Source organism: Mixophyes fleayi, chromosome 6 (genome assembly GCF_038048845.1).
Source record: "Mixophyes fleayi isolate aMixFle1 chromosome 6, aMixFle1.hap1, whole genome shotgun sequence".
Classification (NCBI taxonomy): Eukaryota; Metazoa; Chordata; class Amphibia; order Anura; family Limnodynastidae; genus Mixophyes; species Mixophyes fleayi.
This window is the reverse complement of record NC_134407.1, coordinates 106,278,450-106,422,628: the sequence shown is the minus strand read 5'-3', so window position 1 is coordinate 106,422,628 and position 144,179 is coordinate 106,278,450. Positions and strand designations below refer to the sequence as shown.

Below are 144,179 nucleotides of genomic sequence, written 5' to 3'. Positions count from 1 at the left end.
AAAACACAGGAGAAATACAGAAATCAACAAACAAATACATTCACAAACAAAACACAGAGAAAATACAGAAACCAACAACTAATACATTTACAAACAAAACACAGACTTTATGCAACAAACAAAAACATGTACCACCACCAAAAAACAAACTGGCTCTAAACACACAGACTATTAGATATACAAGGGCAGATAAACCAAAATCAAAAAAACTAATGAACAATTAACACTTCCAATCCCCTTTTCAAACTATACACACTCTCCTTCTCTATCCACTATTCTCACTATACTCCTTGTGGAAGTCAAATAATTGGATGAAGTAGGCTAAATAAATTAATATTGGTTTCCTGTGCGATTGCGATTAGTACGCCATATTTAATGACGAAATCACATGGGAAAACAACACACTCACTTACATTTTGTAAATAGTACACATTTATTAAAGTTCCATTCCACATTCATTTATTAGTAAATGTATTAGATATCATTTATACTTAGATAATACTACAGTAAATGTAATTATGGTTCAGGTCCTCAGAATTGTGTGGAGCTTGGTCTCATATCAATATATTTTACCAGCAGAAATCCAGTGTTATTTCTGTCTCGTTTGCACCTTGCGAACGCTAGTTATAAATAATGTCACGCTTTCATACACCAAACAACCAGTGCACAGTGGTACCTGAGAATGCAAGAAACTTTGACCTATGAATGAAGACCTTACAACTGTAACTGAATATCACTGTGATGACAGTACTTTTACAACTGTACAGTGCATAAATTGTTGATCTCTAGCTTTGGTCCCCAGAGCGTTCTGATTCAAGCTTGAGTTGGTGCCAACTGACACTTGTGTAATGTATTCGGGTACACTTTCCTGAATTATCTTATACCTTTTTATGCATTATCGTGGTTTGCTATTATCCTGCTATCTTTTGCTATTTTTCTTTGCTCTTTGTGCGTTGGAACCACATTAATCGCATCGGACAATATTTATTGGTAGCGACAATACGAACAAAACATCCTTAAATTCATATCAACTCAAATAAGGAAGGTAGATTGCTTTTTATAATGTTGGTGAGGTCAAAATTGGACAAGTTTTCCATTAAAAACTTCCAACCAATCAGAAATGAGTATTGGTTTGAGAATCCCAATTTAAACACTGAACACAAGCAATTTGAGACTTTTTTTGTTTTCGTAAAAACTGCTGAAACTCATTTGAGATCGACGATGATTTCTAATTTGGGAATCAAAATCGCTATTTCATACATATGGTGACTTGGATGCTAAAATCTAGCGATTTGCAGCAATATCAGATTCTGGTCATAAACTTACACAACAATGTAATGCTCTCAACTGCTCTCCACAATACCAGAACAATCTTTTAGTATTATTTCTAAAACAAAACAATGAGTCAGAGGAAATGGCTAAAGTGATTTTTTTTTTTTTGCAAAAGCAGTGTCTTCCAGACAAACAGCAGCATCTCATCCAGATACACTACATAACACCATCATAGATGCCATAAGTGGATAATGTACATGCAACAGGGCATCTGTGTTATATTGTGCTTGGGTCCTGCTTGGGTACCTGGAAAAGGTGTACTGCCAAAGGCTAATTTGTGGGGAATTACAAACTTCTCTATAAGAAATGATTTCACGAATTTTCTTCAAGTACAGAAGTCTATTATCTGCGTGTAACACCCCCCTAGTGGTGTTTTAGTTAAACCTTTACCTCAGTGAATAGAGGAGGGGTCACCTAGAGGGTAAGATAGAAGTTTCTGAAAAGTTACATAAACTGGTTACCATGGTGATAACCCAGCCCAGCCTGTGAGACTAAGTGAGAGGAAGGAGGGGCTGTCATTAAGGGGGGATAGGAACTGAGAAGGGAGACACAAGAGGAGAGTTGTAGCTGGGGACCTGGGGTGGAAGCTCCCAGGCTCCCCCAGCATTCCCTGGAAGTCTGAGCATGGTGACTGAGCCAGGGCAAGGAATGTGTGCCCTGGATGAGGGGGAGAACTCCATGCCACTATAGAGAACCCAAGAGAGAGGGGGACACTTCGCATGGAAGAGGCCCTGGAGTGAGGGCTGCTACAAGAGGCAAGGTAGCTGTAGTGTCAGATCCTGAGGCTGAGAGTACACAGAGTGACGTGTCAGAGCACAGGAGACATCATCCCCGCAGAGGAGGGATGAGCTGCAGTTGAGAGGTACACAGAGTGTGTCAGAGCTGCATGGAGGAGAGGCTGCCTGCCTATTAGCATCCATGCATGTGCCCCTGCAGAAAGGGTATCTGCAGTGAGTATGGAGTGTAAGAGAGACCAATGATTTATGTTACATAACATCTGGATAACATTAAGAACTGTGCAGGAGGAGTAATGAGATATATTTGCAACCATATTAGTATTGCTCATTAAGAACTGTGCTGGAGAGAGTAAGGAGCTGTACATATATTTCTTTATTGCTGCAACCATTATGATTATCGTGCTGGAGGAAGAGTGTAAATAAAGAGTTGAGTTTGTTATAGAGATGGTCTGGCGCCCAAATTATTGTGACTTCTATTACACTGCACCAAAGTGACATTACCTGTGTCCCACTAACTACAAAGAAACACCTGCATGTGCAGGGACCCCCTGATCATTTACACCTATGCCCATCAGCTAGCCAGGGCTTGAGAAGGAGGTGCACTGTGTACCCTTTGCACCCCACACTACACACAGTGACAGGGGGTTACATGCGAATGAACCCTTTTCTCCCTTGTTCCACCTGTTTACACTTCAAAATTATAGGTGCCTAGCTTCAAATAAATCCTGTGGGTCATGCAGCTACTTTGTATTTAATCATGTCTAAAGCAATGGATACAGAAGGAAGATAGATGGCATTATGCACAGTCACTCTATCATGTGCAGTGGTTGGACAATGAATGAGAAATGTTTTCATTTCTTGTTACATTTTGATAAAATAGTGGTAAATACACATATTTAATATTTTATATAAACATTTTTTTTTATTTATTGGTCCATGCTAAGTGTTTTTTTTTCTCATTGCTGGTGTCAACTTCGGTTTCTTGACTGGTCGACAAGCTCTACACCCAAACTCTGCAAGGCGCCTCTGGACAGTTATTAAATAAATATTAGCCTCCTTCCACATCATCACATGCTTTCCTGGAAATTTTTGGTTCTCTGTTGCAATTTTCCTAAGCAGTCTGTCCTGTCTGAGCGTAGTTTTACGAATGTTTTTGTGTCAAGAAGGTGATTTAACCAGTTTGCGCTGCCACCTGGTAGGAAAATATGGCCACAAACTGCCTTAGTGAAACTATTATGTTGTATGTTTATATCATAGACTATAAATCAAAACATATTTACTATATATTCAATATTTTTGACGTGCAAAAAAAATGTTTAAAAATTCATTGTCCAACCACTGTAGTTCCCATTCACAAATTATAATCTTAACACTTCATTGCCAATTTATCCAAAATTTGAATCAACATATGTACCACTTTCTTCCTCACTTTAGCTTTTATACCTATTATATTTCTGCAGTTGCTGTATATGCTGGAGCTTCTTTCTTTTACGTAATTTATGCTCCCAAGTATACAAGTTCTTATCAATTCTGTATTTTTCAAAGCAGAGACGTTGATCTTTTCTACACAATTAATCTGCAAGAGCCATGAAAGGTCTTCAAAATTAATTACACATTATCAGAACTGTATAAATAAGTAAAAAAAAACTTCTGAAAATACAATACAGTTTCAAAATCGCCTTGTTTTACAGTTGCATGAAAAAGGCTAAAAGACAGGAGTTGATGAATGGAAATCCAATGGCATGCTGGGACTTCAGTAGTTATAAAAATATTTATGGTGGGATACAATTACAGAGTAAATTTGTACATTGCTAGCAAGGAGCTTGCTAGAAAATAGAGCTACACATTTATTTAATTTATCTATAATGCATTTAATATGATTAGTTTTTTGCTTGCCTTTATGCAACAGTACACTTTGTTATCAGAGCTCCCTCTACAGCTGATAATCACAGAAGCAGATAACAGAAAATACTGCTGAGGTCAATGTATGGTAAGCTTACCAGCAATAAAAAAGTAATGAAAAATATATTATATTCATTTAAACCTTCACACTCTTTGGTGAACATCTTAATTTATCAATGAAAGTTGTGTTATATAGGATTAAACCATACCTTAATATGAAGAATCACAAAATACCTTTTAACTCAGACATATTATAATTTCTTAAGATATATATATATATATATATATATATATATATATATATATATATATATATATATATATAATAGAGAGAGAGAGAGAGAGAGAGAGAGAGAAAGAGAGAGAAGGAAAGAGAAAGAGGTAATTCCCTATCAACTATTGTTTATGTTACAATTTGTGGAAGTTTTGAGAACAGATGCATTTTTGCTATATGCTGATATCAGAGTAAATTTATTGTTATTTGTTGTTGTTATTGTTGTTCTTGTTCTTGTTTGTGATAGATAGGGTTACCAATTTTGGTAGTATTCTTTTTACTGTTAAAGTTAAAATAGTTACACATTTCTATTAGTGCACATGATTATTTTGAAGAAATATTCCTTGTTAAATGTGTTCCCTTATTTGTTTTAGACGGTCCCCTTGTAGACTAGAACTTGGCAATACTACAAATTGTGAAAAGCATGCCAAACATACTGGTCCTCACACAGGTTTTGCTGAACCACTTTGCTGTTTATTTTCTTGTCAGGATATAACAGCCTCTGCAGTGTCTTCAGCAGTCACACCAAACATATTCAAAATATTTACAAAGTCCCATAGCCCTAACGCTGGCTATTATAGTTAGATCCCTAACTGGACAATGGACACTTGTTGGCACCAGTTTTACCACCCACAGCACAAACCCAGTTATTTAAGCCTCCTGTCAAAGCATTGCGCTAGCTGATTCTTTAATTGATTAGGGCCAGGTGCTCCACCTGTATTCCTGTGCTGTGTGTGTGTGAAAGTGTACCCAGTTAACCCTGTCTGCATCCTCAGCCTGCAGATTCGCAGGAAAACTATTATTCTTACCTTTACTAGTGTGTGGCAAACTACCCCTATTGCCATAAAATGTACCTCAATTTTTAGAACATTTGTATATTTGCTTCTAGTTTAGAATAAACTTTCATATTTTTTTCCCTGCAAAAGCTGATTTGGAGCTTCTTATACTAAGCAACTCTCTCTCGCAAGGTGGCTCTGTCAACCACGAGGTCACCTACAGGATGCAGTAGCACCACATTCTATATACACATTATATTGTTTTATGGATGTCCTCTTCTTTCCTATTGGTATTCACTGTCTCTACTGTTGTGGTTTATCTTCTTTACTTCTTATTCTAATTTCTTATTCTATCCTACTCTGTCTGACCTCTAGCCCTAATAACTGAACCTCCTATTTGCCCCTCTTTTAGGTTCCAAATTCTCTTCCCTGTCATTTCACTGACTTACTCTGATCCCTTCCTTATATAACCTTTCTTCTACTTCTCACCCATCAGACTGTTATTCGTTTTTATTGTCTTTAAGAATAAATTTCCTTTCTTCTTCTTTCAGTTTTTCCCTACCATATCTGCCTTTCTGAACTTGCTCTTCATCTTTCTACCCTCTGTTTTTCATTCTTTTTTTTTACTTTATTTAGGTAATGTTTCTAAGTTTCACCTTATTCCTTTGTCTCTATATTTGTCTGGTTCCAAAAGTTTGTCCTCTTTTATTTTGGTTTTTCTCTTTCCCTGCTCTGATACTTATCTCTCTCTATTTTATTTAACACCCTCTTTTTACTACTTTCACTCTCTCCTGCATTTGCTTCAATTTATCGCCCTTTTTTTATTCCCCTCTGCTCTGTTCTGCTCAATCCATTTTCCCTGTTTACATTTATGCATTAATCCCCTTTCTATTCTCCCTCTCTCTCTCTTTCCAATTTGTATATTCTACTTATTTTTCTCTCTCTCTATGCCCTTCTACATAGAACAGCTGTCTGAACCATTCATGAATAATTCACAGTGCCATATCAACAGCTCAGATGAGCCTGACCTGTAGGGGACTCAAGGTCACTTCTCATTGATCCTCAGTGGAGGAGCAATAGGAGACTCACTCTGGTTATGTGGAATGGGGGAGGAGATTGCATGCATTGCATTCCATTTTTCAGTAAATGCAGAGGTTCACTGCTCTCCAGTCTCCTTAAAGGCACAGTATTGTTAGTAGTATACAATTGCAATTGGCTATAATTGGTGGGCTTGGTTCAGGTGATAGACAGTGAGAAAATTGTGTGAAATATCAAGGATAAGTAGAAGTGTGTAGGTGTTAATGCAGTGGTTTTTCTTCCACAGTCTGTCAGTCCTGTTATTCTGGACTTACCCTGGCTCAAGGCCCACTCGCCACAGTTCAATTGGCTCCAAAAACAAGTCAGTTCCTGGGGCCCCAGCTCGAAGCAACATTGTTTGGCTTTGGTGCAACCTTGTAGAACCTCAATTCCTTGTCTAGCCTCCTCTGTTCAGTTGGTTCTTTCTGAAGCCTATGATGATTTTTGGGATGTGTTTAGCAAAGTTGCTGCTGAGTCCCTGCCTCAACATCGACCCAGGGACTGCCCTATCAACATTATAACCAGCAGGAGTATCCCTAAGGGCAGGGTATTTTAATTATCTCTTCCTGAAATTCAAGCCATGACCAATTACATCTCTGAAAATCTTGAATGAGGTTTTATCCACAAATCTACTTCCCCCGCAGGAGAAGGTTTCTTTTTTGATAAAAAGAACGATGGTACCCTTAGACCCTGTATTGATTACCAAGTTTAATGATATAATAGTCAAAAACCACTATCCGCTTCCTCTCATATCGGAACTTTTGACTAGATCCGTGAAGCCCAGATCTTCACTAAACTAGACCTCAGAGGGGCTTATAACCTGAATCAGATTCATCAAGGCGACGAATGGAAGACCAATTTTATTACCAGAGATGGACGCTATGAGTACCTTGTGATGCCCTTTGGGCTCTGTAATGCCCCAGCAGTTTTCTTTATTTCTTTATTTATTAATAGAGATGCTCACTGACCCCGTGTTTTGGTTTTGGTTTTGGATCTGGATTACCTTTGTGTTTTGGTTTTGGTTTTGTTTTTGCCAAAACCGCCCTTGCGTTTTTTGGTTTTGGTTTTGTTTGGTTTTGTTTTGCTATTTTTTACAGAATTCCATTTTTTGGGCTAAAATAACATAATTTAGGTATTATTTTGTACATACATTATTATTAACCTCACTAACACTAATTTTCAGTCATTTCCATTCAATTTTGATCATCTCACAGGTCACAATATGCTTTTCATACACTTTCAGCCAAATACTGCAGCGATCTGGCTGGATAGTAAGTGACAGAGCAATGACTCAAACACACGGAAGTTCCTACCACATCTAGGAAACATGGCAACGAGCGCTTCACATGTTTCTTGGATAAGTGAGGTAATTCTGCAGGTAATATATGGCAACGAGTGCTCCACCTGTTTTTTGGATAAGTGAGGTTATTCTACAGCTAATAAATGTCAACGAGCTGACCCCCCCGGATGTGTTCTTTTATCAGACACACACCAATCCAGGGTGCCAGACAATGCACTGGAAAGAGCTATTGAAATCCAAAGTAAAAAAACTAGTTCATCAGTGAGCTTAGAATCAGCCCCAATGAACTGCTTTAATCAAAATGACCACCCTACACTTATAGTCAAAGTTACAAATAAGCAGCTTGCAAAGACTGTATGATAAATCAAAATGACCAAAGCACCTTTTCTCTTTGGGTGTATATTACACCCTACACTTATTAGTGCAAATTCTGAAAAATACAGTGCTGATATATCACTATTTCAGCAGTCAGCAAATAGTTTTTTAGAAGGGGGAATATGTGACACCCCAAACACTTGTGGTGCAAATTCAGAAATATATAGTGCTGGTATACTAGAATTTCAGCAGGCAGAAAATATTTTTTTTAGAAGGGGGGCATATGTGACACCCCAAACACTTGTAGTGCAAATTCAGAAATATATAGTGCTGGTATATTAGAATTTCAGCAGGCAGAAAATTGTTTTTTAGAAGGGGGGAGTATGTGACACCCTAAACACTTATAGTGCAAATTCAGAAATATATAGTGCTGGTATATTCGAATTACGGCATGCAGAAAATAGTTTTTTAGAAGGCGGGAATATGCGACACCACCAAACACTTGTAGTGCAAATTCAGAAATATATAGTGCTGGTATATTAGAATTTCAGCAGGCAGAAAATAGTTTCTTTAGAAAGAGGGAATATGACACCCCAAACACTTTGTAGTGTAAATTAGGAAAAAGGCCTCTTCTTTACTCCTCTCTTCCTACTCTATTACTGCTCTATTACTGCTCTATTCCTACTCTATTCCTATATTCCTACTCTATTCCTGCGACCTAACCCTTCTCTCTCCCTCTCTCAAATGGCGCTGGATTGCTGTGGAGGCGGCTATTTATTCATTCTAAAAATTGTGACATCCGACGACATCACAATGACGTTTTGCCATGTTTTGGAATCCGAATAGGCGCAAGAGTACCGAGTCGAGTCGGCTTGGTACTCGGATCCCTGAAGTTCGGGCGGGTTCGGTTTCAAGAAAACCGAGCCCGACCATCTCTATTTATTAATGAAATCTTCAGAGACATTCTGTACCAGTCTATAGTCGTCTACCTTGACGATATCCTTAATTTTTCTCAGGACCTTACCTCACATCAGGAACATGTCAAAGTAGGTTTGTCCCGTCTCCGTGGAAACCATCTGTAGTGCAAGTTGGAAAACTGCTAAGTCGAACAGTCTTAGATACATTTCCCTGGACACCTGGTTTTTGGTATGGGACTCCAGATGGAACCTAAAAAGTGGAGGCCATTCTTAATTGGCCCCAACCTTCGGGGCTCAAAGCCACTCAGTGATATATCAGTTTCTGCAATAACTACCGGCAGTTCATTAAAGACTTTTCTTCCATAATTGCGCCTATCTTTTCTTTCATAATTGCGCCTATTACTTCTCTTACCCGTAAAGGTGTACAAGTCAGGAACTGTCATCAGGGAGCAGTTCTAGTTTTTAAGGCATTAAAAGAGACTTTTATGGCAGATCCCAATCTGAGAGAACATAATAAGCACCAGCTGTTTTATCTCAAGGTTGATGCTTCCTCTGTTGGTGTTGGAGCAGTTGTTTCTCAGTACAATTCGATTGGCACTTTCATCCCTCTCGATTTTTTCTCCAGGAAGTTTTCATCTTGTGAGGCTAACTATAGCATCAGAGACAAGGAACTTATGGCCATCAAGGTAGCCTTAGAGAAATGGCGGTACTTTCTGGAGGGAGCTCTCCATCATGTTACCGTATTCATAAGAATCTTTCCTATCTAGAGTGAGCCCAATGTTTAAATCCCCAGCAGGCCCGTTGGTCACTTTTTTTTCCATATTCAAGCTGATCCATATATGTTTTAAAAAACATATATGACGTAGTATTTATAAACTAGAAATATATGATAACATTTTTATATGTTTGCAGGAGGTTCTGAGTACAGCAACCAAGAAAAATAACTGGAAATTTTTTAAATTCGCATTGATTTAGACTTACAATTTTTGATTTTAATTGAAGTGATAGCCCTTCAGTTGACTTTGTAGGTTGGCATATTAAGTGGGGCACTCACTTTAATAATTTCATATACAGGAAGGTTATAAGCGGTGTTGCATGGGTGATGGGCCAAGCTTAGTTATTTAAGGACACTTGATGTGATTGAGCAGTAGAAAATTGTGTTTTCATGTCCATGAAAAAGGTAACAACTTGTGAAGCATCCTGCGTCAACAGTGGAGAGATTACATCAGTATGCAAATACAATACGACAGTTCAGGTGAAGCGACAGGTATAGGGTATGGTATAGCAGCCAGGGGAGGCACTATAAATAGGATGTGACTAAGGCCTGGCACAGATGTATACAAAGTATCCAATTATAGGTTGGTTAGTAGGGACTCTGGCAGGGCAAATGATGGCAGGCTGTCCAGACCATGGCTCTATGACCAACTCGGCCCCTGAGAAGGTAGCACACACTGTGCCTGCAGAAAGTGTGGAAAGACAGTTTAGGCAAGCTGCAGGGAAGGAGAAGTTTTCTCTTTTAATGAGACAGTCCCTTAATAATCTCAGTAGTAAGATGGCATTGGGGACAGTGTTATGGCTGGTGAATATGGACAGGTAACCTGTAAAGGCAATGGTCAAACTGTTGTTTGCTCTGTTTGTAAGAGGTTTGCTCCACGAGGTAAGGAGGAGGCAAATGCAGCTTGGCCCACTGCTGATCTTGACACAACCTTACACGAGTGAAGGAATTTCTCCAGAGGAGAGCTGCAATCAGGTGAAGCCAGCAGTCAGCACAAGGAGGCCGACCATTGAATGGATCCCAGCTCCGGCGGGACTCAAAAAGGTAAGCCGGGCAAGAGTAAACACTGTAATGTCTCCTGAGGGGAAGCAGGCTGGAAAGCCAGGAGATCTGATGAGGCGAAGAAGGCCCATGCAAGGTGGATGAAGAGCTTAGGAGCAGCTGTAAACCCACTGACTGTCTGATGGTCCCGAATAGTCTCAGTAGGGTCCAAGCAGCATGGTAAGGGGATCTCCAGTTGTTACCTGTAAGGGGAAACACTGAAAAGGCTTATATAAAAAGTAGTTTACGGGATTTCAAACACTGTGAGTCCTCATAATATGGCTTACAAACCACGCCCCTCTCCCCAATATCTTTTTGCTTCTGAAGCATAGCAGAATGCATCATGGGAGGCCAGCCAATGTATTTCATCTATGAATACATAAGGGGTGAAAAGAGCAGCATTCTGAAAAATCTTTATTACTTTATAAGCTGACTCTTGCAAATAAATAACTTTTATAAATTATTATAATTACTTAGTTTGGTTACTATACTGGTTTGATAAGGGGCTGTGTGAAAGCCTGATATGCAGGGTCAAACTGACCCGCTAGAGAGCTGGGGAATTCCCTGGTGGGCCCCGACGCCTGATGGCTCCATCCTCTTCATTGGTGAGGGGAGCAGGGCATTTTTAAAAAAAATACTTACCTCAATCCGGAGCCTCTTCTCCCTCCTCCCTGCTTCAATCACGAATGTGACATCATCACACACGACATTTAGTGAGGAGCGGCACAAAGAGCTTCCATCATGCAAGAAGACAGAAGACAAGAAGAGAAGAAAAGAGAAGAAAGAAGCCAATAGTAAGGTAAGTAAAGGAACAGAGGCAAGGGAGGGGGAAGCAGCATGGCATAGAGTGATGAAGGGAGGGGGGAGCAGAAAGGTACAGAGTGATGAAGGGGAGGAATCAACATGGCACAGAGTGATGAGGGGTGGAGCAGAATGGCACAGATTGATGAAAGGGGGAGAAAGCAGATGGCACAGAGTGATGAAGGGAGGGTGAGGGAAGGCAGGAAGGCACAAAGTGATGAAGGGGGGAGCAGAATGGCACAGAGTGATGAAGGGGAGGAATCAGCAGGGCACAGATTGATGAAGGGGGGGAGAAAGCAAGATGGCACAGAGTAATGAAGGCAGGGAATTCAGAAAGGAACAGAGTGATGAAGGGGGATGCAGAATGGCACAGAGTGATGGAGGGGGTCAGAAAGCAGAAAAACACAGAGTGATGAAGGGGAGGGGAGGGGATGGCACCGAGTGATGAAGGGGGGGAAGCAGAAAGGCACAGAGTGATGAAGGGGGAATGCAGGATGGCACCGAGTGATGAAGGGGGAAGAAGAAAGACAAAGAGTGATGAAGTGGGGAAGCAAAATGACACAGAGTGATGAAGGCAGAGAGCAGAAAGGCACAGAGTGATGAAGGAGGAGTAGAAAAGCACAGAGTGATGAAGGAATGGAGCAGCATGGCACAGAGTGATGAGGGGGAGGGAGGAGCATGGCACAGAGTGACGAAGGGAGTGAATTATCATGGCACAGAGAGGTGAAGGGGGGGGAAGCAGCATGGCATAGTGTGATGAAGGGGGAAAAACAGCATGGTACAGTGTGATGAAGGGGGCCAGGTGAAGAGGAAAAAGCTGCATGGAGGGCGCAGTGTGATCATAAGGCGACACAGCATGGTTATCGTAAGGGGACACAGTGTGATCATAAGGAGGCACAGCGTGGTGATGATGAATGGTGTTAGTAATGTGTGTGTGTGTGTGTGTGTGTGATAGCACAGGGGGCTTGTGACAATGTAATGTGTGGTGTGTGAGTATGAAGGCAGTGGGCTTGTGGAAATGTAATGTGTGTGTGTTAAGTGATGGCTGATTAATGGCTCTTTTGTATGTGGGGTGATGGTGGGGCAATTTAATTTAATAGTGGGGACTATTAATTTAAGATAGGGTGGTTTGGGCGCTATTAATTGAATGTGGGGGTGAGTTTGGGGATAATGAGATCTATTTATTAAATGTGAACATGAATTATTTAATGGCAGCTATGGTTGCGGAAAATAGGTATATTTATTAAATATTATTAATTTATTGGTGGGGCTGTTTGGAGGGAGGGAAATATGTTTATTTATTAAATGGGAATACTATTACTTTAATGTTGAGTTTGGATGGATAGATGTAGATCTATTATTTATATGGGAATACTATTATTATTATTATTATCCATCTATATTCAAAAAAAAACTCTGACCTCTGAATGGATCATATACCCGCATTTAGTACATTTTCCTATTGCTATCTGGCTGGAAAAATGTATTAAATTCATATTTCCCTTTAGAATTTAACTATACCGCTTAGTCTGTTAATACCCAGTATTCTTTTATTACTGTGTGTGTCCCCAATTGTAAATCGCTACGAAATATGCTTAATAATAATAATAATAAAAATAATAATAATATTAATAATAATATGCATGCTACTACTACTACAACTAATAATAATAATAATAATAATAATAATAATAATAATAATAATGAAGGCGGGGGTAATGGTGTCATCAGCACTGACAAAGCCGACAGAGATACAAATTAACCCTGAAAACAATAATAGCGACAGTATGACAATATGGACTTAACATATAGCACTCATTCTGTTTGGCAGCTCTAATGATGTAAAGATGTAAAATGTGAATGCCAGAAATATCTACATAAAGAAATAACGTCATTTCTACACAGTGCAAATGGCTCTTTTAAAGCAGAATTGGGCGCACCCCCTGCCTGGATTACATTATACAGGCGGTGGAGCCGCCCATTGCTGCTTTAAAAGCGCCATTTGCAGTGACGTGATTTCTTTATGTTGATATTTCTGACAGTCGCATTTTACATCTGTACATCGTTAGAGCTGCTGGACACAATGACTGCCTGCTATATGGTAGTCCAAATTGTCATGCTATCGCTATTATTGATTTTGGGATTATTAACTCTGTCGGCATTGTCAAAGCCGTGAATTCATACCACACCCAATGAAAGTGTATATTTAGGTGGTGTAAAATGGCCTTAGAGCTGTACTATCAACTAGATAAAAGATTTTACCAAGGTGCTGTTTTCTCCAGCTCTATAATACAATTCTGTTCTTTACTTTAAAATGATGGCAGAGGAGATGTGTCAGTGGGAGGACCAATAACAAGACACAATCTCTAACATCTCACTTGCACTCCCCTGTTTTTCGTCAAGGATGGAAGAGGAGCACTGAGGAAAATGACTTCATAGAACACCAGGACTCAGGGAAGGGCAGCTTAGTAAAATCTATTAGGTGGCAACTTTAAGTCAAATTAAATAATATATGTATTTTCTGAGAAATTGGTACTTGTATAACAAGCATTTCCTGTCTTAGAGAAATTTACACTATGTTTCTGCAGTGCTACAAAAATTGTCATGGGACAGGTTTATTTGTAGATTTTTTTAACAGCTTGTTGCTATATAGAGGATTTCTAAATGAATAAATCCCAACTGAACTTGCCTATAACATTGGGGCTTTGCAATGCCCTAGTAGAACACAAGTGTAATTTGCGTCTCTTGAGGAACAAACTTAACAACATGGTAAGGGCCAGTATATTTATCCGATTCCTGCTTTGCAGTTTGATAAGCAATCACAATTTAACCGACTAAACTCATCACTTTAGAAATGGGGACTTCTGCAGAGTTTGAATGAGTTCCAAGCCATGTACATCATCACTAGGTGTCACAGTTTAGTAAAAATGTGCTTAATATTAGTCACTTTATGAGCAATGATAGAAATATCAGAAATGTTTTGTTTTTGATTGTTTTTGATTGTTTATTAGTTTAACAAAAATGCAACTTAAACACACCTTGTCCAAAAAAATTATTTTTAATGGGATGGTATGTGTTTTTTAAAGCAGAATTCCCAGTTAATTTTTAAATTGTCACTTATATATTTTGTATATATTGTATGCATACATTTCTTATTGAAGTTTTTCCAGTGGTGCTCCTCCGTTACTGTTGTATAGCACCTGAAAATGTTCATCACTTTTAAATGACCATTGTGTGAATGGGCAAATTTAGTGCTGCAATTTCCATGATTGTGGCTTTTTATTGGTCCACACAGTACACACAGCCCCTTTGTTATGGGCTGATTAATATAAAAAATAAGAACACAGTGACTGTGAAAGAAATTAAAGTTGTAAAAAGTTATGAAAGCAGTACTCGATCTTTGGACCATTAGCTTGACAAGCCTGTCCTATATAGCGCTTTTCTGTCCTGATCTCTCTTTTTGAATTTAACTCTGTTCATCTATCCTCTTCCAAGGTACTTGTTATCTGGAAGAATTTCATATTTATTACATTCTGTACTTTGAAATGGTTTTTTATAATTGCTTTTTCCTAGCCTACCTGATTTAACCATTTGTATCCGTAAGTCTCAGTCCCATGTATTCTTGATCATACAGTTCTAACACAATGGCCCTCCTTTGTGAAGTTTCCCTAGAGATAAGCCAGCTAATTCTAAAAGATCAAAGGCTGACTCAATAATAAAAAAGCAAACAGAGAGTCATTTAACTGGCTGTCAGTCTTGTTAGATTATTTTATGCATTGCTCGCAGCCTTGCATTACTCTGTTTTAGAATGACATGGCAACTTGTGATTAGATAGTAAATTTACAGTTTGAATAGAACAAGCCTCAAAAAAGCTATCAACAGTGTAGAGCCAATATAGAGCAGCATGCTTGACTGCCTGTGTTAACATCTCTACGGTAAAGTTCTTAAGGTTTCACCTTGCACACTAACGGGCCATTTTAGAGTTAGGAATAAATAAAGCTAGAAGGTGCAGATTTGCAACTTAGCAAATCCTTGTTGCACTGCAGGGGGATAAATGTAATATGTGTGAACAAATGGAGTTGAGAGGGGATGCATCCTACGTAAACCCTAAATCACAGTGTAAAAAGGAAGCTGCCCAATATGTGTGCCAGAATTCTCCCTGCATGTATACATTATAACATGGTTTGGCAAGTTACAAATCTGTACTCTTTAGTTGGATTTGCTTCTAAATCTAAATTAGACAATAAGGAAAGGAAGAAGAAAAAAGTCTGGAGGTAGCAATGTACATGGTCTCAAATTTTGTATTTTTTGGGGAAAAAAAACAGAAAAATAAATAGAATAAATAAATAGAATATCAGATTATTCTTCTGAGGCATTAAATGGTATTAGCCATTTTGATAAAAATATCTTAAAATATATAGATGTTTCCTCAACTTTTTTTCCAGACACAAACTTAGAAATCATCATCATCATCATTTATTTATATAGCGCCACTAATTCCGCAGCGCTGTACAGAGAACTCATTCACATCAGTCCCTGCTCCATTGGAGCTTAAAGTCTAAATTCCCTAATACAGACACACACTAACACACAGACACAGACACAGACTAGGGTCAATTTTTGATAGCAGCCAATTAACCTATCAGTATGTTTTTGGAGTGTGGGAGGAAACCGGAGCACCCGGAGGAAACCCACGCAAACACAGGGAGAACATACAAACGCCACACAGATAAAGCCATGGTCGGGAATCAAACACACGACCCCAGTGCTGTGTGGCAGAGGTGCTAACCACTAGGCCACTCTGCTGCCCATTAGAAATGTTTGTCCCTGAAAGTGTCACAATGTTTCATTGACCAACTGCATATCAAATGACAGTCCTTATTTTGGCGGGTCAGTATCCATAGGACATTGCCTAAAATGGGCATGATTTGGGTAGGTTAGTGATATGGACTAATTTTTCTTGATATTTTGTATATATTGTATGCATACATTTCTTATTGAATGAATCCTAAGAGCCTTTTTAACCCTTTTCTTCTCTTAATAGAAAATAAATTCAGCAGGGAATCCCATCAATTATATGTAGATGAGCAGAAATGTATCTTATCAGCTGTATTTTGGGTTTGAAGCTTTGCTTAAGCAACATATATTTTTAGTTTAACATATATTTTTAGTTTTTGTGTGTTACTCTGTAGAGTTTCTTGATCATCTGTTGCTGACCTGACTTGTCTTCTCACAAACCCTATTTGCTTGTGATCCTAATTCATTTTCTGACAATGTTACCCATCCTCCTTTTTTGGCCTGTCTCTAACTATGTTTGTCTCTCATACCTTGATTTTTGGTACTAATTGTTTTAATTTTGTGGATATCAACGTAAACATGAAGATAAGGCCTGTGAGTTCCCACCCTGAAGTCCATCACCCTCTTATGGAGGTTCCTGGTGATAACCATACACTCATTTAGACTGTGTCTCAATTGAGCCCTAAACGCTAGGGGCAGAATTAAACCATTACCACAGCAGACAATGGCAGTGGGTAAAATAATGTGATACTCTGAACACATGAAATTAAGGGTAAATATCGAGGTACAAAATAATAGATGATACAAATATAAAAATAAAACATTGTCCCTTTCCTTAAGACTATGCACATTCAATTAAACACAACTCATTTTTTATTAAAGGAATAGCGTTGTCTATTCAATACTAATCCATAACACCGGTCAACACTCATTGTATTGATAATCATAATAGAATGATTTTGGGGAACTTTGTGGTGCTGATTCCAAATATGACATTTGATTTCGCTAGAATGGCTCTAATTTTTGAGATAATTGGTACTCCACTGAAAGCCATAACAATGAAAAAAAAATAATAATCAGTCAGAGCCTAACTACAAATCACATTAAAATTGTCTCAAATCATACAAAAGTAAGCACATGAAATACATAATGGCCTTTTATTTGGTATAATAACAGATAAACATAATAAGCTGATTTGGATAATTACAATTAATGTATCGAAAAATTCTGTTTGTTTGATTTTCTGTTATGAGGACTATCAGGACAGTCACGTTGGAGGCTCCAGCAATCATCTGCCATAATGTGTCTGTCCCATGTGTCCCATACCTTTTCTCCATCATCTTTATATCTCGATGAAACCTCTCCCTATGTTCCTCACTAAAATCACCAATATTATCTGTTAATCTGTGTAAGTGGCTATGGAGAAAGTATACCTTTATGCTCATATTATCAGCAAATTTTTTATAGTTTGTGAGCAATTTTTCATAATTCTTCATAATTGTCGGCTTTGTGGTAACCCAAGACGTTTCTGGACAACTGAGACATAACTGCACGAGGCAGAAGCTTCAACACCGCTCTTAAATGTGTGAAATTAGAATCCTTGATAAGTTTACAAATTTGAGGGCCATCAAAGATTCCAGCTTTAAGTTTTTCCACACTTAGTCCAGGAAACTATCTACAAATTTATTTGTAGCAATTGCCGTCTTTGTCCAAGGCATTAACAAATTGTTTCATTAGTCCCAGCTTAATATGGAGTGGTGAGAGAATGATTTTTTCTCTGTCATTCAATGGTTTATTAATGATGTTCTCTGCACCTACAGTCAAGTTTTCCTTTGAAGGCCATGTCACTTTTTTCCAATGATCTTACTTCACCCTACTATCCCACAAGTAGATGAAACAAGGATACTTTGTATATCAACTTTGCTACACAAAACAAGAAGTTTACCATCTTTCGATAAACAATTAGACAACTGGTGCTCATAATTGCAAAGTTTTTGCAAGACCATTTTTATATTTTCATATTCTTCTTAGAGTTTTGTTGAGGGAGCATTTGGAAGAGATGCATATCATTTACATTTGTGCAATAAAACACACTCCAAGCTTCTACTGGAGCTGTCTAAAAAAAGCCGCCAATTTCCTGGTCAATATTCCATTTCCATTTGAAGAAGAAGTCCAGGGATGTTATTTCAGTATACAGGTTCTTCATCTTGTGTGAAGTAATGATGAAATCCTTCCTCTCTTGTCCAATAAGCTGTTCTTTTAGTCTCTGGCTGTAGATGGTTCTTTTCTTTTAGTCTGGATGCTAAAAGTTCAAATGCATGCTTTAACAGACTAAAGACCAGTATCAGATGATTGAGTTCTTCTTGGAAAAACTGCTGAGCTGTTGATAAGTTTCATTTATATTCACTTCCATTGCTACCACCTAAGTCCTGATGTCACGATCTGCCTGCAGCATACTGCTTTGCCTGGCAGCTCCTAACCTGGACTATCAGACTTTACTATTTGTGTTCATTTTGTGTCTTAGCAGCAGTACCTCTGCTCACCAGAGGTGCTGCTATTGTGCCTGTTCCTAGTTCCTTAAGAGTTAACCCTGCCTCACTCATTATCCCATGCACCTGGGTGTGTTCCATATATACCTGTCACTCCCAGCACACATGGCTGGTTATTGTTGTTACACCCTGTGATTCTTCCTCTTGCTTTGCTTCTGTGATTATGCTGCATTAGGATCTCAACATTCATTCTGCTGACCTTTTGTCCCATCCTGTTGTCATCGTGATGTTATACTCTGAGGTCACTTCCTTCTGTTGTGCTCCTGGATCTATGCTGGGTGAGATCTATTTCAACATACATCCTGCTGACCTGTTTCATATGTGAACCTGGGACTTACCTGTGCATTTCCCTGTATATGCTGCCTGGAATCTTTCCTCACCTCCCATTTACCTGCAACTGCTGAATATCTGGTATTTCTGCAAGCTTATGATTACATCATCTGTTCAGTCTCTTCAGCAATAAACTTGTATGTTTTTCACCATTATTCATGGCTCCTTAGCTGTATTTCTACATTGATCCGTGACACCTGAATTTCTTCTAAATCTGACAATGGAAAGTCAGGCAGTGTGGTAAAGACTGGTATGGGAACAACTTGACTGTGTGGCACAGGTCGCCTTGCTGATTCCAAATGAAGATATTCCTATTTGAGTTTTTCGTATCGATTGAAACCTTTCACATTAACCACGCAAAAATAACAATTGTTGTGGTAGTTCTTCAGCTCTCGCCACCCCATAGGCACACGGAAGCTTAAACTTTCCTTTCTTGATTTTTTCCACTGTCATAAGCATTCTACACAGGCTTTGCAAACCATATGGAGAGCTCAAGAGGTGTCTTGGTCTGCAAGTGCCACACCATAGTACACAAGATAAACTTGCTTTACAAAGTCTGTGATGTTTTTTCTTCGCTTTTGCAGAGGGCGTTTGCCACAATTGTAGCAGAATGCATTAGGATTATTTAAGCAGCCTCTTCGTGAAGAACTCAATCTCTCTGAAAAAAACACCAATAAAATTAAAGTTTATTTACTATGAAATTGTTCCATGGGCTTTATAGATAAAACACATTATTAATTATCATTAATTAACTTTATTCTTACTTGAAATACTCTGTATATACAAATTGTCACAACAACTATTCCATATACAACTTTACTTACTTACACTAATTACATGTATACAAATATGTTACACGGACGAGAAACAAAAAAAACATAATAGATTATGCAAACCGCTCAACTGCCACCTGTCAACTGACTGCTGATTGGGTGACTGATCACTTATATGCTGAGGGGGAAATTCTAGAATGATCGCAGAGTGAACAACTAGAGTATTTGTGTGTCTCATCTTCTAGAATGTTCTGGTAGATTCCCATATGCACGCGTTAGTTCCCTATTAATTAAGGGTATTCGTTATTTCAAGAACTAGAACCAATTAAAAAAAATACTTTCATTTTTGAATTCAGCAACCACAAAATACCCTAAATTATTTTAAATATCCTTAGCAAAAGTTTTTGTTGAACACTACAGGTCCCAGTGGGTCCTGGGTATCAGGGCATGCTGTCACTTGTAGTTCCCCAAGTGCCAGCATGCACTGGCAGCCATGACTATGCTGGTGCTTGTAGTATGCACAAACAGATAATGGCAACTTGGGCATGCTGGGACCTGTAGTGCACCAGGATCAAAATAGTTTATTACTATTAAATCTTATTTTTTATTACCCCACACCCACTGCTCAGGGGTGTGGGAAGGAAGATTCCTAATACTTTCAGCACAGGGCTGGGTACAACAAGGGGAAGGGAGTCTGCATTGTTTTTTGCAGACCCAATATCCCTAGAGAATCCAGCCCTGTGCTGACTAGCCTGGGTTTGGTTTGTCTTTATGACGTGGGGAGCCCACATTGCAGGTTTCCCTACTATAGTGCCACCAGCTCCCTGCTGGCAAAGTCTAGTGCTGGTACTAGTAAAATGGGGGGAGGGACTTTTTTCAGGTGTTAAACTGCAAAATTATAGGAGATACTTTTGTTTTATTTAATGGACAAACATGGATTACACATGAAGAACCTAGATGTTGCTGAGTTCTACAGGTTTTTTTTTTAAAAAAAATATTTAAAATAAAGTTATTTTTACAAAAGAGGTGTGCTTTTTATTTACATTTTGTCTTGGCACACTACAGGTCCAAGCGGGCACTGAGTGCCAGGTCATGCTGGCACTTGTGGTTCCCCAAGTGTCAACATGCAATAGCAGTCCTAGTAGTAGTACCACAAGCACCAGCATGCCCAACTGTTACTGGCAGCCTGGGCTTGCTGGGACCTATATTAGGGCCAAAATGGTGTTTTTCAGCATAAAGTATTTTTTATTGCCCCTCACTCACCACCCAGGAGTGTGGGAAGAAGCCCTAGTGCTATTAGCACAGGGCTTGGTACCACTAGGGGGGTTGTCTGCTTTTTTTGCAAACCCTATTTTCCTAGGGAATCCAGTCTCATGCTGACCAGCGCTATTTTTTATGTACTTTTTTTATGCTGTTTTTTTTTACTGCATTATGTATTGTATTGTGCCGGCGGGTCCAACGACTGTATTACCGTTTGAATGTCGACATTGTGACTGACGACTTACTACCTATCGACAGTCACGTTGTTGCTGTTTAAACCCTGAAGACAATCTCAACCTGTTGACAATTTTGTGTTGACAGTCTGACTATCGACAGGTACAGCGTCAACAGATTGACTACATCCCGTGCACACACTGGAGTTTGCAATTCTTTTGAACTATAGCACTTACTCTGCTTTTCTTAACCATCCAAGAATTAAAATGAGGCAAGAATCCAAATGTTAGTCAGCAGAATAGCTTGGCCCAAGCACATTGCTCCAAGGTATTTCAAAATGTTTTTTATCTTATTTTTTTTTAATGAATTTATAGCAATTGTTGTATGACTCCAGCACCAGTAACACTATAGTAACCTGAAATACCCTTTTATTAGGGTTATTTAAAACATTTAGTCACACTTATCCAGGGATGGTGTCAATATGAATATTGGAATGAAACCTAAGGATATGTTTTGACAGGCAGTTGTATGTGTTTAAGTGCTGCAAAACTTTGTTCACTATGACAAGAGCCACCCATCAGGGAAGTACGGGAGGAGAGTGTAGGAGTGGTAAAACTAAGGCAGATAAACAAGAAGGTAAGCGAGTTGGGAAGGGGTGAAGAGAAAGGGGAATTGAGTGTGTTTTTCACAGCTCTCCAACATAACCAAGGTGAAGAAAGAGAAGTGACAGAGAGTGAAGGTGGACAGTGAAATGGTCCAGGACATAGCCCAAAAACTGATTAACATACAGTACAGTGATTGGCAGGTCTAGGCAGGGCTGGACTGGCACTTCTAGCAAATGCCAGAAGGGCTGCTCGGCGGACGGAGAATCAGTGACAGCAGCCTATGCAAGTAATCACATGGGACGGCACCACATGGCAGGTGCCGTTCCATGTGTTTACTTGCATATGCGGCTGTCACTCACTTTCCGTTCGCCGACCAGGGCGCAGGAAGAAGGTGCTGCTGCTCAGATGTAATAAGGTAAGTGTCTGTGTGTGCAGGGGCGGATTGGGAACTTAATTTGGCCCTGGAAAAAATAATTGAAGTGGCCTCGTGTGGGCGGGAGCAAATCAAATGTAGGTGGGGCCAACACAAAAGTAGGCGGGGTTTAGAAGTACTGATATTTGGCTGTAGTAACATTTAAGAAAACCTGCATGTGATGACTTAATACACAGGGAGTCATCTCTAAAGGAATGCAGGGTAAAAGCTGCCAGTCCTGAGCTATAAAAATACATGAATCCTTTTGCATGATCTGCGACTGGTTTATACCTCTGTCTCCAACTTGTTTAGTTGCTTATTAACACATCCATCCAATATTCCCTTCATAGAAACATATCTGATTTTAGTTAATAAGTTTAACTATTATGAAACGTGTGTGTGTGTGTGTGTGTCTGTGTGTTCCAAAACATGCATTTCAAATTACCCTTATAATAAATGGCTTTCCAGGTGCGATCATCACAAAGCTGAAATTCTTGCCATAATGCAACAAAACACTTATTTTGCAACAATTGTGTATGAGCCCTAATGTGCCCAGTGATTGGGGGTGGTTTGCAATAACAGTGCAGGGAGGGTTGGAAGACAATGGCATAAGTGAAGGAGAGAGCTATTCCAATGGTTTGCTGGTGATACAGTAAGTGCAAAGGAGCAGGATTAATAATATTGTCAGTGTAATGGGGGCTGGCCATATGTTCAACAATGTGATCTGAGAATGGGATCAATGCAAGGTAGAAGGCAGGCAATGGGATCAATATAGGAACCACTAAAGTATCACCAGAGCTGGATTAAAGCTCCGGGAGGCCTGGGTCACTTAAGACAGGATGGTTGTCATTTTAGACATATACACAGACAAAACTGTGCACTACTGTTAGGTGCACGTAGCTCTGCCTTCACTAGCAGTACAGTGTGAAGCGAGACATACCTTCCAACTGTCCTTGTTGTCGGACCAAACCTGACCAAGCGTGACAGTCACCAGATTCCAAACAGTTGACAGACTCTCCTGTTCTTGTCACTTTCACCACCTGTGGCTGCTGGTGTCTTTAGCTCAGTTGCTGCTTGTCTGGATCCTGGAATGTTGGAGACCCTATTTGGAAAACAAAATGGGTACATGACATTTAGAAAACTCCAAACAGCCCTGGCTTCAAAATAATAGTATTCCCATTTAAAAAATAAACCTATCTCCCTCCCTCCAAACAGCCCTAGCAATAAATTAATAGCATTAATGTTTAACAAATATAACCATTTCCCACAACAATCCAGATTCAATATATAGCCCTCCTCCCCAAAATCAGCCCCACATTCAATTAATAGCCCAAAACCACCGCAGCATTAAATTAAAGATCTTGTCACCTCACCGTAAATTAATAGAGCCCACTATTAAACTGCTCCACCATCAACCAACAAATAAATTAATAGCACTGACCATTAAATAATTAGCTCCGACCCACAGTCCACCTTTAAATTAATAGCCTACCTCCCACCCAAATTACAGTAGAGACCCCCCCAGCAATAAATTCATAGCATTTATGTTAAATAAACCTATTTCCTGCAACCATCACTGCCATTAAATAATTCATATTCATATTTACATTCACCCCAAAAAAAAAACACATTCAAATTATAGCCCCCCATACCACCAAAGGATTAAGTTAAAGGTCCCATCACCCCATCCTAAATTAACATCCCCACTATTAAATTAAGTTGCCCCACCATCACCCCCCAAAAAAAAATAACACTCACTAAATAATTAGCCCCAACCTACACTACATCATTAAATGAATTGTCTACCTCACACCCACATTATATTAAGACCCCATCCCACTCACTTCCCTCACACATTAGTAAAATAGCAGCCCCCCTTTCTGTCACATAGTATAACAGCATAGCAGCCCCTTCTCTCACATATAATAATAGAGAAGCCCCCCATAGTATAAGAACACCCCACATAGTAAAATAGCATTGCAGCCCCCCACATAGCAAAATAGTGTAACAGCCCCCACATAACAAAATAATAGTGTAACAGCCCCCACATAGCAAAATAATAGTGTAACAGCCCCCACATAACAAAATAATAGTGTAACAGCCCTCACACAGCAAAATAATAGTATAACAGCCCCTCACATAGCAAAAGAATAGTATAACAGCCTCCCACATAGTAAAATAATAGTGTAACAGCCCCCACATAACAAAAATAATAGTGTAACAGCCCCCACACAGCAAAATAATAGTATAACAGCCCCTCACATAGCAAAAGAATAGTATAACAGCCTCCCACATAGTAAAATAATAGTATAACAGCCCCCACATAACAAAATAATAGTGTAACAACCCCCACATAGCAAAATAATAGTGTAACAGCCCCCACACAGCAAAAGAATAGTATAACAGCCCCCACATAGCAAAAGAATAGTATAACAGCCCCCACATAGCAAAAGAATAGTATAACAGCCCCCACATAGCAAAAGAATAGTATAACAGCCCCCACATAGCAAAAGAAAAGTGTAACAGCCCCCACATAGCAAAAGAATAGTGTAACAGCCCCCACATAGCAAAAGAATAGTGTAACAGCCCCCCCTCACACTTACACTTACCTTGTTGGAGTCATGCTCTATTGAAGTCTTCTCTGCTGCATCGCGCGCGCACACATGGGACAGCACCTGTCACGGTGGTGCTCGTCCCATGTGGCATTCTGCTTGAATGGGACTGGAGGAGGCAAAGTATGGGAGGGGGGGAGCCCCCTGATTCTTATTTTTATAAGTTATTTTTTTTTACTCCTCGCTGCGGTGCCGGCCTCGTTCTATACCCCCCCTTGTTGGAACCCTTGGTCCAGGGGAGAGGGGACCGGATAGAATGAGGCCGGCGCCGCCGGGAGGAGTAAAAAAAATAACTTATAAAAATAAGAATCAGGTGGTCTGCAGCGGCCTCAGGTGTCACTGGCCTCCCGGGAAAATTCCTGGTCAGGGCAATGACCAATCCGCCCCTGTGTGTGTGTGTGTGTAATAGTGTGTCTGTGTGGCTAATAGTATAGTGTGTCTGTGTGACTAATAGTATAGTGTGTCTTTGTGGCTAATAGTGTCGCTAATAGTGTGGTTAATAGTCTGTCTAATAGTGTGTGTGTGGCTTATATTGTGCATATTTTTAATGTAGCGTGTGTGTGTGCGTGCAGTATTTTAATCTAATATGTGAGGGAAGGGAGGATCTTAATATAGTGTGGGAGGTAGGCAGGGCCGGACTGACCGTGCACTGCTTGGCGTGTGCACTGACACTTCCGCGGCACATGTGACCAGTACAGGTTCTGGAAGGCAGCTGACGAAGAGCGGAGAGAAGCAGACAGGCAAGAAGCTGAGAAGGTAAGTACAGAAAATGGGGGGGGGGGGGGGGAGTGGGAGATAATATTATTTTGTCCATTACTGTGTGGCATAATATGACTTGGGAGCACTATTGGGGCATAATATCAATAGGGGGCACTATTGGGGCATAATATCAACTGGGGGCACTATTGGGGCATAATGTCAACTGGGGGCACTATTTGGGCATAATATGAACTGGGGGCACTATTGGGGTACAATATCAACTGGGGCACTATTGGGGCATAATATCAACTGGGGGCACTATTGGGGCATAATATCAACTGGGGCACAATATCAACTGGGGGCACTTTTGTGGCATAATATCAACTGGGGGCACTATTGGGGCATAATATCAACTGGGGCGCTAATGGGGCATAATATCAACTGGGGGCACTATTGGGGCATAATTTCAACTGGAGGCACAATATCAACTGGGGGCACTTTTGTGGCATAGTATCAACTGGGAGCACTATTGGGGCATAATATCAACTGGGGGAACTTTTGGGGCATAATATCAACTGGGGGCACTACTGTGTGGTATAATATGATTTGGGGCGCTACTGTGTGGCATAATATCAGTTGGGGGCATGTACTCAGACATGAGTGAAGGAGGAGAATATTAATATAATGTGGGAGGTAGGCTATTAATTTAATGGTGGAGTTTAGGTGGGGGCTATTTTTTTAATTGGTGCTATTTTATTTATGGGGTGATGTGGGCTAATTTAATATTGGGGCCTAGCAATTTAAGATGGAGTGAGTGACCTTTAATTTAATGCTGGGGTGGTTTGGATGTTATTAATTGAAAGTGGGGCTGTTTGGGAATTTTTTTTATTAAATGTGAATATGAATTATTTAATGGCAGTGATGGTTGCGGGAAATAGGTATATTTATTAAATGTAAATGTTATTTAATTTATTGCTGGGGTTGTTTGGAGGGAGGGAAATAGATTTATTTATCATCAGCAGCAGCTATTTATATTAAATGTGAATACTAGTATTTTAATGTTGGGGCTGTAGGGAGGCCTAATTATAAAACATGGGTTGTATTGATTAAATACCAGGGCTGGTTGGAGTTTTCTAAATTACATGTACCCATTTTTTTTCCAAATAGGGCCTCCAACATTTCAATATCCAGACAAGCAGCAACTGAACTAAAGACACCAGCAGCCACAGGTGGTGAGAGTAACAAGACAGGTAGGAGAGAGCAGGACAGTCTGCCAACTGTCCTGAATCTGTGGGGAAGTCCCGAGTTTTGGTGACTGCCTCATTTAGTGAGATTTGGTCCGACTACAAGACAGTTGGGAGGTATGTCCCATTTCACACTGTACTGCTTGTGAAGACAGAGCTGCGTGCAACTAACAGTAGTGCACACAGTATTGCCTGTGTATTTGTCTAACATTTGTCTAAAATGATAACCATGTTACATAATAGGGGCCCCCTGTCTTAAATACCTCAGGCCCCCAAAGCGTTAATCCAGCTCTGGTTAGCAGGAGGGAGCGGATAGCTGCTCCAAATCTCTGGAAAGGACACAGACTGCAGAGCAAGCCGAGGAGCTCTAAGTATCACAATTTGGTCATCTCGTGAGACAGAGAGCTTTCCTGCTCACTCTACAGGAAGTTCCAACCCTGATGGATGTCAGCAGCACCAGAAGCATAGATAAGTACACTGGGCTGGAGATGTCATAATGTGCCTGGGGAGATGGCATGATAAAAGTAATGTTTTATTTTAATGTATGTATCATTGCCCCATGTAGGCCACACCAACAACACAATGCGGCCACGCCCTTTTCAGTTTCTTTCCTGCTGGAACTGAGGTGGGACTGTGTACTTTAAATGCCAGGGCTGATTTTTAGTTCCAGTCCAGCACTGGAGGTAGGCTATTTAATGGTGGAGTGTAGGTGGGGGCTAATTTTTTAAATCACACAAGTGTATACATACATATGGCGCTGCCTTTACGCACAATAGATATGGAAGATAGTAGACGTGTCTGGTGAGATCTTCCAGACAATATCTGCGGGATGCCCTTCGCCCACACTGTTAGATGATTACAAATGGGCAACCACAGTACATTCCTTAACGATTATCTGAAACACACAGTTATTTCAAACTATAATTCTCACCATAGACAGATAGCGAAAACAATCAATAAGTACTGGTATCTGCTAAAACAGGATGCTACAATAGGAAGTGTGATTCCAGATAAACCGACCTTTGTATATAGGAAGGCTCCCAACCTAAAAGATAGGATCATTAGGAGCCACCTGCCAGAGGACAAAAGGATGTCTAACAGAACTAAGGGTTTTTATAGGTGTGCACAATGTGTAGCTTGCAGAACGTGCAAAATGGAACATAATAAAACGTCTACTTTGTTTCTCAACAAAAAAGAGATTCACATCAAGCAGTTTATAACATGCAACTCCAATAATGTAATATATGCCATTAAATGCAGTTGTGAGAAGGTGTATATAGGCAGAACAACCCGTCCCCTTAAAATAAGGTTAAGGGAACATTTCTATAATATTCGAAGGGGCCTGGAAACACATGCATTGTCCCAACATTTTAAAATACATCATTCATGTTCAGTTAAAGAGGTGACAGGTTTTTGGGGGCTACAAAAAATTGAATCCAGCTGGAAACATAAAGATATCTTATCGATGCTATCAAAGTCAGAGATGAGATGGATCTATGATTTAGACACACTCATCCCCAAAGGACATAATGCTGACTTTGAGCTAAAATGTAAATGCCACCTTTCAAAATATATTTCATTCACATTATGTTTATATATATTTGGGAATATGTATAGGAATATGTGAACATGGTGCCTGCATAATGACTAATTATACGTATCTTGTTTATCATTTATTTTTTTCCTGAGGGCGACAATAAATCTCTCAGGATCATCGTGTCACATGGGGGATGATTTTTTAGAATGTATAGAACAGTATACAATTTGTATTAGCTAGCAAAGCGGCTGTATGATTACTCCGATGCTGTTCACGCCTCGCTATGGCAAGGAGGCGTGACCGGAAGTGAGAGGAACAGGAAGTATCCAAGTCTCCCTTTGGTATCCACATTACATCGAACATGGATATAAAAGGAGCATCAGACTGGTTTTATGTATACCTTGAGAAAGACTTTATCTATAAGTCGAAACGCAGTGGTTTTAATCGGAGGACAGAGAGACCCGACAGAGTGGAGGATATCGGTGGAGTTGGCGGTGGTGAGAGGACCTTGATGCCAAACACTTATATTGTTATATGCAATTTTACCCCCTTGCTCTGGTACGGGTCCATCTGTACACATTTTTACCCATATTGTTTTAATTAAAGTGTACTACGTTAGATTTGTTTTCTTCATTTTTTCTGTGTGAGAAACTCCGTTGGTGAGAGCCGTGAAGACGAGGGAGAATTCACTCAATATTTGAGGGCGTGTTTACAGCTGTGTTTGAGTAAGCATGTACCCGAAGGGGAGACATCACGAATTAGGGTGCCGTTTAACATACCCACACACGGAATTTTACCGGATATAGCTACATGGTGTTGGATAACTTATGTCAAATAGTCTGCACTATCATTGCTGTTTTGTCTGGGTATGAAAATACCGTGTGTTTCAGATAATCGTTAAGGAATGTACTGTGGTTGCCCATTTGTAATCATCTAACAGTGTGGGCGAAGGGCATCCCGCAGATATTGTCTGGAAGATCTCACCAGACACGTCTACCATCTTCCATATCTATTGTGCGTAAAGGCAGCGCCATATGTATGTATACACTTGTGTGATTTAAATGTGAATGTTTTGAAGTACTGGTGGATCTTCAGGTATACATATTTGGCTGCTAACCGAGTGAAGCGCCACATTGATAGTCACCACAAATTGGCTAATTATTTAAGGTGAGTTGAAGGAACCTTTAATTTAATGCTGGGGTGGTTTAGGGCAATCAATTGAATATGGGGCTGATTTTGGGGAGGAGGGCTATTTATTAAATGTGAATATGAATTATTTATTGCCGGGGATGGTTGTGGAAAATGGCTATATTTATTAAACTTTAGTGCTATTTAATTTATTGCTGGGACTGTTTGGAGGGAGGGAAATATGTTTTGAGTAAATGGGTATACTGTTAATTTAATGTTGGGGCTGGTTGGAGGGAAATAGGTCTACTTACTAAATGTGAATATTATTATCGTGGGGACAGGAGGGAGGCCTAATTATAAAACGTGAGTGCTATTGTTTTAACACCGGGCTGGATGGAGTTTTCTGAATCTCATGTACCCATATTTTTTTCAAAATTGGGCATCCAATATTCCAGGATCAAGACAAGAATGAACGGAGCTAAAGAAACCAGCTGCTACAAGTGCTGAAAGTGACAATGACGGTAGGAGAGAGCAGGACAGTCTGCCAGCTGTCTTGAATCTGGTGGGGCAGTCCTGAATTTGGGTGACTACCTCACTTAGTCAGGATTTGGTCCTACTGCAAGGACAGTTGGGAGGTATGTCCCTCTTCACAATGTACTGCTTGTTAAGACAGAGCTGTGTGCCTCTAACATTAGTGCCTGTGTATTTGTCTAAAATGATAACCATGTTACATAATAGGGGCTCTGATGTTTTAAATACCCTGAGCCTTAATCCAGCTCTGGTTAGGGGAAGGGAACTGATAGCTGCTCGCCGGCACATGGTTTCTTTCCGGTTTAGGGCTACCAGCTGAATGTGGTTTCTTTCCTACTGGAACTGAGGTGGGCCTGTGTACTTTAAATGCCAGGGCTGATTTTTAGTCCCAGTCCGGCCGTGGGTCAAGGGCATGTATTTTGCATATGGGAAGGTCTGAGAAAAGTGTGAATGGGTCTGATAGACGTGTTGGAGTACATGTTGGAACTGAAGCCTTGTGGGGCTATTTTAGAGCACGTGGAATTTTGGAGCTAGTGAGACGCATGTGGAGTCATTTTTTAGAATGATGTGAATTAAGGGTAATATCTGTCCCTTTTGAAGGGTGAATGTATGTATTATATACTGCATGATCTATGTTATATATTGTGCTCACTTATTGCTCAGATTTTCATATTTGTTTGATTGCTTTTTTTCTGTATAATTACTTTATCTACCCCAGAAGTTTCTTGTCAATCCTCTTGAGTGAGATTTGGGAGTGGGGTATGACATCATAGGGACCAAGGCTTTATTTGGGAAGGTCTAAAAATATGACAGAGCAAGCAAGCAGGTGGGCGAAAACTCCCTAAGGTGGCAGATATTTGCACTGAGGCATATAATATAAAACATACTGTGTAAGGCATATTTACGTAGTTGATGAGGTTGAAAAAAGACACCAATCCATCAAGTTCAACCTGTTTTGGATCTCCTGGGAACCCTCTCTTATATTTGAAACTGATTCAGATGAAGCAACCACCAATCTGTTTCAATCGGGTAAAAGCCCTCCTGACACAATATTTCAGTCCTATTTCTCCCTGGACCAACTACTATCCTTCATTTTAATTAACGGTCATTTCCTTTTCCACTAAAAATTTGTTTAACCCTTTGTTAAACATATCAATTGAATCTACCAACACAACCTTCCCTGCCAGTGAACTCCATATCTTGATTGCCCTTACTCTAAAGAACCCCATTCCTTTGCTGCTTGTGAAACAGTGTACAGTCCTTGGGGTAAAAAGTTCCCATGAAAGTTCTCTGTAGTGACCCTTAACGTATTTGTACCTAGTAACAATGTCTCCTCTTAGACGGCTTTTTTCTAAAGTAAACATGCCAAAACTGGCTAACCTTTTTGCACAACTTAATTAGATTTTTAAGTAAATGGTAGAAAAATAAACAATTCATCATTTAAAGATCCAAGTTATATTTTGTATGTATATTGTTTTTATGTACAAGCATGTCAGCAATCCAAACAGTGGTTATTAATACCGTATATACTCGAGTATAAGTCGACCCGAATATAAGCCGAGGCACCTAATTTTAGCACATAAAACTGGGAAAAGTTATTGACTCGAGTATAAGCCTAGGGTGGAACACAGCGCTAATTTAACCACAAAAACCTAAATAAAAATGATAGGTTCAATCTATGAAATCATTTTTAGCTAAACCATATAAATAACAGTACATGACAAGGAACATTCATAAATGATTATAAAATCATGGGTAGCACCTAACCGAAATAAATTAAAGATAATGTAAGAAACACCCTAGGGTGCTCTGAGGGAGAGGGATTCAGCTGCATTACACACATGCTGCAGAGACATATCAAATTAACTGTCACAAACTTAGATACATTTCTATTTTTTTTTTGTATGTGTAAAATATTTTTATTCAACACGTTTCATGAGATCAAGGATATTTCTAACACTTATTGATTTACAATTTGATCACCTGTCATGACACCTCCTTCAGTCACTAGCTCCATTTTTAAAAGCAGGAAATAGACTGGGGGAAAAGAAAAATTGTAATTGACAAGCACTTGCTCTTTGACCCCTGTGTGTAATATTTTGTCACAAGTGGAAATAAAAAGGGATTTAGGCACAAAGTTCCCACTTTCTGGAATACAAGGGAGAAAAGTAGTTTTCAATGGGCAAAGCTGCTGTAAAAGTCAGCCAGATAGGAGTAAAGCATATGAAGTATTGTGATATTATAGACAAGTAAATACACATCTCTCCTTTGATCTTTTTGAGCAGCAATACAATATTTTCTTTCAAGTCCATTAGCTTCCATAACAGTGAAAGTAAATACTGCAACATTTAAATAGTTTGCTTTTACATGGGATACAATCCTAAAAACAAGGGCTGTGTATTAATGAAGGACCTGGAGTTAGGCAGCTAGGCACACTGTTGAACATACACACAACTGCCCTGTATTCACAGACTGGGATATATTTCAAACCTAAGCCATTTGATTGCTTCAGCCAGCCGTCCTTTCTGATTATAAGCTCAGCCAAACCGAGTTATATGCAGTGGACAAAGGAGGTATAGAGCCAATCAGGAAATAGATTGAGAGATGCTAGGCAATCAGAAGCTTAAGTAAACACATTGTGGGCGGTGTTCTACAGGTATCGGGTTAGGCTGTGCATTAGTTCGTACGAGAGAGATTTTTTACTTACCCCCGCAGTGGAACGCATATGCGTTCCAATGCAGAAGTTAACAGCCGAGGGACCGGACACCAGGTAAGTTCACCCGTGTATAAGCCGAGTGGCCTTTTTCAGCATACAAAAATGTGCTGAAAAACTTGGCTTATACACGAGTATATACGGTAAGTCATAAGGAGGAAGTTTAATTTTCTGTAACATTGGCTATATTTGCATGTGGCCTGGGCTTTTAAATTACTATGTTAATAAGAGGACACTTTATTAAACTGTACAGCTTTTGCATTCCACCTTCTTCTGTAATTGGTTTACTATAGAATAAATCTAGCCTGTAGCACCATGTACCTCTATAAGGTAATGTTTCAGAGTCTTAAATTGGTGATTTGATTATGGTCTGCAAATATATTTTTCCACAAATGGGGATCTTTGGGAAATAAATGAGCGCTTGTTAAAGCAGTTTTAGATTTACAAAGAAGAAGGTCCTTAGGTAAAACTGGTGTAGCAAATGTGCAGGCATTAAGGATTCAGTTGTACGTTACAAATTATTCTGGCCATGATTGACACATTATGTAAGTCAATTTAATATCACATATTGGAAAGCTAACAACAAAAAGTAACAATATGTTCCCTATAACACAAGTATTATAGCACTGGCTAGCACAATACTTTGCTAAGCTATTTTACAGAGAAAAACCATCGCAAATATTATATATACACATATGTCCATTTGAGTGAGGTTTTCAATTCAGTGATAATCGTTTTAATGATGACCACAAATCCGGCAATGACAAACCCTACAAATAAAATCTGAATGTATCAAAAAACGGATGCAAAATAAACAGACTTACCTGAAACCCGATGCTGCAGATCTCTGATGGCCCCAGCATGCTGACAGCAAGTTTTTTCGAATGGCCAGGTTTTTGGCACTACAGTTTGATGTCATCGCGACCTTTGTCAATGTTAATTTAAAGTGGCAATGTCAGGTTAAGTGTTTAAACACTTAACCTGAGGGGTTCCGACATTGCTGCTGTAAAGTTACATTGACAAAGGTCGCGATGATATCAAGCTGTAGTGCCGAAGACCTGGCCATTGGGAATAACTTGCTATCAGCATCTTGGTGCCATCGGAGATCTATTGCGGGTGCCTTCTCCTGGTGCAACAGACCTTGTCTTATTAAAAAATATGTTTTTTTTTAAAAAAGGAGGTGTGCACTCCCTCCCAAACAGCTTAACCAAACCCTGTGCTGTTCTGGAGGGAAGGGGGGGTGGGGTAGCATAATTTTTTTTTTTACATTAATTTATTTATTCATTTATTTGCTTTACAGGGACGCTGTGATTGATACACTTAAGTGTTTCATGCAGAGGTGTGTTTGTGCAATTTGCATAGTATTCTAAATCATACTTACCAACTTTTTTAAGTTGGTGTCCGGAAGACTCTCTGTAGCAGGTGGGCGTGGCGCCGAAATCGCGTCATTTTGGCCCCGCCCCCGCAATGTAATGACGCAAATCTCGGAATTTGACAGTGGGGGGCGGGGCTAAACGCCGCGATTCACCGGGAGTCGCGGCGTTTGGGATCTAATACTGCCCACTTCACTAGGAAGTGGGGCACTTCCTAGTAAAGTGGGCAGAATTCGGGAGATTGCCACACTCGCCCGGGAGTCCGGGAGACTCTCGTAAAATGCGGGAGTCTCCCGGACATTCCGGGAGAGTTGGCAAGTCTGTTCTAAATATCTGTGCAAGTTGGAATCCTGTGTAAATTATGGCATGCAATTTACACTTATTTCAGTGTAAATTGTATTCAACTCTACATTACGTCCTATATGTGTCCATGGTAGCATTTCTAGCCTTATACATTTTTATAGGACAACTAATCCTTTTATGAAATATCATTAATGAAACCAGCAGATTACTTGCAGTGGAATGTGTTTTGGAACCCAAAGCAAAGATGAAAAACTGTGCTCATCCTTTCCAGTCTTCACATATACCTATGAAACAATTCTACAATGCTGCATAACATTTCTATGCAACCCACTTTTTATCATTTTGTACATTTATTGTGCTAATAAATGAATCAACATGGCATGGAAAAACAGGTAACATAAACTGCTGGAGGCTGTCAAGTGTAGGGCTAACACTGAAGAAACCATTTTGCTGTTCAACTTAAACGGTGTTCAATGCTGGTTTGGTGCACCACGGGAGATTGACCCCATCTCTTTCTCCTCCTCTCTTGAAACTCTCCTATCACCGCTGCTCTCTATGGCCTGCCCTGATCAGGCGTCCTCGGTCTACAACAAATCCCTCACTACTGCCTTAGACGCTGTTGCCCCAGCCTCTTCTATCCGCCGCCGATGCCTTTTTCCCCAACCCTGGCACTCCAAACTTACACGCTTCCTTCAAAAATGCTCTCGCACAGCTGAACGCCTCTGGAGGAAATCTTGTTCCCTGGCTGACTTCCTCCACTTTAAATTTATGCTCTCCTCTTTCTGCTCTGCCCTGTCCCTTGCTGAACAATCCTACTTTAAGTCCCTCATTTCTTCTCAGTCCTCCAATCCCCGTCGCCTATTTGCCACCTTCAACTCCATCCTCTCTCCCACCTCCCCCTCTCCCACCTTCCCTCTCCGCCTCTGACTTCTCCACCTTCTTCTCTTCCAAAATTGAGGCCATCAGACTGAACATTTCCTCCTCCAATCCCTCTCCCGCCACCACCATCGCTTCACCGCCCTCTATTAATCAGCTCTGGTGCTCCTTCACCCCTACAAATTATCGCCCTATCTCTCTTCTCCCCTATGCCTCCAAATTACTCGAGCGGATTGTCTGCAGCCGCCTCACCAGACACCACTCGGTCAACTCCCTCCTTGACCCCCTCCAATCTGGCTATCGCCCCCTCCACTCCACTGAAACTGCCTTGGCCAAAGTTACCAATGATCTCCTGTCAGCCAAAGCCAAGGGTCACTTCTCCCTACTCATCCTCCTCGATCTCTCCGCGGCCTTTGACACTGTAGACCACCCCCTCCTGCTGCAAACTCTTCTCTCTCTCTGCCTTTCCGGTTCGATCCATGCCTGGTTCACCTCATACCTTGCTAACCGCTCTTTCTCTGTATCCACGTCTGGTTCTTCCTCCACCCCCTCCCCTCTCCCTATTGGAGTCCCTCAAGGCTCTGTTCTACTATTTTCGCTCTACACTTCCTCCCTTGGCGCTCTCATCTCCTCTTTCGGTCTTCAGTATCACCTCTATGCTGATGACTCAACATCTACATATCTTCTCCTGATCTTTCCTCCTCCCTCCTCTCTCGTGTATCTGACTGCCTCTCAGCCATCACCTCCTGGATGTCCTCGCGCTTTCTCAAAATTAACATCTCTAAAACTGAACTCATTGTCTTTCCCCCGCCTCGACTCCCTTCCCACCATGACCTCTCGATCGTTGTTAACAACTCCACCATCTCCTCTGTCGGCCAACTCCGCTGCCTTGGGGTCACTCTTGACTCCTCTCTCTCTTTTGCCCCCCACATTCAATCCCTCGCCCAAGCCTGTCGCTTCCAACTCCGCAACATTGCCCCCATCCGTCCCTTCCTCTCTCAGGAAGCCACCAAAACTATCATACACGCACTCATCATCTCCCGCCTTGATTACTGCAACATCCTCCTTACTGGCCTCCCCCACTCCCACCTCGCACCCCTCTGCTCTATACTCAATGCGGCTGCAAGACTCATCTTCCTTTCACGCCGCTCCTCCTCTGCCTCCCCTCTCTGCCTTGCCTTACACTTGCTCCCTTTCCCCTACAGAATCCTTTTCAAACTCCTTACAACCACGAACAAGGCTCTCTCTCAGTCTACGGCCCCTTACATCTCTAACCTCATCTCCAATCACACTCCTGCCCGCTCCCTACGCTCAGCTAATGACCGCCGCCTCTCCTCCACTCTTATCACCACTTCCCACTCCAGAATCCAAGACTTCTCCCGTGCCGCCCCCCTCCACTGGAACGACCTCCCTCGCTCCATCCGTCTCTCTCCTAATCTGTGCTCCTTCAATCGAGCACTCAAAACTCACCTGTTCCTTAAAGCCTACCAACCTTCTACCTAACCCGCATCTCCTCCAAACGTTCTACCCTCTCTCCTCCCGGTCCCTCCCCCCACACTTCAACTTCCTCCAATTGTGTCTGTTTCGTTTACCCACCCTTAGGATGTAAGCTCGAATGAGCAGGGTCTTCTTCCCTCTTGTCTCCACACCTGTTCTTCTACTCCGCCTCTACTGCATTGACCTAACTGGAGTTTCTGAAGCATTGGTATTTTTGTTTATTGTTCTGTACTGTTATACCCTGTATAGTCTACTGCTTTGTGTACGGCGCTGCGGAAGTCTTGTGGCGCCTAACAAATAAATGATAATAATAATAATAATAATAATTGCGCTAAAGAGGCAGTTGCCTCTAGTCCCACTGTATTCTATAAAAAGAGAATTAGCATTATAACAAGAAAAAGCATTGATCATGTCATGAAAAATCATGTTCATGTGGTAAAGTGAATTTCCACTTGCTTACATGACATTTTGTTTGAAGGCTTTTTTTTTTAAAGCTTAGCATATTTTTAAATATGTATTTTTTTATTTTTCTGGCAGTAGTGCATATTAGAGATTAATTCATTTCGGTCTGTACAATATAAAAACTAGGTTATTATTAGAAAGTTTGTCATTTAAAGAGAACCAGTTATTTTTCTGAAAGTTTGCAAATTGTATTTTTAAATAACTGTGTGCTATTTTATTATTACTAACACATTTGTCTATACCATACAAAGATCTATAGTTTACTGTTACAACTAGGACTAATTCATGGATATTGTGTAGTATACATAAACAATCACTACCAGTGCTATTAAGACATGTAAACAGTATTAAACTATATAGGTTCATTCTAGGGGTATGCACCGGCCACTTTTCGTGTTTTGTGTTTTGGGTTTTGGGTTCTGATTATCTTGAGGTTTGGTTTTGGGTTCTGATTTGTTTTGCCAAAACACCCCACAAAAGGTTTTGGTTCTGATTTTGGGTTTTGGGTTCCGATTTTTTTTAAAAAAAGCATAAAAAGTGCTAAAATGCATTTTTTTTTTTTTATTTTTTTTTTCACTCCTACACTATTATTAACCTCAATAACATTCATTTCCACTCATTTCCAGTCTATTCTGAACACCTCACACCTCACAATATTGTTTTTAGGCCAAAAGGTTGCACCGAGGTAGCTGGATGACTAAGCTAAGCGACACAAGTGGGAGGCACAAACACGTGGCACAAACACGTGGCAGGATCAGTGGACTTAAACAGCAGTACCACTGGACTTATACGGCAGTATCAGTGCCTTGCTTGCAGTCTCCTAGGTAACGCAAAAAATCTGTACAAATATGCACACAGGGACATGGCTAGTAAAATATGGAACTTTATGGATAAACAATGTCACTACACTTCATGCCGAGAAGCTAACCAAATAGTTTTCTCCATACAAGATACTCCCAACTATTCACTGAAATACCTAGTTTTTATCACCACCTAAATGAACTCAGCAGTCAGATCCATAATAAAGTGTGTCATCACACAAGTCAGGTTCGGGATAGACTCATCACAGTTCAGGTAAATTTAAGTTTGACATTTGCTATAAAACAAACACACAAATAGTCAATTAGTATGTTTTTGGACATTGGGAGGAAACCAGAGCACCCAAAGAAAACCCTCACAACTCATTAGGAGAACATACAAACTCCACATAGATATTGCCAGGGTTGGAATCTCAAACCCATATGACCCCAGCACTGTGAGGAAGCAATGCTAACTACTGTGCCACTGTGCTGTCAAAATTGTTTAGGAATGTTTATAGAGTCACAGTTGAGTATAACGTACTCTAATTTGTAGCATACATACTATGAGTAACCTCAGATTTTGTAGCCTTATGTAAAATAGTATTGACTGCTCTCTGACTTGTAATATTCTTATAATATACAGTGAGGGATACTTGATGATATCTTATATGACATTTATAAGTGATTTATTTAGGCTGTTATATGATAAGAGAGGAATGCTCTGCCATTGTGCCTGGTGCCCTAATAACCCGAGGGCTGTAATGCCCAGTTTTCATGTGGTAAAACACCCATTATCTGAAAAGATTTCACCATAAACATTCCTGGCCTATGAGTAAGAAGAATTTAGTTCTGTTTCCTTGAGCTGAGATTGGACATCTGTCAAACGCTGGTACTTGCCAAGTCTCTATAAACTGCTAAAGGTGAACAGTGTACAGAACCGCGTTTAATGTTGTGGAACTTTTTTTTATTCTTAAAGAAGAAGTATTATATTATTTTTCCATGTTACATACAATTTAATATAGGGACGTTCGACATAGCAGTTTTAAACTACATTTATTATTTTGCAAAGGTATTATTGCCTTTTATCAGACATTCTACATGCAGCGAGGTTTCAGTGTGCAATACGTTCAAGGAAAACTTACATTTTTGTGGTCTGACCCGATATTTGACTGGAGTCTATGAAGTCGCTAGGAAGTGGTGAGCGGGGAATTTATGCGATCCGAGTCTCGCGATATCCGACGCGAGACTTGGACGTCATAGCCTCCGTTTCATTATTTTTGTGTGCCGGAAATACCCGAACTGTGCTCGGATCCCGTCGGATCCGAGCACTGTTCGGGTGGGCTCGGATTAGCGCAATCCGAGCCCGCTCATCTCTAGTTCATTCCATATCTGATTGAGCATGTTTAAAAAAAAGCTTCAGGAGCAATTGTTATAGAGCTTTCAAGAAGCTATACAGAAAAGATGATATAACAAAAGAGATAGGATACATTTTATATCAAAGATAATAAGATTTTGCTCATTTTAACCACATATCTTTTCAGCCTTTGCCACTTTATTGAATATGTATTTCCATATGCCTATTCTTCTGTATTGAAGCATTTTCTGTTGATTTTTTGCCTCTTTAGTCTATAGAATGTTAAACCGATTAAAAGTGAGAGCAGCGTTAATTCACGAATGACCAAATTGATTTTCTTTCCATAAGGGACAACAGCTTTCATGCCTCTCTCAGACTAGAAAAAAACAGCATAATTATAAAATAGGTTGCATCTGATGATAGGGTTGTGCGCAAAACTCCTTTTGTCATGTCACGGTCAATGCCTCATTCACATCCCAGAAATACTGCAGAGCACTTTATTTTATTGCATATAATACTGATAAAACTTAAGCTTTAGTCTTTGCTTAAACTTACACTTTTCCTATTTATTATTATTATTATTATTATTATTATTATTATTATTATTATTTATGGTGTAAGGTAAGAAAAATATTTAAACTGCACCCATCATGCACTGAACTGTTGAGGTGTTGCCAAGTACATTGAATCCATCACAACATATGATATTAAGATATTAGTCTATAATGCAAAAAAAAAAAAAACATAATAGCTTTATTTTTACACTGAAATTAAGAGTTGAACTAGGTCATGCTCTATCCCAACTATAAATCTGTCCCCACATTTTAAATTCACCTCCCCTCCAATGCAACATGGTTTTGCCAAGGTACAAAGTTACTCCTTTTTTTATACTTTACTCCAGGGTTGTCCAACCCATGGCCCGCGGGCCGCATGCGGCCCAGCACGCCTGTAAATGTGGCCCAGAAGGAGTTTTGGTTGTGGCAAGGGGGCAGCGCTGTTAATGGAAAAAAAAAATCCTGCAAAAGAAAATACTTACCTTGCGGTCACGTCAGCTGGTACTCCGGCTCCCTCCCTTGTCTCCTCCTCCGTGCGGTGCTCGCAGTGAATGTCGGGCGTGATGTCATCACACCCAACATCCATTACGGAGCGCAGCACAGAGGAGACACCCGCGCGAGAAGAACAATCAGCAACACAGAATCGGAGAAAAGAAGAGAAGAGGACAGGAGAACAAGCCGATTAAAAGGTAAGTTAAGGGTTTTTTTTTTTTATTATTTCAAGGGACGCTGACAAGGGAATAAAAGTCACCTGGTTCTGGAGCATCATGGACCTTATCTCCCTGCTACATACTTCTACTTGTATTACTAATGGGGCATTATATATTATTCTCTTTGGCCCATTATAAGTTGTTATCCCTTAACTAACATAGTGGTGTAATTATCAAAACAGGTGACAATTTGGGGTCACAGTGGTGTATATGTCAGGTACCGCAGGCCTGGTCACGGCACCCTGATATACAATGCCTGGCTTAAATGCACTTTATTGATATTGCATCGAAACAATGCAAGAATTGATTATAGTATAATAACTAGAGAGGATTTTTTTTGAACAGGGCGATTGAAAGGTAAGTATAGGGGGATTTTAAAAAAAGTGATATATATATCACTTTTTTTCTCATATATATATGTTAACTATGTTTTCTATGGTTTTTTGGATGATCAGCTATCGTTATTGTTAGTGTATCTTATGTGCGGCCCAAACCAACTTGTCGTCTTCCAATGTGGCCCGGGGAAGCTAAAAGGTTGGACACCCCTGCTTTACTCTCTATATTGACTCAGGTCCAAAATGTTTACCGCTCAGTAGAACAAGAAAAAGTATATCACTATTAGCATATACCACGTATCCATTTACATTTCTATCCAAATTAGCAAAACTATCATTATGATCTACTTTTAACTGTGTGAAAACCAGGCATGGAAAAGTGATGCTTAATACTTGCTTTACAAGAGCTCTAGGAAAAAAAATGTATGAGAGCACTCAATAAGTGCTGGCCGGTTCATAATATGGTACATAAAACATTCAGGGTGCAGTGCAAAAATTTGCTTTGGTCCTACTATACACCTTGATTTGAACAAGTGAGCTTAGATTTCTATGACAGATTAGATTTATGGAGCAAGATGACAATGTTTAAATAGGAGTATCAATTTGCACAGGGAGAAGTTGGTCAGGATGAGGGTGTTCCTTGCAAACTGCAGAGTAGTTAGTTTTGTAGCGCTGTGCAAAAATGTATTTTCATTTTGTGGATATAGAGTATGGAAAAAAGATGAAAGGGTGGAGATATCCCCTTACATATAATTTATTTAAGCAATAAATTCAGAGAAAAACTAAAAAAATTAAATTAGAAGGGGAGATTCTAAAGTAGGAAATTATGGACTTCAAAAGTAACAATCACACTTTTAACAGACAGGTTGTTGAAATATTTCCAATTCTCTGCACACGTAGGTGTAATTTTAGTTTGTAAAGGCATCTTTCAAAAACTGAAGAGTTGGCATGTACCATGTTATGTGGACCACCCAGGTACAGAACAATGGCATTTTGCAGTGTGCGTTTAGCATGCTTTAAAAACAAAGCCCACTAAAGGCAGAGTAAACTTACATATCAGAATCACTCAATCAACTTTTTTTCCCCAGAGAGTGTTCCTCATTTTGTCAATGCTGGATTTGATTTATATCCCATGTGATACTAAGCAATGCACCTTCGGTATGTGTTTCCAAGACCTCAGAGGGCAAGATTTTCAGAAAAATATAACTAGCATAGTATGATAATGAATTTACTATGTCATTTGTTATATGGGTGATATGCATACAATTATGGATCAACAAGTTTGGTAGTAGTGATAAAATACGCAGGTCTGGCATAGATGATGAGCTGTTATATTTAAACACCTCTAGGCATGTCTATTTTATAATCTACAAGTAAAAAAAAATATAGTTTTCACTGTTATTTTGTTTTTATCTAGATTTCATTTAACTCCACTTGATGACATAATGTAGCTGCAATGATGTCCTTTACATTAAACACATCCTGCTTCTAAAATAGGGCATGAGAAACAAAAATATTAAGACATTTTAGTAAGAAATGCTTTTAAATTAACATATTTCAATATTGTTATCCTTGTGCGCAAATCTTTTCATTGATAATAAAATTGCTCTAATGCAAATGATCCTCAATACTCTATTACATATCACATACCACATGAAAGTTCCATGAGTGCTTGACTATTGCTGCAAATCATGGACACAGGTTACAATCATGTGATTTACCTCATGTGCCTAGCCAAACCCAAGTATATGGGGGATAAAAGGCACAAAATGACATTACAGTTAATTCATATAAAATCATTGGAATTTAAGTATGTAGTTGTACACAAAGTTTTACATTCATGTTTAATTCCACCGCTTAAAACATTTACAGTTACACTGTATCCTTTAAAATTGATTATCGAGGGAATCTGAAAATTATAAAACCCACAACATGGGACCATAGCACAAATCACTGTGACCAATCTTTGAAAAACTTAACCACACACTGAAAAAAACAAAATGGGGGGGGGGGGGGGATCTTAGAAGCTATCAACCTTTTTAGCAAACTGAAAAAAAATCAAATTATACCACATAGACTACAATTTGATTTGTCAAATCAAATCACATGCAATATTATCAATTGCTCCAGTTTGATAAATATTATAAAAAAAAAAAAAAGCAGGCTTTAACAAAGCTTATTGGTAAGGTTTAAAATAATGCGGTCTCATGTTAGTTTATTTTATGTGATTTCCTACCATAGGCTTGGATCTGTGAACTCTCCAAAGTGCTGAAGGAGGTTATTTTCCTAATCACTAAGTTCATGTTTTTTGGTTATTTAATTTACAGATATTTTATTATTGGTAATTCTTTTGACCATTACCAATTCATTCTTAATAAGTGTATTTCAAATGTTATAATGAAATAAGACCAGGTAGCATTATTAATTTAAATTAGTTCAGGTCACCATCTTGTCTAAATTACTGCATCAATCTTTTGTAAACTTTAATAAAACTGTAATTATAATGGTACCTAGAAATAATTGATAATCAAATGTAAAAAAAAACCACAAAAAATGGATGATAAGAGAAGAAATGACATGGACATTCTAATACTCCGATCAGAACTATCCGATTGCTAGGAGGTCTCTAACTACTTCACAAGCGTTACATAAATCCATTATCACAACTTCACTAAATAACTTGCATATATTTCCATTTTTGAAAGATGAACATAGATTTGCAGGTCAGGGTGGCTAAATACTCACAATCCGAAATAATGTCTGAAAAAAATTTAATCTTTACTATTTGTGTTTCTATAGTGTGTTGACTGACAATTGGTATTACTGCATATGTTTCAAGCTCTTAAAACCTAATGAAAGGTTGATGTTTCCTTGTTGGCCTCAGCATACAGTATGGAGAGAAGCTTAACAAAAAATAAACCACTTGTGAAATTGTTAGACCGTCCTTTATCATAGTAAATCTTACACTACACATAAAAGATGACACATTTTATTGTAATGCAGGTCAAATCATTACCGACCTTGGATTTTGTTTGCATTGCATTTTTACAAGTTGTATGAAGTTGTATGAACATAATACATTTAATGGCTTTCTGAAATTGGGTGCATTACAAGCATTGAGTACAGATATCCATTTTGTGTTTCTACATTACAGAAATCATTAACTGCCACTGATTACCAAGTTAGGCATTTTCTACTATTCAACAACTTGATTGGTGCTGTACTATTTAATCCGGGGGTGTCCAACCTTTTAGCTTCCCCGGGCCACATTGGAAGACAACGAGTTGGTTTGGGCCGCACATAAGATACACTAACAATAACGATAGCTGATCATCCAAAAAACCATAGAAAACATAGTTAACACATATATATATATATATATATATATATATATATATATATATGAGAAAAAAAGTGATATATATATCACTTTTTTTCAAATCCCCCTATACTTACCTTTCAATCGCCCTGTTCAAAAAAAATCCTCTCTAGTTATTATACTATAATCAATTCTTGTATTGTTTCGATGCAATATCAATAAAGTGCATTTAAGCCAGGCATTGTATATCAGGGTGCCGTGACCAGGCCTGCGGTACCTGACATATACACCACTGTGACCCCAATTTGTCACCAGTTTTGATAATTACACCACTATGTTAGTTAAGGGATAACAACTTATAATGGACCAAAGAGAATAATATATAATGCCCCATTAGTAATACAAGTAGAAGTTTGTAGCAGGGAGATAAGGTCCATGATGCTCCAGGACCAGGTGACTTTTATTCACTTGTCAGCATCCCTTGAAATAATAATAAAAAAAAAACCTTAACTTACCTTTTAATCGGCTTGTTCTCCTGTCCTCTTCTCTTCTTTTCTCCAATTCTGTGCTGCTGATTGTTCTTCTCGCGCGGGTGTCTCCTCTGTGCTGCGCTCCGCAATGGATGTTGGGCGTGATGACATCACGCCCGACATTCACTGCGAGCACCGCACGGAGGAGGAGACAAGGGAGGGAGCCGGAGTACCAGCTGACGTGACCGCAAGGTAAGTATTTTCTTTTCTTTTGCGGGATTTTTTTTTTCCATTAACAGCGCTGCCCCCTTGCCACAACCAAAACTCCTTCTGGGCCACATTTACAGGCGTGCTGGGTCGCATGCGGCCTGCGGGCGTGGGTTGGACAACCCTGATTAAATGAAATGATGATGGTTTTGTATTCTAGACTGTCACCCCATAGTTCAGTTTATCTGTGTATACATTCTGACTTATAGTATGCAGTATACATACTATAACAAAAATATGGTCAACATAAAAACAAGAAAGAAAATTACAAGGTCTACCTACTGATGGCTGAACATTGTTGTATAATGGGTGCCTAGGAACAATATGAGTGATAAGAGCTGGTTGAATCAAAGTACCTAGGAATCACCACACAGCTAATGATACAAAACAGAATACCTTATGTAAAGATTACTGTGTTCATTAAATATCTGGTTGGAATGTACAAATGTTTATTGGTATGCAATGATCCACCCAATAGTTGGGTAGTCAAAAGGTAGCAGTGCTGGATAAATAATTTTATAAACAGGAATTAAGAGCATGCAATATAAAAAATGTAATACACACAAATGAAAAGCACATCTAGAAAAGGAAATGCAATGAAAAGTTTAGGACTAATCAGCATAAAACACATACAGATATATAGATTAGATTATCAATTCTACACAAACTGGTTCCTTTTTCATAGAAAATTGCTTATGAGTACTTTACATCATCATTTGAGGAAATGAAAACACACTGTGCAAATAAGCCTCTTTTTATTTTTAAAGAAAACTCATTTCTGTTTGAGTAATAAAAACTTGAAAACTGTCTGTTGTTTAGTTTTTTTTCATTTTCATAATCCTTTCAAAATCTCACACCTTAAAGTTACAAAGCAATTGTAAAAAAACGGCATACTGTCGACACGTGTGCTCTAAATATTATATGAATCTATCTTTTTTCTGTTCCACAGTGCCACCTGCTGGGCAATTTGCACGATATTTCACGTAGATACATACGGTACATCTTTAGAAAACTAACCTTTTTCTCTGTTGTACAACAATTCTTTATATATAGAATTGGCAAAGTAATATTTGTTCTCTTGATTTATTATTTTATGTTATAACAATATGAAAAAATCCTCTTTTTCTTTACAATTCTCTTAATATTGTCATTCATTTATTCCTTCTGATCTTTCTAGTGTATATGTCTTGTTTATGCATATACAAATGATTATAAATTGTGCAAAACAGTAAACCAGTGAAAACAAACAACACTATTGTGTATATTCTTTAATCAAGTTATTGATATGTAAATACTACTCACAGAGATAATTTCAAAAGATATATGAAATTACATACCATCTTCGGTAAATTCTAAGATTATTATTAAAGTTTATTTATATAGCACCACCATATTCCACAGCGCTTTGCAATTGGAAACAAATACAGGAATAAAATAAAACTAAAGGGTAGATTTATTATTTTAAAACAGGAAAAATGGATTTGTTGCCCAAAGCAACCAATCAGTTTCTAGCTATCATTTATCAAATACATTCTAGAAAACAATAACTTGAATCTGATTGGTTGCTATGGGCAACATCTTCACTTTTCCTTTTTAGAAGCTTTAATAAATTTACCACTGGGTGTTAACAGACAAACAGAGGTAAGATTACGATGCTCACAGACATACCATCTATACATCAGGTTATAATAATAATATAATAATATTCATTCTTTATTTATATATATATATAGAGTCTTTCTCCTAATAGGACTCAAAGCACTTTACATGGTTGCAGAGCATGACCAAGCCATCTTGGGCCCGTTCAGCTGTTATTATCAGAATTCATTCACATCAGTCCCTGCCCCTTTGGAGCTTGCAGTCTAACTTCACATTTATACACAAACAAACTAGGGTCCATTTTTTTCAGAAACCAGTTTCACCACTATGTTTTGCTATGAGAAAAAGTGCTTTGTGGGACTGTCACACAGAAATGTTAGTTAGGGTATCAGAGAGCTGTTTGAATATAGACGAAGGACAAACGCAAATTTTGAGTGAACTGTGTAGAGGTATAATTGTGTGGGAAGATTAAGAGGGTGGTTCAGAAATTTGATTTGCTTTCCTAAAGAGGTAAGTTTTCAGGGAATGCTAGAAAGTTTGGAGGCTAGAAAAAGTCTTATTATATGAGGGAGACAATTCCAAAATATTTATGCAGGCTGAGAAAAAATCTTGTATTGGGCAATGATTGTGGCTGAGAGGCACAGGTCGTGGGTAAATTGGAGGGGTGGAATTGGGAATACTTTGAGACAAGGGAAGTATATTGGTGCAGTTTTGTTAATGGTTTTGTACTGTAACTTAGTGCAAGTATGCTTTCATGCAGTAAACTCTAAGGTGGCATCTAACTTTTTTTTACTTTTCAGTTGGAGGAGGCACATTACATGTACACTACTGCTGGAGATAAACCAAAGCAATATGATAAATAAATGTACCCATATCATATTTCATGATACATTTTCTCTTCCATGATGTTTAGGTTTACCTAACTGTTGTCATGAAAAAATGTTATGCAACAAGTTGGATGGGGATCTGAGAAGACCAAGACCACACAAAAATGTGATTCTCTCTCAATAATATATATATATACAGTATATATATATATATATATATATATATATATATATATATATATATATATATTACAGAAGTCAATATTGTTGAGTGGTGCTGATATCAATAGATCTTACACTGTGTGACAGATTAAGAAAAGAAGGTTATTATATTAAATAGCAAAGTATTTAAACATATACAGTTGCTGCTAATCCACAAAGACTATCAAAGGGACCTAAGCTACCTGTTTTGAAGCCACCAGAGCTCTTTCTCAAAGGTTTAAAATAAGTCATGGTAATTTAGACACATGGATCAGGAGAAAGAAAGTCAACATAATGCAGAGCCAATGATCAGCATCCAAGAACCAACTTTTATTGAAAACTGAGCTATGTGACTCCAATCACCCAATGCTGTGCTGAGACTGTACTGGGGGTTTGAGATTTTGGATCCTTCCCAAAAAGTGAAAGGGTCCTGTTCCTCCCCATTCCACAGGAGTCAAAGGGTCCCAGAGAGGGACAATAGTCTTCAGGCCACCCTTCACCGAAGCTATAGAGGACCCTGTCACCAAGTACATTTTCAAGCACCCCCGGCTCAGGCCACACCGGAGGCATATAGCACCTTGTGGTTCAAGCAGCCAGCCTCCTGGCCAGAGTACCCGGTGACCATCGATTACCTACAGGGTCGCCTTATAGCCCCACTGCGTACATGGGCATCTACACCTGATCTTAGCCAAAAGGCTGAGAAGCATCTAGGAAACAACTGGAACAGAACATACATCATGCAAACATTATCGCCCACAATATGATAAAGGACAGTTGAGAACCTACTTCAGGGAGACCCCCAGAAGGTTTAGGGAGAGGGCACACTACCAACAGTAACTGATCTGCTGATCATACCCAGATGTCAATCACATCTGGCGATCACATGTAAATCATATGCAAATCCTTACATTCTTTGAAAATTCCATTGCAATTGGAATAACCACAACATTTTTTTATTCATTCATACATCAGATTATTTAATCATATTGGGAAACATACATGGTGTTGAATATAGTTTACATACAAAACAGTTGCCAATATGGAAATCAGACAGGCTCAAAACAGGCATACATTAAATGTTCAATTATATAACTCTACAAGGAAATATTTCTGATGTAGTAAAAGTGCCTGATATACATATGTATTTTGCACAAAAAAAATAATTTCATAGTTTTCATTTAAAAATGTTGACATTCCTTTAAAACCTTAAATTAAGAGGAATGTTTGTAATTACAGCTGGGAAGGTTTGTTTTGCTTAAGTGTCAAATATGCAATTCAACTCAAAAGAACTGCATGATGACAACAAAGTCTTTTTTCGGGATGCTGTCAAGTAGACAAGAGCACCATGAATATATAAGTAAGGGTTGTGAACATGGATACATCTGCAGTGTAAATAGTTTTTATGATGCCAATTGGATGAAAGCCTTAGTGGATGGTATTTTTGTTATTATAAATCCTACTAAAACCAAGACCAGAGTCATTTTGCTGTATCGATATGTGTAATATTTGGCGTGTTGCTGGGAAGCATCCTTTGAAGCCTTGTTGGAAAAAAAAAAATCAGCAGACATGGTTTGATGAAAGCCAGCTCACTGCTTGATCAAAGCTGCATTTCATGTTAAAAAGGCACATTTTCAGGCATCCATTCTGTCTCTTGGCCCCTACTCAATATAATGTGAACTTGGTTCACTGTACAAGGGAAATTTGGAGCCTCATTCATTTAAATAAACCTGACCTTGTAATACTAAATGACTCTCTTTAAAAAGAAACAGCAATGCTTTTCACCTACCATTAGAGGAATACTAGCATCATTTACTCTACTATTTTGACAGGTATATAAACACACATTTTATTGTTCACCAACTTGGTTTTCCTGGTTATTTATGTACCTTCATACATATTCAAGTTAAGCATTATTTATAACTATTGCTCTCAATTACTGGTTATATAACTACATTAATGTACACTTATTTTGCAACACAGCCACTAAAAAAAATAACAAAACGTTATTGTTATATTATTAACTACTAATGCCTTTTACATGCTTGGTATTCAAATTGATACTTTGTGCCTCTATTAGTCCTAAAGCCTACATTTCACCACAGGCTTTATAAGGGCACTTAAACCCTACTGATATATAGCAACACGTCGTATTCGCAATAGGAGGCGCTGTAGGTGTAAAATATGGTACAAAGCACTTCACAGACCAGGAATCATGGCATTTGGAAGCAATACCAGTCAATTAACAAAAAAAATAATATGGTTTATTGTACTACTCCATCATTGTCTAATCTGCCCAGATACATATGGAGAAACATTGATTCTAAAGTAATGAATGTTAAAAAAAATTATCAAATTTAGACAATCACACTTCAGAACTGTTTCTTTCCATTGACTTTCCATTGCTTGTTTGAAACGGATTGTTCAAATTAAAAATTTATAAGGTTTTTAATTCCTTGTGATCTTTTTTTGAGGAATTTCAGGTGTTTGGGCTAAAATGAATTCTATCGTTAGGCAATGTACACATTGTCCACATTAATCTACCTGTTCTGCATTGCATTTTTATTCTGGTAGACAGAGAAGAGACACAGGTACACTAGGCAACATTGATCCCTTTGTCACAGAGCGCTTCCTCACATTTGTGGCTGTGGAAAAAATACTTATGTGTCCTGACTAAAGTAAAAAAGCCATTGTGCACATTTGCTGATAGTGATCATTGGTTCCTATTGTGCCTGCATCTCTCCATAAACCAGGAAAAAAAACACACATGCCCTAACGATATACACAATACTGATAAATCAAAAAAAACTATTTAACATTTAAAAGGCATGATATGTTTATTGGCCAATGAACACACTTAGATATTTTGATTGACATATCAGCAGAGCTGCCAAGAGGAATTTGGGACCCTGGTACAGCAACTTTCCCCCCCTCCCCCACACACATAGCGGCGTGACCATATAGTGATGGGTTCATGGCCAACATGGGCTTTAGCTGCGCCTCTTAATGCATGACATTATGGGAGGAATTCAGTTAGCCGCAAAGTGTCTCCGAGCGGAGATTTTGACAGAAAAGATTTTTTCCTGTAATTGCCGGCAATGTGCGTGGTGTAATATCCGTGCACCATATCACCGGCAATTGAATTTCCCCCATTATTTATTACAATGGTTTTATTCTCACCTACCTGTTATTGCAGCTTTCACAATGCCACCCGCTGGACAAAATAAAAAGCAATTTAATTTTTTTAAATTACCTGGCAGAGGGGCCCACCAGGCAGGCCGGGCCCTGGTAATTTGTTGCCGCCGCCTTCTCTGCGCCCCTGCATATCAGTGTTACTAGCTTATCCACTTGAATGATTAATTCCAACCCAACTTCCTAACAGCCCTGCCATGAAGGCATTTCTCAGAATGCTGCTTGCATTCACATGCAATTGTAAAATAACAATTGTAGTAGAACAAAGCTCTACAGCATGTCAGATAGCCCTTCCAGCTTTCAAGCAGTTCCTAGTAGTACATACCTATCAAGGCCCATAGGCAGAAAGCAGATGGAAAAATATAGTGACAATTATACATCACATATGCTCAAAGGATTAGAAGAGAAAAGGAAAAGCTTACAGCATGTTAGTTTTTTCCACTTGGCAAGTTATGCTTTCCCCTTGCTCTCCTTGTTAAGTGATAAAAAGTGACAGGCTGCATCTTATCTCATTGGCTGGTGACTTTAAAAACAGAGATATAAAGCAAGTGTAGTATAAATAATGAGGATAGAATAGTGAAGATTTGATAGCAATGGAAACTGACTAAATTCAATTATTTCCAGGAATATGTCTCTTTCTCTCTCCCTTCCTTCCTGTACAGGGCTGAATGCTTGATGTCTTTAAATGCTTATCAGATGCTGCTTGCCCTGTCACATCTGGGTATATAAAATACATATCAGTTCCTTACAGCAGTCAAAGAGATGAGAGGTTAACAAGCATGTCCAATGTATAGATTATCAAATAATAGATGATTATAATTAAATATGCATTTTGCACCACAATACATTTTTTAAACATTTTAGAAATATTTCATCATCAACTGAAGAGTCATATTCTGCCTACTTTTGACAAAGTCTCATATATCATCTTACAGTCACTTTGTCATCATATAGCCTATAAATTTCCCCATATGTCCCAATATAGCCCAGTGTCCAAAGGATGCAAAGGTTTGAGGATTGGGATTTTTAGGGATAGCAATTAGTTGCATGAGTGCACCTACTTTTGCAAGCATGTCATATCACAATCTCCAGAATATGTCAGAAATGAAGAAGGACACCTTGGGCCTGAGTCATTAAGGAGAGCAAAGCATAAAGAATGAGTTACTTTGCACCTGGGCAAAACCATGTTGCATGAAGGGGGAAGTAAATTTAAAATGTGGGGACAGATTTATAGTTGGGGTAGGGCATGTTCTAAATCAACTTTAAAAATAAAGCAAAAAAACTTTAATAAATAAAGTAAAAATAAAGCTATCAAGTATTTGCTAGACGCTAGATGAAAAACAGCCAGTGCAAAATAATACTAATTACTAAATAAACTAATTTGTATGCCTTGCATTGCAGCATGGTTTGTCACAGAAAAAATGTACTCCTTTTTTTTGCCTTACTCTCCTTAATCACTCAGCACCCTTATTTACAAGTTAGAGATCACTCTACAGTAGGGATTTTCAGTTTCAGTTTTCCATAAACCGAGCACTCCCGAACATCCCATATCCGAGTACCAAGCCGAGCCTGCTCAGTTCTTTCACACATTCTCAGAACTGAAATTGAGGCAAAACGTCATCGTTGCATCATCAGATTTAGCGTGTTTTGGATTCCATAAGTACCTCCCTCCTTGGAGATCTAGTGCCATTTCTCAGACAGACACTGGAGTGGTAGCAGCGTTCTTAGCAGTCTCTGGTGCCATTGCTCAGCGCCATTGCTCACACAGAAACAGGAGGGGTGGCAATGTTCTTTTTAGTCTCCAGTGACTTTGCTTTGAGCCATTGCTCACACAGACATAGGAGGGGTGGCAGTGTTCTTGTCATTTTCAGTGCCATTGCTCATACAGAAACAGAATAGGAAGCAGTGTTCTTGTCACACTCCAGTCTACAGTGCCATTCTACAGTGCCATTGCTCACACAGAAACAGAAGGGTAGCAGTGTTCTTGTCACTATAGTCTCCAGTACCATTGTACAGTGCCATTGCTCACACAGAAACAGAAGGGTAGCAGTGTTCTTGTCACTCTCCAGTCTCCAGTTCCATTGTACAGTTCCATTGCTCACACAGAAATAGAAGGGGTAGCAGTGTTCTTGTCATTCTCCAGTGTCAATGCTCAAACAGAAACAGAAGGGGTAGCAGTGTTCTTGACACTCTCTAGTCTCCAGTGCCATTGCAATGTGCCATTGCTCATGTGACGAAATGAGTGTGATAACCCTGTGAGCATTCAGTGTCTCATTTCTCACATAATGTGGATTATAGTACTTTTTATAGCCCATGCTTTTGTTCCCCAGCTCACCAGACTACAACTGCATTGTCCAATAACATGTGGCTAAGGGGACATTGTAGTTCAGTGTACATATGTATATTGTATATTATATATTCATGCCTTGCAGTAATGTTATTCATTGTCCTTAAGCTGAAGCCAGGAGGGTTATGGGTAAAGATCAGGTGGTGTCCACAATACATTCATTCTCCCCCCCCCCTCCTTGCTCTACAGGAAGTATGGAACAGCTGGGGACCCGGCGACATCACAAAGTAGTGTAAGGGGTTAATTTTAGGAGGGACTCACTGTTACCTTATCCTTGGAAGTAGGGGAAGCCAATTAGCATCAATTGTTCTCCTTAGGACTAGTCCAGACGTTCTGTTCAGCAGGGGGCTTCTGTGAAAGGACAGCTCATCTTCACTGCCCTGTCCAAACCCCCTAGTCCTGCACTGGCCAATGGTTAAGAAGAATAGACCCAGGGGTTTGCCCAGGGAGGGGAAAGGCTGTGGAAATTAGACATGAGCTATAAGGAACGACTCCAGGGGGGGAAGGGTGTTCATTCTGGGATTTCATTCATGAAGACTGCAAGATTTAGTTTTGAATTGTCGTTTTCTAACTAGAGTCTATATATGCGGCTGAGAGGGATCCATGGGTCGTGAAGTCTGGACAGCAGGTGACTATATCTCCTTAAGCTATTGGGGTAAGGGACGGATGATGTGGTAAATCTGCCTGGCATTTATTTACCGTGTGTACATAATATTCTAGTGTTGTTTGTATGACAATAAATATACTGTTGTATTTTTATAACTGCATTTTGCCTGAGTGACCACACAAATCGTAGAAGGTACTGGGTAGACTTCCCTGGCATAGGAAGGCACCCGTGGATGGCCAGCCAGCGTGAAGTGGGTAGTATTGGGCCAGATAAACCCGGTATCTTCACAGCTCACACAGAAACAGAAGGGGTAGCAGTGCTCTTGTCACTGTACCATTGCTCTGTGCCATTTCAATGGATCATGATCAGTAGACAGAAGAGCAGGAGCATCAACTAGTTGCTGGTACCAGTCATGATGATGTTAGTCCTTCTAAGTCATCTACTGAAGCCTATGCTCAAGGGCATAATGGGTTTAAGTCAGGGAAAGTGAAAGCCAAAAAGCAAGCTTTTACATTGATAAAGAAAAAAACACCTATCTAATAAAGAGAAAGTTTACTGTAGAAAAACCTAAAATTGCCAATATGCCAAAATAACAACAAGCAGTACAGAATCAGCTAGCTCCATTCTCTGAGCCCACAACCTGCAATCTACACTGTTATCATGCTCACCGTCATCCTCACCCTCATCAGTGTGCACATCATCCTCACACATTTTTAATTCATCCCCGCTGGAATCCACCATTACAGAGGTCTCTGTGCTTTGATGTAATTGCTTTTTTAGAATAAGAACCTCTATAGTGTAATAGAAACAACCTTACTTCTTGTGTACAAATAAAAGTAAATTGTTCACCTGTAAGTGTCAGTTTATCAGTTATGAGCTCATCAGCTGGAGAGAATTAAATACACTGCATGGTTTGAGTGCACAATAAACTCTGCTTTATTAGTTGCAAGTCCCTATCTATATAGCAAAAATCACGTATTACAGAAAACTACGCCCCAAAAGGTTTTAACCACTCATGTTCTGTTTACACAGATGTTAGTATAATTCTCTCATTATCAACAGGGAAACTCCCCAGGGGGGGCTGGCTTATCTCCTGTCTGGTATGTTCAAGGTTATAATCCTAGCCTTGCAAATAATGAATTACTCCTACAAAACAGCAAGGTAGGAAGTGAAGAAAATAGCTGCAGGTGGGTGGGAGGTGAGAAAAATAGCTGCATGGGTAGGGAGTGAGAAAAGTAGCTACATGGAGGAGGAATGGATGCAGGGTGGGAGGTAAAGAAATTTGGGGGTTAATGAAGGGTGGGAGATAGGGAAAATTGCTGCAGGAGTGGGTGATGGATGCAGCGTGGGAGGTAAGCACATTGCTGCAGGGAGGGCGATGGCTGCAGAGGGGGTTAAGGAAAATGGCTGAATGGGGGGTGAGGAAAATAGTTGCAGTGGGAGAAATGGCTGCAGGCAGGTCAAGTAAAATGGCTGAACGATGGAGAGAGGGATGCTGGGTGGCAGATAAGAAAAATGGTTGCGGGGGGGCAATGACTGCAGGAGGGGGTGTCAAGAAAATGGCAGCAGAAGGGGTAAGAAAAATGGCTGCACGGGAGGCAATGGCTGCAGAGGTGTAAGGAAAATGACTGCAGGGAAAATGGATACAGAGTGGGAGGTAAGGAAAATGGCTGCAGGGGGGTTAAGGAAAATAGCTGAAGGGGGGAGATGGTAGGAATGGCTGCAGTGTGGGAGGTATTAAAGTGGCTGCATGGCGGGTTGAGTTAATGAAAGTGGCTGCAGAAGGGGTAATAAAATGGCTGAGGGGGTGTGACTGGATCACTTAGAAATAACTTATGGTATAAATTTATTTAAAGGAAATAGCGCAGGGCGCTTATTTATATAATTGCAAATGCACTTATTTTTGATATTGTGTATATGTTGGTAAAATAAATATCTTTATTTCTGAGACCAAGGTAAGAAATTCGATACCTGATGCAATAAGTCTTTGTTGAGGAAGTCTTTTGTGTATTTTGGTAGGGAAATGACTTGTTTGGAGTTTTGCAACTTTCCTTTGGGAATGTGTATTCTGCAACTGTCTGAAAAAAGGACCCATGTTAATCTCATGTTAATTAGTCCTTTTGATGTGTGAGGGTCCAGCACCTGAAGGCACAGGAAGGTTTTATTAGACATGCTGTTAGATTTTCTCTGTGTCTAAAACAAGATGCAGTAAATCACAGCAAGTATTAGAATATAACAGAAAAGTGTAAATATTGTTATTTTGCACTGCATGTAAATCCATGTTTGGGTAAACACATTGCATCCTGATTCTAAAAATAGCTCCGACCTCAGGGGCTGGCTTACCCTGTGAGGCTGTGTACAAAAACTGTATAAAAAGCACTGTTTTGTATTGAAAATTGTTCTTCTTGCTTCATCTGACCTGCTTCCTGGTATCTTTAACCAGGATGAGCAAATAAACATCACTTGCTTCAAAGACCCGCTTGGAATCGTCTCTATTCCTGTGACCTACAGATTAGACCCAACTCTAATCCATTCCAGTCTGTTTTTGAGGTTTGGACACAAGTTTTCCGGTGCCACCACTCTGCCGGATACCCAGCAGCTCTGGCCAGTGTGATAGGCCAGGAGGGATCCATCCACTGAAACCTTGAGCCATAGGGTTATGGGGTCAGGGTTACTAGCCCAGGTACACCAGTAAAGTGGTACACTAGCATCGTCAGTTATCCAGAAGAAACCTGGTACTGGATGCCAGTAAGGAGTCAAGTGCTGGCAGCATTTATCAGCCCCTCCTACTGCGGTTAGAGGATGCATTTGTGATAATGAAAGGGAATGGTGGCAAAGTGAGCCCAGCCGGTTCCCAGCAACAACAGACAGGGTGGCATAGGCGGTCCATCCTGTCATAGGGGGTATTCAAAAATAGAGCATCTTTGGAGGACATGATCTCTTTATTGTGTGGCGGTTACATGGATGCTCTCTGGGGTCTCAGTGATCACTAGAATACTAAATACTAGTGAGATGGGGCTGATAGAGGTTTGCATTTGATTGATCATAACTGTTCAGATATTGCTTATATATGCCTGAACAATGGGGTCGTTTTGGTATTTCTAGTAATAATAGCTTGTTTTGTTTAACTAAATGGCCTAATCATTCAGGGTTTGTTAACATTTTGCATTATAATCCAATTTTTGCATTTTCAAAACAGGACTCCAACTTTCCAGAAGCCAGTGAGAGGACAACGAAGCTACAATAACAAGCAAGAGAAAAGAGCAAGAACAGGTAAGAGACAACAGTACAATCTGTCTAAATTTGAAGTTGGAGAATGCTCCTGAATATTCTCAAAACTATCCCAACTCAAGCATCCTGCTATGTATCTGAGCTTACTTAGAAGCTGCGGTTACAGATAATTTCAACCTATTTACTGTGATTATACAACGCTTTTCAAATAAGATACAATTTCACTCGTCCTTAGAACTGAAGGAGTTCAAAGCAATGAAAAACTTATTAACATATACTCCACCACCATTTACTGGTGGTGGAGCCCTGGGTAGGATGCAGCAGAGTGGTAACGTCATCGCTCCAGTGCCCGGGCTCTATCGTCAGTGTCACAGCCCTGGCTTAAAACCAAGGTTGTATATCAGAGGGGTGTGAGCAGGAGTGACAATGAGAAGGCGCAATCACGGACCTTGCGTCTTCACATTGGTCCTTCCACTCCCACCACTATTCTTCAGCCAAGCTAAGCGAACATTTAGAAGTGGTGCTATGGAAATTTATAAGTGGGGCCAGTGCTTTTTTTCCCATTAAACGCTGGGAACGGCGTTCCGGCACCTTTTTTTTTTTACTTTTTTTTTTCTCTGCGGTGCTGCTACAGTGCAGCACCGCATCTGTGTGTGTGTGTGTGTGTGTCCTGCTTCCATCGGCCGGAAGCAGGGCAGCGGGAGGAGCAGCGATCGAACTAAGAAGAGTGAAAAGAAGTATGCAAAGAAGGTAAGTAATAATGACTACAGAAAGCGGGAAGGGGTGAAAGTAGAAGAGGGCTACAGAAAAACAAAGGGCGAGCAGAAAGAAGGCTACAGAATAAAAGGGGAGCAGAAAGAAGGCTACAGAATAAAGGGGGAGCAGAAAGAAGGCTACAGAATAAAGGGGGAGCAGAAAGAAGGCTACAGAATAGAGGGGGAGCAGAAAGAAGGCTACAGAATAAAGGGGGAGCAGAAAGAAGGCTACAGAATAAAGGGGGAGCAGAAAGAAGGCTACAGAATAGAGGGGGAGCAGAAAGAAGGCTACAGAATAAAAGGGGAGCAGAAAGAAGGCTACAAAATAAAAGGGGGAGCAGAAAGAAGGCTACAGAATAGAGGGGGAGCAGAAAGAAGGCTACAGAATAGAGGGGGAGCAGAAAGAAGGCTACAGAATAAAGGGGGAGCAGAAAGAAGGCTACAGAATAAAGGGGGAGCAGAAAGAAGGCTACAGAATAGAGGGAGAGCAGAAAGAAGGCTACAGAATAAAAGGGGAGCAGAAAGAAGGCTACAGAATAAAGGGGGAGCAGAAAGAAGGCTACAGAATAAAGGGGGAGCAGAAAGAAGGCTACAGAATAGAGGGGGAGCAGAAAGAAGGCTACAGAATAAAGGGGGAGCAGAAAGAAGGCTACAGAATAAAGGGGGAGCAGAAAGAAGGCTACAGAATAGAGGGGGAGCAGAAAGAAGGCTACAGAATAAAAGGGGAGCAGAAAGAAGGCTACAAAATAAAAAGGGGAGCAGAAAGAAGGCTACAGAATAGAGGGGGAGCAGAAAGAAGGCTACAGAATAAAGGGGGAGCAGAAAGAAGGCTACAGAATAAAGGGGGAGCAGAAAGAAGGCTACAGAATAGAGGGGGAGCAGAAAGAACGCTACAGAATAAAAGGGGAGCAGAAAGAAGGCTACAGAATAAAAGGGGGAGCAGAAAGAGGGCTACAGAATAAAGGGGGAGCAGAAAGGGCTACAGAATAAAGGGGGAGCAGAAAGAGGGCTACAGAATAAAGAAGGGGAGCAGAAAAAGGGCTACAGAAAAAGGAAGGAGGTGGAAAGAGAGGGCCACAAAAAAACCAGGGTGCAGAATAGGGGTGAGAATAGCTAGCGGCCATATGTGAGAAAAGTTGGTAGGCAGCCGCAGCAGGGGACATGTCAGTGTGTAACAGGTGAGTGATGTCCAGTTGTTATGTTTGTTTTATTAAATTAACATATGGGGCCTCCCCTCTAGATATCCTGCGTTTACTCCATCAGTCATCTGGACTGCAGCCTTGCCAGCAACCAGGAGGAGGTAGGCGTTATTATTTTTATTTTACAATTGTCAAGTGTGTGAGGGGCAAGGAAGGGAGTAAATTTATGTGTATATATATATATATATATATAATTTTTTATTTTTTTTCATAAAAGATTAATAAGAGTGAGTTCCGGCACCTTTTTTTTTTACAAAAAAAGCACTGAGTGGGGTTATGAAAAATGTAAAGGGAATGTAAGTGAATGTAATTTGATAGTTTTACAATGAAGGCAGTAGGAGAAGTGGCGGTACTTCCACTACTGAGTACAAATTTAAGCTGTTGGCGCCCTCGGCTTTGAGATCATCTACTCCTCCATTAGTTTCAGACTATCCACAGCAGAATTGTCACATTTTATAGAATCCTGTATCAGGCTAGCCATAAGCATGAATAACAATTTATCTTACCTATAATGTGTCCTTGTGCACTCAAAAAATTGATTGCAGGCTAGATAGTTTACACAAAGAAAGTGAAATGACAGTAATGTAAAAATATCACAGTGCCAAACTATCAGTCTGGCCTTTACACACTTTCGTTTTATGTGGGTTACTTAAATAAAATCACTTGGCTAAAAAAGTTTTTTTTTAATGTTAGTTAACATAGCCTGCCAAGCCTTGTTGCAATATGATAGCTCTGCTTTCTTGTAGCTTTTTACTCTAAACAATTTACCATTGATTATTTTTAGTTCAATGCTGCAGCCTGCAGTCTAAACCAGGGCTATAATTCTAATGAACAGCTAAGCTAAGCAATTTCTAATCAATAAAGTATTATACAACTTCTTCCAGCACAAAACTGGTTAAGTGTTAAAGAAAAAACAATATTTGTTCACTCACATATACACATATATGTGTTTATTCCTAGTTCCTCTCTATAATTATCGAAACTTTAATTGTTTTAAAGTAGACTTTTCAGAAAAATGTTAGAACTGCATAATTTGTCCCCGTTGGTTTAAGGAGGGGAAAAAGAAACGTAGAGCAATTTCCATAATTAGCAAAAGTGATTAATAAGGCAGTTCCATTCAGGCCATTATGTCTATAAATTAGCCTTGACAACACTGCAGTGCGCAGTGAAAAATGCGTTTGGATTTGTGTCAGGCTAAATGCACATACACATCGCTAAGTGATTCTCCTAATTTCGTCAGCATAAATGGAGACATTGACTGGCCCGGCAATGCAATTTGCAAGAGATAATTTAACATCTTTGTTACATATTCTAGCACTCAGTTTAAATAGGTTGAGGCTTTTCTATAGCTGGTCTATAGTATTTTACCATATTATGTGGTTCTATGGAATGTATTCAGCTATGTTATTTGCTTATGCATGGGTGAATTTTGAATATGATCTGGAACTGGGGGGTACATTTACTAATAATGTTGTTGGTCGGAGGTTTGTAACCGCCACTCATCACCACAATTATTCAGTCGATGTGTAGAATTGTTGAATTGGTGTGTGACAAGTCTTGTTATTTTATTTTCTGACCTGTTTGATTATTGTCTGTTTGCATTTCAGTCTATTTTTGATGTTTGTATAGTCCTTTGCATATATTTATTGTGTTAGTAATTTGTGTTTGTCTCTACTTTCTTGTTTTTTGTTTAGTGTTTTAGGCTATGGAGAGAGAAAGGAGAGCAATCCTAGCAAGTCTGCAATTCTGCCATTCTAGGTCCTGGCCTATATGGTATTCTCACAAATATGGGCCTGGAGTTCTATGTGATCTTGTCTGTATTGGAGAAGGAGATAATATATCTGTAGCCCCTTGTTAATAATAGTCATTAAAATAATTCAACCACTTATAATAGAATCCCCACATAAATTGAGCATACATTCCGCCTTAAATTGCTAGAGTGTATATTGAATCTGTCAACTCCATCTCTTTTATAAAGAATGGCAATGGAATTAGGGAGTGACAGTCAGTTAAAGAAGAGTGAGTGTGCCCATGCTACAGTCACTACGGAGTATATTTACTACATTGCAGGTTTCAAAATTGGAGATGTTACCAGATTCTAGTTTTCAATTGTTTAGTACATTCTACAAAATGAAAGCTAGAATCTGATTAGTTACTATAGGAAACATCTCCACTTTTTCAAATCCAAAGTTTAGTAAATATATCCCTACATGTTTAAAATAACAGACAATAATGGAAGGAAATGTAGAAGTACCAATCATCTATGTTTGCAGCATTCTCTTCATGTAAGCTATATACAATAACTGTGTTGATTGATTTTATAATTCCATCAATAAAAGAAGCAGCCTTATCTCTCATGCTCCTTTGCCTCTATTTCCTGAATGCCTCAATTAACTCTCTGCATATCAAGGTAGAATCTATGTGTACCTGACTCCATTTTTAGTGGGCAAATAGATTCTACATCTGAGATTTTCTGCACCCAATATAAATCAGTCAGAAATGACTGTTAGGTTCTTATTCTCTCATTGTATTTAAATTATCTGTATTCTGTTATCACTTCCATGTATATACACAATACAGATGAATTAAATACTGAGGATTTCCTACTGAAAGATACTCATGATCTAACACTATGAGCACTGTGGGAGACCTAGGGGTATATTTACTAAACTGCTGTTTTGATAAAGTGGAGATGTTGCCTATAGCAACCAATCAGATTCTAATTATCATTTATTTAGTACATTCTACAAAATGACAGCTAGAATCTGATTGGCTGCTATAGGCAACATCTCCACTTTTTCAAACCCGTAGTTTAGTAAATATGCTGCAATAAAAGTAAAAATATTATAAACAAATCAACACACTCTACTTTGTGAATTAATCGTGTTCATGCTAGTAACACAGAGTTTGCATTAAGACCTTAGGTGACAAAATATATAGATTCTGTAAGCTGCAGCCCACGTCCATAGCATTTTAAACAGCAGCCAATGGTCTAGATTTTCTCTGCCATAGTGCCCCAAGGACCTGATTCATTAAGAAACGTAAATCCAGATATGTGCCATATTGTGCATAAAAGACTAGAAGTCAGTAAACGCAAGTGCATGCAATTCATCTTCAAATGCAGAGGACACTTCTGTCAGCCTATGATTTGAGGGGTGGGATGGAGGAGGGAAGGGGTGTATGCTCGTAGTCAATTTAAAGTAAGGGCATGCCAAGGTTGAGCGCATGCAGCAATGTCCGATTCAAGCTCTGGACATCTCTGAGAGATATGAGAGAGATGTTCCTTGATGAATCAGGCCCCAATTGTTTTAAAATTTGCCTTCCCCTCCAGCACAACATCGTTTTTCTAAGGTACAAAATAACAAAATATTCTAGCTGAATAAATGCTTAAAATTTTTTAAAAATATACTGACTTGGCTTTGGTACCAAGGAAAACCATTTTTAACAAAAAAAAAATCTAGATATATACAATTTTCTTTGTTGGGGTAAAAATTACAAAGAATAACGCAATGGGAAAAAAGGAAAGATAGTGTGGCCTCCTCGGGTGCAAATTTGACATGGACCTCTTTCAAGGGCTAATAAATATACACATACACACACTCAAACACACACACAAAATAAAATAGATTTAAAACACACACATTTGATATTCCTATACAAATTAGAATCCACTAAATACATTTAGGTGTATCTTTGTGAATTTGTCTTGTGTGATAATAACAATAGAAAGAATGATGGTTAAATACATATTTTTATATTTATGTCCTTCTCTATCAAATAGAGCAAATAATAGTTAAATGATATAAAAGTGACTTACTTTTCACTTCAAGTTTTGGACATCCTAGAAGCATCTATTTAGATTTATATAAGGAAGCCAGGTCATCAGATGACATATAATAATAAATAGCATTAACTTATTGTCCCTTTTAGTTTTGGTTCAAAATATTATTGATAATGTCTATAACAGGGAATTTAGTACTGCAAATTAAGATATTAATCCTTTTGATACGTCCATATATGTCATGCAATAAAATATTTTCTGATGATATCACTTTGGTTCCAAAGGTTGGCACCAGCAACAAACTTCTATAAGAGTGTTCTGGTTTCCAAAACTAGAGGTGAACGATTTATACAGTTCACAGTAATAAAAGTAGTGACATCACACAGATAAACAGATACAATATCAAGGTCTATATCTATAGGTCAATGGGTCATGATCTCTCAGGAACTCGATGCTCCATTGGCTGATTCCTCTGGCTATTATTTCTTGTGGTGAGGGTCATCTTTCCACATGTAGCCAGGTGTACATCCTCAGACTTCCAATCCAAAACCTACATAAACTGGTTTCCTTATGGCATATATGGAATTACAGTTTGATGTATGAAAACTAAGCTTAGTTATACCTAGCATTCGCAATGTGCTACAAACATACAACCGGAAACATTCTTATATGATTGTGAGGGAGGAAGGAACCGGTGCCCCCTCTGCATCTGCCATGCAGCAGGCACCATTATCTCCATGGGCTCCGATGCACTGCACCTGCTGCACCACTGAGATCAAACACTAAATACCTTCTTTATAACTTTGTATTTTTTATATAAACTAAAAGAAAAAGATTATTTTTTTATTTTTTTCTGCTGTTGTACGCTATGTTAATTATTGAATTGCATATTAATCACATTGCAAACAATATTAGAGAACAGAAATTACCAATAACTACCTTCATCCAAATATTAAACTTTCACACTATACAAACATATGGGTAGTACAAAATAATAACAAATAGTACAAATTAAGTACAAATTAGGTGCAACATGACATTACAGGTGTGAGAGCACTTTTTCTAAATCTAATGCACTCAATACATAAACAACCATTAGTCACATTATTAAGTGCATAATGTTAACTAAGGATGTTACAGCTCTCAATAAGGTTAGGTACTTTATTTGTGACTTAATTATATGTAAAATATTTTAATGTGCTGTCAGGAGATTTAAAGCGTATTCCTGAGAATTTACATTTACAACTAAATAATCTAGATTCAAAGTTTACAGTTGTGGTGGTGTCCCATTTTCCAACAATAATATGAAAAACATTTACCATAAGAATGAAATAATTAAACATAAGTATGGTATGAGTTGGTTCAGCATATGTGCCCCTCCCTGTTCTTTGTGAATTGACTGTAAAAAGGACAGTGGAAAGAGTTAATATGCACAATAGGGGAAGAAATAAGACATAGTTTAAGTATCCCTACACTATTCCACATAAAACTCTCCAGTAGATATGAATTGGTATAATTGCTCAAGTGTCCTCTTAGCAGCTGGTAATTACCAATGAATAACTTTTCAAGCACAAAATTTGTTAAAAGTACTTCTGTTTTAATAATTTGTTTACTGCAATAGCAAGAAATTCTTTGCTTTTATGTATGCTCAAAGAGAAAACTTAAAAGTCGAATGAATGCAATTGCTAATCCTCCTACTATCTTTAAATAATCCACATATGTTGCTTTGAAAGTAAAATGCACAGCACTTTACACCATCCTCTCAAGGAAATGTTCTAGTATATGTTATCAGTTTGGTTGACAGTTTTTAAGCCAAAAACATATGAAACGTAAAACGAAAGATGCAGTCATTGGGGGGTATTCAATTGTCAGCGAGTTGTTTTTTTTAGCATGTGAAGTCATTTTAACGCTGTTTTTTATCATTTTCGAACGGGTTAACTTTACCAGCAATTCAATTCCATTTTTAATGCTACATTTTTTTTCATGAAACGGTCCTCTCGCGCTCCAGTGGAAGGTCTATTGAAAGTATAAGATGTGCGAGAGGCAGCTGCATTAAAAGCTATTAAATTGTTTTTTAACGCGGTGGGTAACACAGGAAAATATACTGTTTTATCTCACACCTACTTGGGCTTTGTTAAAAATAAAAAACCTTTGAAAAGTATTAGAAATCATGTAAAAATGTTGAAAAAAAGTTAAAGTTATGTTTATCACTAATGCCTAACTTGTGTAAGTTGATTTTCTTTTGAAAAAATAATGAAATAAAAAAAACAAAAAAGAATAAACAAAAAAAATCACTAATTATTATATTTATGTATGTTTTTGGTACAAATAAGAATGTAGTAATGTGTTTTGACATGGTATAGATGATTGTATGTTAAAAAATAGTTAAATTAAAAATATGTTAAAGAAAGTACTGTAATGTAGATATTATCAATGTGTAATACAATCTAATGTATGGAACTGTATGCAAAACCTTTTTTTTTGTGTTAAACAGGACCACGTTAAAACTCCCCTTTACTCCCCTAAAATCTCACAAACACAATTTTTAACATGTGGGGGCAGCAATCTCTTTTTTTCAATTGAATTACACGAGTTTTCCCGCTGCGCTAATTCAAAACAGTCGCTATTGCCAGCAAAATCCTGTGGGAGATTTTTTTTTTTAACACAGCGGGGTAAAATAAAATCTCGTTAACAATTGAATACCCCCATTGTGTATCTTGTCTCTATAATGGTAAAAGGTCACTTGGCACTTGGTAGTTGTTTGATATGGATGTAAGATGCAAAACACATCAGTACCTTAAGGTTTGAGGAAAAATTGGTTTACCATCACTGACCTATCTGCATTCTGGTGTTATTATGGATAATTTTGTTTTTTAGCTACAATGTTACTTTAACACCATGATTGGCCATATCTGTGTTTCTATAATGTGCAGGCTCTTTTTCTCTTCTTACTTTATGAAGACTAGTACTGTATATTGTTTAGTATATAGTTTTTCTATGAAATACTGCAGTTAGTGCAACTAAAAAGATTATTGATATATTATTTTTTCACACAAGCTGTGTCTGTGGTCTCTGCCAATTCTTGCAGCAATTGCTCATAACTCATTTGACTTTTCGTGTCAGGATTTCACAGACATAATGATGTTTCAGTCAAGTGCAATAAATTACATCTTAAGAATTTTACTATTCAGATGGGTATTTTGACAGAACAGCTCTTTGGGTTAAATTTATCAAGCTGCGGATTTGAAAAAGTGGAGATGTTGCCTATAGCAACCAATCAGAATCTAGTTGTAATTTATTTAGTACATTCTACAAAATGGCAGCTAGAATCTAATCGGTTGCTATAGGCAACATCTCCACTTTTTTAAATCCGCAGCCTGATAAATTTACCCCTTTGACTTGATGTATTCAAGTGGTAGAGTAACCACCACTGCAGGGGCCTGGAAATGAAAGGGTTCCAGCAATGCCAGACAAGTCTAACAAGTCCTCCACTACATCGAGAAGAACAGAGCAGGAAGCTCTAGAGGAGTAAAACTTCCTCAAATTTTGCTATGGATCCAAGCAATGTTGTGTTTTGTCTTTGATGTATTCTGTTTGAAGACCTCATGGGAAATGAATATTTATGTAGGGTTCTTCTATTCTTTTCTGAAAAGACCATTATTGCAGGCTTTGAAGAAAAGGTAACAGTTAGTGGGGGAAAATGTGCAGGTTATAATCAAGAATATTCTTAATTACTGATTAGTGGTTTGAGATTTTGGGATTTTTGTTATCACATACTAATTGGTTCCAGTATAGGATACCACAGTATGGTGAGCCCATTCATTAAATCTGCCAACATTTCAGAACTATTGCCAAGGCAAATTTTCTGTGGGGCGGTTGAATGTATTGTAAACCAGGTATTGTAGTGGGACGTTATTACTTACCCACAACATGCCATGATCATGTTTTGATTATATTACACTGATAGACATAGGACAGTAGGGCCACTGGACAAGTTCCTAATACAACTCAACCACCCTTTCTGCAGACATGGACTATACTTATCTAACATGTTCTGACCAATGGACATGGACATCATATAATTCTATAACATTCTAAACAGTTATATAATTGCAATTTATGCAGCCCACAAGATAAGAACAGATACTGCACCGGCCACTTTTCGCGTTTTGGGTTTTGGGTTCTGATTACCTTCAGGTTTTGGGTTCTAATGGGTTTTGCCAAAACACCCCCCTCAAGGTTTTGGGTTCTGATTTTTTTTTAAAAAAGCATAAAAACTGCTAAAAAACAGATTTTTTGTTTTTTTTCACTCCTACGCTATTAACCTCAATAACATTCATTTTCACTCATTTCCAGTCTATTCTGAACACCTCACACCTCACAATATTGTTTTTAGGCCAAAAGGTTGCACCGAGGTAGCTGGATGACTAAGCTAAGCGACACAAGTGGGCAGCACAAACACGTGGCCCATCTAGGAGTGGCACTGCAGTGGCAGACAGGATGGCAGTTTGAAAAACTAGGTCCCAAAGAGCACATAATGCCAAAAAAAGAGGTGCAAGATGGAATTGTCCTTGGGCCCTCCCACCCACCCTTATGTTGGGGAAATAGGACATGCGCACTTTAACAAACCAATCATTTCAGCGACAGGGCCTACAAAACTGTGGCTGAAATGATTGGTTTGTTTGGACCCCCACAAAACGAGCTGGCAAAGAAAAAAAAGAGGTGCAAGATGGAATTGTCCTTGGACCCTGACACCCACCCACCCTTGTGTTGCGGAAAAGGACATGCACACTTTAACAAACAAAACACTTCAGCGACAGGGCCTAATAAAGTACTGTGGCTGAAATGATTGGTTTGTTTGGGCCCCCACACAAAAAAAGCAATTCATCTCTCCCTGTGCAAAGTAAACTGGCTCTACTGAGGCAAGTTGGCATCCTCATCCTCATCCTCTGATTCCTCGCCCCCTTCAGTGTGTACTTCCTCATCCTCACACATTATCAATTCGTCCCCGCTGGACTCCACAATCACAGGTCCCTCTGTAGTCTCTGGAGGCAATTGCTGGTCTTCATTGAAGAATTGATAATTCATTTTGATGAACATCATCTTCTCCACATTTTGCAGAAGCAACCTCCTTCGCCGCTCACTGCCCAGATTCCCCGCTGCACTAAAAACTCTTTCGGAGTACACACTGGAGGGGGGACAACTCAGGTAAAATAGAGCCAGTTTGTACAGGGGCTTCCAAACTGCCTTTTTTTCCTGCCAGTACAAGTAAGGACTGTCTGACATGTCTACTTGGATGCTGTCACCAAAGTAATCCTCCAACATTTTTTCAATGGTGACAGCATCCAATGCAGCGACAGTAGACATGTCAGCAATCGTTGGCCGGTCCTTCAGTCCGGACCAGATGTTCAAATTCGCTCCTGCCTGCTCTGCATTCCTGCCAGTGGGTCGTTTAGGAAATCTCAGCTGTTTCCTCGCAGCCACAGGCATGGAAGAAAATTAAGGAGGAGCTGTTGCCATGTCACGGTCCTCTTCAGATGACAATCTCCTGATCAGCAGGTCTTTGCACCGCTGTAGACTTGTGTCCGCCGGAAACAGAGACACAACATACGCTTTAAACCGAGGATCGAGCACGGTGGCCAGAATGTATTCCTCTGACTTTAAAAGACTGACCACCCTCGGATCCTGGCAAAGTGTACGAAGGGCTTCATCCACAAGAGGTACATGCTTTGTGGAATCGTAATGCTTTACCAGCTCCTCCCTCACTTTCTCCAGCTGCTTTTGCAACAGCCTGATCAGGTGAATCACCTGACTTAAGCTAGCAGCGTCGGAACTGACTTCTCGTGTGGCAAGTTCAAACGGCTGGAGAACCTTGCACAACACGGAAATCAGTGTCCACTGCGCTTGACTCAGGCGCATCCCCACTCCTTTGCCTATGTCGTAGGTGGCTGTGTAGGCTTGAATGGCCTTTTGCTGCTCCTCCATCCTCTGCAGAATATAGAGGGTGGCGTTCCAGCGCGTCACAACCTCTTGTTTGAGGTGATGGCAGGGCAGGTTCAGGCATTTTTGATGGTGCTCCAGTTTTCGGTAGGCAGTGGCAGAATGCCGAAAGTGTCCTGCAATTTTGCGGGCCACCGCAAGCATATCCTGCATACCCCTGTCACTTTTAAGATAATGCTGCACCACCAAATTTATTGTGTGGGCAAAACATGGCACGTGCTTGAAATTGCTCATATGTAATTCCCGCACAATGTTACTGGCGTTGTCCGACACCACAAATCCCCAGGAGAGTCTAAGTGGGGTAAGCCACTGCGAGATGATTTCCCTCAGTTTCTCTAAGAGGTTGTCGGCATTGTGCCTCTTACTGAAACCGGTGATACACAATGTTGCCTGCCTTGGAACGAGCAGGCGTTTCGGAGATGCTGCTACTGATGCTGCTGCTGCTGCGGAAGGCGATGCATCTACCCAGTGGGCTGTCACAGTCATATAGTCCTTAGTTTGCCCTGAACCACTTGTCCACCTGTCCGTGGTTAAGTGGACAGTGAGTACAACCGCATTTTTCAGAGCACTGAGGACACTTTTTCGTACCTCTCTGTACATCCCGGGTATCGCCTGCCTAGTGAAATGGAATCTAGACGGGATTTGGTACCGGGGACACAATACCTCCATCAACCGTCTAAATCCCACTGATGGCTGACACTAGATGCACGTCTAACACCAACATAGCTGTCAAGGCCGCAGTTATCCACTTTGCCATAGGATGACTGCTGTCGTACTTCATCCTCATGGCAAACGACTGTTGTACGGTCAATTGCTAAGTGAAAGACGTAGCGGTCTTACGACTTCCCCTCTGGGAAGATGACCGACTCCCAGCAGCAACAGCAGCAGCAGCAGTCGTAGGCGTAGCGCTGCTGGATCCTCCAGAAGAATCCCGGATTGAAGAGGACTCAGTCATGCTGGAGACATGGCCTGCAGGACTACCTCCGATCCGGATCGAGGAGGAAATTGACGAGGAGGGTGTTGCTGGTGTGTATACAACAGGACCAAGGGATTTAGGTGTCCCTGGACTGCTGACGGTCCTAGCCACAGTTCCTGAACTAAACACAGAATTATGAAGGGTCTTCAGATGACGTATAAGGGAGGATGTCCCTAGGTGGCCAAGATCCTTACCCCTGCTTATTACAGCTTTACATAAGCTACATATGGCAATACATTTGTTGTCCGGATTGGGATAGAAATAATTCCAGACCGAAGAGGTGGATTTATTGGTCTTCTGCCCAGGCATGACGATGGGCTTTTTCATCCCAAGGACAACAACTGTTTCCCCTCCTGGTGCCTCATTTAAGCAAACCACATCAGCATCCTCCTCGTCAACTTCATCCTCAGCGCCAGCTACATCAACATCCTGGTGTACAACATTGACACCTTCATTTTCAAAATCTGGAACTGCACTGTGAGTGATCCTTCCAGCATATGCAGAGGGCATGCTGCAAATGGTGGAAGGAGCCACCTCTTTCCGTACAGTGATGGGAAGGTCAGGCATCGCAACCACCAACACCCTTGGACTCTCCTTGGGGATTTGTGATGCCATGTCTTTAGAAGGCAGAGTTGTTTGCTGTGTTTTTGATGACAGCTTAACTCTCTTAAATTTTCTAGAGGGGGGGAGGAGTAGGGCTTAGATCGTTGTGTGAAGCTGAACCACTAGTCATGAACACGGGCCAGGGCCTAAGCCGTTCCTTGCCACTCCGTGTCGTAAATGGCATATTGGCAAGTTTACGTTTCTCCTCAGATGATTTTAAGTTTCTCTTTTTGCTACTTTTACTGAACTTGGGCTTTTTGGATTTTACATGCCCTCTACTATGACATTGGGCATCGGCCTTGGCAGACGACGTTGATGGCATTTCATCGTCTATGTCATGACTAGTGGCAGCAGCTTCAGCATTAGGAGGAAGTAGGTCTTGATCTTTTCCTACTTTATCCTCCAAATTTTTGTTCTCCATTATATGCAGCACAAGAGAGAGTACCCCTAAACCACACACACTTGGCAAAGCCTTTAAAAATTATATACGGCACTGGAGAGTACCACTGGACTGGAGTTATACGGCTGTACCACTGGACTTATACGGCAGGATCAGTGGACTTATACATCAGTACCACTGGACTTATACGGCAGGATCAGTGGACTTATACGGCATTACCACTGGACTGGACTTAAGCAGCACAGGTCAGAACCACTGGACTTATGCAGTACAGGACACCACCACTGGACTTTTGCAGCACAGGACAGCATCATTGGATTTATATGGCTGTACCACTGGACTGGACTTATATGGCAGTACCACTGGACTGGACTTATATGGCAGTACCACTGGACTGGACTTAAGCAGCACAGGACAGCACCACTGGATTTAAATGGCTGTACCACTGGACTGGACACAGGACAGCACCACTGGACTGGACTTATATGGCAGTGCCACTGGACTGGACTTAAGCAGCACAGGACAACACAGGACAGCACCACTGGAATTATGGCAGCACCACCACTGGACTGAGCAGGACAGAGCACAGGACAGCAACACTGGACTGAGCAGGACAGCACCACTGGACTGAGCAGGACAGAGCACAGGACAGCACCACTGGACTGAGCAGGACAGAGCACCGGACAGCACCACTGGACTGAGCAGGGCAGAGGACACCTCCCTCTTCCCTCTCCAATGCCCAAGTGAAGATGGCGGCGGGAAGCGGGTATTAATATGAATCCGGATCCGACGGTGGGATGATGACGATTTGCCTCGTTCTGAGTTTTGCGTCGGGCAGGAATCCCCGAACAGTGCTCAGATCCGGGCTCGAATCGGCACTGTTCGGGGGTGTTCGGATTTCAAAAATCCGAACCCGCTCACCCCTACTGATAAATACATCTAGCAATCATAACAGGAAATCGCGATGGTCAAACTTAAATTCAGGGACATTATTAGTGGAACCAGGATATCAAAGATTGTTGATTCAACTATTCATTTATCAAGTGGATTGTCCCATAAATATTTTTTATTTACAACTATAACTTAAACCAGGATCCTCCATTTATTGGACTACTGACATCTTGTCCATTGGATGGGATAGGACTAAAAAATTGGAATCAAGAAAATTATTTTTTCCAAGTTTAAATATGAGTTCAGGCATTTTTTTGTCATATCTTCATTGTTTGCATTTAGCTTGTTATTCGTGTAACATAATTTGCAAAACATTCTACTAGAATGTGTCAGTTCTGCTTGTTAAAAATAATAATGTTACCATGGAGGGTGAGCATCAGGAAATGTCACATTTTGCTCTATAAACTGACAGACTATATAATTCTATGTAACTTGTGTAAACTCTTCTTCACTCCATAAATAAATAAAAGTGAATGTTTGGAATATTACCAGTGAACGTTCAGTTTATCACAGCAATTGTTTCTTAATACATTCATTTAATTTTAACACTACACTGCTGTCTAGATTGAGTTTGTAAAAGAATGCACTGAAGCAGAATTATTCTAAAATAGTGGGCGCATCCGTTAAAATTAACTAAACGTTAAAGTTTTTCTTGTCTCTGGAGAAATCAGCTATATCAGACACTGAATTGCAGAGGGTTCTCTAAGACAAAGTAATTTAGCCAGTTAGCACAGATTGGTTCATTCTATTGCATATTTTGCAGACTTGACTTGCAGAGGTGATGAGAAACAGTACTGGTCCAAGCTACGGTGTTAATGCACAGTAGGTTAGGGTGTCGAAATTTATGGGACGCCAAAATTTTGCATTGATGTAATGTAATAAATAGTACAAAATGATAAGTAACTATGCAATATAACTTTAGTTCAATGATTACATTTGCCGCTCAAATTAAGTGCCGAGCAAAAGATTATTGTCCAATTTAGTGACACACGGTAGCTAATAGGATGAGATCAGGCCAATCAACTTAGATGGCCTGTTCGTTTCCAAGACCCAAGGGTGCTTGTTAGTGCAGCTGGATGGTAATCCTACAAAGGATCCAAGTGGATTTACAATTATGCCTAATAATGCAAATTACTACAACTGGATAATTGCTTTCTTTGGGGCCTCATAAATGGATATGTGGCGTTATCTGACCAATTGCCAGTAATATGGCAGTGTGGACGGCACTTATTCTAGAGGATAGAAAGCTTATTAATTCCTTGAAATACTGGACAAAACTGCACAGTATAAATTGACATTTACATTTTACATTTCACTCCTCCAAAATAATTCAGTTTATGTGGATTGGTTGTAGATAATGACCATAGAAATACTCTTTTCTTGATTGAGCCTAATTTATACAAACAGGGCACCAATACCTATGCATAAAGGATGTTGGGTACACAAATGCTCTTTTGACTATTCAGCAAATCAAAAAGTTCTTGGAGACTTCCTGTTAGAATCTTTGAGAATAAAATGGAAAATATACAGTATCAATTTATGAACAGAAATATAAAAATATCACATAAGCTGCACATCAAAATTTTAGCAATAAAAAGCGTAAGCTACTTAGCATAACTGACCCATGAAAATGTAGGACTTTTTATGATATGACATAACATAACCATAATATGTGATAAACTAATATATAAATATAGTAACAAGTGAAAAGGGATATGGCGCCTATGGTGTATAGTTGTGGGTAGGTTAATCCACAAAATCAGGTATGTGCATATGCGTACCAACTTTATACCTGATAACAGCTCATCAAAATCAGAGTGGATCCTCTCACTGCAGTCATTCGCGTTCACCCAATCTCATATATTCATGCAATGAGAGAAAAAAAACAATAGTGTAATACCGTCATAGATGTACTGGCATATATTGCCACCACACAGATACATGCGTACCAGAAAGTAATATCAGCAATAGTAGTATGCAACAAATGTAGATATGCCAAAATTGGCTGCGTATCGAAAGTAATAATAAAAACAGCTTATCTGTGACTCAGTTCCGTGATAGACACCTCAGATCATCGTTATATGGAAGCAGCTGTCCTTTATCCTCTAACATGCTCAGTCACAGCTTGGCAGGAAACACTCAGCAGGTATATAGTGAAAGTAGAAAACTTATAAACGATTGGTACAGGCTTATTATCAGGTTATATCAATCTCAACGCGTTTTGTCCTCTGAAAGGACTTCATCAGGAGGAAAAATGGCATGTGTGCCTGTGTGATGTTTTATAGTATACTGCGCCGCCATTTTGTGCGTGCGCGCTGCAGACATCCATCGCGCATGTGCGATCTTGACAGTTCACCGCGCATGCGCGGGACATAGGGTCCATCGCGCATGCGCGGCGTTCGTGATGCCGCGATGTGCGGCTTACAACTACTAGAAGTGCTCGTTGTAAGTTTGTTAGAGTGTATAGTGTCACAGGTGGGGAACTTTGTATAATGGACCTACCAATGTTAAATATAGTAATGGCTCAATATATGTTGTTGATCAGCCATTCTGTGGAATATAATTACGGCGGCCATTTTACTAAAGGATAGGCACCTACAGAGCGGACATATTGCTACAGTATATATATAATCGAATACAAACAGAAAGTGTAAACATGAATCACAGATAGGCTACTCTAAAGCCCAAAACAAGCACCTTGCCATGTCAGCTATAACAGTATATAAGTATATAAAATTTATATATATATATATATATATATATACAGAGAGAGAGAGAGAGAGAGAGGGAGAGCATTCCTCCCTCCAAGACTGTGCCTGTTCATAAAAGATACCTTTAGAACATAGCTAATCACCAAAGAGTATTTGATCCTGACAAACACCTGCAGAGCATCCTTACACTCAACATACTACCACCTCCTGACAGATCCCTGCAGAGCATTCCTCCCACCAACACTGTACCTGCTCCAAACAGATTCCTGCAAAATATCCCTCCTCCTTAAACACAATACTTGTTCCTGATATACCCCTGCAGAGCATTCCTCTCTCCAAGACTGTGACTTCACCAAGAAGATACCTGCAGAACATAGCTCATCACCAAACAGTATCTGTTCCTGAAAGAATCCTGCAGAGCATTCCTCCACCCAAAACACTCCCTGCAGCTGAAAGACCCCTGCAGAGCATCCCTCCATTCAACATACTAACCCCTCCTGATAGATCCTTGTTGAGCAATCCTCCCTCCAATATTGTGCCTGCTCCTAAAAGATAGCTGCAATATATGCCTCCTCACCAAATATGGTTCCTGCAGCAGACAGATCCCTACAGAAAATTTCTCTGAGTATTTGGATTACGCTGTTTTGCTAAAATATTTTCTGATAAAGTCTTGTTGGCTTTATGTATCCTTAAAAGTAAGTTTAGGGCTTGTAAAAGAATAAAATGGCAAACATTGCTCACTGAAAATCAAACTAAGCAGAGGCTTATTCACTATTTTAATGTAATTTAACCCTAATGTAATTTTATAGTTCTACTTTTTTATGAAGTTGCTCTAATGTCTCTTTCTAAGACACGCAGGCCCTAAACTACGATAAAGCTAAACTAAGAAAATGTAATAGTACTGCATGTGTGTATTCCAGTGAACACACAAATCTGTGAATTAGCAGCTCCACCATTTTGTGAGTGACAGCAATCTCACTCCATGATAGTGCTGAATCTGCAGCTAACCACAGGATGTGATGGCATACCATGTCTGTATTGCACAAGGAACACATCCATTAAGGTTTCTGCCTTAATCGTTGTAATTTCATTGCTTTTTGGAGTTTGAGTGTAAGAGCTTCAAAAGTGTTCTTAAATTTTAGATGGTGTGTAAGGAACCTTAATTGGATATGTTAAACCGTAAGGTTTTTTGTCTATGGAATTTTATAGCTTTTTGTAAAGTGAAAATATTTATAATTTTCAAATTCTACGTATCTAAATGTGAAATCACCCACCCTCTGCCCACGAACAATTCTCTTTCACCTGCCACCCTACCCCCTAAATTATTACATGCCCCTCGCACTGCCAACCAGGTTCTCTAACATGACACCCACTTTTATCACATGCCATCTCCTGCTCATCAGCCTTTCACACATATGGGCCCTTGCTGACCAGCTACTTTTTTATATGCAACCACCTATCAACTAGATTTTCTCTCACATGCCACTCCCTGACAATAAGCTTCTAGTATCTGCCCTGCACACCAGCTATTCTATCACATGCCACCTCATAATCAACAGCTTTTCGCTCACGTTACCCCATGTCTACCAGCTTTTCCCTCACATGCCACCAAGCTCACCAGCTATTCTCTCACATTCCAACCTCTGCTCCGCTAGTGACAACTTCACAATTCAAAGAGCCTTTTCCGATCTCTGTACAAAATAGAGCCTTTAAGTGAAACCTACACCACACAAAAAATCTTCTTGTGACCCCAACACATGATAGAGAGAATTTTCATCTGACCGCTGAACAATAGGTAGCGCCTTCACTTATCCATATACAACACAAGGAGCCATCCTCTGGCCATGCAAAACAGAGAGAGCCATCCTCTGACCCCTGCGCAATACATAGACCCATCCTCTGACCCCTGCGCAATACATAGACCCATACTCTGACCCCTGCACAATACATAGACCCATCCTCTGACCCCTGCGCATTACAGAGAGCCTTCCTCTGACCCCTGCGCAATACATAGAACCATCCACTGACCCCTGCACAACACAGGGAGCCATCCTCTGACCCCTGCACAATACATAGAGCCATCCTCTGACATTTGCACAATACATAGAGCCATCCTCTGACCCCTGCACAATACATAGAGCCATCCTCCGACCCCTGCACAATACATAGAGCCATCCTCTGACCCCTGCACAACACAGAGAGCCCTCCTCTGACCCCTGCACAACACAGAGAACCATCCTCTGACCCCTGCATAGCACAGCGAGCCTTCATCTGACTCCTGCACAGCCCAGAGAGCCATCCTTTGACCCTGTACAACACTAAAACATTCCTGGGCTTAAATGTATCAAGCTACGAGTGAGTTTCTGGCAGGTTTGAAAAGTGGAGATGTTGCCTATAGCAACCTATCAGATTATAGCTGTCATTTATTTAAAACATTCTGCAAAATCATAGGTAGAATCTGATTGGTTGCTCTAGGCAACATCTCCACTTTTCAAACACGCTGAAAACTCACAGCTTGATATATTTACCCCCTAGGGGTAAATGTATAAGGGTCAGATTTTGCCAGGGTGTTAAAATCGCGGCAAATCGCAGGTGTTAACCAGCGATTTTAGTCACAAACTCATCAAATGTATCAAGCTGTGATTTTTGCTCTGATCTTCAAAATTTCTGGTCATCACTGGTGCTTTGCTGCGATGTAAACATTCCCGTGTTAGCTAACTCTCCTGTGTTGTAGCAGCGAGTTGTATAAATACATCACTGTTACACTGCCTGTCATACAGCTCTGTCAAAACAGTAAAAAATAGATAAAAGTTTAAAAAATAAAAAGCATGGGTTCCCCCTCTATTTAGTCTTGATCCTAGTGCTGCCAGACGATTGCTGGTTCCGTGAAAACCGGGGAAACTTTTTGCATGGGGTTCCCCCTATTTTCACGGAACCAGCACTAGGCAAACCAGTCGGGGTTGGAGGCACTGTAGCAGGGGGACACGTGGCAGGGGTCCCCCTGCCATAATGACTAACCAACCCCAGGCTGTTCAGCGCTGGGCTGGATTCCCTAGGGAGTTGAGTCCACCAAAAAAAGGAGAGGGACCCCCCTAGTAACACCCAGCCCAGTGTTGATAGCACTAGGGTTTTTCCTACACCCCTGGGCATTGGGTGTAGGGTAATAATGTCGAAATAAGTGTTAAAAAACAAACACACGCCATTTTGTTTTGTGGAACTACAAGTCCCAGCCAGCCAGGTTGCCCTAAATAGTGTGGGCAAGCTGCTACTTGTATAACTACAAGCACCAGCATACCCATGGCAGCCAGGGCATGTTGGCACTTGGAGAACCACAAGTGCCAACATGCCCTGACACACAGGGATGGCTTGGACCTGTAGTTCCACAAACTAAAATGTTAACAAAATCACAACACCCTGGTTAAAACCACTAACATTTATTAAAAATAATAAACCCACAATAATGACAGTAAACACCCTCATTTACACCACATATTTTTATTAAATATAATAAATCCCTGATATACTCACCAATGAAGTTTTCTTCTCTGTCAGCAGCTTTCAATTCAAAAAGGACTGTCACTATTGTCCAAAATAAATTTGTATCCAAAGACTATGCTTGACCATGTCCAAAACATATTTGTAATTTCCAAAAGTCCATGCTTGAAATTTCTTCAGTTCTTCTGCCCAGGGGGGGGCACATTGTTGATTGCAGTCTTCTGTTCTTCGGCCAGGGGGGCTCCATATTTGTAAGATCCACGAATCTTCTTGCTTGATTGAAGGAAAATAAAAAAAGTGAAGGAGCGCCGCAAACAGCTTCTACCTAGCAGAAGCTCCGATATGCAGTGAGCTTAGCTTATTGCGCTAGGTCTATTTATAGTATTAGGGGATTTTCCCACCAGCGTGGGAAAATCACCTAATTCTATAAATAGAACAACCGCAATGAGCTAAGCTCATTGCGCATCGGAGCTCCTACTATGTAGAAGCTCCATTACGCAATGAACTTAGTTCATTGCATTAGGTTTCCTAGTGCTGGTTCCGTGAAAATCGGGGGGACCCCACACAAAATTTTTCCCCAAATTTCACGGAACCAGCAGTGGGATGGCAGCACTAGGGTTAATAGTGAATAAAAGCGGAACATGAGCACATTTAAATTTCCCGCCCACCCGCTCAGTGCAGTGAATAAATTAACTGACGTCACTTAGGGGGCGGGAAGTTTAAACGGTCTCTGTAACACAGCTCTGTAACACAGCTCTGGCACCGCTCGGAAATGAGCGCGGTGCCAATGCTAATACTAGTATAGTTTGCCACCCCTCAGCCCCAAAACACCAACCCTCCCCCCTGTACCCAATACATATGGCTAAATTCTCCTGCTCACAGAAGAAAATTTCTAAGCGAGAGGGTCAGTCAGCCATATTTATACTCTCAAGTGAAGCCACTTTGAGTACACCCAGCACACACCTCTATCTGACATGCGCAACAGGAAATCCCCTATCTTTAAAATGGGGCATATTTTAACAAATTGTAAAAAAACTGTAACTTTGTCAAACTTGAGAACCCTCAAAGGCACTCCTCAGCCCTAAAAGCTTTCTAACAAAACTTACAGCATGTCTTTAACCGCCCTGTACACCGAGTTACACTCTCCCAAAAAAACCAGAAAAACGTCAACTTTTGCAAAAAAGGAAGTGGAAAAACAGGCGAGATTTTGAACTTTAGATTGTTCCTAAATTGTCATTTTTTTATCCTTTTTTTTCTGAATAATGGCATGCGGCACCTGTGGACAGTTCTCCATACGCATGCCAAATTTCATGCTTAATAGCTTTAATACTTTTTAAAATGTAGACCCTCATACACCATGCCCCCCCTCTCACAGATTTCCAATGGCAGAATGTCATTTTTTAGATGTAACATTAATATATGGGCACAACTGTGCCCTTATATTAAAAATAAATACCGGTATATATATATATATATATATATATATATATATATATATACACAACAAATATATATGTAGCCATTCTCACCCTGCTTCCTGAGCTGCTAACGGGGATTCCACATTGCAGCTGATTTCTACCCAGCAGCTGATTGCCCAGGGTCTACATAGGTAGTTCCTATATCTTTATCCTATATAGATTTGTATATCTTCTGCTGCTGGATTCAGTGTATTTGACCTAGTTTTTTTTACTGGACCTGGCGGATGAAGCTCTGCCCGCCTTTGAACTCTTTGCCTGTTTAATACCTCTCTTGTCCTCTGACCCAGCTTGACACTTGGCCATCCTGTGTCCTGTTAGTCTTGTTTTGTTTATGTGTTGCTTCATAGCTGAGAGTTTCCCGGAACCTATCTCACTACAGGTGTTAACAAATATACACTACAGGGATCAAGTCCAGGAGGCATCAGAGTACCAGTGAACAGTGTGATTCTGGAAAATGCAGCTACTAACCTTGAAAAACATCCTGTGCCATAGGTTCTGTATAGGAGTTATCAGTTGCTGATTGTGGGGTTCACATTGACTTACATTTTCCATACCACCAGTTCTCAATTTCCACTTTGACCACTGAGTGTGTATGTGTGTGTGTGTGTATGTATATATATACATATATATATATATATATATTAGGTAAGTCTAAAAATATGAGCTACAGAAATCTGTACTACAACTTTTTAAAAAATGTGCAGAGGCTTAGCAGGATAAAAATGAATTCACATTTATATGGCAAATAAGGATGTATGATGAAAGATATAATAGGAGCTAATTGTCTCTTTACATTGTTATGTCCTATGAAGAGAACTCATGTATGTGAAATAAGTGCAGCAATATTACTCACTGTCAATAAAGATGGATAGTTTTCATTGTTGTACGGTACAACGTTTTAAAGAGATTACTCTTAGCATGTTCCAGGGGAACTGCCTTTAGTGTTGTGTAATTCCACTTTACAACTATGATTGGGTCCATGCAGCTGTACCATATAAAGTTATGCCAAATGTTTCACTGAATGGACAGAGAACTAGTGGACAAGTCAATTAGAAGCAGAGCATGCATCTGCACGTGCCCATTAACCCACCACAGTTCCAGGAGTCCATAGCTGCAGTAATATCTTGAAGTGTGTGACATGATCCCTCATGATTGATTAGGTAAGGAAATCTGCTACCGGCAACAGAAAATTCAGATTTATATTACCAGAAGGGCCAGCAGAGAGAAGGGCAGTTAATTACATTGAGTGATTCTAAACATGTTCAAGGAGTCTCAGAGGGTCTTATAATGGAGAGCATTTACTGCTTGTAGCAAAACAAAAGTCACCATGGCTTTAATACGGCAAGCCAATAGTGTATTTTATAGGAATTAAACATCTCAGTTATGACATTAGCTAAGTGCACCATTCTGAAAAGCTTGCAAGTCTTATTATTTTATCCCAAGACAAGTTTGATGCAATTAATTTTTTACAAACAAAATCATGTGTTGGATTGGTTCCACTTGCATACTCATGTCTTTTTCTCTACATTCCAAGTGTAGTAAAAAAAATAAAAATGAAAAGTACAAATAAATCATTTCAGAACACTAATGCATTTCTAGCTCCACCTCAATTAGTATTTCTCAGGTATACATTTTAATGGTAAGCACCAGCGAGGGTTTTCAATGTATCTGTAGTTAACACTGCAACTAACCTAGTTACAGTAGGCATAGAACTTATTTGCCCGTGAGTGCTGATGTTTGGATAGCGCTTTTAGTCATTTAAATAGTGACATTTAGAGGAAAGCCAGGATATTGACTGGGGGGATTCCAACCTTGCATTTTATAAAAAAAAATAATTCTATTTATATACACTGTACATACATCCCATTCTGCAAAAGTCTAAAAAGCACAACGTAAAAAAGCAGTTGTTGTCGGCGGTTATTCTTAACACTGTATCTGTATTTATCTAGCAAAGTGAAAAATTTAGATATTGGTTCATATTTGATCAAAATATTTAAGCCTGCATCCCAGTGTCAAATCACAATGCCTTGCTAAAGGGAGTCAGTGGAAGAGTATGAATGGTAGTGGGGCATTGCAACATTTTCTCTTCATATTTAGATTTGCCGATAGCAGGACTGATTTTTTTTTTTAAAGCACTGACATAGCTGACTCTATGCATGAGCTATCATTGATAACCTGGGACTAGAGAAACACACAAAACAAACATTGGAGGCTCAAGGCCTCCAGATCATTGCTGCACAGTATTTTTTCTCTTATATTGTATCACTAATGAACTGCTCATCCTTTCACATTTCACATGCGTTCCCCCATAATCCTACAAATTGATTGCTGTTATAATGGTAAGTGTTGCTTTTGTCGATGATATTATCCCCTGTCTTCCTTAAAACAAAATTGCACCTGCTTGGTCTGAGTTATCTAGCTATGTACTAGGACTGTCATTTTATTTCAAAGGTATACAGTGCTTTCTAGGATTGAGTGATTATTATAGGCAATTGAGTAAAGTGGTTACCATTATAAATTGAACAAATAAAAACAGTTCTAAATTTTACATGTTATATATTTTATATCATTAGATACTTTTAGGGGGTTAACGCTCCATACATTTCCATTCATTTCCAGTTCCATTGCTTTGACATGCTAGTACAGATTTACCTTTACAGATAGAAGCGGATGCCTCTAATGTGTGCCTCATCCACATGCATATTTTTTACAAGAAATTCTCTAATACCCCATTCATACTGCACCAAAAACCCGGGTTTTTGCAGAGGCACGCTGAAAAACCTGGGTCTTGGTGCAGTATGAATAGTCCAACCACAAAATCCCGGGTATAAAATCCCGGGACTTAGACCCGGGATTTTGCGAGGGGTAATTCCCGTGTTAGACCCCGCTCGCCTGCAGTATGAATGGTGCAACCCGTGTAATTCCCGGGTCTCACCATTCATACTGTAAAAAAAAATAATTGTGAGGTAAAAAAAAAGATTTTAATTAATAAAAAATACATAAGAAATGTTTACTTAACTTATTTTCAGCCAGCGGTGCGTTGCCGGCTGTCAGGGGGACCTCTGGGTACTAAAATGATGTCATTTCTAATGGACTAGAAATGACGTCATTTTAGTACCCAGAGGTCCCCCTGACAGCCGGCAATGCACCGGAGACACCGCTGGCTGAAAATAGGTTAAGTAAACATTTCTTATGTATTTTTTTTAATTAAAATCTTTTTTAGCACTTTTTTTTTTCTAAAACCCGGGTCGGGCAGGTGCAGTATGAACCCGCCCGACCCGGGAATCTTGTTATCTATACTGCCCTGTGCCCCGGCAATATCCCGGGTTAACAACCCGGGATATTGCCGGGGCGGCAGTATGAAAGTGCTAAGATGTGATGTTGCCAATCTTGAGCCTTCTGCTGACAAAAGGGGCACTGTGAGAATTGAAGCTCATTTTGAAAGATATTTGGTTTTACAGAACACAATAATCTGCTACTTATTACTAACTGCTTTAATATTTGTTAGACCCTTATTCTTTTTTTAATTCAAAAAATATCTACCATTTTGGTCATTGTTGATATTTTCATTAAAATGTCCAATTTTATTTCTGGTGCCACTGACATTACTATCTTTACTTAGCTTTTGTGAAATATACATGGAAACTACTTTTGTCTAGGATGTCTTGTTCTGGAGAAAAGTTTGCCTAATTGTTGGCATACAGCTAAAAATTTCTTATCTTTTGCAGCGCTGCATATCAACTTAAAATCAAGACTGGGTCAATACTTCATCTTCTGCTGAGAAACCATAGCCCGTGGCATTCATGTGGATGTTACTTTGACACGGACACATGTCACCTACCTAAACATAGTTGCAGGCCAAATACACCCCTTTATGCTAACAACATTCCCTGATGGCAGTGGCTTCTTTCAGCAGGACAATGCCCCCTATCACACTGCAAAAAACAATTTCAGAAACAGTTTGAGGAACATGACAAAGAGTTTAAGGTTTTGACTTGGCCTCCAAATTCTCCCAGACCTTAATCCAAATGAGTGTCTGTAGGATATGATGGAAAAAACAACTTAGAGCCATGGAGGCCCCACCTCACAACTTACAGGACTTAAAGATCTGCTGCTAATGTCTTGGTGCCAGACACCACAGCACACCTTCAGATATATAGGTCACTGGATTTAAAGCTCTGACCTTTCGGTGTGTGTGTGTATGTATGTGTGTGTGTATATATGTGTGTATGTGTATATGTTTTTTTCAATATATCTTGTGTCATAAGCCACAATATCTCATTTGGTGAAAAAGAGACTGTATTGAGAAGAGAACTGGGACAATTCTTCGAGAATTTTCCTTCTCTATTTCATGTATTCCATTTTCACAATTGTTACTTTTTAAATATTTTGGTATCCATGTATGCATTTCTTTGGTTTTCAGTGGAAAAAACATAAAAGACAGAAAAATGTATTAAGTTGTAGCTTATTTCACACAGAAATCCTTAAAAGGGCTGGACAAAATTAATGGCACCTTTAATTACAAATAATTATGTGACTCTCCTTCTCTTTGGAACTGATCTCAACTGTGGTGAGTAGCAGGTGCCTCCAATGTGATAACAATTCATGGGCAGCATGGTGGCTTAGTGGTTAGCAATTATGCCTCAAAGCGCTTGGGTCATGGGTTCGATTCCTGCCCATGGCCTTATCTGTGTAGTTTGTATGTTCTCTCCGTGTTTGCGTGGGTTTCCTTCAGAAGCTCCTGTTTCCTCCCACACTCCAAAAACATGCTAGTAGGTTAATTGGCTATTATCAAATTGACCTTAATCTGTGTGTGTGTATGTACGTTAGGGAATTTCGACTGTAAGCTCCAATGGGGCAGGGACCGATGTGAATAAGATCTCTGTACAGCACTGCGGAATTAGTGGTGCTATATAAATAACTGGTGATGATGATATATTGTCTTGTGGTGATGAAAGAAGAATGGATAGAGAAATGGACTCATTATTCTGTTTTGTGCAACTTTAAGAAGGAAAGAAAGTTAGTTGGTGAAGAAAGTCATGCAAAAGATTGTACCTAGCATGGACAAACTCAAGACTACAATTCAATCTGTAGAGGCCTTCATGTTCCAGTTTCCACCACACATAATGTATTTAGTAAGTTTAAGGCCCATGGGACTGTAGCCAATCTCTCTGGATATGGCTACAAGAGAAAATTGATTGAAGATTGAAGCACAGGATTGTTCAAATGGTGGATAAATCACCTCAATCACCTTCCAAACAGATTCAAGCTGACCTTCAGACACAAGGTCCAACAGTGTTAACTCATACATTCTGACTCCATCTTAGTTAAAGGGGAGTTATATGATAGGAGGTCCATGACAGCCCCACTGCTGAGAGACACATAAGAGAACCTGACTGAACTTTGCCAAAACATAGAGCACAAAGTTGAACTCATTGTCAGAAAGCTGTGCCTCAGTCGAAGGTCATGAGCCTTCCGGCAGGACAATCAACCCTAACACACTTCGAAAAGGAGCAAGGAATAGTTTGTGATGCTGGCCTTTTTTATGAGTCCAGATCTAAATCCCATAAAACACCTGTGGAGAGACCTGAAATCAGCAGATTGCTCTCCTGGGATAACTGGAGTACATTGCACAAGAAGAGTGGGACAACCTACAAGTAGAGAGGTACAGTGAGCTCATCCATAGCTATAAAAAGTGGTTGATTGCAGTTATTTTGACCAAAAGCTATGCTACTAAATTTTAAGTCAAGGGTATCAATAGTTTTGTCAATGTTATTTTTTTCACACTTTCTGATTTAAAAATGATGTGTACAGTATTAAATTCAAAATATAAATGAAAGGTTTTGTATATTAATAGAGAAAGAATTGGAAAGACCTGTCACAATACTGTGTGTTACTGCGGTCAAAAACAGTTTAATGAATTCAGAAGTTTACAATGTTATAATTTTTATTGTAGTATAGACACAAAGGACAGCAACGGCAATAAATGATAAACAATCTGAAGAAACAGGACAAATATAATAGCAATGAATTGGAAACGTAGCCCTGGATGATGGGAGTAGAAGGTTAAGGGCACAGAGTAGAATACAGGTAAGTAAGTCTCTGGGATACAGGCTGGCACGGAAGTAGTAAGGTATACAGAATACAGTCTGAATTACTGGATAGGATACTAGTAGCTGAATTTCTGATAGAGTAGATGAAATACTTTTAGCAAATCTCTGGAATACAGGATGGCACAAAAGTAACAAGGCATTTAGGATACAGGATTGCACAAGTATAACAAGTAACTTGAGCTCAGGTTAGCACAGTGGTAGCAAACAACTATGGAAAGCTAGATTGCACAAAGACTACTTGGTACCTGAAGCATAGGCCACTGGAACACAAGGTATGAAGTACTTTCTTTAAAGCACAAGGTTAAGCACAATATCTGGTGCAAGGGATACTCAAATGTAGGCTAGCAGAGTGGTAGCAAACGTCTATGGAAAGCAGGATTGCATAAAGATAACTAGGTACCCAGAGTATAGATACGCTAAACCACCTGAACACAAGTGCCCTGATTCATTAAAGAAGGCAAACGAAAAAAAGAAGTAAATTTGCTCCAGGACAACCATTTTACAATGCAAAGGATGCAAATTAGTTTTTTATTTTGCACGTAAGGAAAATACTGACCTAATGATTCAGTAAGAACTATTCATAGAGGCAAGCATTTAAAGACGCATTTAAAGACCTGACACGGGTGAATATAATTGCCTGCTTGGAAATTTGCAGCAGTGAATATTGAATTGCTGCATTGTGAACAGCAGGTAACTGTGATGCAGCAATCCTTCTGGTGGAAGTACATATTGAACCATTAAAGTCAAGAATCAGGACTCCAGTATTGACAAGACCAGATAATGATGTTAATTTTAGAATTTTTTATAAACTGCAATGGTGCCAATGTTTTTGACCACAACCAATTTAGGTTTGTTGCCACCCATATGGCAGGTGGTAGAGTACTTACTTTACTGCAGATGGATTGCTGTCTGCCCTGAATATTCTGTTTTGCTTTAATTCCTCCCCACAGTTTTGGTTCTGAACAAACCCTCCCATTGTCCAAGTCTCCATAACTACTGCTTCCATGTGATTGATCTGCACTGCTTTATTTCTGTGCAACAACTAATGTCATTCAGGCCCAGATATTGGCAGATGATATCTGAATTACATTCCTTCTATCATAATACATATAGGTAAGGTGGGAATAGTACATGTAGGTAGGTAAGGTGGGAATAGTACTGGCGTGTCAATCTAGTTTACACCAAATGTATTAGTGCTCTCAACCAGTAAGTCTGACCTCAGTTTCCAGAACCCCCTAGAGGTATTCTCTGTTTACCAAAATGTAAAAATAAAAATAAAAAAAAAACCATACCCTTGTTACTGACCCTATTATAATGTCAAATCTTTTAAAAGGTATTTATTAATGGTCTTTGTTATCCTTATAGTGAAGAAAAGTAGTAATGTTTGGGATAAATGAATGGGGTATCCCTGTTTGTAGAAGTAAGCTTGGGTAGAATCTTGAAGATGTTACAAGTATATTTGCATTTGTCTCCTAGTGTGTTAAAACACATCTGTCCCAAAGCACTAGCAAAAATGTTCTATCAAATCAAGAAGAAAAAATAAATATGCTTAAGTACAGTAAAAGAAAAAATATCCTAGTGGACTGATCATTAAATTATCTGCTTTAATCATGCTTGTTTTAAGTAAACAACTTACATACAAATTTGAAAAAAAAAATCAAAGTCATAGGAGTCATCAAGGATTGCTTTGAAAACTTAGAATTATTTAAAATTTATACGTTTCTACATATAATTGACGTCATAATATTCTCAGAAGCTTGGTACTTACGCTCAGTTTTTCCACACATCTCTGGATAACTAATGCATAAATATGAATGGAATATATATTCACGTTATATATTTCTCAGTGGCTTATTAATTACAGATTCACAAATTCCTACCAACGTTTCATGTCATAAAAATCATGTTGAATAATGGATACATGCAACAAATGCTATGCAAAATAAAATGAGACAAGCTAAATATGGAAATATGTTTTAATGTAGAAGATTTGAACATTGTCTTCAAAGTGTTTCTCAAAAACCTACAGTAAATAAAAAGGACATATTAAAAGCATAAAAAATAAACTAGATCTTCAAATCTGAAGTTATTGACACTCTCCAAGAAGTACAAATATTCCTTGTTGCTTAATCATTAATTAGATGATCTGTGCTTTACAATGTCACAGTTGTTAAATGTCTCATTCAAATAATATGCTATAGTCGGGTGGGGACTGTGCTTGTCCACATGGTTCTACCAACAGCTCTCCTCCAGAACTTGTAATGACTTCATCCTGGGAAGCAGAAAAATAGTTACTATGTTAGTCAGATTCCAAATTCATATTATTAGGAGTCTTAGGAAAGTTCTCAGGTTTCTCAAATAAAAGGAATCTATATGATGTTTGTTTATCATGTATATCATTATTACCATTTATTATTGGTTTTTATTGATAAGTTGCCAAAAAAAGGGTCCACAGCGTCATTAATTAATTTTACAATAGTGTAAATTACATAATTACATTACATAATTACATGCTTTTATATAATACTATTTGCGAGATGTGTAAAAAAATGGGCCAGTAAAGCAAGCCTAGAGATATTAGAGATGCAATAGTAGAAGGACAACACAAAGAAAGATGGCTCTACTCCTGAGAGTCTACATCATGAAAAGAAGCGGAAAACACAAATAGGGTGGAACTGGGTGGGGGAATAGACGTGAAAGCAGAGCCAAAGAAGTTAGGAGGAGAGCTTAAATTAAGTAATGAGTTTTAAGGGTATGCTTGAGGCCTTGGAGATCGTTCCACAGATGAGGAGCAGTCCAGGCAAAGTTCTAGAGGAAAGTGTGGGAATAAATATTTAATGGGATAGTGAGGGAGCTGTCATTGGCAGAGTGGAGGGGATGGGAAGGAGTGTGGGTAGAGATAAGTTTGGAGATGTAGCGAGGAAGGATTGGCTGAGGGCTTCACAGATGATGATGAGCAGTTTAAATTTATTTATGGAGGCCATGGTGAGACAAAGTGGTGACTGTCGGAGAAGAACAGAAAAAGAGGGAGGAGAGTGAGGGAGCCATGGAGACAATGCTTTCAGCCTTAGAAATATTAAGTTTAAAAAAGCGCTAGGACATCCAAGGTGAGATAGCAGAAGACACAAGATCTGAGGTATGGGGAGAGATCATGGGAAGAAAGTTAGATTTAGATGTCATCAGCATACAGGTGGTACTGAAGGCCAAAGGATCTGATTATGTCACCAAGGGAGAAGCTGTAGATGGAGAAGAGCAGGGGATCAAGAATGAATCCTTGGGGAATTTTGACAGGTAAGGGAAGAGGGGGAAAGAGAGGGGGGGTTGATGTCAGGTGTGGCAACTAAATGGAAAGGATTGTAAGAGGAAAACCAGGAGAGAACAGTATTACAGAGGCCAATATTTGGAGACTTTGCAAAAGGAGAGGGTAGTTAATGGTATTAGTGAGAGTGGTTTTGATGGATTGAAGGGATAAAAATTCAAAGGGGACCAAGGAAGGAGTGAGAGGAGAAAATAGAGATAAGGTGATTGCAAACAACCCAATTCAAGAAGTTTGAGGGCAAAACGAAGGAGTGAGATAGGAAAGTAATTAGAGAGAGGTAGGGTCAGGGGACATTTTTCTAGTATGGAAGAGACAAGATCATGTGTGAAGGAGGAGGAAACGATAGCAAAGGAGTGGGATAGGTTGAGGAGATTGGCTGTGTGGAAGCAGGCCTTAAGAGAGAGGGAGTAGAGGAGATGAAAGGGGATGGGGTCAAGGAGGCAAGTGGAAGAGGGGTAAAAAGGAAAGAAGGGCATGAAATTCATCTGCAGATACTAGAGTGAAGGAGGTGACGGTGGGTGGGCTAGCAAGGGGTGTTAGTAATGAATATGAGTGGGAGAAAGTATCCCTAGAGGAGGGTTGGAGGGGAGAAAAAGGGCAAAAAAAGTGTGGTGATTTGGGAGAGGAATGAGTCCTGTTAAGAGGAGAAAATATATGCATAAGGGTGTTTCAGCGCTGCTGACTGTAATCACATAAATGTGTTTCACAGTAAAATCTTATTCTCATCCGCATATGAACATGTGTACACAATGAGAAAAATAGATAAAAAAATAAAATACTTATATTTGGGGGTAGTTACTTAAGTCACCTTGTTCAGATCTTTTCATCCATTATGTAGTGATATAACATAAAAAACACAAAATCATAACATAGTGTAATATTGTAACAACAATTAGCATATGTGTAGTGAATATAACATTAATCCACTTCAATCCAGAGATCTCTTCTTATGTGAGTCCACTCACCAGATACAAAATATATAAGTGCCTTAAGTATTTTAAGTGTGTTCCATATGATGTGATATATAGAATCTTCACCCAACTCTTTAAGTGATAACACTTACAAGATGGAAAGGAATGACAGGCGTTGGTTTAAATTTCTTTAAAGTCCTCCATAGGAATAGTCAGGATTATTTCTCCCAAGTAGATGTATTCAATATAAGATGTAAAAGAAGAAACGGATCTAGTGTGATACCATTAGACTACAAAGTGTTTTATTGCACATACATGATATAAGTAAAACCATAAAATAACATGTAGATATTAAAACTGGACCATAGGATTATGAGGGTCACTACCAGATATAGGTGGATAGACAGCTTGTAATATATCCCCGGGGTCCACTTTTCGGATTATTCAGATGATATGAATGGGGTCCTCACAAATTCCTTGAGAAAGACCTATATTGAGAGGTTGAAACGCGTTGGTGAAATAGGGCTGCTGGACCTGGAATTTGTGAGTATTTTATTTTATTTTTTTTATCTATTTTTCTCATTGTGTACACATGTTCATATGCGGATAAGAATAAGATTTTACTGTGAAACACATTTATGTGATTACAGTCAGCAGCGTTGAAACACCCTTATGTATATATCTATCTAATCCAATTTTGGGAATATTGAGTGATTCCTATAAGGTGTTTAGCGGCAGCTGATTTGTTGCGCAATCTACCTCTCTTATATATTATTCTATTCTAAAGAGGAGAAAGTAGTAGCATCAATGGCGTGAGGTAGAACAGTTAGGAAGAGAAATTGTTAGGATTAAAGGCGCCCAGTTGTGCCTGTTGCGAGTAACTTTAGGACAGGGGAAAGGGGAGAGAGGTGGGGAGATACTAAAATAGACCAGATTGTGGTCATAGAGAGGGAAAGGTTTATAGCTGTGATAATACAGAGGTGGGAAAAGGCCAGATCAATTGAGTTGCTGCCGGGGTCAGAGGGATTGTTAAAATGGATGTTAAAGTCCCCAAGATTAGGGAAGGAATGTCAAAGGAGAGAAAGTGGGGGACCCAGGTGGCAAGGTGATAGAGGAATTGAAAGACAGGAACAGGAGGACAGTAGATAAGAGCCACACAGCTGTGGGCTGGATGGTAGAGTTATATCTAGTGACCTTCAAGAAGGATAAAGAGAGGGAAGGTTCAAGGGGAAGACTCCATGGGGGAACAATGCCACGATTTGGTCAGCTCCCAGGTCTGGTTGTGGGAAAAGGAAAAGCCCCTGAAAGAGAGCAGCGGAGAGGTGGCGACTTCAGAGCATAGTCAAGTTTCAATGATGGCTAGCAATTTGAAGTAGCTATAGATGTAGAGATCATAAGGGAGGCCACTTTGTTACATACTGACCTGGCATTCCAGAGAGCACACTATAAAGGGAGAGAGGGAACAGGAAAAATATGGATCGGGATGTTGGGGTTGCTGAATTGCAAGGAGAAAGGGAGACAGGAAGTAATGGGATGAGAAACAGAACTAGTAACGGGCCCCACAGTGGGTAAGGGAAGGGGAATCTGCATGTGGGAGAGAAGAGGACTTGGGGATATTTGAAGGGGCATAAGTGGGAGAGGGAGAGACAGGAGAGAAAATGAGTGAGGAGAGGGAGGGAGAAGGAGGAGGGGATGTCTAGGAATAGAGGGAAGCAGAGAGAAGATCAGTGAGGGGGACTATGGAACTACTGGAGGAGAAAATGTGGGGGGGAATAGGGGAAGATGAGGGAGGGGGCAGTGAGGCAGAGCAAAGACAATAAAGATACATTGGAGCAGATGAGAGCAAAGAGGAGAGGATCAGGAGGCTAAAGAAAGGGAGAGGGTGGAGGAAGGGATGGCATTTGGAAGGTTGGGCAAGTGGACCAGAAGGAAGGAGGGAGAGAAAAGAAGGGAGAGGAAAGCATAATAAATAAGGTGAGGTGATGGAAATTAGGATACAGCGAGTTGAGGGAGAGAAGGGAGAGGTTACAAGTGAGAGAAAAGTAGTAGAAAAGAGGTAGTAGGATTAGCCAGGAAATGGTAAGTAGACACATAAGGAGGGGTAAAACAAATGATCGATGATCTAGGTAGACTAGAGGGAATGATCAAGAAAGTGGCAACTACAGTTTAATGGCAAAAAATGCTAAATTATGCACTCGGGTCTCAAAACCCCAAAGGTTAAGCATAGTATTAATGCCACTATAATGGAAACTACCGAGGAGGTGTTACGAGCCGCAGCGGTGCCCAGCCGCCGCGACTCTCTCACCTGCGTCCCGGCCGTCGCTATGGCGACCGGGACGTCACTTCCTCTCATGTCCCGGCTATTGCCGGGACAACGACCAGACGCTCCAGCGCTGCGTCCCGGCATTGAGAAGCCGGGCGCATGCGCTCTACAGAATTACTAGCCTGCGGGTTAATGAAGTTAGGGGGCTGGTTTCTATCTGAGCCAGACCCTGATTGGCTGTCTCAAGTATTTAAGGCAATGAGGTCTGCCACCTCATTGCCGGTTATAGCTTCTGTGTTCCAGTCTGCTGACCTGCCAGTTCCTGTCCTGTATCCTGATATCTCTATTTGACTCCCCGTGTATGACCCTTGGCTTTGATTTGGACCTTGCTCGTGTTTACTGTGACCCTGATCTTTGGCCTGTTTACCCGTTCTGATATTTGCCTGTGACCCCTGACCTCAGCTTGTTCATCGATACCGTTGTCTGCTGCCGGCCCTTGACCTCTGCGTGGACCTGACTCCTCTGGCCTGGGTTCTCCCCAGCTGGTACGCACTTCACGACCCTCTGTCAGTCTGCGGCCCAGTCTGTCCCCACCATCAGGGGCTCCAGTGAACACCTGACTGGCGGAGTAGATTCCGGGTTGTGTTGTGCCGGCTGGAGGGGATCCTAACATTATAACCGGCCCACTCACGGAGACGAGGCTGGAATGGACGCAAGTGGATCCTCACCGTCTCCGGCACAAGCCCTAGCAGCCCATGTTGAGTCCTTATATCAGATGATCCAGGGATTGGCTGAGCGTCTATCTGTTCAAGAAGAAGCCGCAAAAGTGTCACAACCCACTCCAAGTTCCGTCTGTGAACCTAAGATGAACTTTCCGGATCGCTTCTCTGGAAATAGGTCCCTGTTTCGGAATTTCAGGGAGAGCTACAAGCTCTATTTCCGATTGAGACCCCGCTCCTCCGGGTCAGAGCAGCAAAGAGTCGGGATTATCATTTCCCTTCTACAGGGTGACCCCCAGTCCTGGGCGTTTTCCTTGCCGCAGACCAGTCCTGCCATGCAGTCAGTAGACGCTTTCTTCGAGGCGTTAGGTCTACTATATGACAACCCGGACCGTACTGCCTCCGCTGTAACTCATCTACGGGCCTTGAAACAAGGCCGGCGCTCGGCAGAGGAATACTGCGCTGAATTCCGTAGATGGTCACCTGATAGTGGATGGAATGATCCTGCCTTGCGGAGTCAGTTCCGTCTTGGCCTGTCGGAACAGGTCAAAGACTCTTTGGTGCAGTACCCATCTCCTACCTCTCTGGAAGATCTGATGCACCTCTCCATTAAAATCGACAGGAGATTTAAAGAGCGGAAAATCGAAAAGGAGACATCATCACCTCTATCCGGCTTCATTCCTGTTCCCACGGATGGTGAGGAACCCATGCAATTGGGGGCGTATCGTCTCTCCCCTGAGCAAAGAGACAAGAGAAGATCACAGGGCCTATGTCTCTATTGCGGCACAAAAGGCCACTTCTCCCGTTCCTGCCCGAATAAGCCGGGAAAAGAGCATGCCTAGGGAACGAGGGGAAAGTTCACCTAGGTCTGCAGATTGTCTGCCCGAAAAACGCCATATTGATCCCTGCACAGCTCATGTTTAGTGCTCGTTCAATGGACCTGTCCGCCTTCATTGATAGTGGAGCTGCAGGTAACTTCCTGGACATCGGGTTCGCCCGCGCTGCTAAAATACCGATGGTAAAACTCAAGTCCGCTATTACTGTCTGTGGATTAGATGGAGGTCCGTTGCCTGGTGGCAAAATTTCCTGGGAGACCTCGCCACTACAATTAAAAATCGGAGCTCTCCATTCAGAGTCAATAACCTTCCTTCTTATCGACTGCTCATCAGTTCCCTTGATCTTGGGCCACCCATGGCTTTCCCGTCATAACCCCGTCATGGACTGGGTAAAAGGAGAAATTGTCCAGTGGAGCTCTTACTGTACACAGTCCTGCTTGTCACTGCCCCTGCGGGTGATTCAGTCTATTCCGGAGCAGCTTCCCTCACAATATCATGAGTTCTGGGATGTGTTCTCCAAGAAAGCTGCTGACACCTTACCACCTCACCGTGACTTTGACTGTGCCATCGAGCTTATTCCTGGTTCCAAGTTGCCAAAGGGTCGCCTGTACTCTCTCTCTGGTCCGGAGACCAAGTCCATGCAGGAATACATTGAAGAAAATCTGGAGAAGGGCTTCATCAGGCCATCTAAATCTCCCGTAGAAGCGGGATGCTTCTTTGTATCCAAAAAGGACGGAGAACTAAGACCTTGTATTGATTACCGGGGATTGAATCTTATTACAATCAAAAATACCTACCCCCTTCCGCTCATCTCCGTATTATTTGATCAGCTGAGAGGTGCTACTGTCTTCTCAAAAATCGATCTTCGTGGAGCGTATAACCTCATCCGTATCAAGAAGGGAGACGAGTGGAAGACGGCATTCAATACGCACTCTGGCCATTATGAATACTTGGTCATGCCGTTCGGTCTTAGCAATGCACCTGCAGTATTCCAGGACTTAATCAGTGAGGTTCTTCGGGACTTTCTTGGTAGTTTCGTGGTCGTCTATTTAGATGATATCCTCATCTATTCCAGATCTCTGTCTGTACATCAGAATCACGTTAAACAAGTTCTACGAAGACTGCGAGAGAACCACCTTTACACCAAACTGGAAAAGTGTAAGTTTGAGGTGCAGAAAGTATCCTTTTTAGGTTACATAATCTCTTCTGAGGGATTCTCCATGGATCCAACTAAGGTTCAGGCTATTCTAGATTGGGTGCAACCAAACAACCTTAAGGCGGTGCAGAGGTTTCTGGGCTTCTCCAATTATTATAGAAGGTTCATTCCAGGTTTTGCAGACATCGTGGCTCCCATTGTCGCCCTAACCCGTAAAGGAATGGATCCAACTAATTGGTCGCCTCAAGCAGTAGCCTCATTCGAAAGCCTGAAAAAAGCCTTTGTCTCCGCTCAGGTCCTTAGACACCCGGATCCAGCTAAAGCATTTGTTCTTGAGGTCGACGCCTCTGACGTCGGTGCTGGGGCTATACTATCACAGAAGGACCCTCATACTACTCGTCTACACCCGTGTGCCTATTTCTCCCGCCAGTTCTCTTCAGCAGAAGCCAACTATGATGTCGGGAATAGGGAACTGTTGGCAATCAAATGGGCCTTCGAGGAGTGGCGACATTGGCTGGAGGGTGCTCCACATCAGATCTCTGTCATTACCGACCACAAGAACTTGCAATATATACAATCGGCCAAACGTCTAAATCCCAGATAGGCCCGTTGGTCGTTATTCTTTACTCGGTTCAATTTCCTGATTACCTATCGACCGGGTTCCAAAAATGTCCGGGCAGATGCTCTGTCCAGAAGTTTCTTGGCACACCACGTTCCAGTTTCGAACCCAGAGCCTATTATTCCTCCTTCCATAATCCATGTTGGACTAACCCAAGATCTGAGTATCACGCTTCAGAGATTCCAGAAATTAGCCCCGGATACTACTCCGGAACAACGTCTTTTTGTTCCAGTCCATCTAAGGAAGGCGGTTCTTGCAGAGGCGCATAATAGTAGGTCTGCTGGACACCCTGGAGTTTATAAGACGCTGGAGATCCTTTCCCGTACGGTCTGGTGGCCATCCTTGTCCGCTGACGTCAAGAGTCATGTCCTCTCGTGTGAAATTTGTGCCAGGAACAAAGTCCCCAGGACTCGCCCGGTGGGTCAATTGCTTCCATTGCCCATTCCTGCAAAACCTTGGACACATTTGTCCATGGATTTTATTGTTGATTTGCCACCTTCTGCAGGACATAATACTATTTGGGTTGTGGTGGACCGTTTCAGTAAAATGGCACATTTCATCCCATTAACCAGGCTTCCTACAGCTCGAGATCTGGCCATTCTCTTCATACAACATGTTTTCCGGCTCCATGGACTTCCTTCCGATATTGTTTCTGATCGTGGTTCGCAATTCATAGCACAATTCTGGAAATCCTTCTGCACCCTCCTCGGAATCCGGATCAGTCTGTCATCTGCATACCACCCTCAGTCTAACGGGCAAACTGAAAGGGTTAACCAAGCACTTGAACAGTTCCTCCGATGTTACTCCTCAGAATTCCATGACAACTGGTCATCTTTGCTGCCTTGGGCAGAGTTTGCCTACAATAACTCATCTCACTCATCTACTCAAACTTCTCCGTTCTACTGTAACTTCGGTTTCCATCCCAGGTCTAATTCTCTGTACTCTCTCAAATTTGCTGGTATTCCGGAGATTCATTCCACAGCTGCTGATCTGAAAGTAATTTGGGGGAAGGTTCAGTCCTCCTTGAAAAAATCCTCATTATCGGCCAAAAAAATTTCGGATCGCCACCGTACCACCTGCCCATTCAAAGTGGGCCAGAAAGTATGGCTATCAACTAGAAATCTTAGGCTCAGACAGCCTTGTAAAAAACTAGGGCCTAAATTTATTGGGCCGTTCACGATTACCAAACAGATCAATCCGGTAGCTTTTAGATTGAAGATTTCTAGTTCACTAAAAATTCCGAACACATTTTATTGCTCATTGTTGAAGCCGGTATTGTATCCTAGTCAATCCTCAACTGTGCCTGGGGGAAGTTCGAGTAAGCCACTAAGATATGTGGTTCAAAGGATTTTAGATTCCAAAAAAGTGCAAGGACAGGTGCACTTCCTGGCGCAGTGGAGGAACCGCGGAGTAGAAGAGCGATCTTGGGTTCCGCGAAGACAACTCCATGCTCCTAAACAATTGAAGGAATTCTTCAGGAGGTTCCCAAGAAAACCTGGATGTCGGGGTCCCTCGACCCCTCCTCAAGGGGGGGGTACTGTTACGAGCCGCGGCGGTGCCCAGCCGCCGCGACTCACTCACCTGCGTCCCGGCCGTCGCTATGGCGACCGGGACGTCACTTCCTCTCATGTCCCGGTCATGTGCCGGGGCAACAACCAGACGCTCCAGCGCTGCGCCCCGGCATTGAGAAGCCGGGCGCATGCGCTCTACAGAATTACTAGTTAATGAAGTTAGGGGGCTGGTTTCTATCTGAGCCAGGCCCTGATTGGCTGTCTCAAGTATTTAAGGCAATGAGGTCTGCCACCTCATTGCCGGTTATAGCTTCTGTGTTCCAGTCTGCTGACCTGCTAGTTCCTGTCCTGTATCCTGATATCTCTATTTGACTCCCCGTGTATGACCCTTGGCTTTGATTTGGACCTTGCTGGTGTTTCCTGTGACCCTGATCTTTGGCCTGTTTACCCGTTCTGATATTTGCCTGTGACCCCTGACCTCAGCTTGTTCATCGATACCGTTGTCTGCTGCCGGCCCTTGACCTCTGCGTGGACCTGACTCCTCTGGCCTGGGTTCTCCCCAGCTGGTACGCACTTCACGACCCTCTGTCAGTCTGCGGCCCAGTCTGTCCCCACCATCAGGGGCTCCAGTGAACACCTGACTGGCGGAGTAGATTCCGGGTTGTGTTGTGCCGGCTGGAGGGGATCCTAACAGGAGGAAAGGGACCTAGGACTATTTCAAGTGACTTAAAGTCAGGTAAGCAATGTAACAATGCAATGAGAAAGGCAAGTCAGATGCTTGGTTGCATTGGAAGAGGGATCAATAGCAGAAACAAAGAAGTGCCACTGTATGGGTCATTGGTACAGCCTCATCTAGAATACTTTGTTCAATTCTGAAGGCCATATCTCCAGAAGGATATAAATACATTATAGACTATACAAAGAAGGTAAACTAATATGTTGCATGCCTTACCGTACCATACTTACCCGGAAAGATCTTAATATGTTTAGTTAGGAGCAGAGAAGGGATTGGGGGACATGATCGAAAAATAAATCAAGGATTTTAACAAGCTACAGGAAGGCAACATTCTTCAAAAGGAAATAAATATTAGAACACGAGGACATGCAGTGAAAGTTGAGGTGAGTAAGTTCAGAGGAATGTTGAGGAAAAATTACTTCACAGAATGTGTAGTGGATAAGTGAAATAGCCACCCATCTGAAGTGGTTGAGGCTAATACAGTAGATAAATTTCAATATGCCTGGGAAAGACATAAGGATATCCTTACAAAGAATAAAGGATCAAACAGGGTTTGAGGTTACCATAGGTTAAAAATTGGGCAGATTAGATGGGCTAAGCGGTGCTTATCTGCCGTCAAATTGTAAGTAGTTAATACAGTAGTGATGTGGCACAGGTTAGTAAAGCACAGTAAGGTGTGACAGTGACAAAGCAGAAATATGGCAGCATGATAATGAGACACAGCAAGGTTAAGGTAAAGCAGAATTCTGGCAATGAAAACAAAACAGAAAAACAGCAATAATGCACTAGTAAGTCAAATGCAATACTGTAGCACACATGTTATAGAAGAGCAAATAATGGTGATGATGAAACAGTACAAACCATTCTAAACTGAGATAAACTTGAGGATAACTGATCAACCAAAATGTTGAATCAAGAATGAGTGCCACTGTACATAACAGACTGGAAAAGGTGCTGTGACCAATATAAATCAGATATCTTTTTAAGATGTATTTAACTATTAACATTCTTCTCCTCCTTTTTGTCAGCGAGTACACTTGTTTGGAAGCGAGTGAGGGACAGAACAACCTTTAGCCAATCTTATCATCAGAATGCTTACATGCAGTACAAAGTATTTAAGAATATCACAGTGCTGATCTGATAAGGGGCAGTGAGCTGTCTACTAGTGTGATTGAGTATAAAAGGACAGGCCTGCATGTGAAAGGGGTAGAGCTGTAATGTGTGGTGCAAGCAGCAAACCACATACTGAGTGTTCGATTATTGGAGTGAACACTAGCAGAACAGAACAGTGTTGTGACTTGAATATGGGAAGTTTGTTTTGTCAAATATACCCCTATATTAAAATAAGCTCCCACATCCAATCTGTTCTTAGTACAGATCACATGGATAGCAGCATATTTTAATGTGCGTAAGTTTTCAAAAATGCCTACTAATATTTTTATTACATTTCGATATAGATGTGTTTTGTCTTCAATGGTTGTGATCTATTCTATTATAGAATTTTTGCAAAATATGTAATTTGACATAAATTAATAGGTACAGTTTTTCAAGTACACATGGAATATCTTTCTGTTTTAATGTAAGGACATATCACATTTTTACCAACATCAAGACCATTACCTGAATTATTTTTGCTTGTTTGTTTTCTGCTTTTTGATGAAATGTGAAAAGGTGAAGCCATTTATGGCTTACTTACATAGGCAATTATTTTAGGCAATTGATTTCAGAAAATGCTAATTTTACCTGTGTATTGAAAATGTAAAGAGATTTAGAACTGAATTAAGCCTGAAGGAGATTTAAAGCTGAGGTTTGTGTACACAACTAATTAAGACCCCACTAAGGGTTAACAATAGCAGGGAAGGTGTAGTGATGCCTATGTGTATGTCATAGGGTGCAGGATAAAGGGAACAGGCTATAAAATTTCAGGGAGGAGTCATCCAATCTCTTGTGGTGCCAGGACAGCATCCATCCCTCCCTCCCATTCCTGGCTGTTGGTTCTAAAGTTCGTTGTCAGATTATGGAGTCGCCTTCCTGCTGATGTGAGTATGGGAGGTGCTCCCCATGTCTTTGCCCAGGGACTGGTGCTGGCCCGAGGCTGTATGATCAGTGTGTTGCACAAGTTCCGGTATCTGGTACGGGTGCTGGAACAGCCCTGGAGGTATGATGACCCACTTGGTGTGCAAGGTCGTAGTATGTTACGGGTGTGCTGTTCCAGCTCGGAAGGTATGATTAGCAACTTATGCATGGGCTCGTGGTAGAGTACGGATGTGCTGGTATAGCCCTGAAGGTATGCTGGGCCACTAGGTGCGCAGGCCTTGGTATGGTATGGGTGTGCTAGTTGAGCTCCGGAGGTATGTTGGGAATCTTAGTGCTCAAGCCGAGGTATGGAACGGTTGTGCTGGTTCAGCCCTGGAGGTATGGGCCATTTAAATCGCAAGCCATGTTAAAGTACGGGTGTGCGAGTTTAGCACCGGGGGTATGTTGGGTCACTTGGTGCGTAGGTCGAGGTATGGTACGGGTCTGCTGGTTCAACCCCAGAGGTATGATGAGCGACTTGGTGTGTGCGGGCCGTGATATGGTACAGGTGTGCAGGTTTATACCTGGAGGTATCGGGAACTGCTTGAAGCGAGGGCTCGAAGCATGAATTAGGATCCTGCGGCTGGTGCAGCATTTAGCGTGATAGGAGAACACTGTACAGGCAATAAACAAGGTTGATAGAGCACACATTGATGATAGTGAGGTGTTTGGAACCCGTTCACTTTGAAGAGTTGGCCTAGGTTCGGTGCAAGCACAGTCCCTTTGGACTGGCTTGCAGGCTTTTATGATTAGCCCAGAAGGGTTTGGGTTCCAGAATGCCTGGGAATTATTGTCCCAGTCTGAAGATAAACTACAAGGGTGGACTTAGATATAATAGTGGATAAATACTGATGTCCCAAGTCTGGGTGACCCGTAATGGGAAATCCAGATATGGTATTGATCAGTTGCCAAAGCTGCATACATTGTTCTCCTTCCATTATATCAGTGAGTAGTTAATTATAGAAATAAGTACATTTACCATCAAGTCTGTGTGGTGTATTTATTACATAGCGCAAGTGTTAAGGTTAAAATTAAGGGTTTATAGTTGTGTTATCAACTGCTAAGCATTTTATAAAGGACCACAAAACCCCAGAGTTGTTTCTATCACATATGAACTATGAAGGTAAGTAAATTTTTCACTGCAATTCTGTTAAAAAAGCATTACCTTCCCACTCCATTACAGACAGTTGTAACTCCTTATACATCATTAGAACAGTGTCCTGATAAGATCTGAGGCTGAGTTGCGGTGACCAGATTCTTAAAATGAAATCCAGGGTCAAATAAGGGAGAGGTGTGATGAGCACACTCTGTTGTCACTTCTGCTTACCAATTGCTACTCCACCCTCCACCTTCCTTCGAAGCAACTTTTTGGCTTTCCCTTTGCACTGCGTAAGGTTGGGTACACACTGCAGAAAATTTCTGCCATTTCAGTAATGATTTTACCAACGACTGAAAGTCTCAATCAGTATATAGATGCAAGTGTACACACTGTACACGTTTTAAAAGATTTACCCTCAGATCTGTGCTCTTCATCTGTCATAAACATCTCCTGAAAACATCATGACTCTGTAAACTCTATGGAGATCCTGATCGTGAGTGCATACATACTGTAGAATTGGAAACGCATTGTTCCATTGTTAAACAAGACTTTAGTCTGATTTCGAAATCAAATGAAACGATGCGATGAGCTTTGGAGAGATAATGACTCATCGCTGCAGTGTATACACTTATGCAATATTGAGTTGAGCAATCATTTATCGTGCAACTGGTACGATATTTGGCTGAAAAGCTTGTAGTGTGTATCCTGCCTTACACTACAAAGCATCATGAGCGGAGACAAACTTCCTCTTTTCTGATGGTGATCAGTGCTCATATGATATGTTTATTGTTTTAACACTCAATAGTAGGCGTACATACACATCTCAGGGAGCATATGTGAGGACCTGGAGTCCTAACAAATACACAATGCCGATAGTCATATAAAAAGTAAAGTTTTCTACAAATGTATTTTTATTAAAAAATAAATGAATAAATAAAAAATGCATAATTTAAGTGTAATTATGTGTAAACAACATTTATGTATAATCTATTGCTCGGCATATATTTATTTGTATATACAGTAGCAGTGCGTGACCATTAGGTGCATATTGTATGCCTTCATTGTTGCATTTTAATTTATGTAATTAAAGCTATCTCTTAAGATTACCTTCATAGTTAGGCAATTGGGAGGAATTGCACAGTATTTTTCTGGTAGTAAACTAATTGTATGCAGATTTCAATCTCTTTATTGCTTAATATATTCCTTTAAATATTGATCAATACAAACACTGCTTCTGTTTGTTTTTTTACATTTTGGGGTTATTTTTTCCCCCACAATGTTGTGCACTATAGCAATGGAAAAGGGAATGGGGGGTGCAGAAACAACTTTTTAACTTGACAAAGAGAATTCTCCTTCAATATTCCTTTATGCCTGTAGTGTGACCCATCACTTCCTGTACACAAATGAGGTGTGATAGTCTATACAGCACAGATGTGCCCACCTTCTTTATCCAAATAGGATTGATGACAGAGCACCAAAAAAAAAAACAATTGCGCATGTGCAAATCCGGGAATATTTCCAGGGATAAACCATTGAAACTGGGGAAGTCTGGTCATTCTATTGCGACATCACAGGACCTGCCGCTGTATCTGAATTGACCAATCCACATTGTGCCCACCTGTCAGTCACAATCTGTTAGTTTAGTTCAATCTCATGATATTTAATCTCATGACAACCTCATAACAGGTAATCACAGAGTCTAAAAATAGCCAATGTAGCTTAGTTAAGATCAAAATCTCTTTGCTGCTATTTATTTCTAGTAGGTTTAGAAGAAGCTAGTTAAGTTAAAGCAACCCATGCAATGCACCACAGTGTGCAAAAAATGTGTCTCATTCCACTTGCAAACACTATTGGTCCTGTCCAGTCACATACATTTAGTAAGTTAGTGCAGCACAACTTAGTAGACTCAGTAGGCCATAAATGCCATACTGGTTGTTTCAATTATACATGCTCCATCTGTAATTTAAGTCAGCATATATCTAATAATATTTCAGAATTACCTTGTGAAAATCAATGAGGTCAGTAAGAGTTGCATGTCTGTTTGGGTCAACACCAAGAAAGCTGTAGAAATCTCCTGATGCATCCACTAGGAAATGTTTGAACCCAGATTGATGCCGGTAAGACAAAGTATACCCCCAAATTTTCTCACTGACGCGCACAAGGAAGGATCCTTCAGGCATGTTCATTAGCAGCTTTTCTGCAGACTCACGACTTATGATTCCTGTTAAAATAAAAAGTGTTATGCTTTAAGGGCCCACATGCAGTTTTGCAAACACGAACTAGGTGGCATAGTGCATATATGATAAAAAATGTAATAGTGTGTGCGTTATGTAACAAATGAATATACTCGCATTGTCCCATATGTCCCACAACAACCCCCATATCAAGCAAAACAAATTTATAACAATCATTTAACAGCCTCATGCCCATAAGGCAATGTTCTGTACCCAGCAAAACATCATCTTGCCCACCACAACTCTGTACCTGCCACCTTCATTGGTGGGAGAGCAGGACACTAAAAAAATTTAAAAAATACATGATCGCGGCACCGTGTCCCTCCTCCTTCCTCTCCTCTCCATTTGCAGTGAATGTTGGGCGTGACATCATCACGTCACGCCCAACATTCAGTGAGGAGCGGAGCAGAGAGGACCCAGAAGACAGAAGAGAGAATACAGAAGAGAAGAGATGAAACTAGCCAATTCAAAGGTAAGTAAAGGACGGAGGCAAGGGGAGGCAGACAAAGGCACCTAGTGATGAAGGAGACGGGGGGATGGGGGCGCAGGATGGCACAGTAATGAAGAAGAGGTGGGCAGGATGGTACAGTGATGAAGGAGAGGGGGGAGCAGCATGGAACAGGATTGAAGGAGAGGGGGGAGGCAGAATGGCACAGTGATGAAGGAGAGGGGGGGGGGGCAGCATGCCACAGTGATGAAGGAGAAGGGGAATCATCATGGCACAATGATGAAGGAGAGGGGGAGGCAGGATTGCACAGTGATTAAGGAGATGGGGGGCAGCATGGCACAGTGATGAGGGAGAGTGGGGTCAGGATGGAACAGTGATGAAGGAGAGGGGAGGCAGCATGACATAGTGATGAAGGAGAGGGGGGTTGGATGGCACAGTGTGATGAAGGGGGAGCAGCATGGCACAGTGTGATGAAGTGGGGGAGCAGCATGGCACAGTGTGATGAAGAGGGGAGCAGCATGGCATAGTGTAATGAAGGGGGGCTTGGTAAAGGGGGGAAAAGCAGCATGGGAGGTGCAGTATGATCAAAAGGGGACACAGCATGGTGATGATGAAGGGGCACAGCAATGTGTGTGATGGCACAGGGGGATTGTGGCAATGTGTGTGATGGCACAGGGGGCTTGTGGTAATGTGTATGTGTGATGGCACAGGGGGCTTGTGGTAATGTGTTTGTGTGATGGCACAGGGGGCTTGTGTCAATGTAGGGTGAGGTAGGTGGGGGCTAATTAATGGGTTCAATTTTGTTTGTGGGGTGATGGTGGAGCAATTTAATAGTGGGGACTATTAATTTTAGATGGGGTGGTCTAGGAGCTATTGAATGCGGGGGTGAGTTTGGGGAGAATGATATCTCTTTTTTAAATGTGGCTATGAATTATTTAATGGCAGTGATGGTTGCGGGAAATAGGTATATTTATGAAATGTAAATACTATAATTTATTGCTGGGGCTGTCTGCAGGGAGGGAAATAGATTTATTAAATGGGAATACGATTTTAATGTTGGGGCTGGTGGAAGGCCTAATTATTACTCATGGGTGCTATTGATTTAATGTTGGGGCTGGTTGGAATTTTCTAAATGTACCCATAGGGCACCCAACATTCCAGGATCCAGACAAGCCGCAACTAAAGAAAGCAGCAGCCACAGGTGATGAAAGTGACAAGAACAGGTAGGAGAGAGCAGGATAGTCTGTGAAATGTTGTAATTCTAGTGGGCCATTCCCAATTTTTGGTGAGTGTTCTCCCAATGTACCCGCTGCATTCTTTATATACTACACTATGGTGCTAGATGTCCTGAAAGTCAGTAGTGCTGGGACATATGTCACACTCTGGCGAGTGGGTACTGCACCCTTATGGCAATGGTGTACACAACAATGCAGGTTTTTTTTCTGTAGGAAGGTGGTCTAGCACTTTTCACCTGCTAGCCATGCCCCAATGATGCATAGTCACACCCCCAATTGTATGAACACACCCACTACCATCCCAGCTCAGAGACCCCATTCACACTGTACCTTGGACCCGGGAATTTCCCAGGTCGACCCCATTCATACTGAACCCGAGTCTGCCTTGGCAATAAGTGTGAGTCATCACAAGAGGAGATTGGATTGGCTGAAAAATGGTGAGGTCATATAAAGGGAGCTTTTTTTGCATACAAAGATGAGGCCAAAGTAGGTGGTGACTGTTCACAGCATTGCTTTAATCATGGCCAATGAGTCACTATTGTGTAGGCAGGAATTCATGCTAAATTGCATTTACTGGCTGTTTTCTAAAGCAAATGAGAGCTTGATTCAGCTGCTAATACTGTGCTACCCTGCACAGTGTTATTTCAGAAGGGGAAAGAAGCAATTTATGGCAGAGAGGGAGCATACTCAACTTCTTTATTTGCGCAGGAGGAGAGCTTTTCTCAGGTTCAGCATTTCCTCCATATTGAAATTCAGCACGGCAACAAACCTAGCAATGTAGGCCAGAGAGCGCAGTCACGGAGAAGCTGGTCTACTGTGGAAGCTTTTGAGGATGAGCAGTGGATGGTACATTTTCGTATGTCATGTGGGACATTTCAGTATGTATTGGACCTTACCACCTCAGCACTTTCTAGACAGACCACAAACTTCAGAAACTCCATTGCACCAAGTAGGAGACTGGCAATTGTGTTGTGGTAGTATGCTACCCCTGGTGAATATCGCACAATCTCTTGTTTGTTTGAAGTGGGGATATCCACAGTTTGCACTCTAGTGCATGAAGTCACCAAGGCATTACTGGAAGCCCTTTACCATCGCTTCATATCATTGCTTCAAGGACCGCGACTAGATGACTGGATTCCTGCGATGTGGACATTCACAGTGTGCAGGAGCCATAGACGGGACACACATCCCTATCATTGCCCCTACAGACAACCCTGCAGATTACTACAACTGCAAAGGCTGGCATTCTATTATTCTACAGGCTATAGTTGACCTTAACTATTGGTAAGCATCATTTTTCATTTTGATGTGACTGTGTCTTATGATGTGTATTGTAAAACAAAGCTAAATATATTATATTTTAGTTTCACAGATGTGTTTATTGGCTAGCCTCGATGTTCCCATGATGCCAGAGTTCTGGCCAATTCGAATCTGTACCAGATTGCAGAGGAGATGTAAGTTGGCTTGTTGTTCCATAGAGAGGTAAATATCTGTATTTTTTTATGTTGTTTTCCTCAGCAATCTAATATATTCATGTATGTTTTGCTGTTTGTCTACTGCCCCTCTCCATCTGTAGATGTTCAGCTTTCCAAATACAATTAAAACATCTACCAGCAAGTGTATTGTGTTCTGTAACCAACATTTGGGTAGCCTGTATAGGTTTGTTTGTTATTTTGGAGACATTTTATATTGCAAGATCTATAGGTATAGCGATTGCTGTCAAAGTTCCAATATTCTCTGTAAAGCACTACAGAAATTGAATCTATTGTATTTCTTTACAGAAATCCTAGATCGTGAATGGTGTGGAGATCCCAGTACACATCATCGGTGATGCAGCTTATACTTTGCAGCGATGGTTGATGAAGTGCTTCACATAGCAACATCAACATTCTGTGCAACAAATTCGATTCACCCATACCCTCAGCTCTGCTCGGATGGTGGTAGAAAATGCCTTTGGACGATTGAAAGGACATTGGCAGTGTTTATTGAAGAGCGATGACATTGATACCAAACTTTTCCCCCATGTAGTTTCTGCTTGCTGTATTTTACACAATATTTGTGAAATACAGAAAGAGCAGTTTCTACCAGAGTGGAACGTACAGGACTCTAAACTATATGTGCTGTCTGTGGATTCTACTACTTGTGAGGGAGAACGTACAAATACCTCTGCAGAACTCACTCGTACCACCATCACTGTCAAACCGTCATCAATATTTGAGTAGAGCAGACAAAGGGTTACCTGAACATAATATTTTTATTCAAATTGTAAAATAATTTTTTAAAAGGTACATAGTGCGTCATATGTACCAATATAAATCAAAAACTGTGTGTGTTTTCACAAAGGTCTGTATATTATAGTATTGAAAAAATATACAGTTTAGACCAATATACGTGCCAATATAGTAGTGCAAGATAAAACTTTTTCCAGTGCTTACATTACAATCATTTTAAATATAGAAAACATTTTAAATATTGTTGCCTCAAACACAGACTAACATTATAACTGTATTATACATACTTTTATTACCTATAACTGACGGTAATGTGGGTACTCGGGGTTATGTGGAGTAGATGGTTACTCAGGGTTATGTGGAGCCATTTGTGGAGGATGATGTGGGGTGTTTAGTGGCATACCTGAGTTTTGAGGAAAAATTTGTTGCCCTCTGTTATATAAGGGGTAAAGCCCTCAACATGGTATGGAGGCTGTGGTTGAGGTTTTGCAGGTACTTTCAGTCTTGGCATCAGGCGATCTAGGTAAGTCATCATAAATTTGCGGTTTTCCCTGAGAATCTGCTCCTACATACCCATTATTTGGGTAATGAAAGAGTCCTGCAGCTCACGTTCATTATCCATGAAGCGTTGGAGATGTGCTTCTTCTTGGACCGCCTTAGCCATATCCATTTCCTTGAGCTGTTCAACCATTACTGTAGTCATTTCTTTTGTTGCTTGTTCCATATTATATAGCTTCTTCCTTTTAGGAACATTGTACACTACAAATGGGAAAAAGAAAGGAAATACAAAATTATATAGCAGTGTTGTAAGCTGATATGTGCTTGAGGCCTCCTTCCTCCTGCACACTAGCTTTACACTGCATCATATACATGTTCATGTTTTAATATGTTTTTGCGTTTAGTTTTTTAGTTTTGAAGTTTTGCTTAATTTTTAGCTTAATAATGTAAAATTTTCATATATTTATTTCATTTACTTAAAAAATTTAAAAATTAATAAACTTACTGTTTGAACACAACGTTGGGGTCTGCGTCAATTGTCCAAGGTTGTGTCACTGGCAACAGTTGTGTCTCTTGCAATGATTGTGTGTCTGGTGAAGGTTGTGCCGCTAGCATAGGTTGTGAGTCTGCCAATTCCTCTGCTGACATATTCATGCTGTCTTCGGTCACAATTGAACACTGCAAATCAGCATGTTCTTCAAGCGAATCATAGCTAATCATCAGTGAGGGCACGCTTGACAGACTGCTTTCAGGTGTTGGACTGTGAGCATCACAGCAGCTTGATGATGACAGTGCTATGGGATTTGCCAGGGCAGAGTTGCCGAACACCACACTACATCGCTCATAAAATGACCATTCCATACGAGCAGCACTACTCTTTCTCCAGTTGTGATCATGCACTTTTGAGCATTGTTTTCAAAGTGACTTTAATTTATTTACGACCTACTGTTGGCTGTGCTTTATTACTAATTTTGCTATGTTATAGTACACTATTGCATCCTTTACAGTGTCTGTGATCTATTTTTTTATTTCCTCCTCTCCTCTAATGGACAGCAGCTCACGCACTTCTTCCTCTAGCCAGTGTGCCATGCTTTCTCCTATCTCTTTTTTTTCTGTCGAAAAAAACGCTGTTGAAATGACGTCATCCTGTAGCGTCCCTATCCCCCTAATTAGCTTCTTTATGTGAGACCTGGGTTGAAAAACCTGGGTCGTTCCATTCAGACGGCAGGCGACCCAGGACTGACACAGGAATAATCCTGCAAAAGTCCCAGGTCTAATTCCCGGGTCTCATGACCCAGAATTTTGGATAGACCCCCTTTCACACTGAACCACGACCCGGGTCGTCTGAGCTCGTCCTGGCAAAAATCCGGGTTTTATAGACAGTGTGAATGGGGTATAAGATTGCACGCTATGCTTACCACCACCTCCAAAGATTATCTGATTATATAATTTGTCATGTGGAAAATAACATAATAGTATCACTGATTATATCACATAGTGACTGTAAATATTACCAGTGACTTTATGCAATTATGCAATTAGATCATTCTTAGGGAGGGTTATTAACCTCTGCATGCAAAATTACATTTAGAAATGTTACATGTACCAGAGACATATTGCAGGTTGTAACATCATGGTTGTCAACAAAGGTTCTTTGTACAATGTGATAATACACAAATGTTTCAACATTGTAACAGGAAATCCCATTGATGTTTCCCATGTTAACTGGCCTGGGTCCCTGATTGAGAAAGATAAATCACATATCCCGTTAATTGCATTACTATTAGATCCATGCCAACACAATAGTGGTTACGAATAGATGGTTACTACTAGACAGTTTGCATTGATTCTATTAATAATAAAATAGTTAAGATCAATTGGAATCTCTGATAACGCCTAAAGGACTTAACGTTGTTTAAAAAAAGACCACAAAATAAAATGAAAAATAAAAAGTAAAGACAGAAAACATATCCCTGTTTCTCTCCTTATAATTTCTTAAAATATTCATTAATACATATTTTTGATATCCCTGTATTTAATAGGATTGAATTACATTTCAGTGTAATTTTTGAGGGTTCTTTACATGCAAAAGTAGCAATGGCATAAATTATGAAAGTTTTGGTGTTTTTATTTTTGTATAATTTCCCCTAGATAATGGGTGTAAAATCTACTAAGAAAAAGCTATATTTCAATGTTACCAAAAGAAGCTTTATAAAAAACATTTGTTTCTATTTAATAAGAAATGAAAAGTAATCCCTGTCAATAGCAACGCAGCACAAAAGCATGAAAAGGGACTCATACTTGAAGTAGTTAAGGGAATTTCCTGTGACCTTGCTGTATTTAAAATACACATAAAAAAATACAATTTGTTTTTATAAAAAAGGTGCACACCCCTTCCCAAACAGCTTAACCAACCCTTGTGGGGTTTGGGGCGGGGGTAAAAAGCATGATTTTTTTTTTCTTTTCCATTTTCAATTTATTTATTTATCTGCCTTACTTGGCCGCAACGACTGAATACACTTAAGTGTATCATGCATATCGGCCCATAAGGCATATAGGGGCACATTTATCAATCTTCTCATAAAGTGAAAAATAGTTTTCAATCCTTATCACATTGATAAGGATTAAACTATTTCTCAAATTTATGAAGAACCCAATACAGAAACAGCAGTTCCGATAAACTTCTATTTCTGTGATAAAGAAATCATTCTTATCCCGCCTCTTCGGAATACGCTGTCTCCGGATCTCCTCCTGGTCTTCTTCTGGATGCGCATGTGCAGTTCGAAGAATTGCACATGCGCACAAACATCTCCATTCTGTCTCTGCAACATTACACTACTGTAATGTAGTACTATATATACACACAAATCCACAAACACAATCTTGAAATTACTGAAAAAGTGTGCAGAATAAAAATAGTTTTCCTATGTGGTGTAGTAGGTAAACACCAATTGCATTATATTATTGTTTTCAGCAGTCTTTAAAAGTTCTCCAAGTTCCCTGTTAAATTTAGTAGTCACACTATTGACCAATCTGCAATACGTGCAGTCAAACCTCAATAATATGTAGGCTTCTTTTAAATAATACTACCGATTCTGGATCACTATTGCAACACGCTTCCATTACATAAGGTATTCAAATTTGTACAGAATTGTTTCCACTATCTTTATCAGCAGATTTGGTAAAATTTGTGTTGAATATGTCTATGTTTTATATATTGTTTTAACACTATAAAACATCTAATATGTTTCAATTGTTTGTATTCACTTATTTTTTGCAATGTTAGAACTGTGCTTTTTAGTTCACTGTTTGTTTCACACTGCTCTCTACATACATGTTATATTGGGCCTGATTCATTAAGGAAAGTCAGGCAAAAAAAGGAGTACATTTTCTCCTGGACAAGCCATGTTGCAAGAGGAGCAAACTATTTTTTTTATTTTATACATAAGTTAGATACTGGCTATTTTTCATGAGCACACAAATAGTTGATAGCTTTATTTTGACACTGAAATCTAAATTTGATTTAGGCACGTTCAGACTGGCCCGCCGGGGGGCTGGGGTATTCCTTGGTGGACCCAGACACCTGATGGCTTTGCCCTCTTCGTTGGTGGGACGGAGCAAGGTGCTAAAAAATAAATAAATACCTGATCGTAATGCCAGTGCCACTCCTTCCTCCTCCCTGCTTCGTTCACACTGAATGTGATCACGTTACACCCAACATTCAGTGAGGAATGGCGTAGAGAGGAGCCAGCAAGCAAGAAGACAGAAGATAAGTAAAGGAAGGAGGCATGGGGGGAAAGCAGGATGGCACAGAGTGATGAAGGGAGAGGGGAAGCAGGATGGCACAAAGTGATGAAGGGGGGATGAAGCAGGATGGAATAGAGTGATGAAGGGGAGGCAGGTGAAGGGGGGAGCAAAAGCAACATGGAGGGCACAGTGTGATCATAAGGAGGCACTGCATGGTGGTGAAGGGGCACAGTAATGTGTGTGTGTGTGTGTGTGTGTGTGTGTGATGGCACAGAGGGCTTGTGGCAAAGCAGTATGTGTGTGTTATGGCACAGGGGACTTGTGGCAATGCAGTATGTGAGTGTGTGTGTAAGATGGCAAAGGGGGCTTGTGGCAATGCATTATGTGTGTGTGTGTGTGTGTGTGTGTGTGATGGTACAGCGGGCTTGTGGCAATGCAGTATGTGTGTGATGGCAAAGGGGACTTGTGGCAATGCAGTATGTGTGTGTGATGGCACAGAGGGCTTGTTGCAATTTAGTGTGTGTGTGTGTGTGTGTGTGTGTGATGGCACAGGGGGCTTGTGGAAAATTAGTGTGTATGTGATGGCACAGGGGGCTTGTGCAATGTAGTGTGTGTGTGTGTGTGTGTGTGTGGTAGGTGGTGGCTAATTAATGGATGCAAATTTGTGGGATGATGGGGGGGCAATTTAATTTTATAGTGGGCACTATTAATTTAAGATGGGGTGGTTTGGGGCTATTAATTAAATGTGGGGGTGAGTTTGGGGAGCATGAGATCTATTTATTAAATGTGAATATTAATTATATAATTTATTATATGTAAATTCTATTAATTTATTGTAGGGAGGGAAATAGGTTTATTTATTAAATGGGAATACTATTACTTTAATGCTGAGTTTGGATGGAGAGATGTAGATCTATTTATTAAATGGGAATACTGTTACTTTAATGTTGGGATTGGTTGGAGAGATATAGATCTATTTATTAAATGGGAATACTATTATTTTAATGTTGGGGCTGGAGGAAGGCCTAAGTATTAATCGTGGGTCCTACTGATTTAACGCGGGGCTGGTTGAATTTTCTAAATGTACCCATTTTTTCCAAATAGGGCCCCCAACATTACAGAATCCAGACAAGCCGAAACTAAGGAAACCAGCAGCCACAGGTTGTGAAAGTGACAAGAACAGGTAGGAGAGAGCATGATAGTGTCAGATGGAAGATCTGTTATATATTGATGTTACCCCTTACACAACTTAAGACCTACTAGTTAAACCTTAAAATAACAACACAGGACAAGAGTATTGGCTAAATAATAGGTCACAGTTTATTGAATAATATATGAACTTAAATTGGTGGTGGAGAAAGCAAGTTGCAAGATGGCACAACCAATATACATTACCAAACAGTGTATGGCCATACAGCACTAACCACTGGTCCCAGGACCACAGTCCTAAACGATTGGTTGGTGCTTAATCTGGCGGCAGAGTGACTACACCTCCACTGGACTCACTGTCACGGTTGGCTTACAGGAAATTGATCCCTAGGCTCTGCTGAACATGGCTAGGCCCACCCACAGTCCTGGAGTCTAACAGACAGGTGGTTTTCACCAGGAACCCACGCAAGGAGGTATGGTCTTGGCTGCACCAAATCTGCAGGTCGTGGTCCCTTGAGTGAGTGTACAGCAGAACGATGTGGGGGAGCCAGGTGAAGTGGATGGAGACGATGGAGTCCACAGACGATTGGTATAAATACAGGCACAACAATGATATAGGCTGATGGTCAGCAGCCAATGAGTCACTAGGAGAATAGGTGCTCTGTGGTATACAACGAGAAGACAGAGGCTGTCACTATGAAGTACCCTGGAGATGGTAATGTAAGTACTGGAGCAGCAATAGTTCTACACAGCCAGAGGCTGAAGACTGACTGGAGTGGTGGAGGTAACTCGTAGTAATAGCGGATGAGTCCCAGAAGAAATAGCAGCTCTGAACGGTAGTGATGAGAGAGCTGGAGCTGTCACAATAGAGTACACTGAAGATGGTAATAGAGGTACTGGAACAGCGATAGTTCAACACGGCCGCAGGCTGAGGCAAACTGGAGTAGTGGAGGTAACTCGTAGTAACAGCCGATGAGTCACAGAGAGAGTAGCGGCTCTGAGCGGTAGCGATGAGAGAACTGAAGCCGTCTCGATGAAGTACACTGGAGATGGTAATAGAGGTACTGGATAAGCGATAGTTCAACACAGCCAGATGTTGAGAGCAGACTGGAGTAGCGAAGGTAACCCGTGGAAACAGCTGACGAGTCACAGATGTAGTGGTGGCTCTGAGTGGTATTGATATGAGAACTGAAGCTGTCACGATGAAGTACACTGGAGATGGTAATAGAGGTACTAAAGCAGCGATAGTTCAACACAGCCAGAGACTGAGAGCAGACTGGAGTAGCGGAGGTAACCCGTGGTAACAGCTGATGAGTCACAGATGTAGTAACAGCTCTGAGTGGTAGCGATGAGAGAACCAGAGCTGTCACGATGAAGTACACTGGAGATGGTAAGAAAGGTACTGGAGCAGCGAAGGTTCAACATGGCCAGAGACTGAGAGCAAGCTGGAGTAGCGGAGGCAACTCGTGATAGCAGCTGAGGAGTCACAGGTGTAACAGCGGCTCTGAGTGGTAGCGATGAGAGAACAGGAGCTGTCACGATGAAGTACACTGGAGATGGTAAGAAAGGTACTGGAGCAGCGATGGTTTAGCACAGACCACGAACTGAGAGCAGACTGGTACACAGGCAAACCACAAGGAGAACAGGAACCAGAACCACAGGCAGCAGGAAGTGAGCTTGAAGAACAGGCATCAGACAGGTGAATCCAGGAGGTTTAAATAGTGCTCCAGAAGTGTTTAGCCAATGAAAAAGAAGGAGGAGGTGCTGAAGTGCAATAGGCTTGCACCTACACAGATCTGAATGTAGCTGAATGAATGAATTAGTGAATGTCTGATGCTGGACCATGGCAGTTTCCAGATGAATGGACTGCAGGTAACGAGACAGGTACTATCTGTGGGACCGGAGCGTTACACTCACAATGTCTTGCCCGCACAAGGCCTAACAAGGGATCCCCAAGCCGGGGAAACAAGAGCCAAAGTACTTTGAGGAGGGCAGTGACCTGCGGCCAATTAGCGATAGCACCGTATTACTGGTCGCCGGCTCACAAATGCCTGCTCTGCATTAGAGGAAAAATAACTATAAAAACATAACATCGACTTTACTGTATGGGCAGGAGGGAGGGAATTTCCAGACAGGAGAAGCTCGCACACATGCTGTGAGATACTGTGTAAATATATATATATATATATATATATATATATAATTTGATATACTGGTGGCTTGTCCACCAATACAGTGGGAGCTTCCAATACAGTAGGAGGCTCCCATTTAGGCAGGGAATGAAAAATACCCACCCTGCAGCCATTATTGACAAGAGCAAAGGCACAGCACGAAGAAAGAGAGAAATTACAATCACTTTTATACAGATAAGTGTATGTTTAGTTTTTTTATATTTTTCTTTACTGTAAAAAGAAATAGCATTTTTTTGTGTATGTGGGCGAATAGATACTACAAATAGTGTAGTGCTATTTGTATGATGGTCTGTTAATAATGCTTGATAAATAGGTTCCCCCAACAGGTGTTATCGCCAGCGATAACCCCATTAGTATTTTACACAGCAAATCCAAGCCATTTTGCTGGCAAAAACATCAGTTTTTTAAAGCAAAATGGCTTCTTGCACTTTGATAAATCAGCCCCTGGGTTCTGTAATAGATCATTATTATATAATCTATAGCTAAACCCCCCTCCCACCTTCACGGACGAGCAGGCAAAAGCATGTAAACATGCTAAACCTGTTGTACAGCACCTTGCAACAGCTGTACAGACTATCACTTGTGAAATGGAGCTGCATGTGCAGCCGCAGCAGCTCCTCCGAGGTATAGCCAGTGGAAATTGTCACTGCCACCCTGCGGCTGAACGGTGAGTCCCAATAACACTGGGCGTTCAGCTAATTATATATAAAAATATAGGATATATATTCTTTATTTAAATATACTATATTTTTTACTTCAATTGTATTTTACAGTTGAAAGTTAGCTGGATGGCATAGGAATGTTTTTATCAGTTGAAGCTGCATTGTATTTTTAATGTGCATTATCAATGCTGTTTTGATGTGCGGTATCATTGCTAGTTTTAATTTGCAGCATCAGTGCTAGTTTTAATGTGCAGTATTAATGCTAGTTTTAATGTGCGGTATAAATGCTAGTGTCAATGTGCGGTATCAATGTTAGTTTTATCAAGGCTTGATAAAGACCTGGACATTAAGGCTCGAAACGCGTTGGCTATATATTACAACAGACGTGCGAGTGACCAGGTGGACAATGGGACCTGATGCGGATCCGTGCTGCAGCTTTGTCATCTGGAAATAGTGAGATCCTTTACAGGCGTTGTTTTCTTGAACACTCGGTACGAGGCTAATCTGCTATTTGTTCCTGATACATATTCTGATATATATTTTTATTTCCATCTGTTTTTATGTGTGATTAAAATCATGTTTTGAAGTAATGCACGATATTGGTGCTTGTTGATTCTTTTTATATATACTCTACATGTTTGGAGTTCGAAGGGACACCTGGTTGTTGTGGATACAGAAGGGATTATTGGAGTGATCTTGATTTATTCTGAAAGGTGTTCTGTAAAGCTACTATATGTAAGCATCTACCCTAAGGGGGCTGTTGAAAAGAAGAAACACGGGTGCATAGCTGAAGTTGGCTGAAGTTGTCATCCCCACACATTTTTACAGAGATATTCCCTGTCAGTTAGTAGTGGTGGTTTCAGATCAAACTAATACAGATTCTAGTACGCTATGTTTCTTTTCTTCTTGTGTTTTTCTATGTTTTTATTTTGACATGATGATGTGAGTGAGGGACATACAGAGAACAGAATCTCTCCATGAACAAGGGATCAGTCATATGACTTCCTTAGAAGCATAAACGGGAGCGCAAGTGTATGTACCATTTTGTTATATTTATGTATTGTGTGGATTTTGTGTGGAAATTCTGAGCACATACACAGCAGCAGACCAGAGTTAAGCTCCTTATAAGATCAATTTATACTATACAATATGTCTATTTATGCTGTTGATTGTATTTCATGTTAATTGTTTGATATTAGTTATATTTGCCAGATAATTGTAGTTAAAAGAGGGGCACCGCTTAGTTGTAGGATAATAGAGAAGAGAGAATTTATATGCACGGTAGTAAAAGTATTATATAGTAGTATTTATCGACTATATGCAATTGTTTGTTTAAACTACAAATTATATGTTTTATTTAAAATACTAGAAAATCCCTTTAGAAGCTAATACTACAGTAACAAATGTGCCTGTGTGACTTCTAAAGATAGTTTATGTGTGATATTATTCATTTGTGTGCGCAGTGAAGTGAAGGGGGAGCGGAGGGTTCCTTGGTCTCTCTCTGGTGTTGGTACAAGCAGGACACTACCCAACGAAGAACCTTCGGCAATCAAACCAAGGTCAAGGCACTGCGCAATCCAGAATCCGAGGAAGTAAATTCATTTGCAGACCGCACAAACAAATAAGTACATCCAAACTGGGAAAAGGGGTATTTCAGACAATACACTGCAGGATACGTTCAATACAAATGTGGTCACACAAAAAATGTAGTCACAAAAGAATGCACAGGAAAAAACAACTATTTAATGATGGCCACCTGTTAATAATATAGGGCCTGATTCATTAAGGATCTTAACTTGAGAAACTGCTTATTTCAGTCTCCTGGACAAAACCATGTTACAATGCAAGGGGTTTTCTGTTTTGCACATAAGTTAAATACTGACTTTTTTTCATGTAGCACACAAATATCAACTTTAAATTTCAGTGTACAAATAGTTATCAAGTATTTGTGTGCTACATGAAAACATAGTCAGTATTTAACTTATGTGAAAAACAGAATACTAATTTGCACCCCTTGCATTGTAACACGGTTTTGTCCAGGAGACTGAAATAAGAAGTTTCTCAAGTTAAAATCCTTAATGAATCAGGCCCATAGTTATTAATGACAAAACATTAAAAAATCTTGTTTTTTCTCCCCATTAAATACATTTGATGTTATTACTGTTTACAGTACATAAAATACAATGTTACAGTTACTCCTGATTGAAAACACATGTTCTAGCTTGCATACACAGACGTGATCACTAGTAATTGGTTCTTACACCAGACCTGTAACCCAGTGTTACAACTGAAAATCATGCACTTTTGAGATGCCCAGAATGTGAATGGGATGCTGCTGCATACGCTCAAGCTTGGCATGCCCTTACTGAACATTGACTACATCCACTCGCCATTCCACCCATGAAATGTCAAAAGGCAGGCAGCTATCAAAAGCAGGGTAAGTATACAGTACGGGTCAAACACAGGGAGTCATGAAAATATTCTGCAGGATGTGCAGGAACACCACACACTTTGTCAGAAAGAGCTATCTACTGCACACAAGGTAGGGAGAGAAAGTAATATAAGGATTGACCAAGCAACAGGAAGCCTGTGTCTATGCTAATTATAAATGCTAAGCAGCTGCTACTGCTCAGCAAATAACTAGATACAGGAAATTCAACAAGCAGAGCTCAAGTTACCCAACAATCTGTTGCTGTATAGCACCCAGCTAAAACAGAAAATCAGTGAGCAGAGCCTACATAGCCTAAAAGTTGAGTAAGAAAATAGGAATAGTTTGCAAGTTTATTTAACTGATTGACTAAATCTCTATTTTCACTAAAGTCCAAACTACATATTGCAACGGTGGACCTCATTTATGAAGTACTTCACCTTGGTTTTGTCATGGCAATAGGGTTTCTGGGATCAGTCTCAGTACCAGGGGAGGGCTAGCAGACTTTAGCCCGGGGGGCAAGCACACAGCACTGGCCCATAAGTAGCGGCCCATCCATAAAGGGTGGTTTTTGATACAATATGTATTTATCTATATACAAAGAGGCTATTTGTGTTGCTTAATCCATATATATATATTTATGCCTAGGCCCAGAGCTGGATTAAGGCTCAGGGAGCCTGGGCAGTTTAGACAGGGTAACCCCCTGTGATGTAGCATGGTTATCATTGTAGAGAAAAATACACAGGCAATACTGTGTGCACTACTGTTAGGTGCACATAGTTCTGCCTTCACGAGCAGTACAGGGTGAAGTGTGACATACCTTCCAACTGTCCTAAGCGAAACAGTCACCCAAATTCGGGACTGTCCCACCAGATTCATGACAGTTGGTAGACAGTCCTGCTCTCTCCTACCTGTTCTTGTCACTGTCACCACTTGTGGCTGATGGTTACTTTAGCTCTGGATACTTGGAGGTCCTATTTGGTAAAAAATAAATAAAAAAAATGGGTACATGAAATTTAGAAAACTTCAACAATCCCTGGCATTAAATCAATATATCACCCACATTTTATAATTAGCCCCCCCTTCTGCCCAGCACCATTAGCCACCCACACCCCCCCTGCCTTCAGCACCTTTAGCCACACATGCCCCCCCTGACTCCAGCACCATTATCCACACATGTCCCCCTCTTGCCCCAGCACCTTCAGCCACACATGTCCCCCTCTGTCCCCAGCACCTTCAGCCACAAATGACTGGAATCTGGACCTGATGAACTGGACCCAGTACATGAGAAAAGGGAGGACCTGAACCCACGACCAGAGACTCATTACTGCCAAGAACATAGTACCACAAATGGTACTGGGAGACTCAGAATTCAGGCAGTGAATATACAAGTGTGGCAACTTCATGAACAGAATAAACCTTGAACTGGTCCTCGACAACTCAGAACCTGAGGTAGGCCTGGAACTGGAAGTCGGTACCGCGAGACATAGAGAAGACTCCAGAAAGTGGATGACTTAGAACAACAACCTACTACCCCAGATAGCCAGTAGGAGAGACTGGAATAGATTGAAGAGAGGAGGATGGAATATGTACAAGAGCAGGTTGAATGAAGGTGAATCCACACAAGGAATAAATAGCCAAAGTCTTTATTTCAGCAGACAGAATGAAGCTGAATTCATACAAAGGGTTAATGGTTAAAGATTGTGTCACAGCAAGTGAGTGGATCTGATCTCACTCAGAGGGTAAATGGTTGAAGTCCATATAACAGCAAACAAAATGAAGCTGAATTCACATAAAAGGTTGATGGTTGAAATCTGTATACAGTAGGCAGAATGAAGCTGAATTTGTACAAAGGATTAATGGCTGAAATCTATATACAGCAGGCAGAATGAAGCAGCAAACAAACAGCAACTGTAGTAAGCTATAACAAGGAAAGTGTTGCACTAGCAATTAGTGAAGGAGGAGATTCGTATAGTCTGCAGAGAAAGCTAATTGGTGGATGAGATCAGGTGTTCAGACTCAGCAGGATGTTTAGCAAAATGTCTTACTCAAGATGGCAGCCCCCGGTACAGCAGACAGAAGTCACAATTTGACCCAGGATTTAGAATACTGTATTCTGACAGGAGGGAGATGTATGGTGATATGATACCGCCAAGTGGCGTAAACAGGACTAAGACCCCGATTCATGACAGGTTTTTTTTTCTGGTGTGTTTACATGGTCCATCCAGGAGGACTTCAAGTTGCAGTCCTACTGTCAACTCATAGACGACTACCACAAACATCAAGTTTGCCTAGGTTTGTAGAAAGGCAGCAAATCCAGACATACTGTGCAAAAGTATAAATGTCATATCAAATCCCAACCTCCTACCACTTTAAAAATACCACTTCTATTAAATTAAAATTTCTCCTAAAATATTGAATAAATAGCCAAATAAATGGTTTATCCTCAGTTGAGGCCTAAATTGCGGACATCCGGACTGTCTTTAATACTTATGACACGTTTGTGTCTTAAGATTTTTGCTACAGTGTGCCTAGAAATCCACTATTCTGCTGGAGGGTGAAAAATTCATCCCATTGAAAAAATAGGACAAGACTTCTTCCCTAGCTGAGACTATATGCAACAATGAAGTGTTTTTGCGGAGTGAATATGGTTGTGCACCCTTCCACAAAACAAACAACACCAATAAAAATGCACCTTTATCTCAATTTAATAGCCTCACTTTGCAAATAAGAAGGGCAGTTTACGATTACAGATAATTCCTTTTCCTCAAAAAACTCCATGGCAACCATAACTCTTGGTAGAGTCCCTTTCTAGTTTAGGTAAAGGCAGATTAAAAAAAAAAAAAAAAAAAACACACCCCATAAGGATAGCCAGCTCTCCCAATTCAATGGCAGGCTAAGACATTAATATCACTAAGCTTGGAAACAGCTTTGTAATACACTGCACAATGGAACAATATTTCTCTCTTCTTTTAAATGAAGTTGTTGTCTACACCTGTGGAGTAGTGAAGATAGAAGACTGCACCGTATATCTGGGCTGAACTGTGGTTACTGTGATATATTGTTCCGTTTTCACGTAATCTAGCGCCATCTGCTGAACCTCTTTTTAAATAAGTGAGACAAAGATATTTTCAGGAAAATTGGAGAGCACTGAGAGTTCATAGACCATGACTAAATATTAAGTGAATAATTTATACTATTTGGTGACAGATCTGAGGTTAGTTTATCTTTGAATAGCTCATGATAATTCAGTGAATTGTAAAAAATAGTCTATACCATGGTACACTTTTCACTTCAATACACCCTGCTTTATTCATATGATGCTACATTATAAATATAAAAAAGCTGGTTATATATAAATGCTGCAGTTCAAAGAACTCATTTGACATTTTGACATTGGTAAAATTATTATGTTGCACTAGGCAGAACAATATCTGCATCCATTCACTAATCCTCTGCCTCATTACACAGCTCTGTATTAAGTGTAAGAACAGTCATTAGCCTAACACATCAGTGGTCTCTAGTCTATGTTCTGCAATGCATAAAACCACAGAAATCTACTTCTTAATTTGCGACATTACCTTATTAAGCCTCATGATTAGCTGTCAAAGATCATATTTTAATTAACTTGATTTTTTTTTTTTTTTTTTTTTAAAAAGAAGGCATTAGACTATTATGTTGAAAAATATACTAAAACAAAACAAAATTACTATGCATACAGTGCTACATTGTTACATTTTATTATGTGCATAACCTTCTGTTGCCAGGTTATTGAAAACTAGAAAAATGCTGGTATATTTTTTTTCTCATAAAATACACTAGGATGTTATGAAGACTATTGTACATAAAATGCATTTTTTGCAGAAGCTCTTGATTGTAAACACATGTTCTAGCATGCGTATGCAGCCATCATCACAAGTAATCGGCGCTTATAGAATATATATATATACATGTTCTTGGCGCTGAAGAATGTGAATTTAAAACAATTTATTATATTTTACACAAGTGAACTACACGTTCCGGCCGTAACATAATAGCGGCATTGTATGCAAAAAACAGTACAAATAAAGCATACGATATGTGCACATAAATGGTAACAATAGGTATGCAAATAAATGTCAGAGATTTGACAGAGAATTTAACCCACTAACGTTGAATTCCCGTGTAATGCCACGTTGTAGTAAAGCGGGATAAACCGTGTTAATTGTAGATGGACGGGTTGATGCTAATGTCCAAAGAAATATCCAATGTTTAAAAAGGTATAAGTGCATGTTAGAAGTCCAAATGACTTACGTGACAGATGTTAACATGGAAGTTCAGTCTGAAGCGGTGGTCCCTCCTGGTATGCGGGAGCGTCTGTTCCCTCCGAACTGTAGGTGGATACTTGTCAGCAGTCCCGCAGCCTGTGGGTATTATGGAGGTACGTGCTATACGCTTCTCTTCGTAGAGACTGTTTATATAGCAGATGTTAGCATGGAAGTCCAGTCTGAAGCGGTGGTCCCTCCTGGTATGCGGGAGCGTCAGTTTCCTCCAAATTGTGGGTGGATACTTATCAGCGGTCCCGCAGACTGTGAGTGCTATGAAGGTGCGTGCTCTATGCTTCACTTCATAGACGGACAAATGTCTATATTCTGCCGTACAATAAAAAATTATTCTAGCATGCTGTCAGGAACCCCTCCAGCCAGTACAACAAAACCCGGAATCTGCTCCGAAAGTCTGGTGTTCACTGAAGCCCCTAGTGGTGGGGACAGACTTGGCTGCAGACAGACAGAGGGTCGTGAAATGTGTACTGACTGGGGAGAACCCAGGGATATTGTGAAATAGCATACAGCGGTGGTGAAGTCCAGGCAAAAAGGTCAGGGCTGGCGGCAAACAACAAATCCAGGAAACAGGCAGAGATCAAGGTCACAGGCAATACTGCAGAGTCCAGTACACGGTCCAAGGTCATACACAGCAAGATCAATCCAAAGGCAGAGAAGGGGAACTGAGCAGGGTGCAGGTAAGTATGCTATTTAAGGCACATTTGGGTGTGGCTCACAAGCCAGCCTTTGCTAGATGTAAACCCCTATACCTGGGAGGTGAGTGCATCTGATTTTAACTGCATTTTAATAGTGTTTAAAGCATATAGGTCAGTGTAAGACCTGCATATAATGAGGTACCCTTGACGTGGGATGCAGGCTTAAGTCTTTTGATCAAAATATGAACTAATACCTCATGTTTAAATTTTGCTAGACACACACAGTTATGCAGTTTAAAGGATAAGCGCTGACAGCTTTCTTTCTGTTTTGTAACCAAATTATGATGCTAAACAACTAGGTCAGAGCATCTCCAAAACGGCAGGTCTTGTGGGGTGTTCCCGATATGCCGTGGTTAGTACCAACCAAAAGTGTTCCAAGGAAGAACAACCGGTGTACCAACGACACGATCATGGGCGCCCAAGGCTCATTGATGCGAATGGGGAGCAAAGGCTAGTCTTTCTGGTTCAATACCACAGAAGAGCAACTGTAGCACAAATTGCTGAAAAAGTTAGTGCTGGCTATGATAGAAAGGTGTCAGAACATAGTGCATAACAGCTTGCTGCGTGTGGGGCTGTGTGAGGAAACCAGGAATCAGGTTAATGTACATTACAGGTTAATGTACATTTAAAGCTCTGGTCTCGCTCTTCCACTACCATTGGAATGTGATTTATATGGTGTCTCTAAACACAGGACTTTTGGGCAGGTCTGACTTTCCGCATGGGCACGCTGGGCAATTGCCCGGGGGCCCCACGAGCATAGGGGCCCAATAGACATGGCCTGGAAGAAATTAAGAAAAGAATATTTTTTTATTAGTTTGCAGCGGCAATCCAGCTTCTCCCTCTTCCCCTCCTCCCTGCTGCGTTCGAACTGAATGTCGGGCGTGACGTCATCCTGCCTGACATTTTCATTTAGGAGCGCACCGAGAGGATCCGTGATGGACAAGCAAGGAAGAAAGAAAACAGAAGATGAGAAAACAGAAAAGAAGAGAACAGAAGAGAAGAAGACAATAGAAAGGTAAGTGAAGAGGAACAAAAAGCAGCTTAATGGAGGGCACAGAGTGTGAAATTGGGGAGACATGAAGGGGCAAATAGCAGCATAATAGAGGGCACAGTGAGAAATAGGGGAGAAAGAAGGGGACCAAAAGCAGCATAATTGAGGGCACAGTGTGAAATAGGGGAGAACGAAGGGGAGCAAAAGCAGCATGGAGGGCAAAGTGTGAAATAGGGTAGACAGAAGGGGAGCAAAAGCAGCATGTTAATATGGTTTAATACTATATGTGTATTTTAAAGTTGTATCACAAATGTTAATATACATTGTGAATAAACAGTATACTATGTTGTGGTATATTTCAAAGGTTATTATTATAAACACAGTTATATGTACTTAATACTTGGCTAGTTAAGTACATGTTGCAGTTTAAAAAGTAGAATGTGCAGTTTGCAATCTGCAAGTAGATATAGTCTAAACACATTGATTTTCTATGAGGAAGGCACCATTGTATAAAGAATGTATGCTGTGCATATTTATGTTAATTGTTCTATAAGTTCGACAAGTCATGCTTAAATGTGGACAGGTGTAGTGTTTAATCAGGAATACAAGATAACAATAGGTTTGGGTTAAATAACTATCATATGCAGATACTAAGCATTATCAATGTCCCACCTATCTAAAGCTGGCTAATACAGCTATGGAATAAACTGCATTTTGGTTGCAACAATATTCCTATGTGATTTCAAAGAATCCACTTGGATATGCGGTCCTCACAGGCTGCATAGCCGCAGACTGGTCAGAGTGCCCATGCTTACCACTGTCCACCGCCATTAATGCCTACTATGGGCACGTGAGCACCAGAACTGGTGGACTGGTCTGATGAATCCCATTTTCATTTTACTTTATGTGGACAGCCGGGTGTGACTGCATCGTTTACCTGGGGAGGAGATGGCACCAGGATGTACTATGGGAAGAAGGCAAGCCAGAGGATGCAGTGTGATGCTCTGGGTAATGGTCTGCTGGGAAACCCTGGGACCTGACATTCATGTGGATACCACCTACTTAAACATTTTTGCAGACTAGTTACACACCTTCGGTTTTCCCTGATGGTGGTGGTCTCTTTCAGCATAATAAAGCACCCTTCCACACTGCAAATAATTTTCAGAAATGGTTTGAGAAACATGATAAAGAGTTCATTCAAGGTGTTGACTTGGCATCTCATCTCAATCCAATGGAGCATCTGTAGGATGTGCTGGAAAAACATGTCCGTACCATGGAGCCACTACCTCACAACTTACAGGATTTAAAGGATCTGCTGCTAATGTTTTGGTGCCAGATACCACAGGACACCTTCAGAGGTCTTGTGGAGTCCATACCTCGACAAGTCAGAGCTGTTTTGATGGAAGGGGGACCTACATAATATTAGACAGGTGCTTTTAATGTTGTGGCTTATTAGTGTATATGATCAATAGAGATTTCTTATTTTATAAATTCAATCTGAACATCTTTAGAGCATATCATTTTGATAATTGTCTGATTGCCATCTCTGCATATTAATTAAGGGATTATAGTTTGAGGAGATTGACCTTTAAGTATCTTTTTTTGTGTTGCCTTTTTAGATTTCTCATGTCATACACATATGCATCTAAACATACTTTAGCCTCACCCAAGTCTATACAAACCTTTTACGCTTTTTTATTTTTAAATGCAAACCCACTATTCTTCTGGCCATTTCTCATGCTAGACTGAGGTTAATAGGAACTGAGGGCTGTATCTAAGCTTGAGGGATATTAAAAGCTGAGGCTGTATTGGACTGTATTGGTACGCTGGTGGTTAATATGTTTGGTCTGGGGAAGGACGCCCATATGAGTCATGGGGAGGGGTTATGGAGGTTATATCAGGAATGGATGGAGAAGAATCAGTCCCTTGTGCAGCTGGATGCTGGATGGATAAGTATCGCTTTCCTTGATTTCTTACTGTCTCCTTTTGCATATTCTAGTGTTTTCCTCCCTTCTTTCTTTTACTTTATTTCTTGACTGTTACCTGTCCCCCTCCCCCTGGTTTCATTCTATTATTGTAATATATTGCCTTAATTCTTGCTTCCCCCTGTTTTCATTCCCCCCCTATTTTGTTGTGTTTTTCCCCCTCTTTCTAGGGGTTTATCCTTCCTCCTTGTGCCCTCTCATTGTCCGTTTCCCCCAGGCTCCAACCTCTGCCTTTGTCACCTTCCCTCGTCATCCTCTTTTTCTTACCTTCCCCTTGTCTAGCACTGTGAGTATGGAGGTCCCGTCCAGATCCTCTGGGTTGCCCCTCGGCACTTCCGGGTCACTCCCGGCTCCTAGACTGGCGTCCCGCTCCTGCTCCACCTGAGTGAGCGGGCACTCGCGACGGAGGGGTATTCCACTGGCCACCATGAACGCCGTTGGACCGTAAGTGACGTCCGTCACTTACGTTCTCACGGCCGTCTCCATGGCCACTCCCCGAGCGGCGGATGTCCTCAGGGAGTGTTGGGCCAGGCCACCGGATTGGTCATCTTAACACTGAGGGCAAGGTCAGTGGCGGGGGGGGCAGCCCCCTCCGCCGGGGGCGGGTGAGCGCCGCGGGTGTCAGCTATGGGGGTAGCACAGAAGTGGGACATGCGCAGCGGTATGTGGCCCACTCTCCCTCCGGTCATGTCAGTAGAGCTAGTGCCCGCGGGGTTAACCATCCAGGTGGGTCCAGATCTCCCGGGGAGAGGCAGGGACAGTCCAGCAGGGGGTCTGATAGGGGCGTAGGTAGGGAGTATTTCAGAGCCAGGTCTGTTCCTGGGGTCCATGGTGGGCAGCAGGGGTCTCATAGGACCAGCTCTCATGGGCAGTGTCAGCATTCTGGAGTTGGGCGAGTTCCCTTAGGTCAGGCAGGGATCAGAGATCAGGCCCATATGGAGTTGCAGTATCCTGATCATTCCCAGATTGAGTCCTGAGCCAGGAGTGATGTATCCCGTCGCAGTCAGTGCTCTGAACGGGCATCAATTGCCAGGGGTCAGGTGGCTGCGGGCACTCACGAGGTGGCTGCGGGCACTCACGGGTCGGTATCCAGGAGTAGGTTGGCTCCCGATAGAGTTCGGTCGGACAGGCAGGTTGAGAGGCTGAGTAAGGTGTCGCGCGATGTTCTGGGGGCAGCCGGTCATGTTAGACAGTCTGTGTCTGTGTCTGTCTATCTGTGTCTGTCTGTCTGTGTCTGTGTCTGCGTCTGCGTCTGTGGGTTCTGGATCTCAGGCTTCGTGTAGTAACATGTCTCTCCCAGCAGATGACGGGATTTCCGGTGATGATCGAATTTCCAGGTCGGTGGCTCGGGAGCTATAGGACGCGGCTGGGGCAGAGATGGAGAATGTCAGGTCTGTGTCCCATGAGCGGCGGGCCTCAGATGGGGCTGAGATAGAAGGTCAGTGGGGAGGCTCCGTGCGGCAATGTGAGATGAATGTATATGTATGATATGTATGATTAGCAACCTTGGTGGTCCGGTAGCAACAGTTCTAGTATGTCATCCTCAGAATCACAAGGTAGTCCTCAGCGGTTAGTAAAGCGCTTGCATAAGCACTTTGTTCCTCGCCAGGCTGAGCGCGCCGCGGTGGGCAGGTATGGCCATTTCGGGGGTTCCAGGCTCACAGGGGATGGAATGGTGCGCTGCGTGAGCACAGGCATATTTCAGGGGGTCAGAAAGTCAGTATGGAGTAAGATCAATAGGGGGGCGGTTTGTCGATATGTTTGAAGTGTCCAAGCAGGGCAAGAAATCGGTGTCAGCAGCTATGGCCCGGGGAGGCAGGGGCCAAGCCAGTTACAAGTTTTATAAGAACTGGCTGTCTGGCGCTTATCTGTTTGCCGCCTGTTATTTGGAGACACGACCTGGGGAATGGATGGACATGTTAAAATATCTGCATATGGTGCACGGGATGTACGTGTCCTCCCGCCACGGTGTGTGGCTGGCCTATAATGAGGTGTTTAGGGAGAAATATAACAGGCACGCCAGCCTGATGCTAGGGTATAAGTATTTGTAAACATAGCTGAAAGTGTCCAAGGACGATTGGGGGGCAGGGGCTGCCGCCACAACATGGCGGCGGCAGCCAGGGCGAACGAGGGGTAACGTGCCCTTTCTCAACAAGGGCCGCTGCTACCTGTTCAACTGGTCAAGTTGCCCTTCACGGACAAAAATGTAAATTTGCTCATGCATGCATTAAGTGTGAGGGAGGGCACCCAGCAAAGGCATGCGACAAGCAGGATAGAAGAGGTGGCACAAGTAGCCAGCCCGGCACTGGCGCTGAGGAAGGCAGGATCTCCGATTAATTTGGTTAGCCTTAGCAAATGGCTTAGTCACTCTCCACGTAGGTATGAGGCAGAGTTTTTGAGGGAAGGTTTTAGTGAGGGGTTTCGAGTGCCGAATGAGGGGCCGTTTCAGTTGGGTAAGGGCGGGATTTGAAATCGGCCAGTTTGTTCCCAGAAGTGTTGTTAGTGAAAGTCCAGTGAGAGGTGGTGCTGGGGTGCATTAGTGAACCTTTTTGGAACCCGCTGTATTGGGACTTGGTGGTGTCCCCGGTAGGGGTGGTTCCTAAGAAGGTGGCCGGGAAATTTCAACTCATTCAGCACCTCTCATTTCCCCATGGTCCTTCGGTGAATGATGCGATCCCGGAAAATTTTTGTATGGTCACGTACCAGTCCTTTGAGTCTGCCCTGGACATGGTACGGGGATTCGGCGGAGGGGCATTGCTGGGGAAAGTCGACATTGAATCGACTTTTCGTTTGTTGCCTCTTCATCCGGATTCTTTTCCTTTTATGGGTTTCAAACTGGAGGAGGGCTATTATGTGGATAGATGCCTCCCTATGGGAAGCGCAGGGTCCTATGCATTTTTTGAATGCTTCAGTTTGTTCTTACACTGGTGTATCTGCGCTAAGCGACAGGGAGGAGTGACATTGCACCAGGCTCAGGCGCTAACGGGGCGTTTCATTTTCGCCTGCCGGGTGTTACCCATGGGATGGGTATTTTGTCGGAAGCTTGAGAGGGCAACAGCTGGGAACAGGCGCCCGCATGGTCGAATCTCACTCTCGGAGGAAATCCGGGAGGATATGTCGGTGTGGGACCTGTTCCTTCAAGAGTTTAATGGAGTGCAGTTGTGGCCTGGCCTCCGGTGTCCAGTCCAGAGCTGGAGCTATTTATGGACGCATCTGGGTTGGTAGATTTTGGGGCATATTGTGCCGAGGAGTGGTGTGCTGCTCCGTGGCCCGAGGAATGGGTGCTGTCCGACTGGATGGCTAATCTGACACTACTTGAGATTTTCCCCATGATTGTGGCAGTGGAGCTGTGGTCAGACAGGCTAGTTGGGAAACAAGTAGTCTTCTGGTGCGACAACCTTGGGGTAGTGCAGGCAATCAATAGGCAAAGGGCCACGTCTCCTCCAGTGATTACGCTCCTGCGTAGGTTGGTTTGGCGCTGTCTGGCCTGCAACATATGCATTCAAGCTCGGCATGTGCCTGGAGTGGAGAATGAGTTGGCAGATGCGTTGTCCAGGGGGCAGATGAAGAGGTTTAGGGTGTTGGCTCCTGGGGCATCCCTAACGGGTTTACCCTGTCCCTCTTACATATGGCAGATTGTCAAGCCAACATAGAAGGGCTTGCCGAATCCTCCCTGGCTCCTTCGACTCGGAAGAAGTATTGAGCTCCTTGGACGGAGTGGTGCTCTTTCCGAAGCCAAGGCCTTGACGTAAGGAAGGTGGGGACAAGTGCATGCTTGCATTTGTTTGGACAGGTTATCAATCAGGCAACTCTAGGGCGTCTATGGTGGGAGCATTGGCGGGTATATCATTTTTTTCCAGGATGAAAGGTGAGACAAGTTATACAAAAAGTTTCTTGATTTCTAAGGCCCTCAGGGGTTGGGCGAGAGAACGTCCAGTTCCTCCGGATCAGAGAACGCCTATTAGTGAGTCTTTGTTAGGCAGTATGCTGGCTGCGATCCCGGGTGTTGCTCAGGACAGCTATGAGGTTGCTTTGTTTTGCGCGGCCTTTGTGATGTTATATTTTGGCACTCTGCGGGTGAGCGAGCTAGTGGCTTCCTCTCGGGCTTTCCCCCTGTCAGGTATGGTCGGGCAACACGTGGTAATATCTAGCAGCTCGGTGTGCTGTAAAGTGAGAAAATCTAAATATGACCAGTTTGGGTGGGGGCGCTGGATTACAATGGTCCCACGGGTTGGTTGCTCTGTATGCCCTATTGTGGTAATCAGCCAATTTGCCTCCCTTAGACCGAGTGGGGCTCTCCTTTGGTTGGTGCATGGTAATGGTTCCCCTTTCACCAGGTACCAATTTTCTGTGGTTTTTAAAAGCATGCAATGGGTCTGGATTCTGTTCAGTTTGGCACGCATTCATTCCGTGTTGGTTGCAGGGGCGTCAGAGCCCGTCATAAAAGAGCTAGGCAGGTGGAAACTAATGTTTATAAAATGTTATGTTCAACCCTCTCTTCTTTCTTGAATTTTCTGCTCTCCTGAACTGAAGCTGCGGTGGATTCACAGGGCTTCGGTTGCTCTTGGAAGCAGGGCGCAATGGGATTGTAATTTTTTTTCCTCAAAAGTGGGGCCTGATTGGTTCTTGGCTCCACGAGGTTTGATGGTTTTACCCTCTTTTGTGTTTCTGTTCCCCTCTTTGTTTCCTTCTTCTACTTGTGAGAATGTGTACATCTTGTGTGGTGGACTGCTGATTCGCCTGTTATGGGTGTGCAGCATAAAATCTATGGGACATTCTGGTTCTTTGCTGTTTCTTTTCTGTTTCCTTTTCAGCTGCTGGAAGAATTTTTTGATATGATGTTGCTAAAATTTATGTTTGGTTATAGTTAAATGGTCAGAGTATAAGGTAAGGAAAGGTTATCAGCCGTTAAGCATTTGAGTGGAGTGAGCTCATCCACATCATTGTATGGTGTCCTGTTTTGGAAGCAGAGACTGGCTTGCTTGGATTTATCGTTTATGATTGCTGTGCTTGACATCTCAGATAAGTGGTCCAATATTCCTTTCAGAGCCAATCATTTTGCTGGGCTTGTGCTAAAACATTGATTTACGCTTTTAGCAAGCAGTTTGTGTCTCGCAGGGATGCATCACCTTCCGCAACAAGATGGCTAGTCTTCTGTTATGGAACAGATGCCTACAGCAGTGCTTCAGTCATGTATTCCATGACTGACTTAAAAGGCTTTGTGAAAACTCCCACTTCTAACATGTAGCACTTCCCTCCACTAATCACTCTGAAAGTAGTTATTTTGTTTTATTCATGGAATCCTTTTTTCAAAAATAACAAGTAAAAATTACAATCAAAATGGCAGTCACTACACCAAACTAAAGACACCATTCCCCTCATTATACAACATCCAGCTAGTAATGTGTTGATTTCCAAATCCACACTAACCAAGCCCTCTTTTAAACATCTCCCACTTCCCTCCTTGCTGACAATTAATAAACTTCTTTTCTATTGCTAATCTAAAACTGACTGACACTCTTATCTTGTTTTTCACCTGTGCTGTCTGTAATCTGACTCTCTCTCACTCTCTCTCTCTCATAGACATGTTTATACCTACAGTCAATAAATAATTGTATTTAAAGAATTGTAAAGCTATGAATGGCTTACACAATCAGTCAATGGCTAAAGCACAAACTTTGAATTCTCATTCATAAAGGGCTCACTGTGTATGTTCCCGTAAACTTTACATCAACCTTAGAATTAGAGATGAGCGCACTCGGATTTCTGAAATCCGAGCCCACCCGAACGTTGCCGATCCGAGCCGGATCCGAGACAGATCCGGGTATCCCCGCCAATTGCAAAACTGAAACCGAGGCTCTGAGTCATAATCCCGCTGTCGGATCTCGCGATACTCGGATCCTATAAATTCCCCGCTAGTCGCCGCCATCTTCACTCGGGCATTGATCAGGGTAGAGAGGGAGGGTGTGTTAGGAGGTTCTCTGTCCTCAGGCCCGGCGCTCCCATTAGGCAAGGTTAGGCACATGCCTAGGGCGCCGGGCTCTGGAGGGCGCCTGGTGGGCGCTACAGAATAATAAAATACTTTAAAACTGTGCGGCGACCGCTGACCATACCTGTCACGGCCGCCGCACAGCATCAGATGCACGGGGAGGGGGTAAGAGGCTATTTTGTCACCACCGCCGCCTCTCTGCTCCGTCTCCTCGCCTTCCACTCACTAGTGTCAGTGAGTGGAGGGGAGGAGACGGAGCAGAGAGGCAGCGGTGGTGAGACAAGGTAAGGAGAGGAGGGAGGAGGGAGGAGGGAGGAGGGCGGCGATTTTTGCGGGGGGCGGCAGTTTTTGCGGGGGGGGGGGGGGGGGCGCCGCTTTTTTAAAAATGCCTAGGGCGCCGTGGACCCTAGCACCGGCCCTGTCTGTCCTGCTATATCTTGTGCTGTTCAGTTCTGTGCTGTGCTGTGCTCTGTGTTCTGCTCAGTCCAGTGGTGCTGTGTCCTGTGCTCTGTCCTTCTGAGTTCAGTGGTGCTGCTGGGTCCTGTGCTGTGTCCTGTTCAGTCCAGTGGTGCTGTGTCCTCTGCTCTGTCCTTCTGAGTTCAGTGGTGCTGCTGGGTCCTGTGCTGTGTCCTGTTCAGTCCAGTGGTGCTGTGTCCTGTGCTCTGTCCTTCTAAGGGCATTGTTATTTCCCCATTATTCCCAAATTATAAAAAATTAAAAAAAAAGTAATTATAAAAAAAAATAATAAAAAAAATATCCCAAAACAATCCTGCAGTATAAGTCCATTGGCACTGCTATATTACAAAGTTCACTCATTCTGCAGTATAAGTCCAGTGGTACTGCAATATTACAAAGTTCACTGATTTTGCAGTATAAGTCCATTGGTACTGCAATATTAAAAAGTTCACTCATTCTGCAGTATAAGTCCATTGGTACTGCAATATTACAAAGTTCACTCATTCTGCAGTATAAGTCCAGTGGTACTGCAATATTACAAAGTTCACTGATTTTGCAGTATAAGTCCATTGGTACTGCTATATTACAAAGTTCACTCATTCTGCAGTATAAGTCCATTGGTACTGCAATATTAAAAAGTTCACTCATTCTGCAGTATAAGTCCATTGGTACTGCAATATTACAAAGTTCACTCATTCTGCAGTATAAGTCCAGTGGTACTGCAATATTACAAAGTTCACTCATTCTGCAGTATAAGTCCAGTGGTACTGCAATATTACAAAGTTCACTGATTCTGCAGTATAAGTCCATTGTTGTTACTGCCATATTACACATTTCACTGATTCTGCAGTATAAGTCCAGTGGTACTGCTGTATAACTCCAGTCCAGTGGTACTCTCCTGTGCCGCATATAATTTTTAAAGGCTTTGCCGAGTGTGTGTGGCTTCGGGGTACACTCTCTTGTGCTACATATAATGCAGAACAAAAATTTGGAGGATAAAGTAGGGAAAGATCAAGACCCACTTCCTCCTAATGCTGAAGCTGCTGCCACTAGTCATGACATAGACGATGAAATGCCATCAACGTCGTCTGGCAAGCCCGATGCCCAATCTCCTAGTACAGGGCATGTAAAATCCAAAAAGCCCAAGTTCAGTAAAAGTAGCAAAAAGAGAAACTTAAAATCATCTGAGGAGAAACGTAAAGTTGCCAATATGCCATTTACGACACGCAGTGGCAAGGAACGGATTAAGCCCTGGCCCGTGTTCATGACTAGTGGTTCAGCTTCACCCAAGGAACTAAGCCCTCCTCCCCCCCCCTACAAAAAATTTAAGAGAGTTATGCTGTCAGCAACAACACAGCAAACAACTCTGCCTTCTAAAGAGAAATTATCACAAATCCCCAAGGCGAGTCCAAGGGTGCTGGTGGTTGCGAAGCCTGACCTTCCTATCACTGTACGGGAAGAGGTGGCTCCTTCCACCATTTGCAGCACGCCCTCTGCATATCCTGGAAGGATCACCCACAGTCCAGTTACAGATTTGGCTAATGAAGGTGTGAATGTTGTACACCGGGAGGAGGATATTGATGTAGCTGGCGCTGAGGAGGATGTTGATGATTATGATGCAGACAGATACCAAATTGCCTTTCTCAATTTCTATTTATATTCTAGATTATATAACGGCTGAATAGTTTTCTATTTTACTCCTAGTGGAGAGGGGATCTGATGCAGACAGATACCAAACTGCCTTTGTCCATTTCTTTGTATATTTGAATTTCTAGTTCTACAGTCTATGCAGGCTGCTTTTTTTATATTCAACTACAAGTGTAGGGCGGGGGGGGGGCATAGATAGCCACCAAAGTAACGTGGTCCATTTAATTTCACTTTCTAGCTCCACAGTCTGTGCAGCCTGCTTTTTTTATCTTCAAAGTATTTACAAGCCTTGCAATCTAAATTAACAAGAGGTAGTGACGTGCTAGAACTCCACCCTCTATATGCTGCAGAGGATGGAGGAGCATCAAAAGGCCATTCAAGCCTACACAGCCACCTACGACATAGGAAAAGGAGTGGGGATGCACCTGAGTCAAGCGCACTGGAGAATGATTTCCGTGTTGTGCAAGGTTCTGCAGCCATTTGAACTTGCCACACGAGAAGTCAGTTCCGACACTGCCAGCTTGAGTCAGGTGATTCCCCTGATCAGGCTTTTGCAGAAGCAGCTGGAGAAAGTGAGGGAGGAGCTGGTACACCATTGCGATTCCACCAAGCATGTAGCTCTTGTGGATAAGGCCCTTCGTACGCTTTGCCAGGATCCGAGGGTGGTCAGTCTTTTAAAGTCAGAGGAATACATTCTGGCCACCGTTCTCGATCCTCGGTTTAAAGCGTATGTTGTGTCTCTGTTTCCGGCGGACACAAGTCTACAGTGGTGCAAAGACCTGCTGGTCAGGAGATTGTCCTCTGAAGAGGACCGTGACATGCCACCAGCTCCACCTTCATTTCCATCACTGTTTGTGCAGTTCCAAAAAAGAGGAACTGCCATTTCTATTGCTACCTTCTTTCTTTCTTTCTGTATTTCCTGTGTCCTGTGGTCTGTTCTGCTAAGGGCATTGTTATTTCCAAGTTATCCAAAAGTTCTAAAAAAAAAATTAAATTTATAAAAAAAATTATAAAAAATTAATTTAAAAAAAAATAATAAAACATTTTCCAAAAATAATTGGAAAAAAATATTACAAAATGTAAAAAAATCTAGCTTGTACTGCTATTTAAAAGTCTAACTACGATCATTCACTGTTGCTATACCCAAAAATAATAGGTACTGCTATTAAAGTACAGTCCAGTGGTACTCTCCTGTGCCGCAGATAATTTGTAAAAGCTTTGCCGAGTGTGTGTAGTTATGTATCACAGGTTTTAAGAAGAGGCACAACACTGACAACCTGTTAGAGAAACTGAGGGAAATAATCTCTCTGTGGCTCACCCCACTTAGACTCTCCTGGGGATTTGAATAACTGCCATTTCTATTACTACCTTCTTTCTTTCTCTATTTAAAAAAAAACAAAAACTGCCATTTCTAGTACTACCTTTTTTCTTTCTATATTTAAAAAAACAAAAACCTGTCATTTCTATTACTACGTTAATTGTTTGTGCAGTCACAAAAAAGAGGAACTGCGCCCTTAACTGCTATGTTGGTTTTAGACGTCCATCCGGTGTCCGCCATCTGTGCACTGGAATTCAGACCAGTTGAGGGTTTTATTATTATATTGTGGCCCCGGTACCAAATTGGGTACCGGGGCCACTCCACTACGCAGTCCAGATACTTGTTTGGTGGAATTCAGACCAGTTGAGGGATTTTTTATTATATTGTCGGGACCACTCCACTACGCAGTCCAGATACTTTTTTGGTGGAATTCAGACCAGTTGAGGGATTTTTTATTATATTGTGGGGACCACTCCACTACGCAGTCCAGATACTTGTTTGGTGGAATTCAGAACAATTGAGGGATTTTTTATTATATTGTGGGGACCACTCCACTACGCAGTCCAGATACTTGTTTGGTGGAATTCAGAACAATTGAGTTTTTTTTTTATTATATTGTGACATGCACAGCAGCTCTGTTTCTTCAGCGCTGTCCTATACAGCAGCCGCGGAGCTGTCTAAGAAGCGTCCGCGGCGGTGCTGTATACACTACAGCACCGCCACGGACGCTTCTTTGGCAGCGCCGCGGCTGCTGTATAGGACAGTGCAGCTATAGCGGCCACTTAGTTAGCGCAGGGGGGGGGGGTTTCTGGAGACTCAGAAACCCACCCCTGCATGCACCACTGCATTGTTCAGGCCAAAACCTATGTTAACCCCTTCAGGTAAGAGTTCAGCTTACTACAAACCCTGTCGCCCTTTAAGTGCATTCGTCCTATGCAGGGCCTGATTAAGGGTTCTGGCCGCCCTAGGCTAATACGACCGCAGCGCCCCCCCCCCCCTCCTCCGAATATATAGGTGTATAGGAACACTCCTGAATATGAATGTTCAGGTGTATTCTCCAGCATTCAAATTTAGACAGATTGTGCCATTGTCTCTTACCTGTTCTTGCTCTTCTCTCTTGCAACTTTGTTATCCTCGCGCTGGCTTCTGGAAAGTTGGCGTCCTGTTTTGAAAATGCAAAAATGTATTATAATGCAAACCCTGAATGATTAGGCCCTTTAGTTAAAACAAAACACTCCATTATGGCCAGCTAAAAGTACCCTATTGGACAGTCATATATAAGCAATATCTGAATATTTGTTGTCAATCAAATACAAACCTCTACCAGCCCCATCTCACTAATATTTAGTATTCTAGTGATTGCTGAGACCACCCATGTGACCACCACACAATCATGAGATTCTGACCCCCAAAGCTGCTCTATTTTTTAAATACCCCCTGCAGCCATTTTCCTTAACCCCAACCCCCCCCACAGCCATTTTCCTTAACCCCTGCTGCAGCCATTTTCTTTACCTCCCACCCTGCATCCATCCCCCTTGCAGCTATTTTCCTTACCTCCACTCTGTAACTATCCCCCCCGTCACATCAAAACTCCCCCAGTCACATATATCAGCCCCCCTCCTCTTCCCTCCTTCATACATATCAACATCTCTCCCTCCCTATAGATTTTCATGGCAGCCCCCACCCTATAGATTTGTATGACAGTCCCCCTCTCCCTCCCTATACATATGCATGACAGTCCCCCCTCTCCCTCCCTATAGATATGTAGGGTAGTCCCCCCCTCCTTATAGATATGCAGGGCAGTTCCCCCCCCTCCCTATAGATATGCAGGGCAGTTCCCCCCCTCCTTATAGATATGCAGGGCAGTTCCCCCCCCTCCTTATAGATATGCAGGGCAGTTCCCCCCCTCCTTATAGATATGTAGGGCAGTACCCCCCCCTCCCTATAGATATGCAGGGCAGTTCCCCCCTTCACTTACCTGTAGTTGTGCCAGCGTCGCTCCTCTCCTCAGATCAGCAGATAGGAAGTGAAGACGTCCTGCTTCCTGTCTGCTGCACAGCAACAGGCAGCCTGGCGATTGGCTGTGTGTTGCTTACCACTGACCACCAATGCTTTTGATCGTCGAGCCCTCCACCCCCCCGCGGCGACCCCCCTCCCCGAAAAAAAAAATGGGGAGACGTATGTGGGGTTAGACGTGTGTGATTTCTGCACTAAGTGGGATTTTCTCACAAAGTGGACGAAAATGCACAGTTAGACAACACAGTTGGACAAACATTGGACTACATTTGACTTGCTTTTACTCCCAGCAATAAGCAACATCTGCCACAGCCTATTTCTGCACTACTTGTCTATTTATATGGACTACTGCTAAGAGGTAATTCTTAAAATACCCTTGCTTTTTGCTTTTACCCCTTTTATCACAATGATTCACAATTTGCTTTTCTTAGTCTCATTTCATGGCATGATCTTTAGGACTGTGTCATCTTTCACCCCTCCACCAACACACAAATTTGTTCATATTGCACCTGCATTACTCCACTCACCTCTATTTAACACCCATGAACTGTTGTCCTATTTATTATCTCTAACAAGTACAGCCTCCACCTGTCGCCAGAAAATAAAAGGCCACACATCTTACAATCCCCTTGCCTATCTTTCGCTCACTCTGCTTCTATTAGCTGGTGATATATCACCTAATCCAGGTCCCCCACACTCCTCACACACACATACATCAGAACACTACCGTTCTATAGCAAACCTCAAACACATCACCTGTCTACCCTCTCTTCCCAAGTCCTTTAAATGTGCCCTTTGGAATGCACGCTCTGTTTGTAACAAACTTACCTCCGTTCATGATCTCTTCCTCTCAAAAAACCTCAACCTTCTGGCAATAACAGAAACATGGCTCATGCAATCAGACACTGCCTCACCTGCAGCACTTTCACATGGTGGCCTCCATCTCACCCACACCTCCAGACCTGAAGGCAGACAAGGAGGTGGGGTTGGACTACTTCTCTCCCCACAGTGCACATACACAGTTCTACCAAATGTCCCATCACTCACGTTCACATCTTTTGAAGTACATGCTATTCGCATTTTTAATCCATTCTCCCTACGTGTTGCGGTGATCTATCGTCCCCCTGGAGCACACCAACAATTTATTGAGGATTTCTCTGCATGGCTCCCTCACTTCTTATCTTCAGACATCCCCACCATCATCATGGGTGACTTCAACATCCCCATTGATAACCCACCTTCCAAAGCTGCTTCCAAACTACTCTCTCTAACATCCTCACTTGACCTCTCCCAGTGGATTGAATCATCTACTCATAAGGATGGCCACTGCCTTGATCTTGTTTTCTCTAGACTATGCTCAGTTTCTAATTTTATTAATACACCCTTCCCCCTCTCGGATCATCACCTTATCAGCTACACTCTCACCCCCACTGCTCTAACCTCTCTACTGTCTAACTCTACCAAGCCTCCTCATACTCGTAGAAATCTTAATTCTATTAATCTTCAACAATTTTCCACCTCTCTCCAACACCTTCTCTCCCCTATCTCTACATTCTCATCCCCTGAGATGGCAGTACCTCATTTTCACCTAACCTTAGCAACGGCCCTTGATCAAGTGGCTCCAGCGACACTTCATACTACACGTCGACTTCGATGTCAACCGTGGCACACCAAAGCAACACGAAATCTTCAAAAACTGTCCCGTAAAGCAGAACGTCACTGGCGTAAATCTCGAAGCTCTAATGACTTCTTCACATATACTTCTGTCTACCACTCCTATCGAAATGCTCTGGACACTGCAAAACAAACATACTTTCAATCTCTTATCTATGCTCAGGCTTCTAACCCCAAACGCCTTTTCAATACATTTAATCATCTTCTCAATCCTCCCACCCCGAACCCTCCATCTACTATCAGTGCTCAGGATCTTGCTTCCTACTTCAAGGACAAGATTGACAAGATCAGACTAGAAATGGTATCCTCCTCCTCAACAAGCCATCAGCTCATTTCCTTCCCACTACCCTCTGACACCCTTTCTTCATTTGACCCCACAAATGAAGAGGAAATTTCTACGCTCTTCTTATCTTCCTACTCTACCTCCTGTCCTCTTGATCCTATTCCCTCGCAAATTGGTAGATCCCTGTCTTCTGTGCTCATTTCACCTCTAACTCAAATCTGTAATCTCTCACTCTCTACTGGCATCTTTCCATCACTATACAAGCATGCAGTGATTACTCCTATTCTAAAAAAACAAAACTCCGACCCAAACTCTCTCTCAAATTACCGTCCCATCTCTCAGCTCCCTTGCCCCTCCAAGCTTCTAGAGAGACTTGCCTACACTCGCCTCACACGCTTTCTTTCCGCAAACAACCTGTTGGATCCTCTTCAGTCTGGCTTTCATTCTCAACACTCCACAGAGACTGCGCTGACCAAGGTTGTTAATGATCTGATCACTGCTAAGACTGAACGCCATTACTCTCTCCTAATTCTCCTTGATCTCCCGGCTGCATTTGACACCGTTGACCACTCTCTTCTCATACAAACGCTGCAATCCCTAGGTCTTCAAGACACAGTTCTATCCTGGTTCTCATCTTACCTCTCTAATCGCTCTTTCACTGTTAATTTCTCTGGAGCCACATCTGCTCCGCTTTCCCTATCAGTTGGAGTACCACAAGGCTCGGTGCTAGGTCCTCTGCTGTTCTCTATCTATACCGCTTCTCTTGGAAATCTAATAAGTTCCTTTGGCTTTCAGTATCATCTCTATGCGGATGATACCCAAATCTATCTATCCTCTCCTGATATCTCGACATCTGTGTTGTCCCGTGTAACTGACTGTCTTTCTGCCATTTCATCTTGGATGTCCTCTCGTCAACTCAAACTTAATCTTTCTAAAACAGAGTTAATAATATTCCCACCCGCCAACAAGAGCATACCTGACATTTCTATCTCTGTTGATAACATGACCATAAATCCCACCCCACAAGCTCGCTGCCTAGGTGTAATCCTTGATTCACGCCTATCCTTTGTTCCCCACATTGACTCTATATCTAAATCATGTTACATACATCTAAAGAACATTTCCAGAATCCGCACATATCTCACACAAGACACTGCTAAAACCTTAATTCATGCACTAATCATCTCCCGCATTGACTATTGCAATTCCCTCCTTACTGGTCTTCCCAAAAACAGACTCAAACCCCTAAAATCTATTTTGCATGCTTCGGCAAGACTGATTTTCCTTGCAAATAGCTATTCCTCTGTTGAATCACTCTGTATGTCTCTACACTGGCTGCCTGTCTTCTACCGAATCCAATATAAAATACTTTTACTAACCTACAAGGCCATCAACAAAGCTGCACCAACATACATCTCCTCTCTTGTCTCAAAATATCTCCCAACTCGGCAACTCCGTTCTGCAAAAGATCTGCGTCTCTCATCCACCCTCATTACATCCTCCCATTCCCGGTTACAGGACTTTTTTCGGGCTGCACCCACTCTATGGAACTCTCTCCCTCGCACAATAAGACTCTCCTCTGTTCTACAAACTTTCAAGCGTTCTCTGAAAACCTACCTATTCAGACAAGCTTATAATATTCCTCAACCACCATCTTAACCTCACTACCTTTAGCCTGTTACACAATTTCACACAAGACAACTACCCCCGGACCAACATTGTTGTGTGACAGGATCATTTAGCTTATGAGTCACCCTACCTTTGCAGTCTGGCTGGGCCAAGATGCAAAATGTATACTTAACCTCATGTGTCAATCTCCCATTGTCCCATAGATTGTAAGCTTGCGAGCAGGGCCTTCTCACCTCTTTGTCTGTTTTACCCAGTTTGTTTATTAGTTTATTACGTTTGTCCCCAAGAGTAAAGCGCTACGGAATATGTTGGCGCTATATAAATAAATGATGATGATGATGATGAATGAAGAAAAAAAAAAAAAAAAAAGAATGAAAAAAAGTAAATACCCGCAACGCCGCGCCCCCCGGGACCCAGAGCCCCAGGCTGCAGCCTGGTCAGCCTAGTGGTTGATCAGGCCCTGGTCCTATGCAGCCTCACTTGTCATTAAGTACATGGCTTAATCCTTTCTTATCTTAGTATCTTTTTGTAAAATCTTGAAAAAAATAAAGGTTCCATGGGGAATGGCCATAAGCTATTACTGTGTGTAGGTAACATGCTATATTACATGTCTTATTGCAATTCTTGACTTAGGCTGACCCGATCTTAACCTACAACTTCCACCCTTATTATTGATAATGGCCTCTGCTGCAGTAAACATGGCTTTATAATGAGTCAAATCTCCAAACAAATAGCTGTGCACTCATAGTCTGAGATTCAGCAAGTTTGCTATTTCCCAGATGAATAAACAGTGCAGGTTTTAATGGAATGCTCACTTTCCCTGCATGGATTTCTGCTTTCCAGTAAGACCACAAACACATCAATTTTGCATGTACCAATTACTTCATACTATTTAAAATCTTAATGACAAAATGTAGGACAGATTTATCTCTAAATTATGAACTCTGTTTGGTAGTTTCATTTCAGACAGAATATTTAGAGGCCTTAAACATACCATCTTTTTTGAAAAATGTAGACAACAAAGTGAAATGTTCTTCATTACATAATTTAAACTATAATAAGTAGTTACAAAATAAACATCTGTACAGATCTGTTTGAAAATGTCTATCTATTAAACCAATGGCAATACTGATTTATAGTTACCAACATTCTAAAAACATTTCCTGTAATAGCGTGCTACTGATTAGACTTATCCAAGCATGTCACACACTGTCTTGTACAGAAGGACAGTTTATGATTTTTAATGCAGTTGCTTATAATGTTAATTTTTGCATTTTAAAAGCACTGTGTAATTAAATGTTAACTTGTTAATTTAGGAGAATAGGAAAGGATTGTGTGATTGCATTCAACATAAAGAATAAGAGAAAATTTACTGTTCAGTTGATTATTACTACTTATACTACTACTACTACTACTACTACTACTACTACTACTACTACTTCTACACTACTACTACTAATATAATAAAAAATAGGGATGTAAATTTCAGGAACAAATCTTAACATTTTAAACTGTCTGAATGCACCCCAGAGGAAGTATCTGATCTGCAGGTACCTATCTGGATATCAGAAGCCTTTGTAGAGGCCTCTGAAATACATTCAAGTGACTTATACTTTGAATCAAAAGTTTTATACTAGTGTGTGATGGTTTGGTGGTTTTTGCTGTTACTTTTACTGATTGCATTTTTAGAGTCTGCTACAAATTGTGTCAATAATTTGTAAGAATACACACAAACAGGTCTTATTTATACTTTTGTGGCTCAAATCCACATGTAAAATGAGGACTACTAAATTGTGCTCTTACCTGGTTATTTTGAGTTGAACATATCTTAAGACCCAGTGCTGGGTCTCCTCCTAACACCCTTGGGCATGGGTTTTTGGATAATAAATGTAAAATTTAAAAAGTAGAGTTGCAGCATAGCCATTAAATTGTTGGGTATGCTGGCACTTGTAGAATACCCAACCGTTTCATGAGTGCCAGCATACCCATTTCACTTGTGGCAACAACCATTTAATGACAGCCAGTATGTACTGGGACTTTTAGTGGCTAATACTGTATGGTTTTGTTTTTAGCACTCTACTATGGGGCATTAGAACAAAGTTGCAACCAGAAATTGTGGGGCCCAGAACAAATGAAACAGGCAGGGCCCCCCATCCCTGCCGCTGCCCCTTGCCCTCACCGTATGCTACCCCTCCCACCCCCTCTCCCGGTGGTTATCTTAGATTTTTGGAGGCAAATGTAAATGGGCATAAACTACTGTCAACTCACGCAGTAGCATATCCAGTGTTCCTCATAGAATGAAAGAGAAAAAGATTTAAGATTCTTTTACAGATTAGTTGATTATCTTCTCACTTTACTGGATGCAAAATGTTGTATTAGGTTTTTAAAATGTTTTTCAGTTTATACCCTGCCCTGCTACAATTTTCCACACCCAACATTTTTTAACCTCCCCTAAAGTCCAACGTCCTAGGCTACAGCCTAGTCAGCCTATTGGATAATCAGGCCCTGATTATCTTAGAACAGTAGCTGCACAGTGACACAATGAACAGCCAGGAAGTGATTAGATGTCACTCTCTATAAATTCTCAAATATTGTGAATGGGAATACATTGAAAGCATTATTTTATACATGTCTTGGTTTTCTGTATACACTCGAAACAGGCAAGAATATGTTGCTGAAAATAAGCTTTAGACAAAGGACATTTAATAGGTGAAGACCATGTTAACTAGTTGAGGACCTCAAGAAAATAAAATTCTACTAGTGATCCACTCCAGTCAGAGTGAGATAACCACGTCAGGTAGCGGATTTCAAGTGGAATCTAATTGCAAAAGATCACATTCCCTAGCAATACAAGTTCTTTATATAAAAGAGTTACTGATCTATGAGTAAAATGATCATACCCTGAAAGAACTTGCAATATTTCACATTGTACTTACATGTTCTATGCAGCACAGTACAAGCTATTGTTATCTGTTATCAGCCATTTTAGAGAAAAAGGATTAATGCAGAGTCCTACAGTCAGATTATTGACAGGATATTTGACATGTCTATGAAAAGCATTTTCCCCAACTATCATCATCACCATTTATTTATATAGCCCCACTGACTCGGCAGTGCTGTAGAGAGAACTCACTCACATCAGTCCCTGCCCCATTGGAGCTTACAGTCTAAATTCCCTAACATACACACACGCAGACAGACAGAGAGAGACACCAGGGTCAATTTGTTAGCAGGCATTTAACCTACCAGTATGTTTTTGGAGTGTGGGAGGAAACCGGAGCACCTGGAGGAAACCCACGCAAACATGGGGAGAACATACAAACTCCACACAGATAAGGCCATGGTCGGGAAGTGAACTCATGACCCCAGCACTGTGAGGCAGAAGTGCTAACCACTGAGCCACCATGCTGCCCACCCAATCTCAAATATCTTCTGGTCTAGTACACACCTCACTCACAACTACTAATAATATTCACAAATATGTATTTATCTAAATAAACTAACTTGCATTGCAGATTAAGTGTCCATATAACAGTTATTTCCGTTTTGTTTTGCACTTTAAATAATGTGTAAATTTAGCCCGTGTTGTTATGACATGCCCCCTCTGCCCAGCAGCTTTACACACACACACACACACACACACACACACACACACACATCCCAGGATCTTTACACACATACATGCCCCCTCTGCCCAGCAGCTTTACACAC

The 144,179-nt window shown here is 41.0% G+C and overlaps 1 long non-coding RNA gene and 1 other non-coding gene across 2 annotated transcripts; both read right to left on the bottom strand.

Moving 5' to 3' along the window:
- Window positions 1-38,122: 38,122 nt before the first annotated feature.
- On the bottom strand, window positions 38,123-38,194 carry LOC142095521 (small nucleolar RNA SNORD50). The gene has a single exon (XR_012677787.1). It is a non-coding gene; the product is annotated as a small nucleolar RNA SNORD50 (small nucleolar RNA).
- Window positions 38,195-87,399: 49,205 nt separating this feature from the next.
- On the bottom strand, window positions 87,400-125,934 carry LOC142161485 (uncharacterized). The gene is made up of 3 exons (XR_012693406.1): window positions 125,724-125,934; window positions 102,640-102,860; window positions 87,400-87,666 (listed from the first exon to the last, which is right to left on the bottom strand). It is a non-coding gene; the product is annotated as an uncharacterized LOC142161485 (long non-coding RNA).
- Window positions 125,935-144,179: the final 18,245 nt, after the last annotated feature.